This window comes from Rattus rattus, chromosome 2 (assembly GCF_011064425.1).
Source record: "Rattus rattus isolate New Zealand chromosome 2, Rrattus_CSIRO_v1, whole genome shotgun sequence".
Lineage (NCBI taxonomy): Eukaryota > Metazoa > Chordata > Mammalia > Rodentia > Muridae > Rattus > Rattus rattus.
In genome coordinates this window covers 93,971,289-94,115,467 of record NC_046155.1, presented here as the reverse complement: position 1 = coordinate 94,115,467, position 144,179 = coordinate 93,971,289, and positions in this window count along the sequence as shown.

Sequence of the window (144,179 nt, the reverse complement as noted above, 5' to 3'; positions counted from 1 at the left end):
GGGTGTCAGAGGCTAAAGCCAAGGTATCCTCCATCTTCTCCTCCATCAAGAGGTTCCACTATGGAAATAATCTCTTCCAAACCTGCTCAGGTTGATAGCCTTCCTGATTTCCTTACAGTCATAGGACTTAGGTCTCACCCTACCCATCAATCAGAGACTACTCTCCACTTCTAGAAGCCACTCTCAGCATCTTCGCAAATTGACTCTTTTAACTCAGCATTGGGAAACTTTACTCCTACCAAGTGTTTTTCATTACTTCAGTTTCTTTGGTAAACCTTTAGTGGCACACGAGAAATCTCTGTTTCTAAAGATTCATGTAATGACCTACAGAGTCTGTACCTTAAGGATAATTGAGCCATATATAAACCACACATAAGAAATATAAAAATAGAAGCTAATACATGACAGTAGCATATGAGAGTCAGGAAGAAGATGGGTATAGGTGACCATTCTGACAGCTCCATACTTTGACCTAGAGATTGTGGGTCCTATGTCTGTCCTCCAATTAAAACCTTTCAGAGAATGATGCCCAAATTCATTAAGACCAAATTTTATGATCCTTGCTACCCAGCAATGGAACCTGACACTTGGGCAGGTGGCTCCCAATAGAAAGTCAGCCTACATAGCAACTCAATTCTTTTAACCCAGTGCAGACCATTCCCATTTCCCATTTTCATCCTCTTCCCTGTAGTTGCCATGTGTCTCACAGTGGATTCAGCATAAGCAATGACCAGTATACAAGTAGCTAATACAGTATAGTATGACAATGGCTTCAAGCTATAGATAGGATCTTGATATGTTGAGTGTGGAGATTGTGTATTTGTTTTTCTTGATAAAGTGATGTTTCAGAGTGACAGTTGTCATGGACTGGATAGAGGAGTAGGATTTTGTTAGAGAATAAGACAATCACCTACAGGAAAGTAAAGGGAACTCTAGACTTCAGGAAACACAAGTGCAAGGTGAGTCTAAAGAGAACTAGAGCACTTAGATTTAACCTAAGTGACCAATTAGATCTAGGTCATACATAAGTTTACCTAGAATTTAACTCAGGAAAATGTGGTCATAGAAGGCTCACATACATAGAAGGCATTGTTTTGAGATTAATCATACTGAAGTCGAGGTGCACTGATCCAAGCAGGTGCAGGTACAACTAAAAAAGGTCCACGAGTAGACTAATAGGATAGTAGTGGGTGAGGATTGGAGAATAGTGAAAATTCTCCTTTAGAGACAAAGTTGGAATGGATGTTGAGAATGTATGTGGATTGGCTTAGAAAATTCTGCTACTTCAGTGCCCAATTTCATGTGCCACTTTATATAAATCATCTTATATTCTTCTCTAAACTTTGCATATGTCTGTCTGCTTTATTTAGTACTGCACAAAAATCTCCATGCTTTCTCTCTGTAGGACTCAGATCTAATACCTTAACAGCCAGTGGTGGCCTTGTCTCTATGTGGAGTTATAGCAAGGCGAGACTTTTATTTTTCCATCATGGATCCAGTATTAATAATTTCTTCCCATTGATAAAAATGTCCCATGTACTGTTTAAGAAGCATTTGTTTATGACTTAATGACATTTCCTTTATCTGATGTCATGAACATGACATTGGCATCAAAACCTGATCTCTGCTGACAGAAGTCAAAGAATGTTTCTGGATTCTGGAGAACAGAAGAGAGCCATTGAAGTCCCTCCCCCCATGTTCTATGTCTTCCCATACATTCTATGTGGCTCCATATCTATGCAATGTGTGAAAATTTGTCAAGTTGGTCCATACTATGAGTTCTGACACAATACAAAAGAAAGAAAGAAAAAGTAACCCCATGCCACCTCTCAAATTAACTTATGGATAATTCTCAGAGTTTGAATTGTATGGGATTCAGGTTTGTACAACTGTGTCAGGGTCCTGTGCATAGCTAGTGTCAATAGAACACAAGTTGGATTGGTGTGTGTTATATTAAAGTGTTTTTACTCTTTGCACTAGAAAATCAGGCATTTTCAAGACTGTCTACCTTGGCTATTTCTTTCCACTGTAGAATGAAATGACAATGTAAACAAGCATTCTTCTAATATGTATTTCAGGTTTTTTGTATTCCAGCCTCTCAGGTTAATAAAACTACAGTGAAGTCATACTCTTTTTACGTGTGACAAAATATCACCTTTATATTAGCTATATCAGAGGAAAGTTTTTTGCCTGAAGACTGAAAAATAAATCGTTAGAAGAAAAACAGAAAACCGGTAAAGCTGAAATTATGAGCTACTAACATTACAGGACAACTTTAAAAGATTTAATAACATTTAGGAAACCAACAAGAGCAGGACTGATGTAAGGCAGATTGAATGAACTCATGACCTTCACTCAGTATCTTATTAGAAGCTTGGCCTTGAACCAGATACTAAGTCTCTCTATTCTATTTCAGGTCTACAGAAACTATCTATCTCATAATATAATCTTGAGGATTAAACGAACTGATATCTATAAAACAGCTGGTTTATGCCACATATTATTTAAGGTTCTTAAATAGACTCATACATGTATTTGGTCAAGGGGTCCAAGTGTATCATCTGGAGGAAGAAGAGTAGCCTCATTTACAGCTACCTTCTGCTTGTCTTCTTCACAGTGATACGCTGTAAAGAAAGAAGTCACAGGCTTTAATGGAAGAGAAATTGATGGTAGAATTAAAACCCAGGAGATCATTGTAAGGAAGCTAAGGTTTACCCTGAAGGAAATGCGAAGCAATACAGGGGAGCTTCTGAGTCAGTCAGGGCCCAGTCTTTCTTTGTGAGACTGTAATATATAAAGTATTGGTCTGCTTACTTCAGAAATGTGAGAAGGTGTCAAAGTGAGAGAAGAACAGATCTCCATGGACTTTCTATCTTAAGAGGCTTCTGCAAAGTTGGATGGAGCCCAAATTAAGGAAGGTTCAAGGAGGAGAATAAGTCACCATCCTGACAGGGTTATGGAGCTGTCGCCATCATAGTCACAGCCCTCCTAAAGGGACTACCCCATAATGTTCTGTTTGATGAGGCACCATAGTTCAGGGCGCCGGTTTTAAGCTAAACCAACTGACTTTCTGTCCTATATTGATTAGATCAGCTTGTGATGCATGGTTTAGGGAGGTAGGGCCTGGAATTGAAGGGTCACAAATGCCCTTCATCCCCACCACCAATTCAGTTTAACTTGGGATGAAAGAAATAGTGTGAGCAGGGACAGTTAATTTTAGAAAGTAGCATGCGTGTCCCTCCATACCCTCTCCTAGTTAGGACACTGTGGTCAGGTGTGCTGAGCATGCTGAGCTGCTCTGGACTTGATACTAAGTGGGCAAGGAGTTAGGTCTGTGGCAACTGAGGAGCACTACAGCTGCATTTCCATGACTGCGTCTGTTAGCAGAACGTTCCTCTGTGTATAAATGTCTTTGCAGCTACGAGGTGGAGGGTGGAGGTGAGGTTCTTCCCACTATATCAGTTTTTCCCTACATACAGACCAGTGACGATCATGGTGGTAACATTCCCCCCTTTGTGGGCTTTTCTGGAAAATCACGGGAAGGAATGCTCTAAGGAGGAGGTCATGACTTTCAGCAATTCCTAAGGAAAACAGGTGATCTTATCCCATGAATATGCCTCCTGCCTCATATAAAAATGTCTCCAGAATCCACAATGCAGAACCCACTGGACTGCTCCCGCCTTGGGGGGAGCCTGATCTCTCTTTAGAGATCTTTCTTTAAAGTATTTTCTCTACTCTGTTCAACAGACTTCTACTTGAACCGTCTTTATCTCTTAACTAAGTTCTTTTCTTTAAGAGAATAAGACATAAAAGACTCACATAACAGATTTTGGAGCATGGTATTATTTTTTTTTTCAGACAAGAAAGGTGTCCCTGTCTTATTTTGTGCTCCTGCAACTCTTTCAGTCACTCTCATCTCCTGTTCACTTCCTTCAGAAGGGGAAACTGGAGACTCACCTGTGACTGGATTACAAACCCAACAGAGATGAATATTCCTCTGAGAGGCTCCAAGGCAGGATCTCAGGATAAGTTGCATATTTTCCTTCTATACGGCCTCACCAATCCTTTGATAAATATACTTCAATCAGCTGCCTATGGTAAGTTTTATTAAAATATCAGGAAGCTTACCGGTCAGAATGAAAGCGCAGGATAAAACTGCATGTTTGTGGGTTTTACTAAACCCCACACTGTTGGACTATAATTCCCACTGTTCAACAAATCCAGGCTCACTCATCTCTACTCTATTGTGTAAAGAACACAAAGCGATAGAGGAAAGAATGTTTTCCTTTCTCTCTGTTTAGGCTTTGTGCTTAAAACCAGACGCAGCGTGCAGCTTTTGGTTTCAAAGCCAGGGAATTTGATAGCTAGCACATAATCACACTTCACTTCATCTAAAATCTTATCCCTCCGGTTCGGAACAAATGGCTACCCTCTGCACTCAAAGTCTCTATGCTTGTTTTTCCTTTATTTCAAAACCCACACATCATAATAAATACTTTTTAAAAAACGCGGAACCATGATAACGCCTAAGCTCCACTACAGAGAAATGGGCGCCTGCTTTATTCCGCATGGAAGCTGTTGGGGGTGGAGGTGGTAAAAGTTGGCGACGTCGGAGAGACCTCAAAGGCGCACTAGTTGTGGAGTACACATGAAAGAACAAAATGAAACCTTCCTGGAGCAAGCGATTATCAGATTTCAGACCCATCACAAGGCATCCACGGAAGGGTCAGCACCTTCCCTTGTTCTGGACAGACAAAGAATGTGTGACAGGCAGATCGATACTGCAGCTAACTAAACAGCTGGCTAATCACAGCCCTGATAGCACACAAAGCTCGGCCCGAAGACAATGGAATAAAAGTGCCTTTTGAGAGATTCTTTTTCTTTCTTTCTTTCTTTTTTTTTTTTTTTTTCTTTCTTCTTTTGCCCATTCAGCATCTCGGTGAGTCCCTCTTCCTCTTTTCTTTTCTGTTTTCTGTTTTCACCCCCAACTGGATGAAATTGATGCTGAGTTCAAATGTAAAAGAAGAGAGGACATTCCTCCCAGCTAATGATGAGCCCAAGGTTTCCATTCATTCATTTGGTGTTGGGGGGCAGGGTGGGGGAGGGGATGGCTAGCTGTGAATGCAAGGTGGTGGAGCAGGTTGAGGAGCATTCTGAAGTGTCAGCCCCCTGGGGATGATGGAAGAGGCCCAAATCAATTGTCATTAACTAATTACTCTTCTCCTTTTGTTGGGGTAAATTGGCTCATCCGATGTGTTTTCTAAGTGTGTCAGGTGAATTGCATTAAAAAGGGTAAACAGCACTCTTTTCCAGGACACGGTGGAAAAATCGTAACAGCTTAATTGTTCTGCTGATGAGAGAGGCAGTACTGTGTAGTAATTAAGAGTCAGGGCGGGGAGGCAGGGTTTGAGTGGAAGTTTCTTCTATCACTTCCTCCTGCTGGGACCTCCAGGGAGGTCCTCACCCTTCACACTTGAGTTGCCTTAACTGAAAAATGAGGATAGTAGTAGGGTTGGCAGGGCAAATTAGAGAGGGTAATAACAGTGTTTCCATCTAATCTGTGAGGGTTACTCCCCAAGACCCCAAGTCCCTCTGGGACTTCAGGGTACTAAGTTTTACACACGGTTTTATTCATATGTGTACATACTCACCTCGAATGTGATTTTCATCTTATTTCTCCCAGCTCATATGGTACCATGGCTTTGAGTTTGGCAGGCCAGGAGGCAGGGTAGCAAAAATAACCCAAATTGCTTTCTCTGATTCCCAGTTTCAGAGAGAGGAGATTCATTCTGACCACCAACTTGAGCAAGCTCAGCATTTTTTCTTTTTCTTTTTCTCAAGTCAAGAATTTTCACATTCTCACTGGAAGCATGATACCACTTTTTTCTTTCTCATATCCAATGTACTAACGTGACCAGCCTTGCACACTGGGACTACTGTTAGGTAAAATCTAGATTATGTAAGCACCAGCACTGTAGTACCATGTCACCCCGTCTAATAACTAAGCAGGTTGCTATATTATTGACAGATCAGCAGCTAGATAGTATAAACCATGTATACTAGTACATGGACAGGCGCAACTCAAGTCCTGAACAATACAGAGTGGGGTGTTGTGTAATTTAAACCTTACAAATTAGTTGTTTCTGAAATTATTTAATACTTTGAAACCAACCTTGATCATGGGTAGCTAATCACAAAGAGCAAATCAAGAAGCGATCACTGCACAGATTTTATAATATAAAATAAAGAATCAACCTTGTAGTGTTCAAGGTTTGGTGACAGGCATATATTGAGATAATGCCTTATTGTTTTGATACCCTCCCTCCATTATCCCTTTTAGTGGGGAAACTTTCCCTGCTGGTCTTGGATAAGAAATGCCCAAAGGGAAAATCTGATCATCCATGATTGGGAAGAGAAAGGAATAACTCCATTTCATGAATATGCCACTCCTCTCATAACTATTCATAGGAACGGACAAAAGAGAGGCACACACAACTAGGAGTATTCTTCACTCTACAATGTACAGAGTCTCCAAAATCTCTCATTCATTCAGTGACATCAAGAATTCTGGCATCTTTCCTGATGAGCTTTATGGCTAGGAAACACTCCACTGTCCATAACTTTTATTCATTGTCACAAAATTCAGTGAGAGCAAACCTTTGTAATTCTATTACAGAAAGAGGAGAGACACGAAGCTGAGAGGGATCTTACTGAACCATGAAGTCAGTAATATATTGCAGTTCCATTCCAGTCAGAGTCTTTAATCATATCTGTTTAATTTGCTTCACTGTTTCTTTGCTGTGTCATGTTGGACAATTTGCTTCACTTTTCTGAACTTCAATCTCTTCCTCCATCAAACCAGTATATAACTATGACTACCTGGGAGAGCTGTGGTAAGGATTATTAAACAAATGAAATAAAAGGCTTAGCAGAAACTTTAGTTGTAGCATGCATTCAGGGACTGAGATTCTCTACTTGTATTGTTATTATATTTGCAGTTATAATTCTTCCTATTTTAATCATTATTTAAAATGTAAAGTTTTTAATGGGGGTATTATATTATCATTATTATTGTAGTCATTCTATTAAGGATGAAAATGTTGACATGTTGCTCTGTTTTTCAGCTCCCTCTAAATCAGTAACCTGAACCAGGACTCCAGGCATAGTACGCCAACCAATGAAGTTTCTCTGTCTGCAGAGCCAAACTTAAAACAACCCCTCTCACCATCACTGTCTCCCAAGATGCTGTTTTCATTTTTGTTCTCCTGGAAAATCTGTCTCAATGAGCATAATTTGGGCAACACTCAAATACAGAAAGTCTACTTTGTGTGTGCTAAGAACTTTATCAGAAAAGGGGACTGACTTGATGAACAGACACAGAGGCTCTTTTCCCAAAGGATCTAATGCTGCTGTGGAGACAGACATAGCAAACACAACCAGGTGCCATGGAAACGCTGAGAAGAGTCACATAGAACCTCGGAGTGCCTTCCCTCCCTTGATCATGTCCCACTGGGATGGACAGTGACAGAAGAGTGAGGGATAAGCAGACGGAATGCAGGCCTGCCCCCTGTGGTGTGATGGTCTTGCAGGTTTTAGGAACAGAGGATTACACAGGCACATCGAGCTGGGGTGTGTGGGGGCAGTGGGAGTGGTTATCTGCTGAGTTCAGTTCCCTCTGTCTGTCTGGCCTTTGTCAAAGGATGCTAGTTGGAAGCCTATAGAGAAAAGTGGAGGAAACAAGATTTACATTTTGAACAGACCAAGGATGAAACTAGGTAAGTAGTGATTTAGCAAGCTACCCTATTTTCTACTTAGTAATCCAAACTAAAACTTTTGAAAAGAAGCTGTGTCAGCAGGGGGTAATTGGTCAGAAAGAATTTCAGTATATGGAGAGGTTGGAACATTACACATCTTGGGCTAGCTTAAGCTCCAGAATCACTATTCCTCCCCCTCCCCCATGTCAGAACTAATCTCCTATGCCTGATAAGTTGAAACATTTTGGAATTTGTTAACTTAGTGAACAGCATTTCCTACCAACTCCAAAGCTAAGAAGGTCATAAATAGCATCTTAGGCCTACAGAAAAATTTTTCCCACCTTGATGTAACTGCTTCTTTAACATACCTACCAATGTATTTGAAATGTGCATTGATTTATGGCTTTCTTTGTTCTGTAAACCCATAAAGCTTTCGCTGTAAACCACTTCTCTCTTAACATGGAATGCGGAGTAAACTAAATCTATGCTCCTGGACTATTGTCACTCAAGATGGCCCCAGAACAAACTATTTCATTTTTCCCTTTAAGGTGAGAGCTGTATTTTTTGTAACACGTGTTCTAGAGTTGAAACTAAAATGCCCATACTTTGGAGGCATTAATTCAACTGCTCTGAGTCCCACAAAACTGACTACTGTCAGTGGGTTTGTTACAAATAAAGTCTGGCTTCAAATGCTGGCTCTCTTTCCTGTGCACCTCTTTGCGTGCATGCACATAGGCATGTAAGTGAATACAGCTCTATACATCCATTCAAGCATACACATAGGCATTCACCCACACACATAAAGCTCTATACATCTGTGCATGTATATATTACACATATATTATACATTTAAACATTATACATATATATAGGAATTCACAATAATAATGCGATATACTTACAAAGATTTACATACTATAGATAGATAGATAGATAGATAGATAGATAGATAGATAGATAGACAGATAGGTAGATAGATAGACAGATAGGTAGATAGATAGACAGAGAGAGCGAGAGATACAAAATGAAGGTAGCTTGGAGACAAAGATGTTCCCACCCGAGAAGAGCAGGATGGGAAGGTCCTCTTCCCAGCCTGTGTATGAAGACATGTGCCAGCTTGTCTTCCCTCTGACTGCCTATCTCTCCTATTGGTGAGCTCCACACTATTGCGCATGCCGACCCCATGGCTAAAAAGCCTTCACACCCACATGATTATCCCAATGGTCAGCGCCTCCCTGGTTATTGCTAAGCATCTTTTCAGATCTGCTCTCCCCCAGCCTTCACCACAAACCTATGCTCTGCACCTGCTCTACTGTCACCAGGCACCTTTGTTCCAACTTTCCCAGGCAGGACTCTGGGGCCTAGGAGGCAGGGACTTTCACATCTGCATCTGTGGCCTGGAAAAGACTTGAGAACAAATGAGGTGGAGAGAGAAAGGGATAGAGAAAGCAAGGAGGTGATAAGAGAAAGGGAGACACCAGGGAGAGAAGAAGAAACTGCGCCTTATGGGATCCTGCTCAATTTATGCAGCACAACTGAGGCATCTATAGTCAAACCCAGAATTATTCAAACTCAGAATGGCTGCAATGTGGGAGCCAGCCTCCTTTATCTAGGAAGAAAGGAAGAAGTACCAGACGGAGGTAATGTTTGCTTTACTTTTCAACCTTAGGCAGTGTAGGATCCTAGGTGTGCTTCTTGCCCAAACCAGTAGGTCCCTGTCGAAATGGCCCTGTTTTGCAAAGAGCATTTGAAGAAGGGCAAAGAGTCAGAGCTGTCTTGTGCTGGTCCTCACTATGTACATGTGAAGAACTGGTTCTCATGAAAACTAGGAAGAGCATCACCCCACTTTGTGAGGGGCTGGCAGCAAGGGAACCCAGCCAGCTCCTCCTGAGAATGAGAGAATATGACTTTCAGAGACTGTTACTATATTAGCTTTGTTTCTTTCTATTATATACTTCTAAGGTAATAAAACATCATAAGTGATCTCGGGACCAAAATAAAAATTAAAAATAAAAACACCTTTGAAGGATTTAACTTTCATTTGTGGCAAAATACACATGCCACAATACATATAGCATAATACACATACTGTACGCATTCCATGTAGTCTGACTCTTGCAATCATCATGGAGCGTGGGGGTTCAGTGGTGCTAAGCATTAATACAATGTGGTGTAGTCAGTCACCACACCCCCATGCCATTGCCTCTCTGTAGCTTCTGAGTCACAGATCCAGGAAAGTCCCTACACAAAGTGGGTGGTCCTTATTCTCGCCATGCCCATCTCTTCCCTTCTAACTTGTTGTGATCTCAGTGCTGACGGCTGGGGAGCAGACAGTTCATATAGCTGCTTACAGCCCATCAAGTATTCTGAAGATGATTTGACTTTAGATCCTATCTTCTGTGCAGTCCAAACATTTAAAATACCATCACATCTCTGCTTTCCTGGCACTGTTGGTTTCTGCACCCTACAGTTCCCCAAATCTCTGTGTCTGCAGGGGTTCCTCACACACCCCAGGCTCGATGCCATGGTGTGCATGTTTCCGTGACGCAGTGATGGGAAGAATGCAGTGTGGTTTGCCTTTTATTTGGAGAGGGCAATTTTACATGGCATTCATCTTTCTCCTGATTATGTATCTTGTTTCCTGTGATCATTTTTCATGGAGATGAAGAAAGTCTGCTACAGTTCTGTAATCTAGTTTACTTAGGTTTTTTTCCCCTTTCTTTCTTTTATGTTTTGATTTTAGACCAGAGTCATACAGTGTAGCAGAAAAAAAAAATTGCAAGCTTCACTGGTACAAGGGACAAAGTGGAAATAAGGGACAGTAGACAGCATCACCAGTGGACTGCATTAGTGGAACTTTCTCCATGTTCTACAGCCTGGGCTTGGAGCCTTGTCTGCAAATAGTGCTTAATAACTGAGTGTTAGCATTAGCTATTTTTGAATAGGTCCTAAGTCTGTACTCAAAACACCACACGCTTCAGACAGCTACCAAACCCCAGGTGCATTCTAGGCCCCAGGATGCCACATGGTGTGACTGGGTTCCCTGGGAGTATATTCCAGTCTGGGCTATACTCCTTTCTGCCATCCCACTCCATTGTCAGACAGAAAGGCTGTTATTCTAAAAATTTAAGGTGGGGCACAATCGCATAATTTAGAATAGTTGAATTTTCTCCCTACATGCCATGCAGGATTTGTACAGTCATTTTACCCAACATTCCTTGGTAAAACACAGAAATGAGAAGGCCTGCAGTGTTATAGGTAGAGGCTGCAGATGGCTGGAGAGCATTCTTATCTGTGATTTACTATCTCTCAACGATGTTGGCGGTATCTGAGCTTCATGCGGAAGCTACAGCCCTGAGGAATGAGGCTAGGAACCTTGCCTTTGCAGCCTGCCCCATGGTCTGCCAGGGAACAGGACTTGCAGACAAGACCAAAAAAAAAAAAAAAAAAAAAAAAAAAGGTAGGCAAAGGAGGTAGCTGCTAACAGCTGATCCTAGGAACTCAGCTCCCTTGTTTGGGTATTTGGAAGTTTCCACACTGAATCATCTCCTTTGCCCACAAAGGATGAAACCAGGGTCCCAAGGATATCAGCTTCAGACCTGGCAGATGCATCTTTCATCTACTCCTGACATCAGTGCTCTGTGCTTGAACCAGGGAATCCCTCATGCGTTTCCCCCAAGTGGAATGAAAAGCACTTCCCATCTGCTTCCCTCCTCTGTGCTATGTAGGGTTAGGTTTAACTTTGTGAAGTCTTAGGAAATAGGAGTGAGATAATATGTATACATATGTGATCTCCTATCAGTATGCTACCCGGAGCTCAGGAGGAGTTGATGGAACAAATGGATGGATGGATAGATGGATGGATGGATGGATGGATGGATGGATGGATGGATGAACAGATTAGGGAGCAATGTATGTGACTGGTGCCTCCAGCCCATAAAGGTGAGGTCTCCGCCATTAGGTAAAGAAGCAAAGTAAAGAAGGAACAACCTGATGCTTCCACAAGCACATATTTATACACACAATTCCAAACAGGTGCCACAGGAGAAGCATGGAAAGGTACGGTGGCTATGTGAAGGGGTGTGTAATTAGACATGGCCTGGGCTGCAGACAGAGAGTGATTGGCTCTTCCCGCAGGCTTTGTAGTTATATAATAAGGAGATTAAACATCCACATGGCACATAATCCCAATTCAGTGTCCTATTTGTGTAAGCAATAGATAAGCATGGATGTGTGGGAAATGGAAAATAAAATCTTGACACTAATATAAAACTAGCAGCATTTCAGCAATTTATACCAATCAGGGTCCTATTGGGAGAGCAGGAGCCCCTTCCAGTCTTAAAGACAGTGGGGATTTAATTTAAGAGAGAATTTGTACATGGGGGTAAGCTGAAGAGCTAGTGAGACACTGAGGTCTCACCCAGAGTTGGGAACAGTACAAAAACAGTAAGGCAATGGAAGTATTATCTGAGCTAGGAGCTGAAGGCAGGGACATTCATTTTTGGCTTTCTTCTTCTCCTAATCTCACAGAAAACCCTCCTATTAGAGGTCAACTAGACACTCAGCCTTCAAAACTCTTACTTCTGCAAAGCCCCTCTACTACACAACTTACCTTAAAAATGGAAGAAGGGAAGCTCGGGTGCTCCTGAATGTAGCAAACCCTAATATGTGATATCTAAAAGCCACAGCACGAGGGGACTGCACCTTATTTTGGTTCTTAGTTGTGATGTACACAAAAGTTCTGAGATACTGTACAGGAAAAGTGAAGGGTAGAATTCAGAAATATCAAATTGTCCTATGAAGAAAGTATATGCATGATTGTTAATATTTGAAAAAGAGTTATTAACACAATTGAGACTCAAGTTGAGAATGAGATAATTTAGATTAAATGATAATTCAGTAATAATAACTAATTCTGAATTCTCACAAAAGGTTTTTCTTTTAAAAGAACCATACTAAACCAGACAAACAGCAAACCTAAGTCACTTAATTCCAAATACAGAGCCAGAAAGGACCATATCATCACCTCTGTTTAAATGTAATAAAGTTCAGTGGTTTGTGGCAGGTCATGGGACTAATGAGGAAGAGACAGATTTAAATCTTGTATCCATTGGAACATGGGTACAAAGGAACATATGTGTTCTGTATATCTCATCTGGCACATAGCCTCTCCTTTCCTAACCACAAGGGCAGGACAGTGGGGATCAGGGGCCACACAGTAGATAGGAGTCTACTTTTCACCAATGTGAAATCAATTTTCCAGACTCTAGTATTAGGGCACCAATCAAAATCTCTCTGTTCCCTGTGTCGATAAGCAACAGCAATGGCCTCTGTGAGCCAGTCAGCTGGCATTCTTCCCATTCTTTCCAACGCAAGAGACAGAAGTTTGATCCCAGGGAACATGGCAAAGGGAAATGGGCTGAAACCAAATGGAAGAGAATTGGATATAATTATCCTTCAAATGATGCCTGGGCTCTGAGCTGCTACATGACTAGAATGCCCTGGGGGATGGTAAAGAAGAAAAGCCCCATTGCCTTTGGCTCCTCTGAGTAAGTGCTGTGTAAACATAAAGTACCCAGATGATGGTTATGACAGTGTCCCATCGGCTAAAGATTAGTGAACACTCTCTGGAGTTGGTTGTCAGTGTCCATCGCAGAGACAGATGCAGATGGTACCAGCAACCCCCAGTACACATCATGTTCAATATCTCCTTGGAGTTTCAAATTGTTATACAGAAGAGGCAGAATTACTATTGTTAGCCATGTGTTCTGAGTAAGGAAACTGAAGCCCTGAAAGTTACCTGAGTGATTAGGAGAGTTGTGGCTTGCACTCTAATTTGAGGAGAAAGATTTGGACCCTTATATCCATACACTTAAAAAGAAAGGGAGTTCAAATGACAGATTTTCAGGCATTCTTTTTTTTTTTTTTTCAAGTATCCTACAGACGAATCAATGTTGCTGTAGCAGTAATGTCTGTGCTAACTTCAGAAGGTAAGATTATCCCCAGAGAAGAACCATTCATTCACAATGGCCACAGGAATGGAAAAGTAGAACACAACAAAGTCACCAACATTCTTTATAATATCAAGGAATTCAGTTGCCTGATCTCTCAGTGTCATTTGCAATGTAAGTGGGGACTCTTGAAAAAAATAGGAGCCATCTTTGTAAGCCCTTTTTGCAACCCTGGTTCTTTCACTGTCCTGAAGCCTTTGGAGAGGTCTCCAACAGAGGGCCCTGAGCTTCAGAAGAGGGGTTCTCTAGCATAGGCCAGTCAGTAAACACTTGATGCAGTGATGCTCAAAGGTGCGGTAAAAGGTTGAGTTCACCATGGGTACTGGGGATGTCTTAGTTCCCCATGGCCATTTCTCAGATCTAATCCCCTTCAACTCAGCAAGCATTCTACATATATTTCTCAGGAAACTTCAAACCAAAGAAATCAAGGGATTTTCAGTCAACCAAGGAGTTCTTGGAAGAGCCAGGTTTAAAGATAAGTTTCCTCATTCTCAGGCTGACTGGCTGCTTAGCGTGTGCTCACTAGCACTAGTTCTCCATGGTGGTTAAGTAGCAGGCAGAGCCTTTACTTACCTTACTTTTATTGCTGTCAATGCTAATTGTAAGTGTGTCTAGCAGAGATCTGTCATAGTTCATGTACAAGGTGGAATAACCAAGAATGCCCTATATTGCAACCATTGAAACTTTGTGTAAAAAATTGGTAGACTAAATTTATCACAGTTGACTGGAGTTTCATGATCCACAGTGAAATCATACCTTCATTTGACATGGCTGAATACAGATAAAAGGTATTTAAGTCTGGTCAAGGTTAGTCTACTTGATCCTAATGTTGTAAAAGTCAGATTCTTTTTTTGGGACCCCAGTCGAGGGATCTCAGAGGCATTGGTAGGGTCTCTGATTGTGAACACATATTACACAGTCTGTGTTGCCTGTTCCCTTGTATTTTTTTTGTCAGGACATGTAAGTCTTTCAATAAAAATTATGGAATTATTACATTTATTTTTCATGGTAGAGAGCTGGGATATAGAAGTGATATAGGACATAGAAATGTTGTTCAGCTCATTAAGCACCTACAATTCAGTTACAATTCACTTCAAATTTGTGCAATTGCAAATGCCATGTTCTTTTCTCTACACTCACTGTCAAGGAAGGGAAGTTGGAAAAGAAAAATACTAAAGAGGTGGAGTCTTGGAATGAGTGGACAAAGGTCCTTCAATTCTAGGAGTTGTCAGGGAAACAGGGAGATACTGAGCAGGAGGAAGGTTGCTGATCAGGATCTAGCAGTCCCAAGTCCAAGCCCTGCTGTTCTTATGTCATGAAATCAATTCAATAGAAGCCATAATGAGATACAACACCAGATCATCTAATTGTAGAAGTTAAGGTTTCCATTGTTAGACTGAGTTCTAAAGTGGTCCTGAACAATGGGACCTTTTCTGCTTTGTTGGGACAGTGGCCTAGCAGATTCAATAAAAATCTAGCATTATTTCATAACACCGAATGCTCACAATTTAATGTCTAATTAATGTAGAAGACAAATACTTGCATATATATAGTTTGAATTAGGCTTAAGATGTTTGCGGTAGTACTCATTATATCATCAATTTGTTGAACACAATCCATTGACCTTCAGATGAAGGACAGATAAAATGTAGTAGAGACATGTATGTTATAATGAGGTTTTAGTTGATTACAGCCTACATGCAGAGCACTGGCCCTGTATGACTATATTACCTAGTAACATCACAGTCATCTTAGTTTGTGAAAATACATGTTTTCACAAGAACAGAATTACCAAGCAACACATTGCACAGAATGTATAAATATTGATAAGTAATGCTTGAATAGTAGAATATGACAGACAAATGAATAATTTATGATTATACACTACAATATAGTATTTTTGAAATATAATGTTCTTAAACATAGTCTCCAAAAAGTATACAATACATGACCTCTTTTGCTATAAAATTAAAACCAAATAAATCAAGTGTGTATTTATATTTATATATACATCTCATGAAAGCTGAATTCATTGGGAATGATGTCATGGATGTCAAGATATTATCTAGGGTCAGTGAGGCAAGCAGACAGGGGAAGTGAGGACCATGTTGTAGACTTCGTAGACTGCTGAAGTATTGGCCTGAAGATAGCTATGCCTCAATATATTTATAGACTTAGGAAGCCTACTGACTGTAGCCAAATTACCTATGGACTTAGAAAATGAATTGGTCTACCCAATGAAATGAGAGTAAATGTGCTGAGTATTGGCTTAAAATCTTCTTGCACTTTAAACTTATCCTCTCATATTTTTCTGCATAATATTGCTACCACTGGTATGTAAATACAGTTGAGTCATGGTAGATAAGACCAAGTTGCCCAGTCACTCAGATATGGACCATAATAACCAACAGTCAACCATCATCTCCAGAGGACTCTGAATGACACTTTCATAGGCCATCTGGGCAACTAACCAAGTTAGCCAAGGCGATTTACTTACCCATGGCATTTTGGATAGAAATTACTAAAAACTATTAATTTAAGCCATTGAGTCTGGGAATAATTATATAAAAAGTCAACTAATTATGTTTATATAGTTCAATAATTAATTTTAGAATGCACAAAGACACAAATGAGGATCTCATATGAAGCATGAAGAGAATATAAATTTGAACCAAATATTACTCAATTCTATACACCTGAGCTTCCCTTAAACATAAACAGTAGCTAAGTCTCAGGAATGTCTTGTACGGTCAAGTGCTGCACAAACATGAAGACCTCAGTTTGATCCCCATCATTCACAGAAAAAGCCAGTCATGGTAACATTCATGTATATAGTTCATGTAATGGGGAAGGAAAGAGAGGCATGCCCTGCTAGCCTGCTGACTAGCCAACCTAGCTTAATCAGGGAGCTCAAGGCTCTAGTGAGAGATCCTGTCTCAAAAGAATAAATAAATGAGAAAGGATCATGGCTGTTGAAGAACAATGGAACAATGCTCCAAGTTGACCTCTGGCATCCATGAACTTGAACACATAAATACACTTGCATCTGGACATGCACCATATATACATGTGTGACTCTACATGTACTCATACATACAACGTAAACAGATAGGATTAACAGTAGCAACAAAATTTAAATCCCAACTCTTAGACGGATAGTTATAGCATTCTATAACAATCTTCCAATGCACAATTCTTTGCTCCTCTGGCAACCTCAGTTAATTTCACAACACGTCCTCACGGATGATTTATGAGAGTAAGGGATATATACAGCTTCTGAGTGATTGTAATAAAGACTATTGTTATGGACTTTTATCTCCCTACCCATTCTACTCTTTAAAAATGTCAAATAGCTAGAAATATTTCAGACACTAATTTGGGGGATGGGATACCTTCCCTACTGGTGTAGCCCCTTGGAGGGCTTGTGTATGCAGAGCTTAGGCTCTTGATTTGCTACATGAGAAGGAAATCAATTCAAATTTGGCTGAGACACTACAATTTGAGCATCTTCATTATAGTCCACTACAGCTCCACTAAGCTCTTCTATAGCAGTCTCCATGGTACACTGATATTTATACGAAATTCTTTTTTCAAGATTCCAGTGCCTTCAATGTTTTGGAATATTGTAACAACTTTAAAACAATCTAAAATAGACAAAATATATACATTTCAAGTCAATCAAATAATTTGTAATTTATTCTTCCATTCATTATAGGGATAAAATTATATGCAGTTGGTGCAATTGAACTCAATATAACTCTATACTAAACTTAACTAGAGATCTATTGTAAAAAAATCTCTTCAGGTTAATACAGAATCTATGTAATAGTCTGCCCATCTCTGCATTGCACGTTATTTTTAAATACTTTGAAGAGGTTGTGAGGTTTTTTTGTTTGTTTGTTTGCTTGTTTGTTTGTGTGGTTTTTGAGACAGGGTTTCTCTATGTAGCTCTGTCTGTTCTGGATTTCACTGTGTAAATCAGGCTGGCCCAAAACTTGGAGATCCAGCCACCTTTGACTTCGAACACTGTGATTAAAGGCATAGGCCATAACACTGAGCTTCATGAGAATATTTTTAAACTTTCACTGTTTCACAAAAATAAAAAGACAGAGAGAGAGAGAGAAAGAAAGAAAAAAGGAAAAGGAAAAGAAAAAAGAAGAAAGAAAGAGAAAAGAAGGAAGGAAAAAAGGAAGGAAGAAAAGAAGGAAGAAATGTTTTTACATTAATTTCTTTACACTCCTATCTACACTACTTTCCTAAGATATTTTTCAGGAGAAAGATTTCTGAGAGAGAGAGTACTGAACACAGGCAAAATATGTTATCTGGTAAGATGTTTTCTATTTCCATGAAGATGAAATCTAGATCTGATGACATGGTGTATTTTAACAGAGCTACCCTTTATTCAGACCTGGGAAACATTTTTGTTCCCATCTCCCATTCTCTAGCTTAGTTTATATTTTAGCTTTACTGATTATAAATTTTTAATGAAGGCACCAATTTATTTGAAAATTTTATCTATTACTTATTACTCTTTTTGTCTTTATTTATACTTGCCTATTTCTTTTTATAGAACACACACACACACACAGACACACACACACACACACACACACACACACACACACACACACCTATCTTCTAGAGCAACCTGGAGTTTTTCCTGTCCTTGTGAAGCTAGCACACATCATCTTCCAGGGTGAGAATAGCTGTGTTTGCCTGAAGCCGATTTTCATGTGACTTATCTCTACTTCTATAGTGAGTTTTACCTACTTTTATCTTGTTGCTTATCACACCACACTATACTAGTTATTATGTTTACTTATTAGTTTTCTTGTGATAAATTATGTCTTCTTATTATAGACAATCTGATAGTGAGGCAAGAATGTTTTTCTCTCAGAGTGCTCCATTTTATAATGGGTGGTGCTCGGCAGGTATTTATGAGTTTTCACACATCCATGTTTTCCCTAAGTACCCCACCCTTGTTTTCCTTGTGCATTCTAGGTGCTGTTTTAGCCTGTTATTCTGGACATCTGGCACTGGAGCAAATCTAGAGTTGCAGAAGCAACTACTTGAAGATTTCTTGTGAGAATTGAAATCTTAAAGTTTGAAGGTCATCAGGAACTTGGCACTAAAACTCCAAGAACTAGGCACCCTTGAGGTAATTATTGAAAAAGATGAAGTCTCACGAATGTGCAAAAGCTCTAAATGAATAAAAGCCAGGACAGAATACTGGATATTATTGTTAGGAGGGGTTTGTGCACATCAGTGGCAGCAAGAACATGGGACATTCATGGATTTTGGAGGACCAGTATCTGCACTGTGCTGCACTCCTCCTCCTCTCTCTCATCTAACAGAGCAACCTGGCTGAAGGAACAGGCCGCAACCTAATGTAAGAAAGATGGTTCAGGTTACAAACTAGCAAGGCTAAGAAGAACTTTTGACACACAACACTGCCTTGTAGATGAAGAAATGGAATCCCAGAGGAGCTTAGAGATTTTTCCCAAGGGCGCACAGTAAGAAACAGAAGCAGGGGATGAAGACATGGCTCAGGGGTTGAGAGTACTAGGTCCTGTAGAGGATCTGGGTTTTCTCAGCACCCACATAGTGACTTACAACTAACTGAGTTTCAAAGACTCTGATGTCTTTTTCTGACCTCCGCAAGTATTGAAGTTCCACAGGTATTTGTATGCATTCAGACAATGAGCTCATATGTACAAAGAAAAATAAAGGAAATCTTTAAAAATCAAAAATCAGAACAAAGCGCAACTAAATACTAGATATTGTTTTAGCCTCTTGTTGCAACACACTTCACTTTCTGACACACAATCTATAACTTTTCCCTTTTCCTTCTTTAAAAAGACCAACTTAAAACATATTTGAAAGCACACAATACTATTTCTTCCACAATTATTTTATTAGAATGAAAGAATAGTTGTAGAAAAACATTAATTTTTCAGGTTAATAATACAAATATCAGTATCAAAAATATGTCAGAGATTCCAGCAAGTATTTAAAAAAGAATTGAACTTACTGAAATCTGTTTTCCTTGTAAAGTTGTTAAGACAATCTTTTGGAGTTCTGTTTGATAATCCACAGTAGTCAAGAATGGCTGTTCAATATATTTCCCAACTACTTACCACATGTTGGCTATTGTCTGAGGTTATGTCGATACTAAGAAAAACAGCTTAGAGCATGCCTTGCCTCCAGTCCCAGCAGATTGAGTATTTCAGTTATTATATTAGGAGTGTTTATGAAGACTGTGTTAGAATGCCTTGGATTGTAATGAGACTTGTAATAACTATAACCTTGAAGGGAAAGCAAATACACAGTATATATAAATGAGTAAACTCAGAATTCAGTCATTGACCTTGGGTAAATTTTATTTCCTACCTATTACTTGTATGGAATTGCTGACTTTAGAACATTAGAATTGGTAGGGAATCTTGGGACGATCTCACTGAGCATTCATATAACAGACGAAGGTAACAACTTTCCATAATACTAACTTGTTTAAGATACCAAATACTTTTGGTTGTAAAAGTCAAGATTGGGTCCCAGGCCAATTCTCCTTAATTCTATTCCCATCACAGTAAACTAGTCCCAGGGTATGAAGTGTCAAAAAGAGTGTCCCTTTGTCATTTATATTTCTGCAAATCTTTTCCTCTAAGTGAGCAGAACCTGTGAACTGATTCTAGCTAATAAATTATGACAAAAGTTGTGGAATAGTGCCCCTCTGCTTCAATTAGAAGACATTAGAATGCTATTGTAGACAATGTGTGTTTCTGCTGATAGTTGTATGAGATCGAAGCAGATTCCTTCCTACTCAAGTATCTACAAAACAACTTCTTAGCTTGAATCTTTGTAACTCTACACAGAAAATATAGATGAATTTGTATAGAGTGGCGAGCTCCATGGAAACTGTGAGAAAATAAATGTCTCATGTTCTAAGATATGAGATGTATGGAAATTTGTTATTCAGCCTAGAGATAAATAAATCTCCAATATAATTTATGAGATTTTAATAAATCAAGACATGAAACTGTGATCTTTTTTTCTAAATGATACTAATTTTAGTCCTACATTAAAGACAATATGCACAAATTATGTTGCACTGGTATACTGAGAACTTCAGCTTAATATGGAAAAATGAAAGACATCAAGCACAAATAAGTTTAGAGTCCTACTCTTTCTGAGCCTGTTTGCTGGTCTTCAGTTCCAAATTAATAGAGACTTATACTTGAGTTAGGAATTGAAGTTTCACTTTTTGCACACATAGGGAGCTTTCATAAGGAGACAGAAAGGTCAAATAGTAAAACAGTCTCTCTATCTGCAAGCAAGAAGGTAGGGTTAAGTTGGTAAGAACTGAAATAATTTAACATAATTTAGGCTTTATTGTCAATGTATCAGAGGCTATAAAAAGGCCATGAAGATATGTAGCATTTTCTGAATGAGGCTATTACACTGATAATACTAAAACCTATGACTTGCTGTCCGCCAAAATATGGCAAAACATTGAGCGTTTCTATTCTAAGGAGACACACGGCACTCTTTGTTGGCACATATTTCATATGGGTTTCATCTTGTATGTCAACTGGAATTCACTAATACTGGCAACTGGCAGTAAGGGAGGCTTCACAATGAACTATACTGTAGCCAGCAGCAAAATCTTCCCGCAGCAAAAGGCGTTAGTGTATGGAGTTATTGGCTCTGTGTTAAATGATAGGCAGCTTGATTTTTGACAACTGCTTTTACTTGGCGATTTGGGACATGCCATCTACCATCTCTGATGACTTTTTCAAGCAGTTGTCATAGTAAGTAATTCTAAGAACCACTGATAATCTATTTTGTAAAACTCAGAAAGCTGTCAGTCCTTTATTAGATATTCTAAAAAGGTTTTTACCCACAATTACTGATTTTGGAAGATATTCTAAAAAGGTTTTTACCCACAATTACTGATTTTGGAAGCAATCAACATATAATTTTGCAATATATATATATATATATATATATAAAGTAAAAGTACAACCTGAGCAAGTTTCAAACTACATGGTTCTACCTATAAGATGATCTTAAGGACATTAGTCATGCCTGTGGCTATCAGGATAGAGAGTAGGATGGATAGAAAAGGTAACTATTCAACATAAATAATACAGTTGTGGAATATGTCATTATGCAGTTGCCAAAATCCATAGAACAGATGAAAACAAGAACAAATTTTTCTATAAACTAGTAAGCATGCAATTTTGATATATCAGTGTATTTTTATTAGTGATATAAAAAAGTCCCTCCATTGTGATGTAGGTAGGATGTACGCAGCGAGGGAGGTTGCAGAGAGAGCAGGGCATGGGTGTTATATGAGAAATGCTATATTGTCTCTCTAGTTTGGCTGTTTCCTTACTAGTCCTCTAAAATAGTTAGGTTTTTTTTTTCTTTTTTCTTTTTTTCAGAGCTGGGGACCGAACCCAGGGCCTGGCGCTTGCTAGGCAAGTGCTCTACCACTGAGCTAAATCCCCAACCCCGATAGTTAGGTTTTTAAAAGAGAATTTATTTTTAAATTTCAAATAAGCCACGGAAGTGTCTGAAGACATTGGTATGCTTTAGTGATGAAATGTAAAAATGAATCTCAACAGACATAATCTGCAGGTAGCAGTGAAATATAGGTAAATAAATTTAGTGACTAAATTCATGTGTAGGATCACTAGCAAAACCAAAACAAACAAATACACAAACAAACAGAAAACAAAAAAGTGTGGGAGGAGGAATGAGATCAAAAACAAAGAACTTTGTTTATTAAAAGACAGCCAAATTCCTGTATTAGGAAAAGACAGACAAAGTCAGGTATCAGAAATTGGCTGTAGTCTGAATGGTTATAAGTCATGTTAGAGGTGACACCTCTGAGAGCTCCTCGGTGGAATGAGATTTGGACTGCTTAGGGTGGCATGTGGATAGATGACTCTTTTCTTACCACATGTCTTCCACAGGCACGCCCACTGTATAAGCCTCTTATTTAATTCCGAAGGTGGCATGCACGATGCCAAGTGGCTGATGCTCAAAATGAATGAAAGAACGGGGGCATCTAGTCATAAGAACATTCAATGAGGAAGCCGAGGCTCCTCTGCTCCTGCTAAAAGGAAGAACAGCTCAGGAAGAGAACTCCTGAAGTGCAGAAAGAGGTACCCAGCTCGGAATGAAAAGCATGAGCAGAGCTAAGACCAGAAACAAGGTGCATGATGGTCAGGGCTCTAATTATGAATGGACCACTGCAGAGAGTGTAACCACGTGCTGGCTACCATCTTCAGCCTGGGAAGAGACTCAGACAGTACTGTATAAGACTCTTTGATGGAAGCATAATAACAATCTACTTGTTCCTGCTTTCTAGAAACCAAAGAAGTACACTTTGTTTCACTATATCCTGGGTACACCATGGCAGAAAACTAGGGACATAGTTTCATAGCATACAGATGCATTTGATTTTGTAAAGTGTGACAGTCTACCTATGCTGAGTCAACTCACTATTTTCCTTACTTCTAGGCTTCCCCTGAATACCTGACCAGTGAGCTTTAACAATCTCATTGTCTAATGGTTTTAACCAGTGGACTCAAGTTTAAGTTGTGCTACTTATTAATATGTTTTAGATTTTAAAATGGCACTTGTTTATTAAGTTACTTCCTAGCATAATAATGTCGGCTTCAATTCTACTCAGCAATGTTGATGAGTATCCTTGAACAATGGCTAGAAATACCTTGAAAAAGAAAAAGTCTTATAAAATGCGAGTTGTGGATTTTGTTATTATATGTAGTATTTAATTTTAAACATAGCCAATTAGAATTAGTTCTGACCCTTAAGAGATAGAAGTGGAAAATTTTACTTTGGTCATAGTTCATTTTTCTAACAACAGAGCATATGATGCCTGAATATGGAGTATGTTTCAGTAAAGGTTTCAGTAAACTTAGGTGAAGAGTGGTTTCCCTTCTTTCATCCTCTCTATAGGATCGATGGAACTGGATAGGTTGAAGACTGTTTGCAGATAGGAGCAACTATTTGGTCACATTGTCGTACATAATCACAATCTAGTACTGTTAGTTAGATAGAGACTAATGTCATGTTATGTTATTTATAGTACATGATTTATCACATATGTGTTTGTATATGAAGTCCTATTCATTCTCAGCCATGCTATAGAGTTCCTGTAACTGATCCAAGTCACAATAAACTGAATGTAGCCCAAGAAAGAGCCAATTTATTCAACTCTGCAGCTAGTGAAAGCTATATCCTTTGGGTACAAACATCCTTTTATTATATTTACTTTTTGAACCTTCATATTATCTGCAGGGAATGTATTTCTTAATTTGCCAGTCAGTTAAAATGTGCTTTGATACAGAATGAAACGAATTCAGCATTATCTCTGAGGACAAATGTGCCTTCCTTAATGGAACAGTCTACTTAAAATGTGGTTTGATTAACGCCAGATTCTCAGATGGTACATTTAAGGGAAAAACAGGCAGGGGTATCAGACAAGAAACTCTTGTCAAAAAAGATCAGTTCCTGTTTTACTTCAACTGTCTGCTCTGTAGTTGCTAGTGTTTTCATACCTTTACAAGATTTTATAAATGAATTTCTTTTGATATCCTTTCAAAAGAAGCTTAATAAAGTATGAGACTACTTTTATTTTTATCTTGGACTGCTCATGGTATCTGGAAATGATTTGCAGAGAATACGAAAATTGCTTTCCTTCAAATATGCTCAGTGGGAATGAATACATAAACTCTGTCCCTTCATAACTGTGTTTCATGTGAATATCATTCTCTCCCTTCCCCTACGCTTGCTTTTCATAGACCTGAGCCAAGGCTGATACTACAAAGACCAGCAAGCCAACAAGAGAATGGTGGGATGTTATTTTTAGTTGTAGGGATTCTATTACAGTAGGGGGAAAGACTAAAATCTGAATCTGAAAACTAGGGATTAAATGTCTACCTGAATGTCATAATTAAGTCCTTAGGGAAGTGACATATGCATTAGAAGCTTTATGATCCCAGTCTAAATGTTTCTATCTATAGGTGGAGATTAAATAAATTTCTCCTTTTGTTTCACAGTCTTCTATATAAAGTACCACAAATACCATTGTCACTATTAATATTTTTGTGTACTTTCTCTGACAGGTAGTGACGATATACACATTGAGGGTCAGATATATTCCACTGGTGATACCAGCCTACACAGTACACAGAATCTGCACCTTGTGGTCAAGGAGACAAAATGAGAGGCTAAAAGATGCACCCAAGGTTACAAGCCAATAAATGGCACAGCAAAGATTAGAATCTAAGAAAATACTGAAGCCAGTGAAGTTAACCTCTATCTAACAGTACATGCAATAATCACAAGTGCACATAGATTTAGGAAATCCTCAAACATTAAACAAGTGCACATGCATGCTTTTTTAAATCTAATTAGAAGTTTGGAAAGATTAACTGTCAAGCAGCATGACTACTATTTATCAAGAGCATGATAGATGGTGTTTAGAACAGCAGAGTCAGTTCTGATCTTTATGTTACATTAAAACCTGACAGTGGAACCTGAGCCCAGAGCAGACCTGGGATGCTGATTCTGCACCCATATCTACAACACCCAGAGGTAGCTCAATCCCCAGGTGCTCTAACATGCCAGGATCACAGGTGAGGTTACAACATCTACCACATCACCTGGCTAACTAGGACACCCAGAGAAACCAGGGAAAAATGAATTTCCACCATGCAGCCAGAGGCACCAGTTCCTTTAAGCTTGTACCTGTCTCTATGTAGACCCAGGGGTCTGGTTCCCCACCCACTACTGCAACACCCAGAGAAAGCTTGATTCTCAGGAGCTCTGAAATAACAGAATCTCAGGAGCTTGATCACACCAGGATTTTAGGATCCCACGATCCTGTTTGATGCCCAAGAGCTTTGACACACCCAGGATCTCAGGATCACAGGATCCCGGAATCATAGGATCACAGAGACAGCTGGAATCCTAGGAGTTCTGACACAACCAAGATCACAGGAGAGACAGACACCAGCCAGAGACAGCAAGGGCGGTTAGCACTAGAGATAACCAGATGATGAGAGGTAAGCTCAAGAACGTAAGCAACAGAAACCAATGCTACTTGACAACATCAGAACCAAGTTCTCCCATGAAACTAAGCTCTGGATACCCTAACACACCTGAAAAGCAAGATTCAGACCCAAAATCCCACCTCATGAATATGATAGAGGAATTTAAGAAGGACATAAATAACTGTCTTAAAGAAATAGAAGAGAACACAGATAAACAAGTAGAAGCCTTTATAGAAGAAGCAAATAAATCTCTTAAAGAAATACAGGAAAACCCAAGCACGTAAAGAAATTGAATGAAACTGTCCAGGAGCTAAAAATGGAAATAGAAACATTAAAGATGATCATTCTGGTTTCCTCCTGTGCCTGGATCTGACCCAGTCCCAAAGCTCTCTGTTCCCAGATCCCCTGGGGAGAGAGCAGGACCTTTAGAAGTATGGACAACCCTGAGAGCACAGGGGAGACTACCACTGCTGCTCACATTCCTAGCCCAAGAGGAACTGATCTGGAGCCCTCTGGACACAGGAACCAAGGAGCAGTCTGGGACAGGATCCTTCTGGTTCCTACCTGCACTTGCAGCTGACACTATGGCATAGCTCTCTGTACCCAGATCCCACCAGGAGAAAGCTGATCTCCAGAAGTGCTGACACATAGGCTTATAGGAGAGTCAAGCCACTGTCAGAGACAGCAAAACCAGCTAACACCAGAGATAACCAGATGGCGAGAGGCAAGCACAGGAACCTGAGCAACAAAAACAAAGACTACTTGGCATCATCAGAGCCACTTTCCTTCTCCCACCACAACAAATACTGGATATAACAACACACTAGGAAAGCAAGAGTTGGATTTGAAATCATATCTCATGATAATGATAGAGGACTTTAAAAAAGCCATAAATAACTCCCTTAAAGAAATACAGGAGAACACAGGTAAATAAGTAGAAGCCCTTAAAGAGGAAACATAAAAATCCCTTAAAGAATTACAGGAAAATACAACAAAACTGGTGAAGGAATTGAACAAAACCATCCAGGATCTAAAAATGGAAATAGAAACAATAAAGAAAACGCAAAGGGAGACAACCCTAGATATAGAAAACCTAGGAAAGAGATGAGGAGTCACAAATGCAAGCATCACCAATAGAATACAAAAGATAGAAGAAAGAATTTCAGGCAGAGAAGATACCATAGAATACAATGACACAACAGTCAAAGAAAATACAAAAAGCAAAAAATTTTCTAACTCAAAGCATTCAAGAAATGCAAGACATAATGAAAACCTAAGAATAATAGGTATTGAGGAGAGTGAAGGTTCCCAACTCAAAGGACCAGCTAGGATCTTCAACAAAATTATAGTAGAAAATTTCCTAACAAAAGAAAGTGATGCTATACCCATACAAGAAGCCTACAGGACACCAAACAGATGGGACAAGAAAAGAAATTCCACCTGTCACCTAATAATTAAAACACCAAATGCACAGGACAAAGAAAGAATATTGAAAGCATGTTAATAGCAGTGTTATTTATAAGAACCAGAAGATGGAAAGAACCCAGATGTCCCTCAGTAGAGGAATAGATACAGAAAATGGGGTGCATTTACACAATGGAGTACTACTCAGATATTAAAAACAATGACTACACAAAATTAATAGGCAAAATGGATGGAACTAGAAAATATCATCCTGAGTGAGGTAATTCAGTCACAAAAGAACACACAGCCCTACAAAGGATAATAAACTGAAAACTCCAATACCAGGAGGGAAACTACACCCAAGAAAAAGCAAGAAACTAATCTCACAACAAACTCAAAAGAAGAGAACCACACAAACATAATTCTACCCCTAACAACAAAAGTAACAGGAAGCAACAATCATTGGCCATTAAAATCTCTCAACATCAATAGACTCAATTCCCCAATATAAAGACATAGACTACCCTGCTGAATATGAAAACAGAACCCAGTATTTTGCTTCATACAGGAAACACATCTCCGTGACAAAGACAGACTACCTCAAAGTAAAAGGCTGGAAAAAATTCCAGGCAAATGGTCCCAAGAAACAAATTGGAATAGCAATTATAGTACCCAATAAAACTGACTTGCAACCAAAACAGATGGGGAAGGACCCTACATAGTTATTAAAGGACAAATCCACCAAGAGAAAGTCTCAATTCTGAACATCTGTGCCCCAAATGCAAGGGCACCCACATATGTAAAAGAAGCAGTACTGAAGCTCAAAGCACACATTGAATCTCACACAATAATAGTAGGAGACTTTAACACCCCACTTTCACCAGTGGACAGATCACGGAAACAGAAACCAAACAGAGACACAGAGAAACTAACAGAAGTTATGAACCAAATGGACGTGACAGATATCTATAGAGCACTTCATCATAAAACAAAAGAATATACCCTCTTCTCAGCACCTCATGGTACCTTTTCCAAAATTAACCGTATAATTGGACACAAAACAAGCCTCAACAGATACAAGAAGATTGACATAATCCCATGCATCCTATCAGATCACCACTGAGTAAGGCTGACCTTCAACAACAACAACAACAACAACAAACAAACAACAGAAATCCCGCATACACATGGAAGCTGAACAATGTTCAACTCAATGGTAACTTGGTCAAGGAAGAAATAAAGAAATTAAAGTCTTTTTAGAATTTAATAAAAAAGAAGGCACAACATACCCAAACTAACGGGACACAATGAAAGCAGTTCTAAGAGGAAAACTCATAGCTCTCAGTGCTTCCATAAAGAAATTGGAGAAAGCATACACTAGCACTTTAACAGCACACCTGAGAGCTCTAGAACAAAAAGAAGCAAATACAATTAAGAGTAGTAGACAGCAGGAAATAACCAAACTCAGGGCTGAAATCAATCAAGTAGAAACAAAGAAAACCATATGAAGAATCACCAAGACCAAAAGCTGGTTCTTTGAGAAAATCAAGAAGACAGATAAACCCTTAGCCAGACTAACGAGAGGGCAAATAGCCAGTATCCAAATTTGCAAAATCAGAAATGAAAAGGGAGATATAACATCAGAAGCTGAGGAAATTAAAAAATTATCAGATCCTACTACAAAAGTGTATACTCAACAAAACTGGAAAATCTGGATGAAATGTGCACTATTCTAGAAAGATACCAAGTACCAAAGTTAAACCACGATCAGATAAACCATTTAAACAGTCACATAACATTAAGGAAAGTCTCCCAACCAAAAAATCCTCAGGACCAGATGGTTTAAATGCAGAATTCTATCAGACCTTCAAAGAAGACTTAATACCAATATTTCTCAAAGTATGTCATAAAATAGAAACAGAAGGAACACTACTTAATAGTCTGTGAAGTCAGAGTTACACTAATACCTAAGCCACACAAAGACCCAACAAAGAAAGAGAACTTCAGACAAATTTCCCTCATGAATATTGATGCAAAATACTCAATAAAATTCTTGCAAACTGAATCCAAGAACATATTAGAAAGATCATTTACCATGATCAAGTAGGCTTTATTCCAGGGATGCAGGGATAGTTCAATATATGGAAATACATCAATGTAATTCACCATATAAACAAACTCAAAGGAAAAAAATGCACATGATCATCTTATTAGATGACAAAAAATGCTTTGACAAAATCTACCATACATTCAGGCTAAAAATATTGGAGAGAATAGGAATTCAATGTCCATACCTAAATAGAATAAAAACAGTATACAGGAAGCCAATAGCCAACATCAACCTAAATGGAGAGAAACTTGAAGCAATCCCACTAATCATGGACAAGACAAGGCTGCCCACTCTTCCTCTTTCTATTTGACACAATATTGAAGTTCTAGTCAGAGTAATTTGAAACAAAAGGAGAGTAAAGGGTTACAAGTTGGAAAGGAGGAAATCAAGATATCACTATTTGCAGATGATATGATAGTATATATAAGTGACCCCAAAAATCCACGAGAGAACTCCTGCAGCTGATAAACAACTTCAGGAAGGTGGATAGATACAAAATTAACTCAAACAAATCAGTAGCTTTCCTCTACTCAAAGGATAAATGTGAGGAGAAAGAAATTAGGGAAACGACACCCTTTACAAGAGTCACAGATGATATTAAACATCTTGGTGTGATGCTAACCAAGCAAGTGAAAGATCTGTATGACAAGAACTTCAAGTCTGTCAAGAAAGTAATTGAAGACCTCAGAAGATGGAAAGATCTCCCATGCTCATGGATTGGCAGGATTAACATAGTAAAAATGGCCATCTTACCTAAAACAGTCTACAGATTGAATAAAATCCCCATCAGAATTTGTTAAAAAGAGCAATTTTCAAATTTATCTGGAAAAAAAAAACCCCAGGATACCAAAAACCATTCTCAACAATTAAAGAACTTCTGGGGGAATCACCATCCCTGATCATAAGCTATACTACAGAGCAATAGTGATAAAAATTACATGGTACTGGTACAGAGACAAATAGGCAGACCCATGGAAAGAAATTGAAGACCCAGAAATGAACCCCCACACCTACGGTCACTTGATCTTTGATAAAGGAGCCAAAACTATCCAGTGAAAAAAGGACAACATTTTCAAAGAATGGAGCTGGCTCAACTGGTGGTCAGCATGTAGAATAATGCAAACTGACCCATTCTTATTTCCTAGTACAAAACTCAAGTCCAAGCAGATCGAGTATCTCCACATAAAATCAAATATGATCAATCTAATAGAAGAGAAAGTGGGGAAGAGCCTCAAACACATTGGCACAGGGAAAAATTTCCTGAAGAGTACATCAATGGCTTATGCTCTAAGATCAAGAATTGATAAATGGGACCTCATAAAATTAAAAATTTCTGTAAGGCAAAGGACATTGTCAATAGGACAAAATGGCAATCCACAGATTGGGCAAAGATCTTTACCAACCCTACATCCGATAGAGAGCTAGTATCCCAAATATACAAAGAACTCAAAAAGTTAGACTCCAGAGAATCAAATAACGTTGTTACAAAATGGGGTACAAAGCTAAACAGAGAATTCTTAACTGAGGATTCTCAAATGTTTAAGAAGCACTTAAAGAAATGTTCAACATCTTTAGTCATCAGGGAAATGAAAATCAAAACAGTCCTGAGATTCCACCTCACATCAGGCAGAATGGCTAAAATCAAAAACTCAGGTGACAACAGATGTTGGCAAGGATGTGGAGAAAGGGGAACACTCCTCCATTGCTGGTGGCATTGCAAGCTGGTACAACCACTCGGGAAATCAGTCTGGAGATTCTTCAGAAAATTGAAAATAGTTCTACATGAGGACCCAGCTATATCTCTTCTGGGCATATACCCAAAAGATGCTCCAACATATAACAAAGACACATGCTCCACATGCTGCTATTTTCATAGCAGCCTTATCTATAACAGCCAGAAGCTGGAAACAACTCAGATGTCCCTCAACAGAGGAGTGGTTACAGAAAATGTGGTACACTTACACAATTGAGTACTTAGCTTTTAAAAACAACAATTTCATGAAATTTGCAGGCAAATGAACAAAACTTGAAAATATCATCCCGAGAGATGTAACTCAGTCACAAATAACACACATGGTATGCCCTCACTAATAATTGGATATTAGCTAAAGAGAAGCTCAGAATGCCCATAATACATCTCACAGACCACATAAAACTCAAGAAGAAAGAACATCCAACCAAAACATGGATACATACAGTCCTACTCAGTAGGGAGAAGATAAAATCTCTGGGAAGTAGAGGGAGAGAAAGGAGGGAGATAGGAGGGGGAGGGGGAAAAGGAGGACATCTCAGATATCAGTGGAAATGGGAGAGAAGTATAAAGGGTCAGCAATGGGAGAAGGGGAACTGGGAGTAGCCACTAGAAATTTCCAGATGCTAGAGACCCAAGAGGTTCTCAGTACCCAACAGGGAGGACTTTAACCATACTATCTAACCAAGGGGTTATATAGAACCTGTAGAAATTATATCCAGTGGATAGGCACAGCCTCCAGTTGAGAGATGGGACCACCTACCCACCTCAAAAATATTAATCCAGAATTCCTTCTGTCAAAAGGAAATGCAGGGTCAAAGAGTGGAGCAAAACATGAAGGAAAGGCCATCCAGAGACTGCCCTCCCCCCATAGGGATCTATCCCATCTGCTGCCACCAAACCCAGACACTATTGCTGATGCCAAGAAGTGCTTACTGACAGGATCCCGGCTTAGCTGTCTGCTGAGAGGCTCTGCCAGAGCTGGTACAATACAGATATGGATATACACAGCCAAACATTGGACTGAGCATGGCAACTGTAATGAGGAAGTTAGGGCAAGGACTGTAGGAGCTGAAAGGGTTTGTAACCTCATAGGATGAACAACAATATCAACCAACCAGAACCCCCAAAGCTCCCAGGGACTAAACCACCAGCCAAAGAGTACATAGGTGTTACTCTTGGCTCCAGCTGGGTATGTAGCAGAGGATTGCTTTATCTGGCATTTCTGTAAGGGGAGCCCCTTGATCCTGTGGAGCCTTAATGACCCAGGATAGGAGAACTCTCAGCCCCTTAGGCAGGAGTGAGTGGGGGGTTTGGGAGGCACCATCAGAGAGGGAGGAGGTGATAGGGAGCTTGTGGAAGTAAAACTGGGAAGGAAGTTAACATTTGAAATAAATAAATAAAATAACCAACAAAAAATAAAATAAATGCTGATTTTCCTAGATAAAAATTTCATTCAGTTTGTGAAAATGAATAATATTTCTAAGGAATTATAACATTGTATAATATTAAATATGTATTTAATATTACATACAAAGAAAAAAACAAATATGGATATATATATATATATATTATTGTGTATGCCAAAATATTCATGCATATTGGGTAGTGGTCATGTTAAGAACAGAAAGTAATATGTAGTTGATTTGCAACTGTGCTGTGACTTTATTAGGCAAGCTAAAGAGTTTAGAATCAATGCACCTTGGATAGTTAAATGGAGGAAAGTTGGAGGCAAAGTAATAGTATATTATAGAAGAAAAATTGTAATGATATACTTTGATAATTCTAGAACAGGAACCTGAGAGAATAGTATTATGTGTTTGAGGCCCATTTGGATGTGTGTACAATCCCGGTCACAAAAATAAATATACAGATTATAGAATACAAATAAATAACCAAGTAACATAATATAAGAAACAGTTTTACCTCATGGCCACAATTTGAGTACACTGTGATCCAAAATCAAAGTATCAAGTTTACGTTCTTATATATTTTCTGTGGTATTTTCTGGGTCTATGATATTAAGACATGTTTTGGAACTCAGATTCTGCTCTAACAAGAATCTTTTGTCCTTCAGTAACACTTATATATTTAATATTGTAAATAGTAGTATACAAGTGATCGGAAATCAGAATGACAATTTATACATGGAAAATGTAGAACAGTTCCATTTTGACATCCAGCTGCAAAGAATTCTTAACATTAAATCAAACTGCATTTAAAATGATCTCCTATAGACAATGTATAGTAGGGAAATCCAAGTCAAACTGCACTGCAATCTAAGTTGAAATAAAAAAAATTCTTACACCTAAACTCCAAAGGACTGAGAAACATAAGTGAATGGAGACAGTCAAGTGTGTTGACAATTCATTGCCACTGAAGGGAAATTTAAGCACTGTTTTACAAAGTAACTTATTTATATAGGATAGTTAGAACACATAAAGTGCATTTTAAAAATGAACTTTATAAATATACAGCATTTTATTCTGATTTATTTTTGATTTTTAAAATCTACTGATTTATATGCATAGCAGTTGTCTAAAAGAACCATTAAAATTAAAGAAGACTGCCACCAATCACAGAAGTTGGCAGAAAGGTCTAAATTGGTTTTGGAAGTCAGTACTCAATGGAGGTGACCTTAGCCAAAATGCCCAACATTGGGGAGAGGACACTTGAAGAGTCTACCTCCAGTAGATAGACTGGGCTTCAAGTAGAGGGACAGGATTACTAACCCACAGTCAAAATTTCTGACCTAGGATTGTTCCTATCTAAAAGAATTGCAAGGACAAAAAGGGAAAAAAGACTGAAAAAAGGCAGTCTAGTGACAGGGCCAACTTGGGATCCATGGATGGCACCAACGCCTGACACTATTACTGATGCTGTGGTGTGCTTACAGACAGGAGCCTGGCGTGGCTGCCCTCTGAGAGGCCCTAACAGCAGCTGACTGAGACATAGACACTTACACTCAACCATCAGACTGAAGTCAGAGAACCCTATGGTTGAATTAAGGGAAGGATTGAAGAGGCTGAAGGGGAGAGAAACCCCATAGGAAGACCAGCAGACTTGACTAACCCAGACCCCAGAGAACTCCAGTAGACTGAGCTACCAACCAGGAACATACACGGGCTTCCCTCAGCGGGAGAAGATGTGCTTAATCCTGAAGCAACTTGAAACCCTAGGGAAGGGTGAAGCCTTTTGGTGGGGAGCACCATCTTAGTCAAGGGACAGGGAGGAATGAGATGAGGAACTGGGAGAGGGGACTGAGTGAAGGCAACAACTAGAATGAATAAATAAAATAATTTTTTAAAATGAAAAAAAAAAAAAAAAAAACCTCTAACAGTGAAGCAGACTAGTTTGTCAGTCTCAAGCCTATAAATGCAGAAATAGGCAGGCAACGCTATCTCTCATTACCCTTCCATATGCAAGCTTTGGAGCTTCACAGCTTGGATTGGCAGACAACAAAAAATAGTGCTCAATTTATCTCTCAAGTATTTCTGAGTCTTTATTGTGATTCAGCTAAGCATGCAGTACAATATACATTTTGTAATACCAACATTGCCTCTCTCTCTCTCCCTGCTTCCAAGCCTCCCTTCCTCCCTCCAATTCTCTGTTCCTCCCTTCTCCTTCACCCCCCCTTAGTGTATGTGTGTCACTATTTAATTCTACAGAGGAAGGCAGAATATGCCAATGGTATTATGAAGTTGTAAGCTGGGTATGCTGTGAGAGTTTGAGGGAAAAACCCAAGAACCTTAGAAAATCTGTCACAGAACTCTGAAAGGCTACAGGAAGAATAATCCAGACTGGGAACTAATATATGTAAAAGCAAAGGCACTGAGGGGAATAGGATGTGTTTGTTGTGCTCATATGCTTAGATTTAAGATCAACAGGTACGTATTAGTGTGACCTGAAGTTCTGTGTTCAGATATGTGTCTATCTTCTCTGAGGAAACTGTAATAAAGAAACTAAGGAAGATCAGACCATGAAACTCTAAAAGCTAGTGGCCTCTTCTGGTCACTTTAAGCATCCCAAGTGTACTACAAGTGGAAAGCTCAAGGTAACCTTAGAATAAGTATCACCACAAAGGGCCAATTGACCTTCAAGTGTTTTGAAATGGTAGCTTTGCCTCCAAACTACATTCTTCTACTCTCCCCTCAGGACTAGGGTAGATTGATATTACCTTCAGTTTCTAAGTGTCTAAGGGATATTTTCCACAACGGGCAAGGTTAAGGTAATTTTGTTGATTGTAAAAGAGACAGTCTGTACTATCTTTCCATGATAGTATCAGTAGGTAAGCACATAATAGCATTTCAATATAACCTTTCCGTGATGACAGAGTGGTGACATATGTATGTTCTAAAGCTTTGTGTGAGGGCTTCAGATCAAGGTTATACTTGCTAGCTTCTGTTTTCAGAAACGGCAGCAGAGGACAGAGCCGAGGATGAGCTGAGCTGACAGATCACATTCAGGGAGATTTTGTTTTGTTCTAGAATGATGGAAACAGCTCAGTAGGAGGCATTGCTTCCAACAATGATTTCTAAGCAAACACAACCCAAAGCACCACACTCAGAGGATGTGTCCTGGGAAAGAAGCCTAACTTCAGCTTTTCTGATTTTCACAACCCCACAAGTATTTCTATATTTGGAGGGAGATACGGCTTCACATGAAAACATGAGAAGAGGCAGATCTTCCAAGCATTCTGTACTGAGTAGCATTACAAAGGAAGCTCCCTCATAAAACATGTTGCTTAATCCCTGTCTTCTAGTTTACTGTTGAGATCACAGAAGTTTGTAAGAGGTTAAGAGGCTTCCCCCTGCTTACCTGGTAAATAGGTTACAGAATCAACCTCTAATTCTAACATCGAGAAAGTCATGCTAGATTTTTGACACTTCCCACTGCCCATCATCAGTAAATAGAAGGATTTCCCATTGTAAATCATCGTTACTCCTCCAACAAATCTCTAAGTGGGGCTTCAAATGTTCTCATGCCTTCCCAGTGCTCTGTCACGGAAGTGAGGATAGTTCTACTTAGTTAGGAGCCCAGAGGTATTGGTGTAACAAGTAGCAGGCTACTTGGCAGAGTTGTGTGCTTGCATAGGATGATGATCTAAAAGTTGCATTTCCCATTTCAAACCAATGTGTTAAGCTCAGCCTCCATTGTGATGATGGGTGACCACTGAAATCTGCCAATGGCGATTAGCTCCTGAGGTTGGCATCCAAGGGAAGTAGATTAGAGTTCTCATGAAAGGGGAGCCTGGAAACGTCTCTAGTCTTTTCCACCATGTGCCACTACAGTGAACCTGGAACACGGCCCACATTAATCTTGATCAGGTATGTTCATTCTGTACTGCCTCCTGAACTATGACAGAAAACTTTGTTCAGCCCTTCAGTGCTCCTGTTTGAGCAATCTAAAAAGAGTAAGACAACTGGGAACCAGTTTCCTGTCTTTGATTATTTGTTTCTTCAACATAAATTGAGTGTTTTCTCTAAACAAAGTTCTAAAAGTATGATACTGAAGAAAACAGCTGTAATTGGTGGAATGGCTTATAGTCCCAAGAGACTTCTTCACTATGGAATGCTTCAAAGCTTCTGGTTGGTGACATATCTTCTTTCTATTCTGACTCCAGCTTAAGATTTTTACTGACCTTACAAACTTTTTCTTGTTCTTGATGTTATTTATCAGATATACATAAAACATGTGCAATAAAATAAAAGGTGCAAAGTGGAAATTAGATATTCAGATTCTAGACTGCTTATATGATGAAATATTTTTCAGACTCTAGACATCCACTGAATGATCGCTACTCAAAAGCCATGCTTAAGAAAAGGTTTCCAATAAAAATGTACAGGGGGAATTTTCATGTTTCACAAGATTCTCCTTTTTATATGAGGAAAATCTATTTTTAAAATGCCATAATGATATTTAATATCTGGCATGCTATTTTAAAAAAGAAACCCATGTCCAAGTGGTAATCAGCCTTTTGTCTTAAAATAGATTCATCAACTATTTGTTTTGAAACATTTCTGAAATTGTCAACAACAGAGAGTTAACTTGAATCAACTTAATAATTTAAAAATAAAACAATGTTATCAATGGTACAGAAATACATAGAATATTGTTTCATATATCAGTTAGTGAGACTCAGTGGGTAAGACAGCTTATCACAGAGGGACACAGGTATGTTTATATGCATGCATGCGGGGTGTCTCTTCTGTGATATCAGGCAACATGCTTTCATCCTGACATTATACTTAGCTAGACTGAGAAATACAATGAGAAAGATTCAAACATCTTTAAAGTCAATGTATTCCATGAAATGTGTCTATGAAGAAAGGACTGAGGTTCTGTTTATGGGCTATGTTTAGAGAATGATAAAAAAAAATTCTGGAGTTTTTTATCTGCTATAAGGAATCATGGACTTTGTTTTCCTTGTCTTTTAAGGTTACAGAGTAGTTAAAAGGAAAGATCCTGGAGACTAGTAGGATATACGCGACACTTCCTTGTGTGGTGGACATGCACTATCTCCACAGGGCTGGAGGTTACACAGACATATGCATTTTTCACAGATGATTGTCTTATGCATTTAATACTGTTCATTCTACTCTATCACCATTCAATAAAATGCCAGTAAAGTTTTGAAAATGGAACCTACAGAAAGTTGAAGGAATTCTTGCAACTTCTTGAGACTCTTGTTTATATTTTATAACAACCTCGTTTGATATATTGTAGAGATGTTGCAAGATAATTGAATATCAATTGGTTGCTCCCTCTGAGCAGCAGCCAGTGTGTTATACCACAGTCATATTTTATTGTTCAGATGGTAGAATGAAAGACCTACTGTGGGTGTGTGCACACATGATTGCTTCTGGCAGTACAGCATTTTCAATTGCATATTTTCCTTACCTTCCTTGAGCATCTGTTTCTCACATTATGGAAAATGAATAGTAATATTCTATTTTACTAGTGAAGACCTATGATTTCCTTGAGCGAGACTATAGATGGAAAGAACATCATAAATGCTTAACTCTATCTGTTTTTAAGTTACCTTACTATGACTCAAAGGGATATCCTGGAGAAGAATGGAAGTGTGCAGAACAGAGCTGTGCCCTCAGATTGTCTATCTGCATTGTTCCCCTCAAAATTTCTGTGGTTCCAATCCAATTTCTCAGCTAATCCTAGTTGATTTTTAGGATGCTTCTTTCTTTCGTGACCCAGACGTGTAATTTTGAATCTTTTGTATGCTGTTGTCTCCATAACAAGAGACAACAATGTAGCTTCTTGTCTAGATACTAGAGACTAGAATGCCATTTTTCTTTGTCAGTGGTGTGATGTAGTTCTGAGGGAAGTAGTCTGAAGAACAACCCTGCCAGGAGAAACTATGGGTCACAGAGGTGTGTGTATGTGTGGGATCGCCAAGCATGCACCTCCAACTGTAATAAGCTAGAGAACCTTGAGAAACTTCGCCCAGTGATTTGGAACTAATTCCTATTGCTTTTGCCTGTCACCTAAGTCTACTGTAAGGGTTTGAATAGATAATTTTCAAGGGCATAAAGCACCTTGAGCATTGTTTGAGTAAGTTGCAATGATGTCCAGTTTCAGGTGGGGAGGTCTGTTGTTTCTAATGATAATCTCCCTCTATAAAGCTCTTCTGCAGAGGATTTGTTTTTCATATACCTCTGTAATGACCAAGAGAATTTGTCTATGTGAAACTTAGTGACCTACTACTGAGGGTAATGAAAAGAGATGAAAATAAAGGTTGAAAATAGTGGAAGCATAGACACCCCTGAACAATAGTTGAAATGATTCCATTTGCTTCTTCTTAGTGTTTTGGGAGAGATAAGGAATGCAAGCTTCTGAATGCAGGGAGAGAACTTTAATAACAGAGCTTAGACCTGGTCTCTCTGGCCTTGAGCTCAGAACACAAACTTTGTTTCCTGAAGCATGAGTAGGAATTGGAAAGATGGCTTGACAGTTAAGGCTCCTTGCTGCCCTTCCATAAGATCTGAGTTTGACTCCTGCACTTGTATTGGGAGGCTTATAACTACCTGTAACATGAACAGAAGGGGATCTGATGTTGTCTTCTGGTCTGTGGGCATCTGCATCCACATTTCTCACAAACACACACTTACAAACACACACACACACACACACACACACACACACACCACACACACACACCACACACACACACACACATACACACACACACAAACACATAAATAGATAAATAAATCTTAAAAATGTAGCTACTTATTAATCAGCACACTTTTCTATTTTATTTCTTTTGCACTTCATGGATTTGTAGGTCTTGGATATTTTGAGGAGAACATGGGAAGTAATCTATTTTAGGGATAGGATAGAAATATATTGTAATTTGCAGTGAAAGACAAAGAAACAAATGCTTCTTGTTCTGTATAATGTTCAGCAAACAAATCTGCAAGGCTATCTTAGAAAACAGCCCAGCAGCTCTCTGGACATTTGGAAAATGTAGTAAGTGAAAATTAATTGCACAGAAGTCATTATTCCCAATTTAGGATGCATAAAATATCATTAGTATTGTGTATATTGAGTGTTCTGTCGTTACTATTTAATTTTGCTAAACATACACAAAAAATAAAGCCTTTCAGTGATTTTGCTTCTGAACTCTTCCCCATTAAGGATGAGTTTTTCTTTTCTTTTCTTTTTGTAGGGTCATTTTTCAACTTTTTTTTGTGTGTGAATAATAAGCCATCCCTCCAAGGTATTTATTTAAACATGTAATCCTAGTGGTTGGAAAGTATTCCACTATAAAGGCGTGTTATTGTTTCCATTGTATAGGAAGAAAAGCAATAATTAATGCAGTCTGAGAAACAAAGGGTGGCAACTTTCAGATCTCCTGACCATCAGTGCCCTTATCAGTGAGCCTGTGCAGGTGAGCAAAGATGATAGACTCCCAAGATGGTAAAGCTTTTTCCTGCCCCAACTCTTCCCTCTATCCACATCGTCCAGAGTGCCAAGCACAAGGACACAGCATGCAGATGCCTAGTTCTTTCTTAGTAGGAGCAGGCATATATGTGATGGTTAAGAAGTTATGTGGACAAAAAAAATAGTTGAGAGGCATGAAAAGCAATCACACTTTCGTGTCACTGCATGCGGTTTCTCTTTAGAACATTCAGTAATTTGAATTCTTCTTCATCAATATCTCCAACCCTGTGAAGTAGCTCTGAAACACGATGCTAACTTCAGCACCAGTTCATCTTGCTGGCAAGCGCTAGATAGCACCATTCATCTGTTTGTTTATTCTTTGCACCCATCCTTGACCCTCTCCTGACTCTGCATAGAGGACTGGCTTTCTTTCAGGGTCTAAATTCAAATGATAACTTCCTTAGATCATTCTGATGCAGAAACCAGTTGTCTTCTGATGATGTCCAAGTCACAAAGTCTGCACCCTGGTCCAAGAAAAGCAGAATCTTTTGTGAGACAGGAATTTTCTGTCAGGGTCAGATGGCCGTACAATTGTATTGTTAGAAATGGAATTTACCAGAAAGAACAATTTTCTTGGAACTTCACTGTATCTCACAAGGTTTTTAGAAATACCAGAGTAGCCTATTTGTCTTCTGACATGTTCACTTAAATGATCCATAAAATTTACCAACACCCAAGCCTGTGTTTATTTACAGCCTGGTTAGTTCCCTCAAAAAATACAGAGCTTCATGTATGGGTTTCATGCCCCACCTTTCCTCATCTCTTTCAACCAAACTGATTGGCATTCCTCAATTTTCAAATCATTTTTGGATATAAAGAAAATTCTCCTTGGTTTTTTATTTTAACCTTGTTTATTATGTCTTGGCCTATGTAGGAGGAATGAGTCAGGGTATCCTGAATGGCTTCCCGTAGTGGCCCAAGCATGAACAACAGCTACTTCTGCATTTGGCAACCTTGAAATCTACCTGATGCCTGGACACAAAATGACAACAGAGCTTGTGACCAGAACAACTAATCAGATGGTGACAGCTACAGGGAACAGTCGTCATTGATTGAGGGGGTACAGGTGGAGGGTATAGGTATATATAGCCCAATCCTAAGATTAATGAGACTGCTTCTACTGCTCACCACGTCTCAGAATCTGTGTCATTGATTCCCCGCCTTCTTACTCCCTACTCTCAAGGACCATCCTGAGGGACCAAGGGCTAGGGCAACAGGTCTATGTTTCTCTTTTGTTTCTAAGTATCTTAGGAGTACCATCTATTGATATAGAAAGATAGACTATGCCCATATTTGAAATAATAAAAAACTAAAATAGAATAAGTTCCCCTTTAAAAGGGGAGTCCAATGAAGACCCATACTAAGTCTTACTCCTACTGACATTTCACTCAAGCAAAAGTACTTTGGTTACAATCTAAAATAATATCAGAGCAAGGATTTGTGGGTCCCAATTTTTGGCTCATTATTGACTCACTACATGGCCATAAATGTATTACTTAAACTCTATTAACCTCAATTATCTTATATAATATGAGAGTAAAAAACATTCACTTCACATAAAGGATTAAACGTTAAAGAGCTTTTAAAATTCTAAAACACCATATTACTTTTAAAAATGAACATTATTAATGTTGTTCTTAACATTTTATTATTATAGCAGTCACTCAATGGCTATTAAATGTGTCTTAGAGAATGAAAAAGTGAAAATAAGTAGATAATAAATGTCATATTTGAGTTCCAGCTATAAAAGAATAAAATGACTATACACATTTATTCTTACTCTCTTGGTCTCACGCTCTCTCAAAACTCTATTAAAATGAAATTAAAAGGATGTTTCAGTAGTTCAAAAAGCAACATTAAGGAAGGGAAAAAAGAACAGACCAGAATAGGCAAGAGATTTTCGCAGATTTCTAGAAATGTGGCTGGTGATGATGGAGTTAATTTCAACATAATAGGATAGGAGACTGTTGTAGCCTCTAACGCCCGCCCGGAGAGACAGAAGACATGAATTCATCTTCCCTAGATCCAAGGAAGATCTCCAGTGAGAACCACACAAGAAGATGTGAGTTGAGAGAGGAATGGAGATGGCGACTTGGTTCAAATCTATTTGCAAAGAAACTATAATTTACAACTTTTACCCTATGTACGCCTGTAATTAGAGAATAGCTTTGCATCCCACATTGGCTCAGTAGTCACCTCTAGAAGACCTGCATTTCAAGAGCCACATGGCTCAAGACTGCCTGCTATTTCAACTCTGGGGGATCTGAGGCTATCTTTGGGCCTTGAAGGGCACCCACACATATGTGGCATATTCTTACATACAAACATGTAAATAAAAATAAAACAATACAATAAATGTGTACTAAAAGTTTTGTAAAGTCAGTAGCTTGCAAAACAAAGCAGTGTGATAGTTTGATAGGGAAAATGTGGAGAGTATAATGGGACAGGAGGGACATAAAAATGGGTGAGGTTGACAATAATATATATGTGTGTGTAATTATCAAAGACCAAATTTAATAGAAGAGAATATCCTTTGTTTCCCAGATCCCTAGTCGAGAGGGATAATCACATCCAGTTCAATGACTGAGATATCTTCTGAGTATAAAACAACTCTGGGTGTAGACCGACTCAACCAGACTCCTGTACTTCTCTCTGTATAGTCTATAGCAGAAGCTGCCTGCTGTGATCCTCTGACACCTCCCACCTCTGGAGTGCTCTTCCTACACTGTTGTGACATTAATACAATAATTTTCTTCACTTCTTCAATTTATTTATTTGTTTTTATTGGATATGTTTATTTACATTTCAAATGTTATTCCCTTTCACAGTTTCCTGTTCATAAACCCCTATCCTATCCCCTGTTCCCCTGCTTCTATGAAGGTGTTCCCCGACGCACCCACCCCTTCCCACCTCCCCACCCTGACATTCGCCTACACTGGGGCACCCAACTTTGGCAGGACTTATTTTCCCATTGATGTCAACAGGGCCATCTTCTGCTACATATATAGCTGGAGCCATGGGGCTGACCATGTGAACTGTTTGGATGCTGGTTTATTCCCTGGGAGCTCTTATTGATTGGTATTGTTGTTCTTATGGGTTGCAAAACCCCTTCAGCTCCTTCAGTCTTTTCTAAAATCCTCCATTGGGGGGTCTCAATGGAGTTCAATGGTCAGCTACAAGAGTCCACCTTTGTATTTGTCATGCTCTGGCAGAGCCTCTTAGGAACAGTTATATCAGGCTCTTGACAGCATGCACTTCTTGGTTTCAGCAATAGTTTCTGGGTTTGTTGGCTATACATGGACTGGATCACCAGGTGGGATAGTCTCTGGTTGGCCTTTCTTTCAGTCTCTGCTCCAAACTTTGTCTCTGTCTTTCCTCCTGTGAGTACTTTTGTTTCCCCTTCTAAGAAGGACTGAAGCATGCATACTTTGGTCTTCCCTCTTCTTGAGCTTCATGTGGTCTGTGGATTTTATTTTGGGTAATTCGAGCTTTTGGGCTAACATCCACTTATCAGTGAATGCATACCATATGCGTCCTTTTATGACTGGGTTACCTTACTCAGGTAACCCAGTATTTTCTAGTTCCATTCATTTGTCTAAGAATGTCATGAAGTCATTGTTTTTAACAGCTGAGTAGTACTCCAATGTGTAAATGTACCACATTTTCTGAATCCAAACCTCTGTGGAGGGACATTGGGTTCTTTCCAGCTTCTGGCTATTGTAAATAAGGCTGCTATAAAAATAGTAGAGCATGTGTCCTTGTTATTTGCTGGAGTATATTTTGGGTATATGCCCAGGAGTGGTATAGCTAGTCTTCAGGTAGTACTATGTCTAATTTTCTGAGGAACTTCCAGACTTATTTCCAGAGTGGTCATACCAACTTGCAATCCCACCAATAATGGAGGAGTGTTCCTCTTTCTCTACATTCTTGCTAGCATCTGTTGTCATCTGAGTTTTTGATGTTAGACATTCTGACTGGTGTGAGGTAGAATCACAGGGTTGTTTTGATTTGCATTTCCCTGATGACAAAGAATGTTGAACATTTATTTAGGAGCTTCTCAGACATTTGATATTCCTCACCTGAGAATTCTTTGTTTAGCTCTGTACCCCATTTTTAATAGGGTTATTTGATTCTCTGGAGTCTAACTTCTTAAGTTCTTTGTATATATTGGATATTAGTCCTCTATCGGATGTAGGGTTGGTAAAGATCTTTTCCCAATCTTTTGGTTGCAATTTTGTCCCATTGACAGTGTGCTTTGCCTTACAGAAGCTTTGCAATTTTATGAGGTTCCATTTGTAGATTCTTGATCTTAAAGCATAAGCCCTTGGTGTTCTGTTCAGGAAGTTTTCCCCAGTGCCCATGTATTAGAGGCTCTTCCCTACTTTTTCTTTTATTAGTTTGAGTGTATCTAGTTTTATGTGGAGTTTCTTGATCCACGTGGACTAGAGCTTTGTACAGGGAGATAAGAATGAATTGATTTGCATTCTTCTACATGCTGACTGCCAGTTGAACCAGCACCATTTGTTGAAAATGCTTTCTTTTTTTCACTGAATGACTTTTGCTCCTTTGTCAAAGATCAAGTGACCATAGGTGTGTGGGTTCATTTCTGGGCCTTCAATTCTATTCCATTGATCTACCAGTCTGTCTCTGTACCAATACCATTTAGTTTTTGTCACTATTGCTCTGTGCCAGTAGAGATAAATTTAAAGTCTTAAAGGGCCTAATAAAATAATAATATGTCCAGCCTATGAGAAACAGAGTGATAAGCATATAGTAGGAAAAACAACAGGATGTGTTAAATGTTGGCACATGTAAAAGTCAAAGTTGAACCTGAAAGTTGAGGTAGGGTTTAAACTTTCCCGTCATTTTTCATTTTTCAGCACTATTCAGCTGCTTAAGTCATGCTCATGTGGCAATTTTATAACAGTAAAATATGAATTCAGAAAATTAAAACAAAAATGTTCCATATTTGAGAAATGAAAAAATATATTGCTGTAAAATTTGGTTATTAAGCTTGGGTTTCTTTCAGTTCTTCACACTCTATGAGACATAGATTCTGTTCACAGAAGCAAGTTGTTCATCCATTGAACAACTTCAGGCCTCAGTAAATCTTCAACAATGGGAATCTGTTCAGAGGGAAGATGGCAAAAGTTACTGTACTGAAAAACCAGCGATTTTTAAATATCGTTCACCGTGAGTACATGCCAGACTAGTCTCCTTCTTTTTGCTTACTTATTTTGCTTTTTAGAATCTCTGAAGAAAAGTAAAGGTTCAAAATATTAATACTGCCAAAGTGAAATGGCCTGAGGAAAAGCTTTGGCACATTCACATCTGCTAGAAAAGACTGGGGAGGGAAGCAAATGCGGACTTGTCTTCACAGTGTACTAGGCACAACTCCGTTTGTTCTGGGATGAAGAAATGCAGGACCAGGGAGGCCAAATTCTACAGTAAGTGAGGCTTTGATGTAACATGGGTTCAGAGCTCTCTAGTCATCTGGTTTTGCTGTTTTCCAGAACCATCTTCTGTTTTTCTACCTCCTTCCATTCGGTATGCCCTTGCTAGGATCCAGCGGCCATAGTGCCGCGTCTCACGTGGGTTCGGAATGTGTTAAGACACATTTGGTATCTTCAGTGTTCAGAAATGCTAGATGAAAGAGACCGTGGAGCTGCCAATCAAATCATGTTTATCTGTGTATATTATGGCATGAAGTAGCAAGAAGTCAACCCCCTCTGCTCAAATTTTCATTTCAAGACCATTATTGAAGAACTTGGTGTTGGCCCTGTATCTTGTTAGAAAAGAATGCTTTAATTTAAGGTCCATTTACCAAACATTGTAGCCTTTCAATGTTCATGTGATAATACGGGTTCAGATGTTTAAGAAGGCCTGACCTAGAGAGGAGACAGTCCCTCTGTCTGTTAGACCTCACCTACCTTGTCAGTAGGAAAATGAGGATGTTATGGCTGTGCTGTGGGCTGCCCTACTGTACCTGTCACCAGATGGCATCCCTGTGGATGGCTACTGGACAGAAAAGCTTCACTAATCTTAGCACTCTCCTCATCTCTGTGTATGCAGCACCAGAACAGTACCTACTGTAGAGCAGATGCTCAGTGTTGATTAAATGAATGAGGGACCAGAAAAAAATTCTGTGCTCCCAGGATCCTAACCCGCATTTTACTTCCTCCAGTAGTTAGCTATCTGATTGCACATGCTTCATATAACTGGCAAATGAAGTGCATGACTTAAGTAACCAAGAGGATTCCATAGGAATATAATTACAATAGCCAGAAATGCTAGCTAGAATTTGTGCCTATGTCATCACAGGGATTAACAATCATTTTGCAAGTATTAGTACATTTAAGATTCATTTTAATCTACGTGAATGCACTTGCATATAATCTGTGGATGTGGCCAGTGACAGAGTTCCTTGCCCTCTGCATTCCTTACTTCTGTCTAGGGCATATCTGGTTTTAATTACTGAGCCTACTTTGGAAGCAGACGGAAAGATGTGAGTGACAGGGTAAGTAAGAACTGGAGGTCTTATCCTGCCCTTCCATGAAAATGGCACAGGGTGGTAGAAGAAGGGATGGGGATCACAGTTCTTGTAATAGGTGCTTTATCTGCCTTAAGAAAGAGAAAATTAGTATTCTCCTAATAGACAGAATGTCACAGGAAAGTTCAACCTTGTTCATAATACTGTAATTAGTATTTCATATACTATAATTTTAGTCTTGATGAGATAAGCATTTCCTGAAGAAATTTCAATATCTATATTGCTAGTGCTAGCAAAAAAGGCAATTTAAAATGACACATTTTAATACATAATAGCTGCCCCAACCTTTTGATGTAGCAGTGTGAATATCAAGTTCTCTGGGAGAGAATGAGGTGCAAGGTGCCTTCAAGGGGTTGGTGCCTGTATGAGAAACGCCACATGTTGCTGAATCGGGCTAACCTCATCCCTTCTGGGTCTGGATCAGCCCCTTCTGATCAGTTTGATAACAGCTTTGTGTGTGTGTGTGTGTGTGTGTGTGTGTGTGTGTGTGTGTGTGTGCGCACGCGCGCGCGGGCAATCATCTCATTGTTCAAGCATGCTAAAGCACTGGGTGAGCCAAATGCCCAGTTACATTGCTTGTAGTGAGACAGAAAGAAAGAGCACTAATCATTTGGAATTAACTCTGTGCATCCGGCTTTACATGTCTTTAATGCTCATCTATAGAGGTAAGAAACCCAATGCTCCAAAGAGTGAGTTCAGTCCTGTATATGCAAGACCAGCAAATATTTAAGCTAAGATCTACCTAATTAGAAAATCCATCCTGTGAACATTGCAGAAGACTACCTTCCTGGAACATGTGTTTTATCAAGAAAAAAAATCCCCACTGGTTGATCTTATGCCCTAGTTACTTTGCTTAATGTAAATCATCGTAAGAAAAAATAGTGGGTACCAAAATTCCAATTATTTAAATAACACTGCTAGGGAGATACATACTCCCTGCAAACACTCTTCTGATGTCGTGCATAGAGATTGGAAGATTGGAATATGAGAGAGAGAGAGAGAGAGAGAGAGAGAGAGAGAGAGGAGAGAGAGGAGGGAGGAGGAGGAGGAGGAGGAGGAGGAGGAGGAGGAGGAGGAGAGGAGGAGAGGGAGAAAGGAAATGAAAAAAAAGAAAAAAAGAAAAGAAAATTTTTACTGGCTAGTTAAGATATTTTGGGACCACTGGGTTAAGACTGCCTGCAGTGGCCATGATAAAAATGACTGGTGATAATAAATGTTCATAACCACCCCCAGAGAATACTGCAATTTTGAAAAGAAAAACGCCACTGCATTATCTTCCCATGAGTTGTAATTTCAACAGCCAGCTTTGATCATTTTCCTAACAGCTATCTCAGATGTTCAGACTAAGGCCTTGACCAGGAATTACAGGTTGGGGGTAATTAAACTAGGTTTCCTCCGTTTGGATCACACTCCTGGTCAGTGCTAATGATCACCTTCACTGCAGGGACTGCACAATTCCACTGTTATCACAGACAGTGTGAGAAGGAAGAAAACTGGTAAGTAGGGGTGCGTGTGTGTTTGTGTGTGTGTGTGTGTGTGTGTTTGTATGTGTGATTGTGTGTGTGTGTGTGTGTGTGTGTGTGTTGGTTATGTTCTAGATGGCAAAATGACTGAGCTTCAGCAATAAATTATTGAATGAAAGAATTTATAGATAGATGCATGGTTAAAACTGTGAACTCCTCACATACATTAGTCACTTGTAACACAGTGTCGGAAACCAAGTGGTATACTTAACAATATTTTTATTTATTGGTAACGACTTATTTCACTTTCTGGAGGATCGAGGGGTTGCATCTTTGGAGGCTTCATTAAAAGTCATTAAATGTCAACAGCCATCTGCCCAATCCAGTCCATAAAAATAAATTTCAATTTGATTGATGTCTTTATCTTGAATTACCATCATTTTCACAGCTATAGTTTTAATTTTATTTTCTACTTCTATCTCTCTCTCTCTCTCTCTGTATACAAGCATGCCACAGAACACATCTAGACTAGAGAACCAAGTTTAAGTGTCTACTCTTAAGAACAACAATACCAACCAACCAGATCTCCCAGGGACTAAACCACCATCTAAAGTGGACAGTCCCATGGCTCCAGCTGCATATGTAGCAGAGGATGGCCTTGTTGGGCACCAATGGGAGCAGAAGCCCTTGGTCCTGCCAAGGCTGAACCACCCAGTGTAGGGGAATGTCAGGGTGGGGAGGCAGGAAGGTGTGGGTTGTTGGGTGGGGAAAAGGAGATAATATTTGATATGTAAATAAAAAATGTCCAATAGAAAGTAAGAAAAGAAAAAAAGTGTTTGCTCTTTGTGTGCACTACTATGTGCGATGGGGTCCAGGAATAGAAGGCTGGTTGTGAGACTTGTGGGCCGATTATTTTTGCCTTCTGAACCATATTGCAGTCCTCCTAGTTAGAATTATTTTCTTTTTCCGTTAGAATCTGTCTTAGTTAGGGTTTTACTGCTCTGAACAGATACCATGACCCAGTCAACTCTTATAAGGACAATATTTAATTGGGGCTGACTTACAGGTTCAGAAGTTCAGTGCATTATCATCAAGGTGGGAACATGGCAACATCCAGGCAGGCATGGTGCAAGAGGAGCTGAGAGTTCTGTCTTCATTTGAAGGCTGCTAGCAGAATACTAACTTCCAAGCAGCTAGGACTGGGTATTAAAGCCCACACCCACAGTGGCAAACCTACTCCAACAAAGATATACCTCCTCACAGTACCACTTACCGGGGCCAAGCATATACAGAACATCACAGAATCCCATAGCACACTGTGTTAGAATGAATGAATCAGTTTGCATAGGTTTCCCCTCTTCTATTCTCTCTCTGTTACTCCCTAAGTTCTTCCTTCATTTTCTTTACTGTTTTGGACATTGTTGGAACCTTCTAGCTAGGCTATTTTTCTTTAGTCTTACCCTCATTCTGTTTCATACTTAAGATGAACTTGCCAAAATACTCCTGAGATCATGTTACTGTTCAGTTTTAAACTCATTGATGGGTCTGAGCATTTCTGCACAAGTCCTCAGGCAGAGCACACTCTGTGCACAGTTTAGAGTCATGCCAATGCTCATTGTAGCTTTTACACCCCCAACATTCATCCTTTACTGAAGATTCTGCCTTCTCCTTGGTGTTCAAAGTGTTATTTTTTTCATAATTTATTGTCTCTCTCTCTCTCTCTCTCTCTCTCTCTCTCTGTGTGTGTGTGTGAGATTGCATAGCAACTATAAGCTATGTAAAATTTTTCTAAAGGCACATGAGAAAAATCAAAAATAATGTAGGATAGGAAGGAAATGAGATGTGTTATTCACAGGTGTACTTGATAGTCTTTGTCTACGGTAATAGAGATAACAGTGATTGATAAAGCACAGTATTTAATTCAATAAAGAAAGAAGTACATAAGCTAGAGTGCTAAATGCTACCTCAATGCTCTGCTCAAATACCTGGCTAACCTTTGAATGGTTTAGACAGGATACACACAATCATGACAAATATTAAAAACTAGCAAAAAGATTTCAGTCATTCTGTACCAGGAAAAGCCAGAATCTGGATTCTGAGGTCAGAGAAGTTAGTCATTGAAGAAATGAACATACTTCAAATAACTATATCCAAGAAAACATAATAGAATCTATAGTGTATATGATATATGAACTATATATGTTTGTATAATACCATATAACACCAGGGAGACGACCAAGAAACATTGTTCAAAAACAACAGAATGTTGTTCTTTCAAACCCAGCTACAATGTCCTGCCACATAAATGGTCAGTGTTGTGTTTCAGTGGTACAGTGTTCATTTAGCTTCTGCAACGTCATGCTTTGTAGTAAATCCCCAGCATTGCAATTATATGTATGCATGTGCATATATGTGTGTTTATGTGTAATGTTTTGAGGTGTATGTGTGTGTGTGATATATGTGGGGTAAATGTATTATGTGGTGTATGTTTGTGTGTGTGAGTTCTATGTGGGTGGATATGGCACGTGTGGGTGGATATGGCATGTGTGTGTGTGCGTGTGTGTGTGTGTGTGTGTGTGTGTGTGTGTGTGTGTGTGTGGCTATATGTATGTGAGTACAGAAGTCTGTAAGATCCAAAAAAGGTATTGGGTCCTCTGACTTTACTAGGTTAATGAAAACTGGTAGGGATTGTAACACAATAGGCACTAAAGACAGAAAAATAACATCTTAGTCTTGAAATAAGATTAAGTCCCTCATTTCCTGGTTTTTGAGGGTATGGACTTTGATCTCATAAAGCACTGAATTCATAGAAAAACTAAAGGATATGCAACATTATGTCCCAGGACCTAGCAAGATTTAGTCATGCAGGCCTCCTAGACTTTCTGTGACCCTAGCTGTTGAGTCCTCCCCTGTAACTTTGTCCCATGTGTGAGTATCTGTATTTTTTCCAGAATAGAACAATTGTGGTTTGACTAAGAATAACTCTCGTAGGCTCATATATTGAAATGCTTGGTCATTAAGGAATAGTACTACTTGATAGAAATTAGGAAGTATGGCCTCCCAGGAGGAAGTGTGTCACTGGGGGCGGGTCTTGGGATTTCACATATTCAAACCAGCCCCAGTGTCTCTCTCTTCCTGATGCCTGAAGATCGGATGTAGTTTGCTGCTATCTCTCCCGTACAATATCTCTAGCACAATGACTACATGCGTGCCTCCATGCTCCCTGCCATGCCAGTGAACTAAACCTCTGAAGTCAGAAGCCAGCCCCAATTCAATCTTTTCCCTTATAAGAGTTGCTATGGTCATGGTGTCTCTTCACAGCAAGCATACACTAGGAAAAGAACCACATGTACATTAGTCAGAGGTAAGGGCCCGTTCTTGGTGACTGACGTCTTTGTTACGGTTCTTTGGCTAACTCATAGCCCTTTTTTAGTAACAGGGTTTAGGCTATACTATCGGCACTTCATTCATCACTTTCTATCTATTCCTGAAAGAACTTACTGTAATATTAGTCACCTATTTTCTCCACAAGTTTGACCATTTTGTTCTTATAACATTTTTTCAAAGCTCTTTAACAATATCAGGGCATCATGGATTAAAAGAGATTAAAAAATATATACAGTAAACTACAACCAAGTTAAACAGATGTAGGAGCTAAAATTGGGTGTTAGTTCTCACTGGATTAGGGTTTATATTATACGATACACCTTAAGATAGTCCATCAGACCATATGAAGCTCAAGAAGAAGGAAGACCAAAATGTGGATGCTTCAGTCCTTCTTAGAAGGGGGAACAAAATACTCACCGGAAGAAATACAGGGACAAAGAGTGGAGCAGGGACTGAAGGAAAGGCCATCCTGAGACTGCCCCACTTGGGATCCATCCCATATGCAGCCACCAAACCCAGTCACTATTGCTGATGCCAAGAAGTGCGTGCTGACAGGAGCCTGCTATGGATGTCTCCTGAGAGGTTCTACCAGAACCTTACTGTTACAGATGAGGATGCTTGCAGCTAACCACTAGACTGAGCATGGGGACCCCGATGGAGAAGTTAGAAAAAAGACTGAGGGAGGTGAAAAGGTTTGCAACCCCATAGGAAGAACAATAACATCAACCAACCAGACCCCCCCACAGCTCTCTGGGACTAAACCACCAAGCAAAGAATACACATGGAGAGACCCATGGCTCCAGCACTTATGTAGCAGAGGATGGTATTGTCTGGCCTTGATAGGAGGAGAAGCCCTTGATACTGTGAGGACTCATTTCCCCAGTGTAGGGGAATGCTAGAGTGTTGAGCTGGGAGTAGGTGGGTGGGAGTTGGGAACATCTTCATAGAAGCAGGGAGAGGGGGAGGAAGAATGGGAGAGAGGGTAAAGGGGATAACATTTGAAATGTAAATACATAAAATATCCAGTAAAAATAGATAGCTCATTTACCCTAATTCAATAACCATGCTATCTTATCAAATTAAGATAAACGTTATTTGCCTTGCCTTAGTTTGTCTTGAAGAACGGTATGCAATCATACAATATAATGTTCTAAAAATACAACATTAATGTATGTTCAAATGAATAATGCCACTTCATTTTAGCAATAACAGAAATTTGTATCTTAACACTTGAGTTGCCTAATCAATGGAAAGATACAATATATATTGTATTTTAAAACATAATAATGTAGAAGTACTAAGATCTTATGTTTTAGATTTTCAGAACTGTATCTGCTAACAGTTATCTTTCATGTTTGTGTGTGTGTGTGTGTGTGTGTGTGTGTGTGAGAGAGAGAGAGAGAGAGAGAGAGAGAGAGAGAGAGAGAGAGAGAGAGAGAGGCTCATTGCCTAGAACAAGTCTAGGTATATATGTTGAGAGGATACTGTACTCCGTGATGACCCATAAGAAGGCTCCATTACATCTCTGTCTCTTCTACCTTGCCCAGGACTGAAGGTCCAACTATTAGATATGTTTCCTAATCTTCAGATTGTTTAGTTTAAAATTTTCAGTATAAAATTGTCCCAATTTGAAGTAAGAATTTCAGTAATTCTTATTTCAGTGAAAGTGCATTACTTCCTTTTTTATTTTAATCATGCTTTTTTACAACGGGCTACTCTGTTTCTTATGTACAAATGAATGCCCAGCGGTAATTCCCAAGATCCTCTTCCATCAATGCTACAGATACAAGCATGGGAAAGAGAGTGGAAATTGGGTTAGTCTCCTCTAGTAAGTGATAGGCAGAGCTACATCCTGGCTTTGAAGACAAAGCTGATTAATGTTTTCACTCTGTGATATATACATATGTTATATATATATTATGATATATATATATATATATATATATAACAAATCTTAGCACTTTATACATACATTGCCTAGTCTCAGACATTTTCTGTATGTTTCTCCAAAGTCTAGCAAGGAAAGTTGCTGATGACTGATAGCAACTAGAAATGAGGTTTGTGTGGACTTATGAATGCTGGGGTCAGGAGTTATCTCCTGTAAGTATACAATCCTGGATATCTCACCTAAAAGGATAGAAGGCAGAGAGATTTAAGAATTAAACAGGGCACCGGGGTTCCAATGTCTTGGATCAGTGCGCCCTTGTTGTCTGACTTTTCTGCTTTGATTTTGACCTTTTTGGGCATTTTTGGTCTGAGAAGTGAGGGGGATGGGATGGGAGTGAGTAAGAAGGTAGAAAAGAGGAGGGGGAGGGAACTAAGAAGATATAGATGTGGATGTGGACTGGGCTGAAATATTTCTTGGTAACCAGACAGAAGGAACACATACATGTTCTTTTGCACAGAATATAGGGAGGGTGGGCAGCACGCGCGCGCGCACACACACACACACACACACACACACACACACACACACAAAGGTTGGACACTCAGAATTTAATCCTCACCATTGCACTAGAGTAGTTATTAACCCATTTAATTGATGAGACCATTTTAGTGCAGTGATCAAAAGGAGCTTTAAAAAGACGTGGGTCCACTCTCAGCCAGTTTAATGTGGACAAAACACAATCCTTTATTTTTTTTCTCCTTCCTTTTTTGCTTTCTCTTCATTTCCCCACTATTTCATTTTCTGCACTGAGAGAAACAGGACAGATAAACTAGAGGGTTTATCCATTTAAAAAAAGAAGTTTTGAGACAGTGTCTGGTATAGCCCGCCCCACCCCCAATCCTATCCTGAGTTGCCCTGAACTTATTTGTAGCCAAGGTGACATTGCTCTTCTGATCCTGTCGACTCACGGATAGGATCGCAAACATGCGCCGCCACGCCCAGCTTAGCTGGTTGTTGGTTTCAATGCTGAGGATCGGGATAAACAGTCACACCCACATTTACTCCGCTCTCCTCCTTTTAGCTAACTTCATCAACAGAGAAAGAAAATTTTGCTAAGGTTTCTTATCAGTCCCAGCATCGGGCACATTTCTTCCTTTCCTCTTTGTTCTTTCTTTTTCTCTCTGGCTGTAAAGAAGGGGACACTAGCCTGATAAGTGGCTGAGACATCCTAGAGATAACAGGTAGCACATTTCCACTCTGAGGCGCTTTCATGTTCTTATGCTTTGTACAAGACGCGTGGCCCATGTGCCTTTGTGCCAGCAGTTTGCAAAAGCACCACTTAAAGAAAGACGACTCGCTGGTTTCCTACCTACTTAAAAAACAATCATGTTGTCTTTACCTTGATAGAGAAAATATAAAAACAAATGGGAGGCAATCAACGTGTTTACATTTTATTGTTTGCTCCAAGCCAGTGTGATGCTGGTAGAGCATGAGCTGTTTAAGCAAACAGCTTCGCTAACATGGAAAAGTTTGTCATAAGCAAGAGGCTCTAGGGCTCAATAGAACTGGGATCCTAGCCAAACACATGTAAACATTTTTTTGGAAAAGTTTTCGGTTTCTAGTTATCATTTAGTTAATTTGAGATAGGATATCCTCATGTAGCCCTAGCTAGGTTGGAAGTTACTGGTTGTAGACCAGGCTGACACGGAAATCCTACTGACTCCCAAGTGCTGAGATTAAAGGTATGCACTGCCACTCCTGTCATGGGATTATTTTCTCAGTGGGATGACATATAGATCGATAGTTAAACTTTCTTGGAGAGCAATCCTTTTCTCTCCCATCTTTTTGTGTATATATATGTGTGGTCTATGTACATCTGAGGACACACTCTTGCAGGTATGGGGGTACGCACTGACTGGGAACACAGGGTGAGTGGATGCACATGGGCATACATATGTTTTATAGGAGGTCGAGGTAGATGTTGGGAATCTCAGAATCTTTCTTTATTTCTCCCCATCTTTTTGAGGCAGAACTTCTCAATCGAACTGAGAGCTAGCTGATATGACTAGTTTTGATGAGCAGCTTGATCCAGGCAATCCACTATGGCTTCTGCAGCTGAAATGAGAGCAGTGGCACCCAACTTGAATTTATGATGGTGCTGGAGATCTGAACTTCCCTCCTCTTCACTTGTTCTGCGGGGTTTAACTGGTGAACCTTCGCTTCAGCCTGGCAAGCAGGACTTCATGGTTTAAATTTATTTTCTTTAAATTTGATGTTACTTATTCTTCTCTCATACAACACATCCCAACCATAGCCTCCCTTCCTCTTTGTTTTTCTGTCTTGCTTTTGTTTGTTTGTTTGTTTGTTTTGAATTTATGGCAAACCTTCTAGACCTCACTTTGAGGAAAGCTGACTTAGATAGACCTAGCCATCTAACTGTGCTCCATGGAATTCTACTAATCATGGTTGGATGGGCATCCTATTGAGGAAATGAAGGACCTTACGTAACTATCTGAGGGAGATAAGACAGGTTCAGTAGATGTTTAACATTTTGGGGACACATCTGTCACAGTCCTGATCCATCTTCCCAATTACTCAATGAAGAATCCAGGAAGGTAGCTCTACTGCTTCTACTATGTGTCCTATCTGAGAGTGAGAATTTCTTGTCTGGTACTGATTTAAATTACCTTGCAAATCAACACCATTGCAAACTAAATCCTTTTAATAGCTCTTATATTCCTACTTTACTAGTAAAATAAGTAAGTAAGTAAGTAAATAAATAAATAAATAAATGCTCAGAAAGCAGAGTCTGAGCCCAGCTAGTCTCCTTACCCACTGTGTGGATTTTTGCTGACATCCGTACTCCAATAGGTAGGCTGAAAATTTTGAAGTATAAGAAAGTCCCAGGGCGGGTTGGGGATTTAGCTCAGTGGTAGAGCGCTTGCCTAGGAAGCGCAAGGCCCTGGGTTCAGTCCCAGCTCCGAAAAAAAAGAACCAAAAAAAAAAAAAAAAAAAAAAAGAAAGTCCCAGGGCTTCTTCAAAGTCAAGGATTCACCCAATTAACACAGGATGCTTTCAGACAGAAGACTGCACCTCCATTAACACAAGTACATCTTATGAGGCAACCTTCCTTCTTTGCCACCCTCTTCCATTAAGGATCTAATAAAAGTATAACTAATCAATTTTTCGGACCAAACAGTAGATACAATTTAGGTCTATGAAGAATAAAATAATTTCTTGTTGAAAGCTAATTCTATTTATACTATAGCCTTTAAGTGGGAGTGCTTCTAGACTACAGGACAAGAACATGCTACTTTTGTAGTGTAGTATGTGCCCTACATAGCATTGCTATCATGTACAATGGGAAGAACAGCGCTCTTTCCTTCTCCCAGCCTTCTCTAGAAGTGTGTGTGTGTGTGTGCGTGCGTGCGTGTGTGTGTGTGTGTGTGTGTGTGTGTGTGTGTGTGTGTGTGTGTGTGTGTGTGTGTGACTGAGTGGGGTTTCAGAGGTTGGCTTCAAGAATTATGTGATGTACACACCAGGGATGTCTGTGCCTGAGCAATAAGTAGTCTTCACCCTTTTAAGCTCAGGCTAGTTAGTCACATGCCTGTCGATTCTTAATTTTTAGTTTTTCTTTTATAAGAAAACTCAAAATATTTACCAGTCTTTTAAAAAGAGAAATAAATTAATTTATATAAAGTCATCTACTATGCATTTCTTGATTTTCCCTAATACTTATCATACTCTATTTTTCTCTTTTCTTAAACTTACTAAAAAAAATAACAAGACACAAATATACTTCTTAAGTCTGTAAAACCCAGACTTTAAAACTTGGATTGTCTGGCACAGTGAAATTGAGAATGACACCGGAGCTCATGTTTGGTTGATGCCAAAGTCCACTTGTCCCATGCTGGTAGATGCATGATGAGCAAGGGACACATTTTAGGTATTTCTCTTCTCCTTGTCCTCCATGGAATTCCTCCTAGTTACAGTCTGTCTGAGTAGGTGAACATGCTCACTGTTCTGTCTATAACCAGGAAAACATATTAGCAGAGAGAGTCATATTAGCCTCTCCAATAGGTAGGAAGAGCCCACAAAACTAAATTGTGTCAAGGTGTCTTATCAGCTATACACCTGTTCTCACAGCTTTGCCCAGCCCATTGAGACACCCATAACTTTCTTATAATTCAAGCCTAAATGCTTTCAGGAGTCTGGGACATCACATAGAATATGAAGATTCATGCTGTCGTGAATACTCCCACTGCCCTCCATTGCAATGGTTTAATTATTGATGATGACCTTGGTGGTTTTATGCCCATGAATTCCAGACAGGCCTTCCAGGAGTTTGTAGGAACGTGTGGCTGCTAGTATCTGAGGCTAGAGTTCAGATAGACACAGTAAATGCTATTTCTTAATTTGTCTCATCGACTCCTATATGAACTTGAAAGGTTGTATACTTGAGAGTTGTAAATAGACATTTAATTGTGTCCCTTTGTTTAACCCCTCCATCACATGTCTGTTTGATACATGAAATTAACAAGGAGCGGCACACCATGCCCATGGCAGACCATTTACTGAGTGGTCAGAGGATTTCCCCATGCCAAGATTACATGTGCTAAGGGCTGTGAGGCACTTGTTTTGATTTTCCTAGCATGCCTCTTGCTCTTGGTCCCACAGAGCCCTTAGACATCCATAGGAGGATGAACAGACAGCTCTGTACACTGAGAGGATTAGGTTTTTTGCTGGCCCCTTTTGTTGGGGTGAAGTATTTTTGAAGGGAAAGAGCAAAGCTTATCTTCCCATACTTCACTGCTTTCCTGTGTCGAGCAATATCAGATCACCACTTTCTGTAGCTTCTTCAGTCCAACGGTTAGAAGGTCAGGCTACATCTCGATTGAGTGTTATGTGCTTGTACCTGTCTGACACCTTCACCTTTGGAGATTTTATTAAGAAGTTAGGCTAAGATCAATTTAATTGGATGCTATGATCCCAGTACAGGCCCTGCAATCTCACAGACCTCCACCTGTGCTACCCAATGGCTATGTGGAGTGAGGTTCATGTCTGGAGTTCTCTGTTCCTTGTAGCTTCTAAATGTATTTGTCAAATGGGCAGCATGGCTAATGTCCCCTTCAATTAATTCTCCATGGTGAATAGAGAGATACAGGTAAAGTGCTTCCATGTGACGCCCTTTAATTTCCAGTGTGCAGCAATCCCCATTCATTACATAGGAATTTTGACAAATTTTATCCCTTTTAATTTTTATTCCAGTTTAGAAGAAACTACAGTCTCATAAGTAGGATTCAACCTCTGTGAACTGGTGCTTAGGGCTTCCCACAAGTATGCTACATCAGTTCGAAAACTGCTGCATATGCGCAGGACTGTACTAGCCCACGAGCCACACTTTGAGAAAACTCAGAGCAAAGTGTGATAAAGACAAGCAGTAATGCCATCTTCCAGAGGAAGGCAGTCCTTATACAGGGAGATCCTGATAAAACGTGATATGAAATTGCGAACACAGTAAAGTTATATAACATTTCTGTCACAGTGTGAATTCTGTCTGGGAGCCAACCTGCTAAGGACAAGGATTGTAGTGGCTATTCCTGATTGTCCATTTGACTATATCTGGAATGAACTACAATCCAGAATTGGAAGGCTCACCTTTGATCCTGATCTTGAGGCTGGGAGATTCATGTTTCTAACCTGAATCTTGGTCTGGAGATCTTGAGGCAAAGTAGCTATGAATCCCAGGAGCTTAAAGCAAGGAGATCTTTGAGTTCAAGGTCACCTAGGACATAGCAAGTCCCAGACCCAGGCATGGTGGTACACTCCTTTAATCTGAGATTTACATAATGACATTGGAAGAAGGAAGAGTTTTCTCTTTTTTACCTGTCTGTCTGCCTCATGGGACTCAGCCACCGCTAGATCCTTAGACTTCCATTCACAGCTGCTGCTGATCATTGAAGAGTTGGACTACAGACTGTGAATCATCAACCAATTCTCTTACTATATAAAGATTACCCATGGGCTGGAGAGATGGCTCAGCGCTTAAGAGCACCTGACTACTCTTCCAGAGGTCCTGAGTTCAATTCCCAGCAACCACATGGTAACTCACAACCATCTGTAAAGAGATCCGATGCCCTCTTCTGGTGTATCTGAAGACAGCTACAGTGTACTTATATATAATAAATGAATAAATCTTAAAAAAAAAAAAGATTACCCATAAGTTCTGTGTTTCTAGAGAACCCTGACTATGACAAGGACTCAGGCTAGTGAATGGCTGACTTTCCCCCACCCCCTTAGAAAGTTGTTTACAACATTGAGTTCAGAGGATGACGACCTTCTCATCTAAGACCACCTTCACACTCTGTTCCTCACCATGTTCAATCTACAGAGAGGCCTGGCTAGGAATAGTGACAAGGTTATGACCTACAAGCTTGGGACATTGCTTAAAGTATTCATGACAAGCAGTGCACACACTACATCTTCTGGAGCAATGCTGTCAGGGTTCAAATTAGAGACCAGCATTTTGTGCAAGTCACTCAAACCCGTTCAGCTTCAGTTTTCTCATGCCAACATTTCTAAACGACTGGTACCTAATCTCCATGGTGACACAAATTGTGGCACCTCAGTATGGTTCAAAGGAAGCTGCGTATATTGGGGTTGGTCAAAGAACATAAACAATTAGGCCTCCTACATTAAGCCCCACTGTTGATACATGCGCTAATAAACTTGAACTCCTGAAATTATGCATGACTATTTAATTAGCTTGGTCGTTGCCATTCTCATGCACATACATGAAGCATCTTATTTCTCCCTCCCACAATTCTCTCATGTCCTTCTTATCCCATTTGCCCCTCCCATATTATTCCTTTTTCAAATATATTAGATTTCTTGTTTTGCTTTGAGACCTATTCAGTTTAACTGTTTGTGCACTGGATTGGAATTATCTATTGGATCCTGGTGGGGTTATGGTGGATACACAACTGAAAGTCTTGACTCCATCTCACTCTTTAAATCTCAGGATCAAGTAGTTCCACAGTGACCCATGTACGAGTATCTGATCAGTGTGCTGAGAACTGAAGGCGATTCTATTTGTAGTTAGTAGGTTTGATTTTTTGTTTTTTGCTTTTGTGTTTGTTGTTGTTGTTGTTGTTTTGACACATGCTTCTCTATGGCAAGACTGAATCCTTAAAAACTGCTTCATTTTCTTCTGCATTCAGAGTGCCCAAGTCACATTTAGCATGCAGCAAGTCCTTCATAAAACTTGGTTGAAAGGTTGAATAAGGAATTTACCAGGGATTTAATGAACTTGAGAGTGCCTGGAAAATCCACACCACGTGTAACATGTAGATCCTTTTTTCCCTATGAGTCCATGTTTATGTGTGTTTCAGAGTAAATTCCTTCTGTGCTCGGATTAACTATAAAAACCTACTGTAGAAAGGGCCACCTCCTCAGCCCAGACACTCCCTCTCATTGCATCTCCTCCTGTTTATGTAAAAAAAAAAAAAGAAGCATGCATTATATTTTTATGAGCCCTGCGATTTATTCTGTTTTGTTGTCAGACCTTTGGGAATGCATTCTATAAACTTTATTGAGACAAGATATCTAGAGACGTTTGCATATGTCTGAGCTCAGCACAATATTACTTTTTAATGCACTTCTGACTTTGCAGGCAGAGGATACAGGGAAAAAATGTAAAACAGGAGCAGTTGGGCCTTTTTATTACGTGCATTTTGCCTTCTCGGTTTCAAAGCAAACAAGTGCCTTGTTCAAATGAAATAAACTAATAAACATTAGTTTGGCACTGCTTCAAATGGGTTATTTCAGCTATTGAGTCAGAAATGGAGCTTCACTCCATGAGAACTGGAAGAGAGCAAGGGGTGGGTAGCATGCTCTGGTTGGATGAGATCTGTGCCAGCATTCTGTTCTCAGCGTATCAGGATGGTGGTCATTTGCTGTCTGTCTACATAGATCATGACTGAAAAGCAGCAATCACAGTCTTTATATTTTTTTATTTGTGTGTGTGTGTGTGTGTGTGTGTGCGCGCGCACATGCATTCAAAGAACCTGATGGTTTTCTTGGAGCAGGAGTTACATGCAGTTGTGTACTATACAGCATGGGTACTAGGAACCAAACCTATGTCCTCTGGAAGAACAGCTATGCTCTTAACTACTAAGTTGTCTCTGCAGTTCCTACACTCACAGTTTGAAGACATGGAGGGCATGTGAGGCAGACAGTCTCAAGGGGGATTAGGCCTGGTTCTGTGTCCTGTCCATATCTTATGGTATGAAGGAGCTAGAGATGGTCAGTGCTGAAGGTAAAGATGAACCTTAGCTCATGAAGCCGTGGTGAGAAGGTAAAGCAGAATAATAGGGTTCTAAAAGTATATTAAGTGGTGACAACTCTGAGCACCATTGCTATTACAGCTAAAGCCTGCTGTTGGTATCCAGTCAGGCCAACAAGTGTCAACAGTTGGATGAGGCCTGCTGATGTCTATCTGGAAGAAAGTTAGTCGAGGGGGTCTGAGGCTGATGGCCAGTAGAATAGCTGTCTCAGTAAAAGAAAGATAGCTAGGAACCTCAGACAGAGCCCAGACTCCAGGCCACCTACCCTATCCAGCTCTACAATGCTGTTACAAATCACGTGCATGTATGTGCATGTGTGTGTGTGTGTGTGTGTGTGTGCCTGTGTGTCTGTGTAAGTGTGTGTGTGTGTGTGTTTGTGTGTGTGTGTGTGTGTGTGTGAATGTTGGAGTGTAAGTGTAGAGTTGAGGGTGGAGTGGGTGAGGCAATTATTGGGTATACTTGGTTGATGTGTTTTATATTCTGAAATTTATCCATATGTGAACTACTGTTTGGTGATTAGCTGGACAAACACCCTAAAGAGAACTGACCCTTAAAAGCAGCCTTTACAGGACTGTTACACCAGAGTCCTAATCACAGGAAACCCCTGGGTCTCAAACAATGAAGTAATCAGGGTTTTCAGCTCAGGTCGTTTCATATGATAGAAATAGAGACATTAAATTTAGAAAATTTTAGAAATTTCAAGCAAAAGCAAAACGAAATCCTTTAAAACTCATTTTATCTCCACCTCCAAGAAAAGGGAGAGCTTCTAGCCTGCTAAGCTGCTTCAGCATCCTGTGTCATGGTCTTGCCTAGTCCTACAGAGTCTTACAAACGACAATGAGGTCAGATGCGTACATCACTTGCAAAGGTCAGGAGGGAGGCAGTGACATGAAGCACAAGGTGGAGACAGTCTCCTTTGAGCATTAGCCATCAGGTGTTTGAACTCCTCATGTAGCAACTGTCATCAGCAAATTCACAGCAGCAGTACCTCCACATTCTTTCCTCTTCCTCGATGTCCTGTCATAGCTGGGTTAGAAGGTTCCATTGCTCATAAATCATCCTTTAACATGTTATTTGTCACAGGACAAATCTTGGCTTGGGGCCTGGGAAGGCTGTTGTACTCTGAAGGACTAGCAGTGTTGGACAGGTGGTATAATCCCACGAAGTTTCTGCACACATCTAGATAGCTTCTGCTCACCTCTCTAGGTAATTGCGCTCTACCTTGGTCTACATAGCTTTCTGCTTTAGGAGGAAGCGCTGTACAAATGACATCATTATGGCATCCTCTGGTCTTTGCTGGGTCCAGCTGCTGGGGAGCCCCAGAGAGAGGATCAAAGGGACAAAAGGAAGCCTGATCAAAGGGTTTCCTGAATGGTCCATGATGGACAGCTGAGCCTCTGCAACAAGGGCCACTATTCTGTATAGTTATACATGTCCCTCCTCCATTCTGTGCTCCAGGAATGACTCCTTCTGCCCACCATTCAAATCTAGGGTGGTAACTGCTCTCATTTTGCTACTCCCAGGTTCGCACACCACTCTATGCTGCCTCCTAGCAGTGCTTTCGTACTTCTATAATTCCCTCTTATATTAATTGAAGTATGCGTTCATTTACTGATTGATATTTGACTGAATAAATTTCTGTTAACAAGTCTCAGCTGTGTTTTCCTCATCTTTAAAGTGGGGAGCAATCCCCCACTTCAATGTCTCCATTATGATATTTTAGCTGATTAAATCCAACAGCATATGTACCGTGGTTGGCACAGTACCTCATATCAAATAAGCGTCTAACAAGTGCTCAAATGCAATGGCAATAATAGCAATAATAGTAATAACCACAACATCTGGTTTGATTTGATTGCTTAACCTAATTACATGAGAGATGCAAAATGACAGGCCCACTGAAACCTGAAATCACATCTTAATTTATGTAGTCTCAGATCAACTACTGAGCATGTGCAAATGGCTGCTGCTGACAATACAGGAGCAAATAAGGCATAATCTGACCACCCTTCCTACATCACATGAGCAGAGACACCCCTCACCTTACCTTGAATGACGACCTCTTGCCTGATTCTTTGCTCCTACTTAGCCAGTCCCCAGTCCCCATCCCTGAGTTCCCATGCCCTAACCCCAACACCCAGCCCTCAGGTGTTTGATGGTTGTTCTAAAGACATGAGTCAGATCATACACCTCCCATGGTTTAAACATATTAAGGTTTCTGAAGGGGCTCAGGCTTACCACTGCCATGATTGTACCTTGCAGTAGATACCTCTCTGTATCTCTCATCCAATCTCGAAAAACTTTTTAAGTTTCTTATTTAGTCAAGGTCACTCTAGCCTTCTTAGGTTAGCTTGTTGTTTGTGATATTTCTTAAGTGGAAAATATCTTATTCGATTTTTGGTATTTTGGGGTTTCTTTCTTTCTTTAGTCATTATTTAATTTATTTTTAAGAATTTCATATGTGCATATAATTGGTTTTGATCAAACCCACTCCATTTTCTCCCCTCTAATTCTTCCCCTATGCCACCCATCACTTTCTCCTCCCAACTGTGTATATTATTATTATTTTGTTTGACCTATTGTTCTATTATATATATATACATATATATATATATTTACAAATAAAGCCTGTTGACTTCACTCACTGTTTGCTCATATATCTATTTATTTATGTCTGACGCCTTGATTTTGTATAACCACAGCTACCAAGTGCCCATTTCAAGAATGGTTCCCTGTCTAGATTCTTGTTTTCTCCCACTGCATCTACTTCATGGATATTCCAGCAAAGTGAGGACCCCAGCCTTTGGAACCTACTTCCTTTGCAATCATCTTCCTTGAAAAATTAATGAGTTTTCCCTAAAGTACAGAAGTGGCACGGTGGCAAGGACAGTGGCTTTCTGCTCATCACTGTTCTCTATATCATCAGGACATAGCAAATACACAATGACCGAAGCACAGTTCTGACATCAGCAAGAATGATCACTCTATTCTGATGTCCTCCTTCCTGTGAGCACTGGGCAGCAACAAGACTTCTGCTGTATTTTTCGTCTTGATGGGAGATCAAGACTAGTATAAACATAACAAAAAAGATAGGTGTGGGAATGCTGAAGAATTTGACACACAGCATTAGACTACATGCATTTGACCACCTTATCCTTCAAGAACTATTAGTATGTGTAATGTCACTTGCTCACTCTGCGTAACACAGCTTCGTCATTCAAGTTTGAATAAAAGTTACTATTTTGCAAGATTGCTCCATGACTGAGAAGCATAAATCATCTGAAGGATCGAGTGCACTGCCGGGCACAGAGCACAAGTTGAACAACTTGCTTAATTTTTACTTGTTATAATCCCCAGTGCTACCATGTTCAATGCAACACTTGCCTTATGCCATGAAATCAAAGTCTCCTGGAACCGTATTTCAAATTAAGTGGCTGAGATTGTTATAGATGAGGCAGCCACCTCCCATCTATCTCAATGTAGGGTCAAAAATAGAACTTAGCAAGTTATATCGTGTGGTTAGAAGCAGCTTTCTCAGAAAGGATTTCAGGCGTTCATCTAAGTAGTAGGTTTAGAATTAGATGTAACACTGTTAGTTATTAGAATACAGGCAAGCAGTAGAATTGCAGAGGTGGAAGGAGACAAGAGAGTTGAGTTCTGGCGGCTTTAGGCCCGTGGAGTTTGGGAGCTGGGTGGGACAGGGAAAGAGCTGGGGCAAATGGTTATATAACAGCCTAGAGCTATGAGAAGCATCACACACATTATACACTGCATATTAGCTAGCTTCCTAATATCCAAAATCATAGAGATACATATATTCATTAGAACAGACTTATTGTTGGCTGGAATGTTGGTAGTTTTAATCCATAGCTGCCTGGCTCCATGGCTATTGGAGCTCTAGTGAGGCAGTGCATCTTGTTATGAGTGCATGGCTGACCTTTCTTAAGTGTGGGCAAGTCAAGAGAGAAAAAAGAGATAGGTATTCCCCAGCATTGGTAACAGAACACCCACCAATGACATTTCACTTAGCTATATTTCTTAAAATTTCCTCTACTTCCTAATAGCACCAAGCAGTGAGCACTAAGCCTTCAACACAGAAGTCATTGTGTAATAAAGATTTATACTATCTGCCTATCTACATGCCCTATAGTATGTTTGTATATGTGTGTAACACACACCCACACACATTTCTAATAGACACATACAGAACAGACTACTATTACTCTGAGTTTTTATTCCCTTACTTCTCAGAGCCTCAGTTTGCTCAAAGTAGAGATAATGGTCCACTCTCCAATGGGCTGCGTTTTAATGTTCTGCTTTCTCACAGGAAGTACTATGCAGCAGAGGGAATTTGGAGGTGCTGAAATAAGGTGAAAATGTAAAGCCTATTGAAACACCTGAGGTGAGGGAGACAATAATGTGCTATTCCTCCTGGTCCGCACTACACACACACACACACACACACACACACACACACACACACACACACACACACACACACACACACACGCCTTTTAAAAGCAGGAAATAAGATCGGCCCGATACCCTCCCACATCCTACAGCTTGCCTGCCTCTTCAGAGGTCCACAGGAATCAGGGACACAGGTGAGACTCCCACATGCCCGAATTCCCATGTCAGTGGGGGACACCCACAGAGTCCAGCTGTCAAGAGACCTACCCGCCCTGCTGAGCTCCACCTTCCTTTAGGTCTGCTTCCCTACCCAAGCCAGATCAGCAGTCCAATAACCTCCTACACCCTACAGCCTCCCAGGAGGCCTGCAGTAACCAGAGACACAGCCTGCCTGTCTCCCAGGAGGTCTGCAATAAGGATACAGGAGGTATACCTTAACCAGGGCACGATCCTTTTGGTTTGCACCTCCATCTTCAACTAAGGCAGATCCTGCCCCTGAGCCTAGAGCCTGCCTGTCTTCCCGGAGGTTCACCTTGGCCAGGAACACAGAAGGTCTGCCCCAACCAGGAAAATAGGAGCACCCCTTCCCCTGCCAGAAATGGCACTAACTGCCTCTAAGGAGGCCTTCTCCAGTCAAAAGCATCCAGACCAGTTAACACCAGAGATAACCAGATGGTGAGCAGTTAGAGCAAGAACATAAGAAACAGAACCCGATGCGTTTAGGCAGCATCAGAACCCACTTCTCCCACAACAGCCAGCCCTGGATACCTTAATGTACCTGAAAAGCAAGATTCTGACCTAAAATCCCATCTCATGAAGATGATAGAGGCTTTTAAGGAGGACATAAATATCTCCCTTAAAGAAATACAGGAAAGCACAGGCAAATAGGTTGAAGTGAACAAAATGGTCCAAGACCTAAGGATGGAATAGAAAATAAAGAAAACACAAATGGAGGCAACCCTGGAGATGGACAACTTAAGAAAGAGATCAGGAGGTACAGAAGAGAGCATCACTAACAAAACAAGAGATATAAAAGAGAATGTCATGCACAGAAAATACAATACAAAATATTGACATATCAGTCAAAGAAAATACAAAGTGTAAAAAGCTCTTAAACCCAAATATCTGGGAAATTTAGGACACAATGAGAAGAATAATAGGGATAAAAGAGAGTGAGGATTCCAGCTAAAAGCAACAAAAAATATCTTCAAAAAATTCATAGAAAAAAGTTCCATAACCTAAAGAAAGAGATGTACATAAATGAACAAAAAGCTTACAGAAAATGTGGTACATTTACACAATGGAGTACTACACAGCTATTAAAAACAATGACTTCATGAAATTCTTAGGCAAATGTATAGAACTAGAAAATATCATCTTGATTGAGGTAAGCCAGTCCTAAAACTCACACATGGTAATCATTCACTGATAAGTGGATATTAGCCCAAAAGTTTGAATTACCCAAGATACAATCCACACACCATGTGAAGCTCAAGAAGAAGGAAGAGCAAAATGTGGATGCTTCAGTCCTTCTTAGAAGAGAGAACAAAATCCTCATGTGAGGAAACACAGGGACAGAGAGTTGAACAGGGACTGAAGAAAAGGTCATCCAGAGACTGCCCCACCTGTGGATCCTTTCCATATGCAACCACCAAACCCAGACACTATTGCTGATGCCAAGAAGTGCTTGCTGACAGGAGGCTGATATGGGTGTCTCCTGAGAGGCTCTGCTAGAGCCTTACTGATACAAATGAGGATGCTTACAGCTAACCAATAGACTGAGCAGGGGACCCCAATGGAGGATTTAGAGAAAGGACTGAAGGAGTTGAAGGGGTTTGCAACCCCATAAGAAGAACAATATCAACCAACCAGAAACCCCCCACCCCGAGCTCCGAGGACTAAATCACCAACCAATGAGTACACATGGGAGGACCCATGACTCCAGCCACATATATAGCAGAGGATGGCATTGTCTCGCATCAATAGGAGGAGAAGCTCATATCAGGATGTTGAGGTGGGAATGGGTGTGTGGGAGTGAGAACATCTTCGTGGACGCGTGGGGAGGGCATATGGGATACGGAGAAAAGGGGATAATGTTTGAAATACATAAAATATCCAATAAAATAAAGACAAAAAGCCTATAGAACACCAAATGTATTAGACTAGAAAAGAAAATCCTCTTGTTAGATAATAATCAAAACAGTAAATCTACAGAACAGAGAACAAATATTAAAAGCGGTAAGGGAAAAAAGCCAAGTAACCTATAAAGGCAGATCTATTAGAATTATATCAGACTTCTAAACAGAAACTTTAAAAATCAGAAGATGCTCGACAGCTGTCATCTAGACTGTAAGGGAACACAAATCCCAGCCCAGCTTACTATACCCAGCAAAATTCTCAATCACTGTAGTCGGAGAAACCAAGACATTCCATGACAAAACCAAAATTAAACAATATTGTTCTGCTAGTCCAACCCCACAGAGGATATTGGAAGGAAAACTCCAACACAAGGAGGGTAACTACACCTGAGAAAACACAAGAAATTAAACATCTTACAACAAACCTAAATGAAGAGAATAATACACACACATAATACCACCTCCAGTAACAAAAAGTAACAGGAAGGAACAACCGTCTGTCTTTAATTTCTCTCAGTATCAATGGATTCAATTCTGCAATAAAAAGACACAGGCTAACAGACTGGATATGCAAATAGTATCCAGCATTTTGCTGCATAGAAGAAACAAACCTCAGTGACAAAGGCAGACATTACATCAGAGTTTATAAAGGGCTGGAAAAAAATTTCCAAGTAAATGGTCCCAAGAAGCAAGAGGAAGTTGCCATTCTAATATCTAATAAAATAGACTTTCAACCAAAACTTATCAAATGAGATTGGGAAGGACTCTTCATATTCATCAAAGGAAAAAAAATCTACCAAAAGGAAGTCTCAAGTCTCAATTCTGAATATCTATACCCCAAAAGAAAGGGCACCCACATTTGTAAAAGAAAGGGAAACTTCATTTGTAAAAGAAACTTTACTAAAGCTCAAATCACACATTAACAGTGGGAGACTTTAGCATACCACTCTCACCAATGAACAGGTCATATAAAAAAAGTAAATATAGACACAGTGAATCCCACTCTGCGTCCCCCCCCACCAAGAATTTTGGAAAGTCATACATAAAAAGGCTTTGCTTTTGGCCCCTGTGATTCTATCTCCTGGCCACCTTTGGCAATCCAGGTCCTGTGGAGGACCAGGGAAGGCTGCACATAGCTCTCTCTTTCCCCTATTCTTTGGGTTGTGGTTAGAGCTTTCTTTTCTATGGAATGGAAGTGAGCTCCGAAGCAGTAAGCGGCATGTGAGGAAGGTCAGACAGCTGTCATGCCTTGGAAACTGCTCTTCCCTCCCAGGAAAGCCAGTCTAACATGATCAGGATAAGGAGCATTCTTTGGCTTGGATCTTTACATCTGTTCAAGAGAATTCTTGCCAGGCTGTAAGCAACCTTTTGAAAAGAAGGCCTGTATTATATTCTAACATTTTTATAGACATTGGTCTTCGGTGACTTAGAAATGTACAGTCAGTAAGTCTGTCGTTTTGGCTACGCTCTTTTTGGGTCTTTACAAGCATAAGTCTTGGTCAAGGGCACAGCTGGGTACCATTTACTCAAGAATTACCTACCCTGCAATCCATGCCCATACGTGCTTCAGTTCTACACCCATCCTCTGTTAACAGCACCCTCATTCCTGAGAAAACATGCTTTCCAACTGGTAAAACCCTGTGCTCCTAGTGAAAATACCAAAATCTTTAAACTTTCACCTACTTCACACAAGTGTTAGTGATTCACCTTTCCCAGGGAGAAGGCAGAAAAGCGAGGTTTTTTTTCCTATGGTGGTGACCTGATTTGGCCAAATGGGAGGGACCTCCAGGTGGTGCCCAAAGCTCGCTTGAGTGAGAGGTGAAGGTGAGCTACAGAGAGCTGGGTAAGAGCAGCCAGTAGAGAAAGGAGTTCAGGTGAGTTTGGTATTTCACTCCATGAGAGCCATGACTCCATCCCTGCCCTTCATGTTTCTTATAGAAGCTAATAGACACCCCCGATCAATATCTTTTAAGTTGAAGCCTCCTTTTTCATAAGGCAGCTACCTGGCAAGAATTCTGTTTCTTGAACATACTTCCTTGCAAGAGCTGGGCTGCATGAGCTAATGTTATTCCCTCTGGTTACATTGGTCAATAGTTCACAATGAGCATTAAGAAACTGAATATTTGATTAATCTCGTCAGAGTGCCCAGCACTGGTGTATGTTACATGCTTATTAAAGTATGGGGATGAGGTCCCCTCACTCACTCTCTCAACTACGGAAAAATCAACAGATATTTAAAAAACAACTTGTGTAGCTTGTGTGAGTCGCAGTTGTTCACACTCCGGATTCTGTTGCATTGTCTTTAAAGTGCCAGGATTATTAGTGTGCCTCACTGCTCCTGGTTTAAGAAGTATGGTAAGATTGAGTAACCTGTGGTCTGTTTTGTCTGGTTTCCCCACAACTCTGCTAAAGAGAGTCCAACTGTCCAAGAAATTGAGAGGGAATTTAGACTATCTATGGATGAGTGACCTTGGAATTTCACACTTGGACTTGATCTCCCACTTGGTTGTGTGCATGACAACAGTCAGCTCCCTTTAGACCAGTCGTCAATTCTTACGAGGCCTCAGTTCACAGCCTCGGGAGATGAGACTTTGTTCTTTCAATCCCTTCTTTTAAATGTGGCGTCTAATTCTGTTCTCCTCTCTTTTAATCCTTTCTGGCTTTAATAACTTGCTTGACCAATGTAATGTGACATAATAATGTAGTGGGACTTCTGTGCACGACTTTAGTTTCCCTTACGTTCATCACTACTGACACTTTATGTATGTGTTTATTTAATGTCTTTTCCCTGGACTGTATTATAGGCTTCATGAAGATAGACACTTTGCCTGACTGCTCCTGGCTGTATCTCCGGTGCTCAGGACAGTGTCTGTGACATAGTGGGGACTTAATAAATATCTGTTGGATGAATGAATCAAATTGGACTTACACAATTGGGTTGTTAATGTCAGTGACAAGGTAGCACTCTAAAAAGGTTTCCTTCCTCCTGTGGGAAATAGTTCGATCAGCTTAATTGTGATTTCCTCTAGTTGAATTTCTATGACTTAACTCAATCTTCCATTCTTGCCCTTCAAACCTATACACTCTTGATTTAATCACTGGGATCAAAACTATTGCACTTCCTTTGCCCTTCAGCCTCTAACAGGAAAATGACTGACAGTTAATCATGTCTGGAGGAAATTTGTCCCTGTCTTTTGCCTTCCTCTGTAGTGGAAAAGGACCAAAGTATCCACTTGAATAAAATAATTCATGATTAACTTATTTCTAATAGCGTGCGCGCGCACGCACGCGCGCGTGTCTGTGTGTGTGTGTATTGTGATTTTATTATTTTCTTCTCAGATTTAAAAAAGATATCTCTTTTCTCCAATTTAAAAGAAAAAAATCAATAGAATGAACAAAGCAAGGGCAACTCAATTGGCATTAATTGAATGCCCAAAACATGCCAGCCTTCTTCTTAAACTTTTGATTTTCAAAATATCTAGTCCTTTTACTGTTCTCTGACAACATAGTTCCTTCTAAATTTTAGTGTACAACACTTCTATGTTGCCCAGAATTGTAGACTCAAATGCTATTGTTGTAAACACTGAAGAGAAGACATCTGATTTTCAATATTTTATTAGAATAAGTGTAAGACAATAGGTGGACTCTTCTTTGTGTGTAAGTTGAGCAATGTAAAAGCTATGTGCATTGACAAATCAGATAGAATGGATATCAGGGAAGATGGGGGACATTAACTGTATATTACATTCTGAGCTACACTAAAGCCGGTTCATGCTGGGTAGTCAGTAAATGGTATTATTAGGTGAACACAAATTAATTTGTTGATGTTTGTATCAATTCTGGTCATAATTCTTATGATCATAACAAAAGATTTCCCCTCACTAACTTGAGATGTCTAATCTACTGATTGGCCATCACACGTCCTCATTCATCTAGGTTTTGTGCAAGCACTTCTTTCTCAAATTCAAAGAATTTTCTGAATGTTCTTAAATGTAATAAACAATATGACTCTTCTTTCTATGTCCTTTTAAATACAAGATTCATTTCCTAGAAGCCACCAATAAAAATGGTGAGAAAACAACTTAGTATACATTATTCAAACCAGGTTTCTTCCCTCCAAACTTTTAAGTCTCTGCTTTTGTACTATTTCTCCATTGAACTTTTCCTCCAAATTTGTTAAGACATATTTCACAAGTAAAAATGTGTATATGCTTTTGCAAATTATGTAATAATGTATTTTTCTCTTTTTCTGTGTACACACACACACACACACACACACACACACAAATGAGGCAAACTGTCATATTCACCATCTCCTATCACTTTAAAGTGATGAAAACATTTAACATATATTCTTTTAGCAATTTCAACCATAAAACATTATCTAAAGTTTCTATGTTGTATAACAGATTCCCAGAACTCATTCATCCTAATTAATAGAATCTTCCCTTCCTTTGCACAACCACAACACCATCCTTTTCCCAACTATGGGCTCAAATATTTTAATTCAAAGTATATGTCAGACCATAAAAGATTAATGTTTGTCTTTCTGTATTTGGCTTATTTTAGTCATCATAATACATTAATATTTCAGGTATAATTTTATAATGACAGGATGGACTTGTTTTTAAAAGATAAATAATATTCAAAATATAAAATACTAAATTTTTCATTGAATATTTTATATTTGAAATATAACACATTATATATTAGATGTAACATATTATATATCCTAATATAAATATTACATTTTGAATATTTATAAAGCTTTTCTTCCTCACCCTTTCCCTTTGTCTCACCTCTACAAGACTCAAGGCAGTCTCTTCCTAGAGAACTGCCAGCAGTGCTAGACAGGGAATCAGGTAGGCAATTTTCACTTTTTTTTCATCCCCCAAACTCCAATTCCCCAATGCTATCTTCAGCTTGGTAGCAAACTCCTTTTTCAGTCTATTTTTTTCCTGTTTGCCTAACTCTCAGGGAACTAAGTAGTTTCTCCGACAGACTGTCTTCATCACCTTAACCTTCAATCTCATCCAAGGCAGTCTGTCTCTCTCTGGAAAAGTGCTGGTCATGCCACCCAGAAAATAAATAGGTAATCTTCATGCTCCTTCCAAATTTCCCATTCCAATTCTCTGGCTTCGTCCTCAGTCCTATATCAGACTACTTGCAGGGACCTGTTTTCTCTCTCTCCTTCTATTCCCTGTGTACTCCATGGAACCTCATGGCAGATTCAAGTTTCTTCCCTTCCATGGATGCCTTCAGTTCCCAAAGCTCTGCTTATCCTTCTAGCCCATCTCCATTCCTGCCTTTCAGCTTTTAGTACTTATAAACAAATTCTACCTGAGATCCTCAAAGATTACATCTGGAGATGATTAAGAAAAAACCCTAGCAATAGCCCATAGCCACATGGGCTCCTAAGATCTAGAGAGAGCAATAGCAGCCAAGAACTGAAAAAGCCATCCATCAAAGACAAGACTAGATATCAACACAGAATTACCATTATTCTAAACCCAGATGCTTAGATAGCAGAATAAAAACACAATCAATAACAAGGAGGACAATATATCTCCCTTAGAACCTAGCAAACTACTTCACACATTAGGCCTTGAGACATACAATATCACTGAAGTACAAAACAAGAACTTCAAATAGCCATTATGAACCACAAAGAGGATATGAAGAAATCTATTAATGATATCTAGTAAAACACAAACAGTGGAATTAAATGAAGAAAACTGTTAAAGACATGAAAATGGAAATAGAATCAATAAAATCAATAAAGAAATCCCAAATTGTGAGAAAACTGAAAATAAAAAATGTAGAAACTTGAATAGAAACATCAGAAGTAAGCCTCATACATAGGAAAACTATGTAAAATGGAAGAGATGATTCTAGAAGTTGAAGACAAGATTTAAAAAAATGACACCTCAGTCAAAGAAAATGTTAAAACTAAAAGAATCCTTTCACAAATCGTCCAGGAAGCTAAGGTCACTATGAAAGAACAAATATACAAATAATAGAAAGAGAGGAAGGAGAAGAAACACAGCTCAAAGGCACAAAAATATTTTCAATAAAATAATAGAAGAAATTATCTCTAGCCTAAAGAATGAATTGTCTATCAAGGTACAAGAAGAAAGCAGAACACCAAACAGATTGGGCCAGAAGAGAAATTCCCCATCATACAGAATAATCAAAAAATTAAATGTACAGTACAAAGAAAGAATATTAAAGCCTAAAGGGAAAAGGACAAAGTAACATGCAAAGGAAGACTGATTAGAATAACCTATGGCTTCTCAGAAAAGACTCTAAAAATCTAAAGGGCCTGTGCAAATGTGATGAAGATTTTAAGAGACTACAGATGCCAGCCCAAACTATTATACCCAGCAAAATTTTCAATCACAATAGATGGAGAAATGAAGACATTCCATAATAAAAACAATTTAAACAGTATCCATTCCCAATTCCAGTTCTACTGAAAGGGAAAGAGAGAAAACATCAACTTAAAAAAGGTTAATCACACTCAAGAAAAAGGAATAACTAATCTCTGACCAGTAAATCAAGAGAGGACGATAAAACCACACCACCACAACAAGAACATGACAAACACTGTTCATTGACAAATCTCAATATCAGTGATCTTCATTTTTTCAATGAAAAGGTACAGAATGGGTACAGAAGCAGTAACCACCCCTCGTCTGCCTCCAGTAAAACCACGCCCAGGATAGACATCACTTCAAGTTAGAAGGATAAAAAGGAGCATCTAAACAAATGGACCCAAGAAAGGAGCTGGTAGAGTCACTTTAATTTCTGACAAAATAGACGTCAAATTAATAAAAAACCTAATCCAATGAGATAGAAAAGAATGCTATATGCCTGTCAAAGGCAAATTCCACCAAGAGTATATACCAAATCTAAACATCTACGCACCAAATATTCAGGTACCCACGTTTATAAAATAATACCACTGCAGCTAAAATGAATCCCAAATCGACCCTCACACAGTGATAAGATTGATTTGCCATTTTTGCCAAAAATGAGATCATGCAAAGAAACACTGGAGGTAAAGGAAGGCATACACCAAACAAATCTAGTATATATTCGCAGAATATTTCACCCAAACACAAAAGAATATAACTACTACTCAGCACCTCATAGAATTTTCTCCAAAATTGACCACATACTTGGACATATAGCAAGTCTCAACAGATTAAAGGAAACTGAAATAACAGCTGCATCCCCATCTAACCATTATGATTTAAAGCTGGGTATCAATAACAACCAAAGCAACAGAAAGCTTACAAACTCATGGAAGCTACTCACTACTGGATGAAAAATGGATCAACAGAGAAATTAAGAAATACATTTTAAAACATTTGGCATTGAACAAAAATAAAAGCACAACATACTTAATTTAAAGATATAAAGAAAATAGTTCTAAGAGACAAGTTCATAGCACTGCGTCATATTATTAACTTAGCAGCGCACATGAACGATCTAGAATAAAAAGAAGAAATAATGTCCAAAAAGAGTAGATGGCAAAAAATAATAAAACTCAGGGATAAAAATCAATAAAACACAAACAACCCAGGAAAACAATACAAAGAATCAGAAAAAGCAAAGAGTTGATTGTTTGAGAAAATAAACTTGACAAATCCTTAATCAAATTACTAAAAGGAAAAGGGGGGAGATCCAAAATAACTAAGTTAGATATGAAAAGTGGAACATAAAAATAGACAGCTAGAACATCCACAGAATGATAAAATTTATACTTCACCAAACTGGAAAATCTAAAAGAAATGGATAGTTTTCTCAAAATTTTTACTGACTAATAGTTAAATCAAAATCAGATAAGCAATTTAAACAGAGCTATAAAATCAAAGCCCAGGAGCAGATTTTAGTACAAAATTCTATCAAATTTTCAAAGAATAGTTAAGGCCAATACTTCTCAAATTATTCCACAAAATAGAAACAGAAGGAACATTTCCAACTCTTTTTTTTTGTGTGAACACAATTACCCTGATATCTAAGACTGATAAAGACCCAAACAAAGGAGCATTACAGACCAATCAATGTTCCTTATACATATAGATGCAAAATTCCCAATAAAATACTTAAAATCCAAGAGCACATTGAAGAGTTCATCCACCATTATCAATTAAGCATAATCCCAAAGATATAGGTCTAGTTCAATTTACATAAATCAATAATATATAAATATAATAACCATGTAAACAAACAGAAAAACAAAAGCCACGTGATCATCCCAATAGATGCACAAAAGACCTTTGACAAAATTTGACAGCCCTTCATGATAAAATGATGTGAAGAGATTAGACAAACAGGAAAACAACTTAAGAAAAATAAAGGTAGTTTACAAAAAGATCATAACCAAATGGAGAGAAACTCAAAGCAATTCTAGAAAAATCAAGAACAAGTCAAGGTTGCCTACTCTTTCCCTACCTATTCAATATAATACGTCTCCTTATATCTTCCTCTAGTATCCTTCCTGGGTATTAAATATGAATGAGTTTTCATGAGAAGAGGCTAAGCTTTCATCTACATTAGCTTCTGCTCTTGAATTATCTTATGTGGTGTATTATTTCCTATGGACTGTAAGACTTCTCTGTAGGCATATACATCACAAATATGTAACTTCATCTTACATCTTTTTTCTTCTTCTAGATTTGTATGTCTAACATCTCTGGACCATCTTTTTTGGAATTAATCAGTCAACTAAAAACCAAGGTCTTAAAAAATTGCCTTAGGTTTGACTACCTCATATGAAATATTTGTTCTCCTAATTTGCTTGAGAAGCAACATTGTAATATTCTAGGTTGTTCATGCTAAGTGCTAAAATATAATTATTTTCTTCCTCTCTCCTTCCCAGAGCTCAGTTCAGTATCATATCCTATTGTCTCTGTCAAAGATCCTGAGCCTATTCAAATCTCATTATCCTTCATGGTCATTTCTGTAGCACACTCTTTCCTTATCTCAGGCCAAATTCCTTTAAAGACTGTCCTAACCTTTTATCTACTTTCAACCTCATCCCCCTCCATCTACCATGTACAAGGTAGCTGATTTATTTTATTTTATTACAAAGTAGCTAATATTTCCCAAAAGTAATTTATATCTTAGTGCTATGATACATAAAACTCTTCCAGGGCTTTCCCACTGACCTTTAGAATACAACTCGAATTTCACAACATGATTTACACACACATCAGCATAATGTGCCTCTGCCTGTTGCCTGCTTTAGTCTCCTCTTCCCTGAGCTAGCCGAGTGCTCAGCTCCAGTGTCCTCCAGTGTCTATTGATTTATTTAGGACATAATGGAGCAGCTCTTATATATACTTCACTGTCCAGCAGTGGCTAAATAAGTCCCTGTTACAGAAGGTCACATGCTAGTGGGAGAAACAGATACTAAATATACAGCACTGGATTGGATAACTGTTACGGATGAATAAACCAGAGAAAAGAATGAAATGACTGGGATACAGTTCAGATGGCAAGGTGTGGAAAATGCCTACTGGGTAAGGTGACCTTGGAACACAATCTCGAGTGACAAGGTGTGAGCAAAGAAAATACTTACGAATGCCCACCCAGGGAAAATGGAGACAAAGCTTCTACATGAGAACTGTGTGTTTTGAATAACAAGATGGTCTGTGTGGCTAGAAGAGACCTCTGCAAAGATGTTACATTTTGAGGGAAAAGAATAGATAAACCTTGAGGTCAGAGTAGCCATGGATTTAGTCTAGTTCCTGGGTATGATGTGTTAAAAGAGGAGTGGTATCCAGCAACACTCAGCCAGGCAGACAAAAATTCTTTGAGGATGTGTGCCTGGTACCACATGGCTAGGGCAGGACATAGCACTTCTGAGATGACCCTAGACACCCAGAGGCCCTGAGCTCCATTAGTGAGCAAGTAAGTGGCAATAGATGGAAGAGAAAGAAAAGCAGAAGGGCCTGTGCACAATGAAGGGAAGTGGAACTGAGAAGTCCAGGGTAGTGAAGTATAGCCTGATATGAGTAGCTAGTGATGCTATGAGCTACTAGGTCGATGCCACAAACTACTAGGTCCATGGGCTTGCAGCAGTGGGGCTCTGTTACCACCAAAGGCCAGGAATCTTTCCCCATTCTGGGCTGCTGCCTTGGGCCGTGACATCTGAGAGCTGTGCATAGCTGGCCCCACATTTCACCTGATGATTTTGGGAGAACTGGCCTATAAGGCCTGAGCCAGGAGAGCTGGCCTCACCCCTCCCCAGCTGCAGTACTCAGGAACGCAGCCCCTCGCTTTAACCAGCATCACAGTAGAACTGACTGGTTGTGGGAGTTGTGGGTGAGCCAGCCCCCAATGGAGAGCTGGCCCTGCCACTTCACTGCTATGTGGTAGTATGAGGAGAAGTTGATGCCCCATGTCCCAGACCCCTTGACACCTGTAGCAAGCTGGAGAACTTGCACTGGAGTCTTGAGAGTGGGAGAGGTGGCCCTACCCTTCACTGCCTACAGCACTTGGGAGAGTAGGCCCTGCACCTCAGCTATGCAGCACAGAAGAGCTGATCTTGGGGGTGGGGGGTGACAGGGGCATGGTGAGCTGGCCCTGAGGGTTGGAGTGTGGGAAAGCTGGCCCTGTAACTTGTCTGCTGTGCAGTGGCATGGGCAAGTGAGGGATGCCCTTCTTGCACCCATTCCCTTCACTACCTATGGCTGGTGGGAGAGCTGGCCTCCAAATCATGAGAGCAAGAGAGTTAGCCTTGTCCCTCACTAACTTCAACACTGGGGAGAGTGGACCCTGCACTTTGTCTAGGCAGCAAAAATAGAGTAGGTCCTGCTGGTGTGAGTGCAAGTGAGCTGGTCCCCAGAACATGAGAGGAGAGCTGACTCTGCCCCTTGCCAGATGTGGCATGTGGTAAGTTAGCCAAGGAGGCAGAGGCACTGAAGAGCTGTCTGAAGCTGCAGGATCTCCATGACTCAGGGCAACAGCAGGATACCTGAGAGGAGTCCCAGTGAGGATCCAGTATTGATAGTGTAGCAGAAGCCAGGGGCCTCTAACTCGACCAATGACTCACTGCAGTGAACATTTACAAGTAACAAAGAGGTATAGAGCGAATCACCCTGTGATACATCACAGCTTCTACAGTGAGTTTTTTTTGTTTTTTATTTTTGTTTTTTGTTTATTTGTTTGTTTTTGTTTTTTCATTTGTGGGAGAAATGGCAGGGGCAGAGGAAAGGTACAAAGGGACAGGCAGATGAGTGGAATTAGGTGTATAATGTGAAATTCATAAGGATAAATAAAAAGTTAAAACAATAACCACAAAGACAGAGTGGAGTGATGAGTGTATTAGAAGATATTCAGCCTAGTCCTTGCAAGAAACAGTGGGTATACAGAGAGAACAGTAGAAATGGAAAAAAATAAAGAAAGAATATATTTTGAAGGTAGTACAATGTAAGCTAGTTTGGATGTCTGAAAGGGAACAATGAGACTTCTACACAGGATATGTGGGAGTAGATTTTCAGATAAGGAGTAGCAGTGCACAGGGAATAGTTTTAGAGGGAATACATGAGTTACCAGTTTTAGAAATGTGAATTTCCATGTGCCTACTAGACAGACATCTAAAGACAGCATTTATTTTTAAGTAGATAGTTTATTGTGGGAGTGAGTCTCAAAGATGACTGTGGGTCTCGACTCCATTTAAATATTGCACAAAGTAGTGAAGTGAGCGATCACTAAGGAGGTGAGCCTAGAGGGGAGGAAGAAAGGAAGCTCTGCAGACGTCAGGTCTATCTCTTCCTCTTCTCAGTGTGTACATTTCCTGGAGGCCATGCCTGCAACCTTTTCTCCAGACTCCCAGGAAGCCCTCTCTCCCTCACTCCTCTGGACTTTTCTCAAATGTCCTCTCACAAGAGAGGCCATCATTGACCATCCTCACAGAAGAGTAAGTTGTCATTCTGTCCTTCTCTCACACAGTACCTTACTCCCTTCTTTTTCTTGTCTTTCAGAATATGCATCATACTCCTGAATCTTCATTACTGATTTTGGGTGATAGCACACCACTAGACTTTAAGCCCCAGTGAGGTAGAGTGCCTTATGTATCTTATTGCTTATTTCATGCCTGTTGCTTAGATTTTAACTCATAAGTTGGACATGTTCACAGTTTGGTACAGTCACTTGGTAGATGATGGAACAAATCTCTTTGTTAATACTCTGTGGGAAACCATCTCTGAGGTTACTAAAATAGGCATTTTCTCCTGGTAAACAGTTTCTGGGATTCTGTTTAGTCATGTATACTTGTAAGGAGCTTTGCACAATTCTGTTAGAAAGAGTTTATTTGTCTGGACTAATATTACACATTACCCTAAGGATATGAAACATATTGAATGACTTACGGGTTTCTGTTATTGTTCTCCTGGAGCACAAAAGGAGACATCTTTCAAATCATTTGACATCAATAGTCCAAGGGTTTGGTGTTTTATGCTTAGAATGTTATAATCTATGTCCCAGATGTAACCCTTTCAAACTCTGTGACCTTTGACAATGTCGATAATGTTTCTCTGCACAGATTTCTCCATTGTGAAGTGAAGGCGGTAGTGTCGAACACCATAGGGGATTGCTAGAAGTCAACAAGACAGGGAGTGGAGAGTGACACGCACTCCTGTGTAATCAATGCATGCTCATTTACAATGTCCTGTTGTCTGTGAAGCTCCCAGAACGGCAACTCTGAGAAATCAACTGGCAGGGGGCATTTGAAGGAATACCCTTGGGATCAATAAGAGAGAACAAATAAAGGGAGAACAGGGGGTTGCACTGTGTCACAGAAAAGGCCTCACCAAGGCCTCACCCACGCCATTCACTTATCTGAGACTGTGCTGACCCTTTACAGAATACTCCATGGTAAGGCATGGGGGTTGGTTACTGAATATGGTATTACAGGGAGAGGTGGAGACCCTGGGGTAAGTAACCTTCTCCCCCAGGCAATTACTGTAGGAGGCTGGAATATTAACAAGCCCAGCAACTGGAGAATATGTGTGAGAGTCCATATCGACAATGGATTTGATAGAAGCCCATAGACTAATCCTCTAACCAATAATGGCTTTTGAAAGCCATAAGGCCATGAGTATCTATGGTGATCCAAAGTCGGGTCTTGGCTCCAGAGTGTTCACAGTAAAGGATGAGAAACAGAAACACGCAGAGAGCACTGGTGCTTTTGACACTCATCAGTTAAGCACAAGTCAGGGAAGCACAGCAATGTTGGGTCCGACCTCACCGTCACTTCTGAAAGTTTTCTCATCAAATACTGTTACATCCTGTGACAGTTTGAAGTTTTAATTTTCAGTAATAATCATGTGTCATAAAGATCATTAGTCAATGACCTCATGGATGATGCACACCTTTGCAGATGAAGATGATCCACTCTCCAGAGTAGGCTTGAGGATCTTTGTAAGCAATAGAAAACTAAAAACCCATTGATCTTAATGCCAACTCATTGGTTAAAAGGAACACAAAAAGAGGCTAAATATTAAGATGACTTGACCATGTACTGTGGACAGGGAGTGCTTCATCTGGAGACTTTCCAGCCATTGTTGCAATTTAGAACCACTTTTCTAGACCTTAAGTGTGTCCAAGCCACCTACACACACACACACACACACACACACACACACACACACACACACACACACACACACACACACACCATGAAACTGGATTAGTGGACATTGGCTGGATTCTACCATTGAAGCCTTTCCAAATCCTGCATTTCAACAACCACAGTCACAGCTAACAAAAAAAAAAGGAACAGTTTGTGCTTTTGAAAGAGGAGTGGAAATACAGCATAGCAGGTGGCTTAAATTGGATGGCATGTTCAGATTTTAATTAAACCATCAATGCAGCTGCTAATGATATGAATATCAACAGTTTGTGGAAGGAATTAATGGCTGAGGTCAGTGAGAAGTAGACGGTTTTTAGAGGCTGTGTTAATGAAGTCCAAGTTATAAAAATTTAAAACTTGAATCAGTCCTTGCGCTTGTCTTTCCATGCTCCTAGGTGAGGATCTGGGACTCGCTGGGGTGGTCCCTGTGGTACGCTCTTCTCTCATAAAGAAACATTTTCATGATGTCTGTCTGTGACTCTCCTTGGGAACTTGAGGCATGGAATGAATATGACAATTATAATAAGGCTCTCTGGTGACTTTTCCAGCTTATATAATAATGACAAAGCTACAGTAGTTGTACTTTTCAGGACTCTGTGATGATCAAATACTTTTAGGACTATAAATATGCTACCTCACTCAATGTGCTCAGAAAACATCCAAAGTAAGTATTACTATTCATTTTTAAATATTTGAAATAATTTCTTAGGTATGAAAACAGAATCAGAAGACTAAAGGACCTATCAAGGTCACATTTATAAAATATGATACTACTAGCTGTGGTAGTTTGAATATACTTGGCCCAGGCAACTTCTGTCTTAGTGTTTTCCTGCTGTGTGCAGACACTGTGACCAAGGCAAGTCCTATAAGGACAATATTTAATTGGGGCTGGCTTACAGGTTCAAAGGTTCAGTCCATTATCATCAAGACAAGAATATGTCAGCATCCAGGCAGGCATGGTGCAGGAGGAGCTGAGAGTTCTACATCTTTATCTACAGACTGGTAGGAGATGACTGACTCCCAAGTGGTCAGGAAGAAGGCCTTAAAGCCCATGCCCACAGTGACACACTTCCTCCAACAAGGCCACACCTCCAAACAGAGCCACTCTCTGAGCCAAGCATTTTCAAACTACCATGCTAGCATTCAAATGTATTCTTATATGCACTCCAAACCACTCATTGGTCTTGAGTTCCTAGAAGCCAGAAGATAAATTTGTGGAGATCTAGAGATCAGTTTTTCAGAGAAGTCCTCATATATTCTTGGAAGCAGCATTACTGATGAACCTCTTTCTCTTCACACCAAAACATTTCAATTTCTCCATAATTAGGATATAAAGTGGGAGAGTATTTTGCTACAGACAGTATCTGTGTGCAAGTTAGGCATTTGGTGCCATTGCTGGAGTTTATTTATACGATCATGACAGTGGAATCCCTTCAGCTGTTAACAGTCTAAAAGGACCCTAAATACCCCAGCATCACTAACTGTCTGTCCCTAGGGTCAAACAACCATGCTTGAAATCCACTGTATGGGTTAATAAAGAATCCAAGTTCTTTCTCGTGAGAATGGAAAGTAGAGGGAGAGGGAGAGAGACAGACAGACAGAGAGTCAGAGACAGAGAGAGATGGACAGAGACACACAGAAAGATAGATATAGAGAGACAGACAGACAGAGGACAGACCCATAGAAGGAGAGAGAGAGAGACCGAGAGAGAGAGAGAGAGAGAGAGAGAGAGAGAGAGAGAGAGAGAGAGAGAGAGAGAGAGAGAGAGAGAGAGAGAGAGAGAGAGAGAGAGGAGAGAGGGGGGGACAGGCAGTTAGAGGGAGGCAGACAGAGATAGACACACAGAGACAGGTGTATTAATTTCAGGACTCCCTTCAGTTTGATCATAGTGAACTCTTTCTTTTGGTGAATTGAGAAAAGGAGAGTTAATGAGTTGCTAAAATGTTCTAAAGTTAATATTTAAGTCAAAGAAGATCAGCACTTTGTGAAAACGGAAGACAGAAACAAAAGCCTCTGTAAAGGTGTTTCTAGGCTATGTGAATCATGCCCATGAGCCCCACTCCACTAAACTTTATAGCATGTGTTTTCTTAATAGCAACCTGGGAAACGACACTAATCCTATCGTCCATCCACAAAATTCCAGATCTTAACAATGCAGAAAGGAGCCATTGTGTGTCTCACATCAGTATAAATTATACCATAAATATTCATTAAAATAAAGTCTGGAGGCACATGGTAACTTCCAGAGATGACGAGGCATAAAGCAATGAACTGCTTAGGTTACATAAAGGGAGTGGGCTGTGTGAGAAGAATGGGAATGATTCTGAAGTGTCTTCTGGTGTTACCTTCTTCCTATGTATACTGATAAATGCTCTCTCCCATTTTGTAGATTGCCTCTTCATCGTGTTGAGTATTTGCTTCCTTATACAGAAGCCTTTTAATGTGATGCAATACATTTGTTTATTTTGGCTTTTGTTTCTTCTACTTTGGTTATCCTGTCCATACCCTAGACTACAGCTTCTCTATTGTGCATTCTTCACAGTCTTTTTGAAAACTGAGCACTCTATGTATCTGGTTTGTTAGCATCTCTACACCTGTATTTCTGCCAGTATACATGGTTCTGATTAAATACCTTTGTAATCTCATGAAATCAAGTAGTATGCCTCAAAGGTGCCTCCTCTTTGGTCTTTCTGTGAAAATGTATTTTGGCTCATCTCACCATTTGTGTCAATATGAAGTTTAAGATTTTGTTTTTCTTCTGAGAAAAAGCATCATTGTGATTTTGTTAGTGAGGGCATTAACTCTATCTATCTGACTTTGAGTAGGTGCTGTTAGTTTGACAATCTTAATTCTTTCAGTGTACAAACATGGGCCTCGTTTCATTTATTGTCTACCTTCCCTTTATTGACACTTTAAAATCCCAAGTCTACAAAGAACTCATTCAACTTGATAGCAAAATAATATTATAGGAATAAATTAATTTTAACGGTTAAGACGTTGAAATAGAGAATTCTTACTGAAAAAGCAAAGGACAAAGAAGTATTTGAAGACATGCTCAGCATCACTAATCATCTGGGGAAAAGAAAGCAAAACCAAAAAGAGGTAAAGGAGCTAGCATGAAAACAGGTTACCCAGTGTTGATGAGGATGTAGAAAAAAGAAATTCTGACATTGTTGTTTGGAAAGTAACTTCATTCATTTATTACAGAAAACGTGTGATGGTTTCTCTAAATGGTAAGCATGGAACAACAGATGGTCAGTAGTCTCACCTCTGGTTACACGTAAAAGGGCATTGAAACGGGGACCTTAGAGTGCTAGCTGCACGTCCATGGTTATTGCAGCATCGTTTACAGTAACAGATACAGAAACATCCTACATGTCCACTGGTGCTTGTGGGCAACACATAAAGAAGCCATGGTGTGTGCAGACAAGGTGATGTTGCATAGATTCACAAGAAGGAATTCTAGAAGTCACAGTCTGGCTGAATCTGGAGGCAGACAGATTGGTGACTCTTGTATCCTCACACATCTTTGTTGAAGATAGCAAATTTCTGCAAACAGAGATCAGGATGGTGGTTGCCAGGGTTACAAAGAGGGAAAAGTTGGGAGTTACATGGTTGAAATATCTGACATTCTATATTTACTGAGGATCTCTGTTACGCCATAGTGCCTCGTGAGATAGGACTATGGCTTGCGAGTATTCCCACAGTTCCATACAGAAGTGATGTGCTTCCTTGGGGGGAAATGGTAGATCTCTTAAGAGATGGATTCTAGAGAGCTGGACATATGGCTCAGAGGCCGTGAGCACTTGCTTCTTTTGCAGAGGATATGGGTTCAGTTCCCAGGACTCAGATGATGGCTCACAACCATCTGTAACTCAATTTGAGAAAATTAAATATTTTCTTCTAGCTGTTACAGATACAAGACACATACAGTAATGATACACACATGCAGGCAAAACATTCATACACATACCATCATAATACATTTTAAAACAAAAGGAGCTAGAACCTAGTGATAGATTTTTAAGTGTCTCTCATGCTCCACTATGTTCATAGCAGCCTTATTTATAATAGCTGGAAGCTAGAAAGAACTCAAATGCCCTTCAAAAGAGGAATGGATACAGAAAATGTGGTACATCCACACAATGGAGTACTACTCAGCTATCAAAACAAATGACTTCAGGAAATTCATAGACAAATGGATAGAACTAGAAAATATCATCCTGAGTGAGGTAATCCAATCACAGAAAAACACACATGGTATGCACTCACTGATGAGTGGATATTAGTCCAAATGCTTGAATTACTCAAGATGCAATGCACAGACCACATGAAACTTAAGAAGGATGACCAAAATGCGAATGCTTCACTCCTTTAAAAGGGAACAAAAGTATTCATAGGAGGGGATTGGGAGGCAAAGTTTAGAGCAGTGACTGAAGGAATGGCCATTCAGAGCCTGCCCCACATGTGGCCCATATATATATACAGCCACTAAAACTAAATAAGATGGATGAAGCTAAGAAGTACATGTTGACAGGAACCGGATGTAGATCTCTCCTGAGAGACACAGCCAGAACATGTCAAATACAGAGGCAAATGCTAGCAGCAAACCACTGAACTGAGAATGGGACCCCCATTGGAGGAATTAGAGAAAGGAGCTGAAAGGATTGCAATCCCATAAGAACAACAATGCAGACCAACCAGAGCTTCCAGGGACTAAACCACTACCCAAAGACTATACATGGACTGACCCAGGGCTCCAACTGCATATGTAGCAGAGAATAGCCTTGTTGGGGCACCAGTGGGAGGGGAAGCCCTTGGTCCTGCCAAGGTTGGATCCCCAGTGTAGGGAATTGTTGTGGAGGGGCAGTAAGGGGAGGGTGCGGGGGGGAGAGGAACACATTTATGAAAGGGGAAGGGGAGGGGTTAGGGGGCTGATGGACAGGAAACTGGGAAAGGGAATAATATTTGAAATGTAAATAAGAATTACCCAATTTAATAAAAATGGAAAAATAGAATAAAATGCAAACTTTGGTGCTAAAAAAAAAATACAGAACTCTCACCTCTTCTCCAGCACCATTTCTGCCTGGACACTGCCATGCCTCCTGCCATGATAATAATGAACTGAATCTCTGAAGCTGTAAGCCAACCCCAATTAAACATTTTCCTTTAAAAAAAGTGTCTCTCTCTTTGTCTATTTTGTTCTGAAATAAGGTCTCATTATACAAAGATGTCCTCAAAACCACAATCCTCTTGCCTTTGCTCCCACAAGTTGAAACTCTAGGTGCATGCTAAGAGGATACATTGATCTCTTATCACACATACAAAAAACTAAATGATAATAAAAAGAAATTTGATGGGAGAAAACTTTTGGAAACAATGGTTGTGTATACAGCCCTGATAGTAGTGACAATTACAGGTGCACAGCTTTAAACTCATTGAAGTTGGAAGTTAATGGTTGAAATGTCTGACATTATATATGTGCTGAAGATATGCATTATACCATAGTGCTTAATGAGCTATGACTATGGCTCGTGAGTGCTTCCACAGTTCCATAGATAAGAGGTGTGCTTTCCTGGGTGGACATGATAGGGTTTCTTTTCGTTTTTTCCTTTCCTCCTCCTCCTCCTCCTCCTCCTCCTCCTCCTCCTCCTTCCTTCTCCTTCTCCTTTACATATCAGGCACTTATCAACCAAGTTTTATTTAAATGACCATGGGGTAAAGAAGTTATACTTTTGTTTTATATCTCTATGAGTCACCCATTTAACAGGCACTCAAGAAATTGTAATCACAGCTGTGCCAAACCTTTAGAAACCAATTCAGCCACATATTTGTTATTTGAATTTATATAAACAGCGTGCTACATAAGAGACAACTTTTAGTCTTTGCCTAACCACATGTGCTCAGGCATTGTTATTTTGGCTGAAACATCCTTCAGTTATGATGATCATAACCCCAAAATTCACAAAACATTTCTTGTTTTATAGATGAGGAATGTAAGGCGGAGTGACTCAGCTAAGGCTATAAAACTAGTAGGAAGGGACAGCATTTGATTGTAAGTCTGTGATCTCTCAAGTCAAATGGTCTTTTAGTTACAATAGAGTGTAGAGAATGTAAAACATGATATGCTACATGGCTTCTCATGTAAGTATAATTGATGTGCAAAACAATTCATTGTGATAAAGAGCATAAGTATCATAGTCTCTAATTATAGGTGAGCAAGCGTTGCCTCATTCCTAATGTAAATATATGAATCCCCTCCTAGTGGATATCAAGCTTTAGACTAGTAATAAAGGAACAGAAAGCATGTTAAAACCCTCTTTCATGGGTAGGGTGACTGTGCTCACTAGAGTCGCCAGGTTTAATTTGTGTGAAAGTAGGAGTGTGCCTCAGTTCTCTTACCTTCAATATGGAAAATAAAACTGGTAATTTAATAGCAAGAAAGTGAAAACAAAAGATTACGTACATAGTTTAGAAGAAAGAATATTTCATATGAAAGGCTTGGTAAATGTTAATAATATTAAACTTAGCATACTTTTATTGAAGCCATACTGTGTGCATGCCAGTAGTTATAGGGACACTCATCATGTGTTTACTGAGCATTTATAATTTGCTAGATATTTTTTCGATGTTGTCATTATATCATTGAACTAGACCAGTGTGGGTGAACTAACCATTCTCTTCTTGAGCACTTTTACAGGGTCAGTCATACTCTAATACTGGGCTGTTGCCAGGCTAATCACTGACAAAAAGAGGATTGGCTGCTACTGCCAAATCCCTCTCTAGGCTCCTGCTTTTTAGCCCTCTTTCATCCCTTCCAAGTCTTCTAGATTTGTGTGGAAGGGCTAACTCACATGCATATATACATTTTAAACTCTCGTTCTACATAGCCATTAGGTTTATATACCCAGTCGTTGTCTCCTGTGTGTCCTCAAGCTTCCCTGGGAAACTTATTTCTTGATAATGCTCACTTAACAGATAAGAAAAAAGCAAGTCTCAGAGAAACTAATAATTTATCTGAAGTCACACTGCAAATAATAAGCCACTCTGGAGCTCTCTCCAAGACATTCAGGGGTTTGCTCCCCCTGGCTAAGCACTACTCCATGCTGCCTCTAAACTCTCCTCTTGAGAAACAGCTGTCCTCAAGGAAGGAGCATGGAACTCCATCTTTTCAAAACCAAGAGCCACTTTGGGAAGTGAACGCTGGATACCTGTCTCAGTCTCAAATCACAAATTAAGAAATAGAATAGAAAAGGCCAAAGCCAGACTTGACACAACTATTTCTGCATGCATTTTTCTGTGTGGATTTTGTTTGTAGTAGTGACAGAATTGTGTAAGCATGAGGTTTCCTCTTCAAGTGATCCATGAAGAATGGTTTTAATGTTCTCTTGAAACAAGGTCAGACATTTCCACCTGGGCTTCATGATGTACCCAGGCAAATGACATTCATCATGCAGAACACTCCTTCTGTGCACTGCCAATAGAGGATGGTAAATAAGGACTGTTGAAGATCCTTCAATAATCCCCAGACAATTTTTTTTGTCTCATTTAGGTTCAGTTAAAAAGGAAAACACTCAACATACCACATTTTTTATTCTTTTCTGACATTTAATTTTTTAACTTAAAAATTCCTCAAAGATGCACTCCCAGATAACTTAGTAAGGGAATGGGCCAGGGGACAATTGTTCCTTTGCTCAAAGTTCCACATGAAGCCGTGAAGGCTTCTGGTTGAGAAGACAATAGAAAAGCCACAGAAGACAGAGAAGTGCCCGCTGTGTGTGTGTGTGTGTGTGTGTGTGTGTGTGTGTGTGTGTGTGTGTGTGTGTGTGTGAGAGAGAGAGAGAGAGAGAGAGAGAGAGAGAGAATGAGGGAGGGAATGAGGAGAGAGGGGGGGAGGAGGGAAGGGGAGGGGAGGGAGAGGGAGAAGCAGAGGGGAGAGAGAGGAAGAGGTAAAGAAAAGACCCATGTGGACAGCATCCTTGGGAAATGCAAGTGTAGGGTAAAGAAAGTTTGGATGGGCTGTCAGTATCAGACTGCGAGAAAGGAAATTGTTTGAGTTGAATGTGACTTTCTGTCTCCTGTAGATGTTGGTAAAATCAGGATGACTTGTTTATGCTTTTGTTTTCTATCACTTTCTGCAATGCATTGTCAAAGTTGGCTGAAGCACATCAAGGTGCTAAACATGTACATGTTCTATCAACAATTCTTTCGTAGATATAGGTTATGAGTGGGAAAGACAAGGAAGGGACAGATGACAGAAATGGACACAGGATGCTCAATCTATCTCTATCATAGCACATTTACTGAGCTGGAACTGGGGCCAGCACTAGGGCTTGTGGTAGCATTCTTTCTTGTCTGTAAGGTTATTCATAGAGTGCTTTGGTGGGAGAAAATGTACAAACTAATGTGACAGCAGCTATCATAAAGGGATACAAAATATAGAAGGTGTTGAGATTATATGTTGCAGAAGATGCTTAGCAGAAGTTGTGAGGCTTCAGATAAAATCTTGGGCATGGTCCTGGCAAGGGTGAAATAGAAATACATTAAAGAAGAGCCTATGAAAATGTATAGAGAGTGGGCCACTAGGGTGACTTGGCAGGTAAAAGTTAGAATTACTTCTGACTTCTACAAGTACACATCCAACACAGCCTGCAAACCCTCTCTCCAATCTCTCCCACATACAATGATAGCAAGAAATATGTGAAAGTATGTAATTATATGGGTTATTAAGAACATTCTGTTATATTAGTTTTTAAATATTTATTTTTTTATTTGTGTGGTATGTGTGGGGAAGCTTGTGTGTACTATGGTAGGCGTTCGGAGGTCAGAGGACAGCTTTCAGGAGTCAAGTCATTCCTTCAACCATGTGAATGCTGGAGATAGAAATTCAGGTTGCAAGCATTCGCAAAAAAGTGCCTTAACTCTGAGGCATCTCATCGGTTACCACACTACTTACCTATGCGTGCTCATTAAAGCTTCTGATGCCTGTATTTCAAAATGTATCTCATTGTCAACAACTGTATCAAGATATGAATGTACTCTAAAAAAGTAATGGCAGATGAATCTGACACAGGTTCAAAGTTCAACAGAGACTAGGCACACTGGGCAGACAGCACAAGAGGTAAGACATCAAAATAAGTAGTCAATTAATACAAACATCTTTAAACTTATTCTGCTTTGAAATGGTACAGCAATACATTGATGTGATCTATAGCTTTCATGGTTCTAATAGGATAAGGTACCACTAGTAAATGATGTTTTACTTTTATCAAGAGTTAAATATTCTAAAATATATTCATAATGTTTAGGTGTCATTTAAATCCTCATTTGTGTGCATTGCCTTGTGTTGAGTTGTGTGTGTTGTGCTGTGTGTGGCACGTGAACTTGCTAATTTGAGTGTATGAAGAACTGCGTGCAGGCAGGTTGAGCAGGCATGTGGAGGAGATGATTGCCAGTGTCTTCACTTGATTTCTTTCCTTTGTTATTTTGAGGCAGGGTCTCTCAGTGAGTTGGGGCCTCATGAGTTGGGTTAGCCTAGCTGTCTCTGCTCTTTGTCCATCTTCTAGCCTGCAGCACCCAACTTCAAACGTGAGCTCTGGGGGTCCAAACTCATGTCCTCATACTTGCTCAGTAGGCACTGTACCAATGGAGCCATTTCCCCAGTTCCTATATGTCCATTTTCACAAGAAAATGCTGTAGTTGTTTTGAAGCAAGAGCCCGAGTCAGCTCACTAAACTAATTATTCTCCTTACCTATGGTGACTTTCCGTCCCCGTTTTCCTTTTCTTACTGCTTGGCCAATTAACCTTTACCCTTGTATATTCTACTTTCAAGTATGGTTCTTTAGGAAAGTGAGAGTAGGGAGCAAATTAACATAAAACCCATCTTTTAATAATGTGTGCTGGACATGGCAAATGATGGGGTTACATTTTTCATACTGCTTGTTTCTGGAGTTGATTTTTGGGAGAAGCTGAAAATGATGCCTTGGGCTGATGGAGGTGACATCGTTTTAATAGATATTAAATGTCCTATGCAAGGAGCTGACAAGCCTAATTGAGTTTTCTCTGATATTAATCAAATTAACTGATATGAAGAGTTTCTAGGCATAATGAACATAGGCTGCTGTCCAAGCCAGTTATGGTCCAAATGCGCTGGAGGATGGACAGGCCTAACTGTGGTTAGAGAGCTGGGTTTTCTAGAGCTTGGGGAGGAGGTCCAACTGAAAGGAAGACCTTGGGGCTTTGTGAACCACAGCTGGCTGCTCACAGGACATTTGCTCTAAGCTGAAAATGACTTCCTAGGCAGACCCCTCCCTCCCCAGGTCCTCTGAATGCAGGATGGCTAGTGGAAGAGTTTGCCCTTTGGAATGTTCTGATGAAGGAGCTGTTGAGTGGAAATGAGTCTCTTACAGTAGTCTTTGGATTGGAAACTCCCCTGCAGCTTACAGGGGTAGACCAGTCTTACTTTGGTTTCTCCCATTAAAGTCTGTGCTGGATATTTTGTGTCCTATGGATTCATAGGAAGATAGTCAGAAGGGGAGAGCAGGGTGATAGGCTACTGTGCCCTGACTCCCTATGCTGAAGGTCTTCTGACACTGGTCCCTTCAACGAGAAACCCAGGTCTATCCTGCTGTCTGTCTCCTTCTTCATTGTAGAGTATTTCCTCTTCATTTTCCCTGAAGGCACAAGGATGACAATGTCAGCTCTTATCAGCTCAGCTTGCTACTATCCTGTCCATGCCAGTTAAAGGAGTTTCTTCATTAAGCCTGTATTGACTTACATAATTTTAACACACCACTTTTATCTTACTGGGAGTACTGTGATTATTCAGTTTCTAGATAGTAAAACACCCAAGGTGATAGTCAGGAAATAATATGCATTGGAATACCTGTTTCCACAAGTAAACAGGTGGGAGGAAGGGCTGCGATAGCAATTTCAGGGTGTCAGAGAGACGACAGGACTTAGCTTTTAGAAGTTACTAGCCTTATTTTTGGTGGGTGAGTTGTTCCCACTCCTATCTTTGAACATTTTATCATCTATTTTCTCCTGTCTTCTTTTTTCTTGTCTGTTTTATTCATGTTATCACATCTTCTGCTCAGGTCCTTGATCCACTAGACATAGAGTTTAATACAGGGTGATAGAGAAGGATCACATTTCATTCTTCTTTATGTCACTTTCCAGTTTGACCAGCACCATTTGATGAAGATACTGTCTTATCTTTGGTATATATTGTTGGCCTCTTTCTCAAACCTCTGGTGGCTATAGGAGTATGGGCGTATATGAAGGTCTTTGATTGTATTTCATCGATCAATATGCCTTCTTTTGTGCCTGTAACATGTTGTCTGCATTACTGTAGCTGTGTAGTATACCTAAACTGGGGTAGGGATACCCCAGGATTGGTTTTATTGCTCAGAGTTGTTTTGATTATCTTGGGTTTGGAGGGGGTTATATGAATTTTGAGATTATTTTTCAATTTCTTTGAAATACCTGGATGTTGATGCAGATTACATGGAATCTGTACATGGGTTTTGGCAGTATGGTCATTTTTGCACTTTTAAACCTACCAAGCCCTGACCGTGCGAGATCTTTCTATCTCCTGGTATCTTGTGCAATTTCTTTCTTTGGTGTCCTATCTTTTGTCTCCTTGCTTAGATTTCATCTACGTATTTCTGAGGCTATTTTCAATGGAACTGTTACTCTGATTTCTTTGTCAGTGAGTTTATGGTTGGTTCACAGGGAGTCTCCTGATAGTCGTGTGTTAATTTTATATCCTGTTACTCAGTTGCAGGTGCTTAACAGCTATAAGAAATTTTCTATGGAGTATAACACGGCATGACCTGCAAATAAAGATATTGACTTCTTTTCCTATCTGTGTCCCATCTATCTCCTTTTCATAAACTTTTTTCCCCCAAAGTTGGTTTTGGGTAGTGTTTTATCACAGTAACAGAAGGAAAATCTACAGCAGATACTTTTTTTCCCTAATTTATGTAGCACATTTATTCTTTATTTTTTTCTTGTTTGGTTCCAATGTTAATAGTAGAGTTGATCAAGATAGAGCCTAGGATTCTGATCCAGGCCTTGTTATTGCCTGTTTTTTTTTTCTGGAATAAACTTTTGATTTTAATCATTTCATTCTGCAACTCTAAAGTGACAGGCTTTAAAAATGGTGGCCCTTCAGTTGATTGATAGATTCAGTCCTCAACAGGAAGGCAACTTAAATTAGTACCATCATCAAGCCATTATGAGAAACAACATATTAACATAACATCAATACCTCATTTTAAAAAGCTCGTGTCTAATAGGCATGCATTTAAGGCGCTTCATTCACTCCGATTCATTTTTTTTCTTCTTTTTCTAGTTATGGAAAGTGAGACACTATCTTTGGCATACTGAAAAAGCTTCCTTGCAGGGAAGGGTGATGAAAGACAGAAAAAGAGAGAGGAGAGACAGAGACAGAGGCAAACACCACGGTGAAGTTCAGGACAGCTTCAATACACATCTAGAAAGTTTTGAGTGATCTTTGGAAACTTCTACTTCTAAACCTAGGACTCATGAATTTCATAAAATATAGGGGTGAATTTTCTTTTGTCTTTGAGTGTAAATTGTGAGCTCTGGGATTTAAACTCTGTACAGTGGAAACAATAATGTACTTCTCATGGCAATGTTGTCAGTATTAAACAGAATAACACTTGAAAGTTCAGTGGTCTTACAGTATCCCCACAGTATGCCACGTACTACACATTGCTGGACAGGCAATGTTCTATGAACAGGGTAGCTGAGGTAGTTTTGGCAGGATCGCCTGTGAGCAGCCAGGTCTCGCACCGCTTCCACCGTAATATCTCCTAGGTTCTTAACAATGGCCTTATCTTTTCTCAATAAGGATCCAGCTGCATTTGTGAATACTCATAACACCTTGCCTCCCTGGATGACACAGAGCTATAACTGAGGTCTTGACTCTTTCTGCCTCTATCTTCTCTATGTATGCAAACAGAACCCCATTGTCTATGGTTTGAGACCCCGTCCTCTCTGATAATGTGTTCAGATTTCGGATTGGTCTGTTATCAGTTTTAGCTTATTACTCCATAGAGTTAAAGTATGTTGTAGCAGACATTTTGTGATGGTAAAATTAAAAAGGATTTATGTTTTAAGTTTTCTCAAACTTCTGAGTTCACTTGATTCCTTTATTGATAATGCCCCATGTTGTGTTACCTGTGTCTGGTCTATGACTTTATCCTGATTTGAATATTAGATTCTAATATTTATGGTAAAATTTAATCCCAATGAAGATTGTGTGTCAGCAAAAATAGTCTTCTATACATATACTGTTAATTACTACCTCCTTTCTTAACCAAAAGTAGATTTAAGGCTGTCTGGAGGGGTCTTAGCATTACTAAACGTGACCACTAACTGTAACTCAGTTCTTTTTCAAAGTTCACCTGGGGTCTTTTCCTTGACCCATAAAATGAGTATGTGAGAGATACTTTCTGGGGTTGTTATAAAAGTCTAATAAACCATTCATTTTTCTCAATAATCTTTATCTCTATCATTCTCATTGGCCTGTTTTTGAGGCTGAGCAGAGTATAGGAGATGCAAAGAATGAAAATGGAGTCTGAGCCAGCATGATTAAAAAAAATCTGGCGAGAAAGAGAAAGTCAGTGGGACATCAGGATTCCTGGACAGATGCTCTGTACTGGAGAATTGTGTCAGGTACCCTGATGAGTGATTACACAGATCATTCATCCGACTGGATTTCATTATGATGGTGGTATTGCACCCTTTTGCTTAGACTTCTAGTCATGGGACAAAATAGTGAAACATGTTAGGGTATGATGAGTTTGGATTCAAAGATTTCTTTTCTCCACAACTATGTTAAGCTACAATAAAGAAAAACAAGAAAAGAGATGTGTCAGTAAAACTTCTTAACTCATCTCATCTATGAGAACACAGAAGCAGCCTTGTTTTAGCCCTCTGAATATAGCAGGGAACGTAAAGACAAAAGAGAAAGATTGAGTGTCTCCACTCTGTCAGGCATCCCTACACAGTTTTGAATAACAGTGGCACTTCTCCATTAAAAAAAAATAGCAACAGCATTTAAATCATAATTACTAAGCTTGTTTAGTCATGGCTATTAAATAACATGCTTTTGTTAACTGTAACAAACTGCCCAAGCTAATTAACTTACAAAGACAAAAGGTTTACTTTGCCTTACAGTGTTGGTGTTTTCAGTCTTTGCAGTGCATGATTGTCTGGATTCACTGCTTTGGGGCTTGTGAAGAGGCAGTGTATCAATGTAGTCCTGTGCAGAGAAGAAAGCAATGCCCTTCATAGCCAGGAAGGGATGAAGACACATTTGGAGCCTAAGCCTTTAACACATAAACTTTTAGGAGGCCTGTAAGATTCAAAGTGCAACAAGAATATTGCTTAGAATTGTTAAGGAATACTTCACAGACTGTGCAGATGAGAAGCTCTGTCAGTCACTTAATTACCACTGGTCCTATAAGCTCCTCTGTACCCAGAAGCTGAGAGGCTGGGCTTGCTCCTGGGTTTCTGGTGCTGTGTGCACTCTCTGAGCTTACTAGGGATACCCTGAAGGGGCAAGCATTCTGAGAGATGGATGCCGTCTGGTCCTGGTCCTTACTGCCTTACTATATTTAGCCTTAAACATAGGGCTACTCACAAAATACATTTTAATTAAGTTATCTTGAAAACCCATTATGTTCATTCCCATGTAGTGTCCATAATAGTTGGGAGACTAAATTCCATGAGACTGTTTATCTGATCCTTTAAAAGGTTGTCATAGAACATTCTTTAGAACTTACTTGCAAAGTAATTGTATGAGGTTCACAATTGGCATGAGTCAACTTGAAATCTATGAGCAGTTTAAAATTAGTCTTTATCTTTCAGCTTTTTACTAAGTTGGGTCAAAAATCCACTTAATGTAAAAGAAATGCTCCTCCTCCTCCTCCTCCTCCTCCTCCTCCTCCTCCTCCTTCTCCCTCCTCCACCTCCTCCTTTTACTTCCTTTACTTCTTCTTTTTTAAGAGAAGCATACATTTAATAAAACATAATCTTGAATTTCAGACAGTGTGTCTATTATGAAAATATTCAAAATTAAACAATCCCCACAATTAACCATATAGTAATTGGTTTTTTCTACATGTGTCTGAACAAAACAATTGGCAAATCAATAAGGAAACAATTCCCACAGCAAGGCAGAGAGCTCATTTTCTTAATAGGCAAGCAACTCCCACATTGTTTAATGTTTTCTTATCTCTAAGGATGTTATGTATAATATTTAAATTGACCTCTGTTATGTTTGTTTTGTCCAAGTTCCTTTTTCTATAACTTATTTGTCCAATAAATAGGTTCTGTTTTGTGGCAGGCTTTCATTAGCTTCTTCCTTCCCCACTTGGATCTGACTGTTTCTTTTGCCAGTTTTTTTTTTTTTTTAAGTCTGAGGGTGTTTTTCTTCTTGATATTAAAAAGTTTCTTTCCTATTAAAGAACAGCTTCTTAAAATAATGCCTTCTGCTTGTTTGGAGCTGAAAGTTGTGGTGAAGTGCCAAGATTAGGCAAAAGGGAATTGTTGAGCTTTCTGCGTAGCAGACCAGAAGAAGCAGGGCTTCTTTTGCTTGCTCTTGGTGAGCTCTTGCTGACTTATGGCTGTGTTTCATCTTGCAAAGCAGGTTGATACTGGAAGAACTGTCCCCAGCTGATGGAATTTGGGATATACTTTCCTATCATTCATCTCTTCCCAGAGGGCTAGCCTTACTCACATCAGCCAGCAAGAGTTCTCCATATTCTCTGTATATGCAAGTACCACATTCTAAGTTCCGCTAATACATCAGTGGCCAAGCTGACCTGGTCCTGTCCCTGCACACATAGAGCTCAAAGCACAGTGACTTCTCTAAGGCTTCCATTTACATGAGGAAGAGTACAACTGTACTATCAGAGATTATACAAAGAACTTAGAATGATGTGCATGAGTTATGCATGGCCTGCTCTGATCTTCCTTTCCAACTTTTATTCTTCCACTGTTTGGCTCTATGTCAGAAAACCTTCTCCTCTAATCCCCTAGTCCCGGTTCACCCCGTTTTTGGTAAGTCAGTCACTAGACTCTGATTTTAAATCCATCCCTAGACCTATGTTTCCATGACTTCAGTTTTCCCTAAATGATGCTTTCATTAACTTAGCGGCCTAGCCTGAACACATGTTTTATTCTTTTGGGGCTCTTGTATCCACTTCTAAGCCCTAGTAACTCTCAGTACATTTTACCTCTCACGTGTGCTTTTCCTGAGTCCCCAAAATGTGAGTAGTCCTTTGTCAGTCTGTCTCAAAAACTGCGACCATTTCCTGTCTGCCTCCTTCTATTTGACTACGGGATACCTTGAATCTCAGTGTCTCACTGTCCACATTTTACATTGCATTAGAGGGAACTTGACTCTCCAAGGACATTGCTACTGAAGTTCTTAGTCCATAGCATCCAGAAGCACCTGTAGAAATAGTTTTAGTCCTGGGCCATTATTAATGGGATCTCTAGGAAACAGCTAAGTGGTTAGGAAGGCCTTGTAGCATCATTGAGGCTCAATGAAACCATTTAGGTAGGTCAAATTGCTCAGAAAATTTCAGAGGATAAAGGACTCTCAACAGACTACATGGTGCTTAATGGCTTGTAGTCAAGGCAGGATCAGCAGATGCAAGCACTCATAATAGGACGTGGGAAGTGGTTCCTGTGTTCTGTTACAAGGTCATGAGCTTTCATTCTCCTTATTGTACATTCATTCATTTGTTGTCACCAATGATATCCTCAGCTTCTATTCTCACTGAACTCCTACTGACATCCTCCAGAAAGACTGCACCTCTCCAAAATCTCTCCAACAGCTCCATCCATTCCAATGCTTGAGACCTTAGGGGACAGTCTTCATTCACACCACTACACTCATGTTGGCCCTCATACTGCACGCAGATCGACCAAGATGTTAACATTAAGTACACTAATTGCATAGGGACCTCACGACACTATCTGAACTAAACAGTTCATGTCATTTGGTTCCTTCTGGGTACCTGGGCCAGCACTGGGGTAGGGGACAGGCTCTTACCCCCAACACAGGATCTGCATTTTTTGCTGTAGATGACTTTCTTATGTGCAACAGGATGCCTGACAGTAGCCATGAGCCACCAGCACTGCATCTCCTTCATAGCTGTGTGCACCAAAGTCTCAATGTCCCTGAGCACTGTGGATTCCAGTGGATTTGGGCTATCATTTCAATCAGGAAGCATTCAATTTGAAGGCTGGTGACCATTTCATCCCCTTAGTATGAATTTGGAGTTTTATCCTATCTGCTCCCTAGAGTTAAGCTAAATTGCAGTAGCAAAGGTACCCAGAACGGATTAGGATTCCGCACCCTCTTTTATTAGAACATGGAAATTAAACAGCAGTATGCTTCCCCCAGGTCAGAGAGAAGGGATTAGAACTTTACTTATGGAGGGGGTAAGTGTCAAGTCAGTACATTCTGTTAGCTTCATTCATTTGTAAGTGAGTCTTCTGCTCATCTCTGCTATAAGATTTAGCTCATATCAGAATAAAGCGCTTGGAGCATAGTAGGTTCCCAGGAAATGACAGAGGTTGTTTTACTTTGAGAAAGGATCTCAGACATGCCTGGCTTAGCATTAACTCCATGGAGCCAAACATTTTGAACCTTTGATCCCCCTGCCTCTATCTTCTAAGTATTGGAACTATAGGCGTGCACCACCATGCCAAGGTTATGCACTGCTGGGATCTGACCCCAAGACCTCACAAATACTCGACCAGTACCCTGAACCAAATCTCTGGTTGCAGAAATGATAGTCTTTTATGGTGCCGCAGTGTAAGCTTCACTTTGTTCTATAGCTTCACGTACATATTTAAGTGTACTATAGTTTAAGATCATTCTGACAATTATTATAATTTCCAAGATTATCAAAATGAAGGATTATTTTTTAATTTTATTTTTCTTGGATATTTTATGTATTTATATTTCAAATGTTATCTCCCATTCCCCCTCTCCCATACCCATTCCCTTCTCCTTCTGTCTCTATAAGGATGCTCCCACTCCCACCCACCCACTCCCAACTCAATGCCCTGGCATTTCCCTAGACTGGGAAACGAGCCTTCACAGGACCAAGGGCTTTGTCTCCTATTGATGCTGGACAATGCCATCCTCTGCTATATATGCGGCTGGAGCCATGGGTCCCTCCGTGTGTACTCATTGGTTGGTGGTTTAGTCCTTGGGAGCCGTGGTGGGGTCTTGTTGATTGATATTGTTGTTCTTTCTATGGGACTGCAAACCCCTTCAGCTCCTTCAGCTATTTCTCTAACTCCTTCATTGGGATCCCCATGCTCAGTCCAATGGTTAGCTGTAAGAATCCTCATCTGGATCAGTAAGGCTCTGGCACAGCATCTTAAGCAACACCCATATTAGGTTCGTGACAGTACACACTTCTTGACATCAGCAACAGTGACTGGGTTTTGTGGCTGAATATGGCATGGATCCCCAGGTGGGGCAGTCTCTGGTTGACCTTTTCTTCAGTCCCTGCTCTACTCCTTGTTCCTGTATTTCCTCCTGTATTTTGTTCTCCCTTCTAAGAAGGACTGAAGTATCCACATTTTGGTCTTCCTGCTTCTTGAGTTTCATATAATCTGTGAATTTTTTTCTTAGGTATTCCAAGATTTGGGGCTAATATCCACTTATCAGTGAATACATACCATGTATGTTCATTTGTGGCTGGGTTTCCTCACTCAGTATGATTCTTTCTAGTTTCATCCATTTGCCTAAGGATTTCATGTAGTCATTGTTTTTAATAGTTGAGTAGTACTCCAATGCTTAAATGTACCACATTTTCTGTATCTATTCCTCTGTTGAAAGATATCTGGTTTCTTTCCAGCTTCTGGCTATTATAAATAAGGTTGCTATGAACATAGTGGAGCAATCAAAGACCTCCACATAAAACCAGATACACTGAAACTAATAGAAGAGAAAGTGGGGAAGAGCCTCAAACACATGGGCACTGAGGAAAACTTCCTGAACAGGACACCAAAGACCTATGCTCTAAGGTCAAGAATCCACAAATGGGACCTCATAAAGTTGCAAAGCTTCTGTAAGGGAAAGGACACTCATTAAGACAAAATTGCAACCAACAGATTGGGAAAAGAACTTTACCAATTTCACATCTGACAGAGGGCTAATATCTAATATATACAAAGAACACAAGAAGTTAGACTGCAACTGCAAAGAATCAAATAATCCTATTAAAAATGGGATACAGAGCTAACAAAGAATTCTCAACTGAGGAATGCCAAATAGTTGAGAAGCACCTAAAAAAATGTTCAACATCCTTAGTTATTAAAGAAATGCAAATCAAAACAACCTTGAGATTCCACCTCACACCAGTCAGAGTGGCTAAGATTGAAAAATCAGGTGACAGTAGATGCTGGTGAGGATGTGGAGAAATAGGAACATTCCTCCATTTTTGGTGGGATTGCAAGTTGGTACAACCACTCTGGAAATCAATCTGGAGGTTCCTTAGAAAATTGGACATAGTACTACCTGAGGACCCAGCTATACCATCCTTGGGCATATACCCAAAAGATGCTCCAACATATAAGGTTTATTTTTAATTGTATGAATTTATACATTGGGAAATTAGCTTCCCCAGGTATCTTAAACACTTTGGTAATGCACAGGACACAAAGCACATGTAGGAAGGGCCTTTCCTCTACCTCTGATCCTTTTGTGCCACTAGCTTTTTGGGTTTTCTACTAAGAAACATCCTGGGCTGGGGCACTAGGCTTTGCTAGATCACTTCTGCTGCAGCAAGTAGACCACAGGAAACTCTCAGGCAAGGAAGAATAGAATGAAAAAATGTAATGTCACTCTGTAGCTCAGGATAGCCCTGGAACTCATATTTTTCAAGTTAGCTTGGATCTGGAAGTTCTGTTGCTGAACCTTCCGAAGTGTTGCTGTTACAGGTATGAGTAGCAGGCTGTGTTGGATTTAGACCAGAAAGTGCTCGTCTCAGATTCAAACAGTGCGTCTTGTTCTACAGCACTCTAACTGATTACCCAGGATGGGAGCCTGCTCCTAATACTGCACTTTACTTTCTGGGCACCTCTGAAAAGTCCTAGGACTCTGTGCTCTTGTCAGTGACTTGGGTGGATTGTATTCAACCCCATCCTGTGCACTCAGTCAAATGTAATAACAAACACATCAGAAGTCTAGCTGTGTGTGTGTGTGTGTGTGTGTGTGTGTGTGTGTGTGTGTGTGTGTTAACCTCTGTTAGTTGTTTTAGGTCTAGTAATACTGTAGAATAAAAGTATCTTATATAAGCAAAACAGTAACCAGAGGAAATGGCCCAGACTGCAGGACATCATCTGTCCAATTCTTCTGATTTTCGTTCCATTCTCAGAATTCAGTTGATTCTCCAGAAGGAAGGTTTTTTGAGAGAGGATAGCCAATATGGCTGGGAGAATTATGTGTTTTATTTTTTTTAATTCTTTATAGAGCTCTGAGGACTGACTGGCTATTCTAAACCTGCCTCTTACCAAGTTAAATGCCTCAAGAACCCTTCAACATCATCCATTCAATTGGCCTGTAAATACTTGTCTTGAGGTGTCTCCCTTATGCTGAATCTTTGATTAGAAGCTCCATAAGTCAAAGGAGACTGAGATTAAGGAGTAGGGCATGTCAGTCAGGTAAAGTTCTAGCATGTTTGTATGTAAAGTAAGTCTATGACAGGCTAAGTCTGTCTGTGTGCTTAGAGATGATTGGTAGACACCAGACTGCTACCTACATGGCTCTCCTAACAGTCATCTTACTGTGTGGAAGTTGGAATCAGCCTCTGAAAATGTCCTCCCTGCCCAGGTACCTGGGCCTTGCAACACAGAAAGGAATAATCGACTGAATCCTTTTCCACATTGATTTTCTTCAGCCATCTTTCCTCTCTTAGATATTTGTCTGGGAACTGTTGGGAACTGCAGAGGTGTTCTCAGTTGGGCCTGTTCTCCAGCCTGTCGTCCCAGGAGTGTTTCCTCCTCCTTGTCTCTGAGAGCTGTTAGAAAATCCTCACTGAATAGGTGTGAATGAGATAATTACCTATTCCATCTGTGAATTGCTTGATGGCAGGTGGAGGCAGAAGACAGAGCACTCCTGTTCAATAACTTGGTAAATATTGTTCTCTCCTATTTAAATGGAACAACAAATGCTTTCCCATTTTCAGATAAATACTATCAAGAGGATGTTGACTGGCATGGGACTGTCTTATCATTTCTTAATCCAATAGCGAATGTTTAAAGCAGCCTGTTCAAGCAAGCATCTTTTCCAGATAACAAATGTCTTCCTTAGGATTAAGGGAGCCATTCCATACTTGGAGTCTCCAGGAATGGAGATGTGTACCAGGTACTTCCTGGACAAGGTGAAAGACTGCTTTTGTGAAGAAGCAAGGCAATTCCCATTGAGAGCTGCTTCTCAGTCAGGATGTTACCTCAGACACCTTTCTAATCCTGACACAGCGGATTGTCATCTGATCTGAAACCTCAAAGTTGTTCCATCAGCAAGGTTGGGCTGCTCAGCTACTCGTGTATGTGATTTCTGAACTACGGCCTTGGGGATCCTTTGTTAAAGGACGTCATATAGAATACTTTTATGCATCCTTCTTTGAACCTTTCTCCTTCTACTTCATGGACTAATCTATGCTTCAGAACTTTAAGTCTATCTTCTGTTGTTACAGACGGGGAAACTGAGGTCAATCATTGGTCAGTATCTGGTATCAGGTCACTCAGTTACTGGTGGAAGCTAGAATGAAAGCTGTGTTCAGGTTTCTTTCCAGTGCTCTTTGTCAGGATTCATCTCAGCTGAGCACTACTGGGCAAGACTTCTTGTGTCTTCTATTTTCTGGATACCAACCAATAACCATGTACAGTCATTTGCTTAATTCAGAGCATAAGTCCTATGGTAAAAATGAAGGCAGAAGGTACAACAGATAGGTCACAGTAGTAAGTCTAGGAAAATATTGTACTTTCTCTGAAGGTATGTATGGCTTCCCATGTGGAAACATGCATATACATGTGTGGATGTTTGTACACATGAAAAGATCAGAAAAAATCTCTAGCACTGTTCTTTAGTTACTGTATCCCCCTTTTTTAAAGTTTCACTGGCTTGGAAATCACTGTACAGGCTAGGCTGACTAGCCAAGCAACCCTTTCGTGTGCACCATCATATCTATCTATCTATCTATCTATCTATCTATCTATCTATCTATCTATCTATCTATCTACCTATTTGTTATGGGTTCCAAAGTTCAAACTTATAGTCTCATACATTCAATGTAAACACTTTGCCAACAGAGATAACTTCCTAGCCCTCCATTTTTCTAGAAATATAGTGTACATAATTTATTTATCATGTTAATACTTTAAAATTATGTATTAGATAGCATATATTCCTCACTGACTACCAATTATATAATTCACATAGCATTCCTGCTTTGCCAATTTGAAATGCAGTCTTGTGTACGTGTGCACACGTGTATGTGTATATGTTTGGGTATATGTATACATATGAGTGCATGCATGTGTATGTGTATGTATATATGAATATGCATAGCTATAGAGTGTACAGTTGGAAGTCAGAGAGAGTCTTTTAGTAACAATTGTCTCCTTCCACCATGTGATTCTTGGAGAATAACCTTATATCAACAGGTTCTGAAGTTTCCTCTTTTTTATCTTAGGAAGCACCTTATAGGCCCAGCTATTATGCCTACTACACTGCACAGAAGTGTCTCAACAGGGAGTGGCTGGGGACCCTGTTGTAGTTATAAAAATTAAATACTGTCACTCGTCTGTGTCCTGTTGCAGGCACATGAGTCCAGAGGTGATCAAGTGAAAATAGTTACTCACAGAACCAATTTATGTGAGAACATAGCCCAAAGTCGATACTCTTGTGATTTCCTGAGCCATATACTCACATTAGCAGGTGGGTTGGCTCCACCTCTGGTCTCTAGGGTGAGCTTTGGCCCAAGTTGACTTTGACTGTCGTTGGAAGTAGGGTCCCAGGGGTTAGCATTCATTGGCACACTGTGCAGACTCGCTAGAGTCAGGTTCTATTCATGGACTCCAGCTCCCTCAGAAGAAGCCCAGAGACATCCCCTGTTTCTGAGAAAAAATGAAATCTAAATGTTTCTGTGAATGGACTTCAATGTGCATTTCAAATCTTAAACAAATAAACCCCGACACAGCACATATACGAGCTCCTGCTGCCAACTTCTCATTTCTGTTTGAGTCTGTGAATATTTCTTAACTGTCACTATCCCTCTGAAAAAAGTCAGCCAGTTAGAAAATTTATAGAGATAAAACCCAGAACTTCTCAGACCAGTTCACTCAATTCAAATTAACCAGCCAACCAAACAATAAGTCCATAAATAAAAATCAACCTATATAAAATAAAATTGTGGAATTCTGTACCAGGATGAAAGATGCTGGACTTTTTGTGAAGGCAAGACTGGCTATGTCTCTATAGACTCTGTGACTTCTCCTCCGGAGCTGAACACTGGCTTACAGAGAGCATATAGAATGCAGATACTGGGGCAGCCATGCAAGTGTACATGGGAGAATGAAGAGTGGGAAGGCTGGAAGATGGGATCCCAACACCTCCTATGCAGTGATACTCCTTAGGAGAATCAAGAAGATGCTTTATGTCCAGAAGGAAAAGGGCCATCCTTGTTACAGAGATGCCTACATTGTCGAGATGGTCAGTTAGAGATGCTCTCCGAAGTTAAGGTCTGTGGAGAGCGAGTGAATGTGGTCTTAGTAGTGAGCTTCTTGGTGAGAATTGCCATAAAAATATCACTGAACACCGAGGCCAGGCATCAGCTTTCCATTCCATCAAACAGATGAGCACTCATTCCAAAGGGGAAGTCACACAGAGTAGCCTCTGAGGGAGCCTTAACAGCAAGAAGTGTAGAAGTTGCTAATAAAATACAGCTTCCTGAGGGAAATACAGTTGGGCCAAGAACATGCCTTCACACATAGGATCAGGGATGGTGTACGTGTGTGTGAATGGCCACAAATCTGAGATCAGCAGAAGAGGGAGGCACAATAGCTTTTTGAGATTTCAGATGCACTCTATTTCTTAGACCTAGGTTCTCCCTGTTAAGTGAAAGTCAGTGCTTCTCTGTGAAAGGGTCTTAGAAAACCATGGCAAATCCACTCAATGGTGACTCCTACCAATTCCACAAATGGATCGAAAGGTATTTGCCAGGGTACCTTTACCTGAAAAAATGAGTACTTAGGGTTTTTTGTTTGTTTGTTTGTTTGTTTTTTGCATGATGGATATGAGATCATCTGAAGAGTAGGAACATCGTGCATTCAAACAATAAGTGGAATTCTTCAGGCCTGTTTCCTAAGGGTCTGCTCTTGTGTGGAGTGATAGCTGGAGGGCTATGTAAAAGATAATTTGGTCAAGGATGTTAATTCATTTTCATGTAATTATTCTGTAAATTTGAGGAGTATTTAAAATCTCTAAAGAGGAGGGAGGGGAAGCTATGATCAGCATATAAAGTAAATAAATTGATTAATGGAAAAAATCTCTAAAGAGCCTAGATAGATGGACTAGCAGGTAAGAGTACTTGCTGAGCAGGCAAAAGGACTTTAGTTCAAATCCCCAGAAGGAAAAAAAAAGGATGTAGTTGTGTGTGTGTGTGTATGTGTGTGTGTGCGTGTGTGTGTGTGTGTTAACCTACGTGCATGGCAGGTAAAAGAAAAATGCTGGGACCCTGGTGACTGACAGCCTAACTACAGGTTCAATGGAATGTTGATTCAAGGCATTATAGTGGAAAGTCACAGAGTCACAGAGCCAGACACCTATGTCCTCCTTAGGCCCCCATGTATACACATGGGTGTGTGCACATATGCACACATGCATGTATACCACACATACACATACAAACCCAACAGACACACATGTAGAACTGTTAGTGTTACAAACTATGCAAGTATTGTGTGACATATTTTGTCAGGCGGTCACATTTGCCTGTTTACATTTTCCTGGCACATCGATCCCTTTATCACTCTATGGTGTCTGTCTTACTTCTCATGAGCATCTGTGACCTGCAGTCTGTCACCCTGGCTTCCTCACACCCCCTGATTGCATGGTGCATTCTCTTTGATCTTTTTATTTCCAATGTGTTGGCACCATTGTGTTTAGACTATTATTTGTTATAAACACCAGTAGTTGGCTCTTGCTGGGTTTGTTCTTTTTTGAATGGAATATAAATCCATCTTCATACAATGGCATTTTATAACATGTTGCATCCAGTCTGTCATTTGCTCCTCTTTTCCTAACATGTTCAATCTCTTAAAAAAAAGTTTTTGTTCCTCCTTTCCAGTATCTTTTTGTATTCAGTGAATATTTCTGGTATTCTGTTTAATTGTCTCTTGAGCTTTCTCTTTGTATCTCTTTCATATTTTTACTGCTTCAGGGATCACATACAAATCTTATACCAATCTAATCAGTTATTGTTTTAATATTAGTATTTCTTTCCAAATCAGGTGTGTTTGCCATTATGTCTGCCTGAGTATGTCTGAGAGAGAAGACACACACACACACACACACACACACACACACACACACACACACACACACACACACACACACGAGATGGGGAGAGATGGAGAACTTACCTATGGGAAGGTATCTGGGAGCTCTCAGTCCTGGCCACCAGCTGGACCTCTCTGCCCATTGACAGAATTCATCATCACTCCAGCCTGAAGCTTCCTGCCCTGTGCTCCCAGCCCTGTCTGCTGCCTGTTCCTCCTCACAGAAATACTTCTATGTGCTCAACCCTAAACACTAGAAACTGCAGACTATGTCACTTCAGATGCTTGTGGAAAATACGAAAGAGGTGAAGTGATTTTCTGAGTGTCCTAGACAGAATGACTATGACAATACAGGAAGAACTACAATATCAACCAACAAGACCATCCCAGAGCTTCTGAGACTAAACCACCAACCAAAGAGTATACATGGAGTGACCCATGGCTCCAGGCACATATGTAGCAGAGGATGGCCCTTGGCTCTATGAAGGCTCAATGTCCCAGTGTGGGGGAATGCCGGGGCGGGGAGATGGGAAGGACTAAGTGAATGGGTGGGTGGGGGAACACTCTCATAGAGGCAGGGGAGGGAGGAAGGAATAGGGGGATTCCAGAGGGAAGATCGGGAAAGGGGATAACACTTGAAATACAAGAAAATATTCAATAAAAAATAAAATAAAATAAAGAATTCAAACCTAGGTTAAATAAGTATATAATACAACCCTGTCCATGCAATCTTAATAAATGCAAGGCTTTAAGATCTTCATGAACAGGATGTTTAGGTAAGGATGCTACTCCCCACGCACGAAACAATGTTATTCATGTTATGGTTCAGTGATTCAGTAAATATTCAGTAACTTTGACTTGGAATTGGCTTGGGCATATTGTGTTAGAGCTAACCTTTTATTTTTACTGTTGCTTTTCTTGGGCATGCCATGGGCCCATGATTAATTAAAACTACCTATGAACTCAGTATGCTATCTGACTTACCTCGTGTGAACTCAAGGAACCCAGAGTCTGATGTTGTTAATAGTCTATCATATAGACATAATAAACCTCACTATTTAAAAGACATTGGAGTACAGCAGCGTTACAGGCCACTCTCTTGGGAAAGGACTTTCCTTCCCTCCCCTTGCCTAGCAGCATTTAGTGAGGACAACCATGTACAGGTAAGCAGGCTGCTCACAGCTCCCTTCAGGGGATGCCTTTTATATTGCGTCTGTGTGCCTACCAACCCCTGAAGTTAGTTTTCATCAATGGCTTTGGATAGCTGCTCTGAGTTTCAACACAGTCACTTGAGCACAATACGAATACAGAAAATATTTTCAAGTGAACAATTCATCATTCAGTAAATTCATGAGTTATGGATCACAGTGGAGGTAATTGTCTCTGCAATTTGACCTATTCTAGAGACAGTTTTAAATGTGAAATTATCAATTAAGAACTAATCTCATAAATCCACAGTCAAATACATGCTGGGTTGTATGGTAAGCTTTGTAGGAGAGAGGAAACTAAGTTTAAAACATGGTTCTGATTCTCTATTCCATTTGGACTTTCACTAGGCTTCTAAGCAGGGACTTACGTACCTTCATGCTTCTTAGCTATTTGTAGGCTATGGCACTGGGATTACTGAATGAATATCATTTCTTCACTAAAGACCATTGTTCTCGGGGTTGGGGATTTAGCTCAGCGGTAGAGCGCAAGGCCCTGGGTTCGGTCCCCAGCTCCGAAAAAAAAAGAAAAAAAAAAAGACCATTGTTCTCTCTCAACTTTCATTCACTGCCGGTTAATCTTTGTGTGGTGGATTCTGGTTACTAGGAGCCTTTGACTCACTCTTGAAATCATTCTGTCTATAACTTCTTCTTAAGTCACTGGTTCACAACACTGGCAGGATGCTGAAAACACTTGGACTTCAATAATTCAGACCTAACTGTTCAGACTGAATGTGGGACCCATCCTGTAAGAGAAGAACCAGAGAACAGGGCTGAAAATTGCTTAAAAAAAAAACAACCTCCCAGGTGGCTCCCACACGTAGCAAAGGCCTAGGACCAATGCCTGAACAATCCTGGGTCTTCTGCAGTTTTGCACACAAGCCTAGGATTGCAGCCCTAGATCTCCTCACTCCTCGCAGCAAGGACACTGTCCTCGGCTCACCCAACACAGTTTTTGCTTGTTAGCTTTAAAGCTTGCATGCAATGTTCAGTCGTGGGAAAGAGCCTGTGGGGCCCTCAGACAGGCATGTTGGAGCTACCTAAGCTTCTCATTGCTACCATTTGCCACCACACATCCCTTGTTCTGTCTAGGGGACATGCAGACACATGGTTTATCTTTTTAAAAATATCCTTCTTCAGGACTGGAGAGATGACTCAGTGAACAGTTAAGAACACTGGCTGCTTTTCCACAGGTCCGGAGTTCAATTCCCAGAAACCACGTGGTGGCTCACAACTATCTGTAATGGGATCCAGTGCCCTTTTCTGGTGTGTCTGAAGAGAATAATGGTGTACTCATATACATTAAATAAATAAATAAATAAATAAATAAATAAATAAATAAATAAATAAATATAAAAACAGCAATACCCCCCAAAATCCATCTTCTACATGGATTTAGAGGTTTATATATTTTATCACATTGAACATGTATGAATACGATCTCCAAAGACAGCATTCTATACTCACTTAAAGACGAGAAAACCTCCTGACCAAAAAGTGGCAGGCGACAGCCTCATGACTGAGTCAGCTTTAAGTTAAGAAGAGATCATTTGCATACTGGTGCTTGTGTTCCTCTTGCCTCTCAGTCTAAATGACCACAGCCTAGGCTGGATGGACAGCTCATGTAATAAAGTGCTTAAATGTGTGATATAAGTTCTCCCAAGCCTTCCTGGAAGGCTGTGATGGTGGTGTGAACTTGTAACCTCAGCACGGGGGTTGAGGGGGGTGTAGGCAGACACTGGAAGCAAACCTCATTGGAGAGCTCCAAGCTCACATTGTCTCAAAAGCCAAGGTGGACAGTGACTGAGGAACAACACCTGAGATGAAACTGTTGATTCCACAAGCTTTTGCACACATAGTCATCTACACTTGTACATACAGGTACATAGGCACATACACATTTACCCCATGTGAGAACACACACACACACACACACACACACACACACACACACACACACACAGAGAGAGAGAGAGAGAGAGAGAGAGAGAGAGAGAGAGAGAGAGAGAGAGAGAATCATATTCCTTTGAGAACATAGTCTTTTTTTCAGTCACTGTGTGACATAAAATCACAAAATGTTTGGGATTCTACATTAGGTTCAGGTAGGGCCTCAGAGTTCTCAGAATTCAATTCATTCATTTTACCAAGCAGGATGCCAGGGTCTCGAGAACGAAAGCTACTATCCCAAGGTCGGACAGCTAATTATTACGAAGGCAAAGACCTAAACTAGGTCTCCTATGAATCAGACATTCTTCTCAGAGCACAATGTCTCTTTCTATTAACATGGGGGATTCCTAATAATTCATTTTCCCCTTCAACTTAGTTAAGAGCCCTCCAGAAAATAGACCGTGTGTTCTTCGGCAGCATAAAATAATTATTTGTTACACTTGCTGGGCCATTTTTACCTTTAATTTGAATCAATTCGAATAGCCATTGCTTGCCAAGCTGCTTTAACCACAGAGCCCCTCTGAGGTTTATTTGCCACTGAAGTCTTATTTTCTGAGGTAAATTAATGATGTGTTATTCCCAGGGACTTTATGGTGCTTATCACTATATTAACTCACATCAAAAAATTCATTGGGAGCTATTTTTCACATCCTGACAAAAACAGCCTAGAGAAATCCTCATGAATTGGGGGCTTTGAAATATAAATGCACATGTGGATTACGTATTTCTCATAAGAAATGTTTTCATTTTGCATTAGATAAAATCTTTCTTTAATAGTTGTCGCTGAGGCACAAAAGCTCATTCATTCATTCATTCATTCATTCTCAGTCAGAGCTCCCAGAGCAGGCAGAAGGTGAGTGCCTCTGCTAATAGGAAGCACACAGCATAGGCTGTGGTATGGTATGATGGGAGGTTCAGGATAGCATGACATGGATTTAAGTCTCCAGATGATGAGCTCTGAATCCCGGAATAAGTGTGTCTTGAATGTTTAATCTCTCAACTCCCCGTGCATAAAATAGGGATGGAAATGTTTTATCAAACCTGAAGAAACTGAGTGGTGTGAACAAAACCTCTTCAGTGACCCTGCCCAATAATAAATGGATATCAATTTTCCCCTCTGGGAAAACTTCATTTGTTTCCATTATGACTTCAAGGTCCTCAGTCACTACCCAAACAACTCCTCCCAAGTTCCACCCTATTCCTTGGATTCCATTCAATGAGTCATGAAGCATTCCTAACTGTGTGTTGGCTGTGACAAATACTGAACAGGAATATCAGTTTTCAACCCACTTCTAGGAGCTTGGACTCCAGTACAGCAGACAGTCTAGCAATCAGAAGACTGCAATAGAATTCACTGGTGGGTGAATGTCAGCCCTGGCACAATCCAAAGGGGTTTCTAACTAGCTCTTCTTTTTCACGAAGCTTTCCTGGAGGCAGAAACAGGCTAAATAGCCTGTAACTCAGCTCCAGCCCTGAGGCACACTGGCCAGCTGAACTTGGTTACTAGGGGCTGAGGCAGGCCTATACGTGTCTTAGTTAGGGTTTTACTGCTGCCAACAGACACCATGACCAAGGGAACTCTTATAAGGACAACATTTAATTGTGGCTGGCTTACAGGCTCAGAGGTTCAGTCCATTATCATTAAGGCAGGAACATAGCAGCATCCAGGCAGGCATGGTGGTGCAGGAGTAGCTAAGAGTTCTACATCTTCATCTGAAGGCTACTAGCAGCCTGACTTCCAGGCAGCTAGAATGAGGGTCTTAATGCCCACACCCACAGTGACACACCTACTCCAACAGGGCCACATCTTAATAGTGCCACTCCCTGGGCCAAGCGTATTCAAACAACCACAATAGAGATTTTTCTTATTGAAGCTTCAGATAAGACAACATGACACTACACATGTTTGAGAAGTTCTGGTAAAGTTCACACCCCCAACAGAAGAGCAGGCAATGAAGGAGCAGAAGAGAAGTTTAACTTTCTTTTGTGGAGATGTGGGAGGGAGAATTGGTGAATATGAATTTGATTTCATAGACACGAAGTATCCGGAACTCAGTCTACAAGTTTTCTCCCTCCCTCATTATCTTTCCCTCTCCTCTACCCCCTCTTCTTTCCACATTGCTCCATTCCTCCCTCCTTGCCCCTCTTCTAGCTCTCTGACATCTGCATGCATTTGCATGTGTGTTCCATAATATGTGTTCATGTGGATGGAGGTCAAGTTAAGTGTCTTCTCTACTGCCACTCTACCTTTTTTCTTTCAGACAGGGTGGTCACTTCTATGACCTACATCTTAATTGCATAGTCTAGATAAGCCTTCTTCTGTCTCTGCCTCCCAGCGCTGGGATGATAGTTCCTATAGCTACAGGCCTCCACACCTGGCTTTTTATAAGAGTTCTGCATACCCAAACTCAGGTCTTTCCATTGTGTGGCAAGCACTTTACTGAATGAGCTAGCTCTCCAGTACCTCCACGTCTTTCTAACTTCAAACCCCATGATGAACTATGAAAGCTACCTTTATCTTTACTCTTTTCAGAAAGACTTGAGTCCTAGAATGCTCAATTTCTTTGCCCAGGGCCACAAACTAGACAGTAGATTAGTTAGATAGGAATTTCAGTGCACTCAGACTCGTTCTGAGTTCTGTATACTCTGATACTTCTAATTGGGTCCAGGCCACAGTTAGACTTGATGGGTGGAGAGCAGTTAATCCCAGAGCCCATGTCTGTGGTGGTCAGAGCAGCCAGTATGACACAGAGCAATGGTTTCCTTACGGTACCCAGTTTGAACAGCTAGGCTACTCTGCTTCTGGAGGCTGGTAAGAACTTTAGATAGGGTGGGTAGGTTGTTACTGGCTCAAGGAAGTGTGAGCCCCTGGAGAGGCCGCCACATCCCTGCCTTGTGCTGACAGAACTGCAGATCCACTGCAGGGCTAATTCTGACATCCCAGAGCCCATTAGGACAACTGACCTTACTCAAATTGGCAGCAAGTCATCAGTGGTAAAAGGGATTAAAAGGGTTCTTCTTTATGTAAAAGGGAGGATAAAGTTGCTGACTGAGATGTGTTGTGGATAATGAGAACAGTGCCTAGAATAAAGGAAAAATGGAGTTGGGATGGAGAAGGTGGCGAGTTGCTGAATCAGCGGAGAGGCAGAAAAGAGAATTAAAGGGTTTTCTTTCTATTTCTGACAGAATAGATGTCGAGCCCTCTTTTTAAACTTTTTTCCCTTATTCATCTAAAAGGTTCCCTTTAGAAGCACAGTGAAACAGAAATGCAAACTAGGAGATCCGGACACAAATTCGTTTGACAAGAGAAATGTTGGGAAGAGGCGGTCATTGAACTTGATCTATAGAGGTGAAGTGTCTTCACCTACCGTGAAATAGGAGCACTTTTCATTGCTGTGTCAAGGATGAGCCCAAGATATCCCAGTTTCTCTTGCAGAAGGGAAAATAAGGGGGAAGGAAAGATGGACACCGGGGTGACTAGTGACAAATCATTGTTACCTAATCCCGCAAATGCTTTCTGTATTGAGTTCATTTCACAGAGAAGGAATATCAGCTAAGGGGAGATGGCCAAAGGACAGTAAGCAAACAAGCCACAGACTTGTGTTGGAGAGCCAGAGTAGCGCAGCTCCTGAGACTATAATCCTCTCCCGGAGTCTCAGGAGCAGGTGGTACCCTCCTGCCTTACCATCAAGAGTATCTAGAGAAATGTGGCCCAGGGGGCTTGATCTGATTCAGAGGCAAAGAGTTTAGTTGTTCTCCTCAATAGTAAATTAGAAATCTATTTCATATCCTCGAGCTTTCTGAATTAATTGTCGTTAACAATTTCTGTGCTTCCCCTAAACACAAATTCAAATATATTTGATCCTTACCAATCTATCCATTTACCCATTTACCTTCAGACATATTTGACAATGTCAGAATCTCAATATGTGATATATGTGACACCATTCTGAGCAATAGGCAGAAGGCTCCCTTCTTTTGAGGTACACTCTTAGAAAGTGGGAAGATCAGAGAGCATAGATCATGCAGCATCACAGAACAGTAAGTGATGGGGTGTATTATGGGAAGAATCTAATGAATTCTTCAATCCAAAGGAAGAAAAAACTCACACAGCCTGAGGAAATAGTGAGATGTTGGGGGACAGGTGTAGTTGAATGTGCTTATGATTTCCAGTATGGAGGAGGCAGAGACAGACAGATTCCTGGTGTTTTGCCCCTTACTGCCATGTTTCCAGCCAATGAGAAACTCTACCTCTGACAAAATAGGGAGAGCTAGCTGTATAATTACAATATACATAACTTATAGTACAAGCTAGCTGTATACATAGTGGCTTTCTCTTACCAATGAGGAGTCACTGGGAAAACTAGAATAGCACATGTCCTGATTACATTTGCATTTTGGGAAGGTTTTATCAATACAGGATAAGATGAGAGACTTTGGAATAAGGTAGAAATACTCTAATCTTTTTTTAATAAAACATCGGTTTCACATATTCATTTCTGTCTTTAAATCTCAAAATATTTATAAGTAGATAGGAGGTAGAGTAAGAAGATGAAAAGATGAATTATCAGGTATTCCTGTCTATATATCTGAAGATGGGTCTCCTGAACTACATCATGTCAATTATCCCAGCCAAATCCACCCCACATTAGCTCATAGTCAAATAAATGCTAAGTATGTGCGTGCAGCCAGGGCCGGAAGAGACATCAAGCTGAGCCTGGTATAGAAGCACTGATTGTTGGGCACCAAATGTTGGAGTCAGGTAAGAGAGAAAGGGTTGGCATGAAAAAGCACAGAGGTCTGGATTACTTTGCCACCAATTGGCAGCATGGATGGGGAACAGAGAGGTGACAGGAATGAAGTCTTGGGCTCTTGGTTTATACATCTGAAAGATATTGGAGTCATCTCTTGAGATAAGATCAAGCATTTAATTACTGAATGAGATGCTCCTACCAAGGAGTCCAGGGAAGGACAGTTTCCTATGTAAGGACATTGTGTTATGAGACAGACGTCACATTCTGTAGCACGAGTTCAGCCAGTTCAAACCATTTGCAGCTCGCGGACTACTCGTTTTATCTCAACTCAAGTGGAACAGGCTTAAATTTTAGTTCCTTTTCTGTATGGCTTTGGCAAGTCAAATAACTTTCCTTTACTAGAGCTGGAAAATAAAAATGAGACTATTGATCTGCAAAGTTTGCATAAGGATTTCTTAAATGGCTTTTGAAGCATAGACCACACTGTTTAGTTTCCCCCATGCCCCTAAATAGTTGCAGTTATAATATAAATATATCAATATATGTTCGGTCTGTTCTGTGTTTACTGGAATCCCTCCTCTGCCACTTTTTCCATTTCTGACACTTTCTTACCTAAACTTGGGTCTAGCTTCATTAAATTTTTTAAAGTCTTTTAAAGTTGTTTTAGTGCCCCACTTGGTTTCACTGTTCTGGGCATCTGGATCTCTGAATACTTTCACCTATCATACATTTATTGAACACCTACTACGTGCTAGTCACAAAGGGAACAAACAATGTTCTGTTCTGCTCATAGGAGAAATTTGACTCATGTTCTCATGCTTTCTTATTTAACATTTTTTATATTACTTCTGGATTTCAAATTGCTTTGGTAACAATAGTTTACTTCTGTTTAATAAAGGCCGATGAAAAATCAACAGGAAAAGCCAGCCTTGCCATCTCAGGTGTGTCACAGGTTTCTGGGGCCTGCTGCTTACTCTGTCATGTCCCAGACAACTGTACTGCAGTTTCTGGATGGTTTGATTTGCTTCTTACTGTGTTTGAGGGACCTTACCAGTCCACACAGTGAGTTACAAGCAGACCTGCCCTTAGAACCTATTTGTCTTTCCTGTCATCTTGGTGTTTTTTATAATAAATTATTATCTACTCATTCATATTTTTGTGGTTGATATTCAGAAGGAGAATTTAAATGTCTTAAAAAGAGGAGTATATTTTAAATAAATTTTATTGACATTTTGAGAATTTCATGCATTCATGTAGTGTATTTTGAACATATTAATTTCTCTCCTCCCCAAACTCTTCCCAAATGTACTCTCTACCCTGACCTATTTCCAATTTCATGTCTGTCTTTTTATTTATTGATTCTACTTTTTGCCACCCATCGACTGATGAGTGTGTGAGGGGAGGAGACTACCTCATGAGAATACTGCCTTAGAATACTTTACAGCAGTGCTTCTCAACCTTTCTATTGCTCTGACCCTTTAATACAGTTCCTCATGCTGTGGTGACCGCCAACAATAAAAATATTTTGTTGTCATTTCATTACTATAATTTTCTACTGTTATGAATTGTAAAGTAAACATCTATGATGCACGTCCCATGGCAGTTGCGACCCACAGGTTGAGAACTGCTTTAGAGATCCTTAACCAAAAACGTATGTACAAAACCTTTAAGAGGGAGCATTACAGTCTATACATTAAGATTTGGAATTGCAATTTAACCGTCAGAATGTTCACTAATGAAATCTATTCATGAATGAAAGCAAAGGGGGCAAGAAAAGAATATTTACTGAACACCTGCCATTTATATAAAGTATATAATTTCAAAGTCCACCATAACTTTAGGAGGTTAACACTAACTTCCTTTAAAGATGAAAAAGCTTAAAGTTCACAGAGGTGAAGATAGTTGTCCAGGTAAGTGATCAGGCTGTAACTGTAGCTTAGGCTTGTCTTAACTCATTGTGTGCTTATTTTTCCTGATAAACTCCTTATGGGGAATGGAATGAGTGAACGAAGAAGCCAATGAGCTACCTATGAGGCTCCAACCTCATAGGTAGCAATGAATAGCCTAGTAAGAGCACCAGTGGAAGGGGAAGCCCTTGGTCGTGCCAAGACTGAACCCCCAGTGATCGTGATTGTTGGGGGGAAGGTGGTAATGGGGGGAGGATAGGGAGGGGAACACCCATAGAGAAGGGGAGGTGAAGGGGTTAGGGGGATGTTGGCCTGGAAACAGGGAAGGGAATAACAATCGAAATGTAAATAAGAAATACCCAAGTTAATAAAGATGAAAAAAAAGAGAGAAAGATAAAATTTACAATATAAATGTGTAAAGGGTTTGCGTTATAACATAAGAAGCTAATAATGTGATTCTAATCACTGAAGTAAAAAACTAGTATCAAGTTTTGCAGAGATCTGGAAGAAAGATGACAAAAATAAGAATGCTTTCCTTTGAGGATTAGCGATGCTCTGGATGTGGAGTGGGTGGGTGAGAAAGACTGGTTTCTTTGTTTGTTTGTTTGTTTTAAGTCCTTTGGTACCACTCTTATTTCAAACACATACATGTATTACTTTATGGAAAATGCTTATGAGAAAAAAATAAACTCAACATTTAAATTAAAAAAAAAAAAAGAAGCCAATGAGCGTCATCTCTCGCTTGAGAGAACGGACCTAAAGTCTTAAATTCGGAGCTGGAGTCTCTCATTCCACCAAGTGTAATTCTCCTTTTCAGAGGAGGTGTCATTTCTGAGAACCTCTGATTCAGAATGGCGTGATCATTTCCTATGATTGTTTTGGAAGAAATGCCCAAAGCCAACTGACATCCCCTATTGGTGCGTATTTCTCTGTTTTTGATAATATAATTGTTTTAAGTCTCTTGCGATTGATTGGATGAAGTGTTCAAAAGGAAGCTGTCTGATTTACTGACCCTGCATCCTTTAGTTAATAAGTTTCTCTTTTCTAATTTCACTTCAAAGATGAAAGTTTCATAATTAACCATCAGAGGTTCTCTGAAGCAAACTATATTAAAATCATATTACGACTTCCTCAGGCGCTCCTTGAATTTTTTTTATTAAGCAATGCTATTAGAAGTAAAGATAGGAAGGTAATCATATCTACATATAATAAAGAAAGATATACTTATTCATTTTCCATTCTAATCACCATCACTGCCATACTGAAAAAAACCTGTAATTGCTTTATAATATTTAAGAATGCTAATAAAAATGAATGTTATTGAGCCAAATCTTGTTAGCTTTAGAAATGAGATTGAAGAATATCAGGGCTAGGAACAAAACATCACAGCTTAATTTCAGATACAACTTAGTTAATGTTTGGCAGAGCAACAGGGTTGAGTTCAACAATTGTTTACAGATCTCCTGCTGGAAGCTGTTCTTCCTAGGTTCTGAGAGGAACACCAAGACCCAACCCTCAGTAAAGCCACAGCTTCCTGGGAAGATCAATTCCCTTTCTGTATGAAGCAGGGAAACCAGGGCACGAGCTGTGACTGAGGGATGTGTACAGTGGGGGCGAGGTAGGAATCTGTAGTTTACATTTGCACAGCAGAAGGCTTGACTTGCTAGCCCTACTAGCAATAGTTTCACTCCAGGAAGTTTTAAGCCCTTTATTGAAAGGGTTTCAACAATAATTTTATATGTATTTAATGAGTGTATATGTGTGTCTATGATGTATGTGTGTGTGTGTGTGTGTGTGTGTGTGTGTGTGTGATGTATGTTCTAGTCCATGTATGTATCTAGGAACACATGAGCACGTGCATAGAAGTCAGAAGATAACTGCAGATGTCATTCTGCAGGTACCATCGGTTTTGTTGTTGAGACAGGGTCATTAACCAGACTAGCTGGATAGACTAGCTGGCCAGTAGGCACAAAGGATCCATCTTCCCTGGAACTATAATTACAAGTGTATACCACCCACCAACCAAGTCTCGAATTTTTTCTTTTCTTTTCTTTTCTTTTCTTTTCTTTTCTTTTCTTTTCTTTTCTCTTCTCTTCCTTTCCTTTCCTCTTCTCTTCTTTCCTTTCCTCTTCTCTTCTCTTCTCTTCTCTTCTCTTCTCTTCTCTTCTCTTCTCTTCTCTTCTCTTCTCTTCTCTTCTCTTCTCTCTCACCTTCTCTCTCTCTTTCTTTCTTTTCTTTTCTTTCTACTTCCTTTCTTTCTCCTCCTCTTCCTTCTCCTTTTTTGTATTCTTTTTTTATTGGACTTTTATTTGCATTTCAAATATTATCCCCTTTCTTGGCTTCCCATGCATGAATCCCCTATTCTGTCCCCTCTCCCCCTTCTTCTATGTTCCCCTACTCATCTACCAACCCCTTTCTGCCTCCCCTCCCTGACATTCCCTTACACTCAGGGGTCAAGCCTTGACAGGACCAAGGGCTTTTCCTTCCATTGGTGTCCAACAAGGCCATCCTCTGCTACATATGCAGCTGGAGCCATGGGTCTGTCCATGTGTACTCTTTGGATGGTGGTTTAGTCCCTGGGAGCTCTGGTAGGTTGGTATTATTGTACTTTTGCGGTTGCGAACCCTGCTTTCTTTTTATATTTGAAAAGTCTCTGGGGATTGAACTCTAGTCTTTGTGCTTACAAGGTAAGCACATCCCTAACTGAACACTCCTCTCAGTCTTTCTTCCAATAACTTACAAATCAGCTTGTAGAGTCTGGAGAAATGGCCCAGTGGTTAAGGGCACTTATTTTTCTAGCAGAGGAACTGAATTCAGCTCCTAGCATTCATAACCAGTGGCTGGCAATCAACTACAACTCTAGCTCCAATGGGTCTATGTTCTCTTCTGGAATCCATTAGTACTTGCCCTCAGGTATATATACCCCACCTGACTCTCTGCAAATGACACACATAAACATAAACTCAAATACGAATTTACAAAATGTTTTACCATGCCAGTTTGCAAACTTCTTGATACTTAATAATGGACACTCACTATACTGTCAGTGAGCTTCAACAAATTATTGGAAGTATGGAAGAAGTGAAAACTACAAATTCTGCCTGAAATGGAACTGGGAAGACTCAGAGCTCAAGGGATTTAAGTTAAGCCTCTAGGGTACCAGATGGTGGTAGAGAACATGACAGAGGATGCTCTGTGAAGCAGAAACATTGCGTGACACTAAGAAAGTTGGTACCTGGATTATGTGGGTGACCTGTCTGAAGTTCTAGAAGGTGAACAGATAATTAAGTATTTTGTACATTGGACTAAGAGTTATGATTTATTCTTTCAGAAAATGGGGGTCTCTACAGGGACTCTTCCAATCTATTTGATAACTGTCGTATAGTATGTTTGTGTGCCACACACATTTTAGAATGAGAAAAATCAGTTGCTATTATAGATGTTGTATTAAAATTACTGAAGGACACAATTCTGAAAGTAAGTATACACTTCCATTGCCATGTCTTCGGAATATTCCATTACATGGGAATGGCCCAATATGCAGCCATTTTGAATGCTGTTTGCAGTGCTTTATCCGAGTGGTACTCTAATAAAAGCTTTGTTTTTCTAGACTCCTTTAGTCAGGACATGTAAACATACACATTTTTAGACATTTTATAAAAAGCAAATCTTGCAGAAGTAAATGAACATCATCACCTTGCAGAATGGTTGCAGGAATTCCTCCATTGCCCTAGGTGCTCCCTTCCTTTCTCTTTGTCAAATTCTGTTGAGCAGCCTCATGCACTGTCCATTGGAGACACAGTTCCAGTCTGTGACAGTGTCCCCCATCTTCTTATACCTTATACCAGCAGCACATGGGTTGGCATGAAATCAGGCAGTCCACTATTCTTCACAGAACAGTAAGAGTAACATTTCTTTGGTCTTACATGTACAAAGGTATGTCTTGTACAGAGATTGATGGTGACTGCCACACGACGTTGGATCCTTCACTTACTAGTCAGTTCTTTCTTTGGGGTACTGCATTTAGTGTGGTGTGCATGTGGCAGTCAGAGGACAATTTATAGGAGTTGGGTGTATCTACCATGTAGGTCCCCAGATCTTCAGACTTGGTAGCAAGAATCTTTATCCAATGAGCCATCTCTGCAAACCATAATAAATTCTTATTAAAAATGTCCTATGTGCCTAGACTGTGGGTTGGAATGTTAAAATGTCAATGAGAGGTAAGCCCGAGAGCTGCTTTTAACCTCAGCTTAGATATCATTAGCCTCATCCCATTGGGTTACAGGCTCCTGAGGAAGAAAAGCAGTATGCGAACACGGGCGTAAGAAGGAAGAGGTCTTTCTCCCAATGGCTGTTTCTTGTGAGTATGTGAGAATTGGGAATGTTTTTCTTCTCTGTAACTGATACCGTTGCATTATTGAAATTGCACCTGCAGCATATTTAGGAGATCTTCCTACCTATGGACCAGACATCCGATGAAAAGTAGAGGGGAAAGTGAAATATCCACCTTTTCTGAAGGATGTCTCAGTGGACTGGACGTGAGGCTTGAAGCAATGGGGAAGAGCTACTGTTGATCACTCAAAATGAGAAGCAATGGGACGGGACAAAGGTGGGCTCACTGGCTGATGATGAAATGACCAGAAGGATCAGGAGTGGCTTTAGACAATAGAGGCAAGGCTGGGTTTAAGGTTTGAGGAGAATCTGTGGGGTAAAGTGGAGGAAGGATATTTCAGAGAATAATGTATGAAAAGGCAAAGAGCCTTCAACACGAATGACACCATATGTCAGCTCAACTGAAGAGTCTCAACTCTGTGTGGAATAACACACATGGCTACATCTATGCTGTACGAAGCAAGTTGTACTGTGGGGCCAATGCAAGAAACCCAGGACTCTAGGTAGAATGGTAGGAGGGCTCTCAGGTAAGAGCACTATTAAAAAAAGCTTGAGATGGTCTGGGGTGGCCTGGTGACTGGTAAGATATGGAGGTGAAAGGTAATGGTATACAACTTTCTGACTTCTGCTGCAGTGGTAGGATGGCTGATGAACATAGAAAACGCCAGAAAATAAAAAGTGATGATTGTCATGAGTTGAGCTTCAGATACGATGCTTTGAGATACAGTGAGATACCCCAGTGAGCAGCGAGTGCAGACAGCAAAAGCTAATGTCACCCGATAGTGCTGAAGATTCTGAGGATGCTGTGCATCACAAGACAGTAAAAGGTTAACAATTTTTAATGTTCCACTTTTTTTTTTAAATCAAGATCACAGCTTGTATCTTCTCCCATGTAGGAGCCAGAGGCGAAAGAACTTTGGAACTTCACAGTTGGGAGCCATGGCTTTTCTTATCTCAAGCAGAGACCCGTAGAGCATCTGGAGTCACTGCTGCAAACTCAGTATCTGACATCTCCTAATTAAAGATCACCACCCAGCGAGGGATCACCAGAAGCAGGCACGAGGTAAAGTGCATTTATTATCAAACAAAGCCCCATGCCCGTACTCCTAGTCTTTCTGACTGAAGTGGAAACGTTTGTCGTGATTGGCTTTCATTTTCCTGCGGAGAACTATATTTTGCAGGAAAACATCAGTGGTTATCCTTTCAGCTTAGATGTTCAGATGAAAAAGATCCATGTGGTAAAGTCATTCTCTCGTTCAACTGGCTTTACTGAATTCCCATTATTTAAGGTTCAGCTTGCTTTTCATTTGGGAGAAATCAGAGATGAAAGAGGTTAAGAGTAACATAAGATACAATAAGGGATGACTTCAGATCTCCGGATACAAATACAGGATGTTCTTTAGCTGATGCTGTTGTCATGATTTCCATTAACTCATAAAAATAACAATTTGTAATTGGGTTTGGGTTTTCAGGGTAAAATCATATCCCTTTGATTGTGTGATAAGGGGCATGTAGTGTTGGGATAGATAATCCAGCTTTGAGTTTCTCCAACCAGTGGGAGATGCTCTACAGAGAAAAGAGCCCGTTTCACCTACAGCCACACACAGGGACTTGTTTTATGCAAGTCTCCAGATTTAGCCTTTGAAATTTTGGATTTATCAAGTCTTAAGTATAAAACTGGTCATTTTATTTCACTTTTACAAGCACCTTGGGAAATTCTAGAGTGTATGGTTTGTGAAGAAAACTTCAAGAAACTCCGAGTAGAGTGAACACAACCAGGGCTCTGAGGACTGGCTGAGCATAACTGCCACTCCAAAATGTATCCACGACAAGTTTTTATCAAAATTAATTGAGTGGAGGAATATTTAGCTCAGAAAAGTGACAGATGATATACAACTAAGTAAGATGTTCCATGTAAGTAGTTAATGTTGCCTTTGTGCCTATTTTCATCTTTCTTTCCACCTGTCTCTTCTAATACTCTAATTAGCGCTGCTCTTTGTACTTCTAATCCACCATTTAGCCTTCCAGCCTTTTATCTGGATTCCTGTGTACCCTTTTTCTTCTTATTGGCTTTGTGTTCCTGGAGGACATTATTTCTTTAGCTTTAAATAAATTGACTCCTTGGGAGACAATTTGGTGAGTGAGGGTGATTACTGTACAAGCACAGAGGTGTGAGTTTGAATCTCCAGCAAGCATGTAAAAAGCTGGGAGTAGCTCGCAGCATTACGGATGGGTGGAGAGCTTGGTATAACACAGAGAGAGGAGGCTGACAGACTTGTTGGCCACTAACCTAGCTGAAGTTTTACCAAGAGATTTTATTTCAAAGGAACAAGTGTAATGTGATATAGCAGGACAGCCAGCATCCTTCTCTAGCTACTTCAAGCACATCGGTGTATACACTTGCAGACACAGGTGTGCCTCTCTCTCTCTCTCTCTCTCTCTCTCTCTCTCTCTCTCTCTCTCTCTCTCTCTCTCTCTCTCTCTCAGGAGGTCAGGTAGGTATCTACTACAGTGACTTCCTAGAAGTTATCCAGACTCTTCAGATTTCTACCTTTAGTTTCTGCTCCTATTTCAGAATGTTAATTTGTTTGTTAGCAATATTTATATCCCAAAACTCACTAATTTTCCTTTGCATTTCATAGCCTGAAACATTGGAAAAAATATAAGATTACAGATTTGGAAGTTCCTTAATCAGAAGGAAATGCCTGGTATAAATCAAGAGATGACAAAATCCAGTGCTTGCCTGGGTAACTCGCTCTTGCACGCTTTGACTCCACACTGACGTAGTGACGTAGGTGATGGCCTTGAGGCCAGAGTGCTTATTTAGTGCTTGTTTCTGTTTATTACTTCAGAGAACTCTTAGTTCTTTTATATGCTGCATCAGATTTCTGTGTTAGGTAGCATGGAGATGAAATGAAAACAAAATAAAACAACAAAAATTAATTCTGTGTTCAAAAAGGCCCAATATTTAGCTACTGTGTGGGAACCAGTGAACAGGTCAGATTAGCACACGGTAGCCCACACTTGTGCAGCATCAAAGGATGTGGCAGGGCTTGATCTGTTGTACAGGGGACACGGGATCTTTCTGGGAAATTATTTTATCTATGTTGAAAGCTGCAAGAGTACAGTGTAGTATCTCAGTATAGTTTATATTATCTCAAACTTACATAGTAAAATACAACTCTTGTGGAAATGCTTATAAAGATGTGGATTTAGTGATTATGAGTATACCTCCTGCCTGAATGGAATTAGAGCCCTCATAAAAACATAAAAGAGAGAGCTGAGCATTGTGATACACATGTAGGATCTTAGAACTTGGGAACAAGCAGGAGAATTATGAGTCCAAGGTTATCTTCAGCTATATTTGAGTTTAAGCCCAGAATGCATTATATGAGGCCTGGTCTAACAACAAGGTTAACTGGCAACCAAACTTAAGCAGACACTGAATGTGTTGGTGCCTTGTCTTAAACTACCTGTGTTTTAGCATAGTGACTAGGAGGACTTTGTAATTTATGAGCTAGCTCCCTAATTTGTACAAAACTCCAGGTATTCTGAGTTCAGTGACAAGGCAAAGCAGTGGTAATGTTGTCCAGGGGAAGCAACAGTAAGCCTTGTGGAGATGTCAAGTAGGGTGAAGACTTATGTTCACTACTAGCAAGCGGTTCTGTCAGGTTGGGAAAGGAGATGGTGCGCTGGCAAGTGCTATACAGAAATTCTGATCAAGCTTAGAGACATCTAATCATGATATCTAATAACTGAATATAATAAAAAATCCTCTTAGAGTCAAGGGCTTTTATTTCTTTTCATTTGCACATTTTTTAAAGATCACATCAGGAAGTTTTACTGTGAAATGGCTTCTAAGCTGGGTGTGTCAGTAATCACAGAACTTGGGAGGTTGAGGGATTTGAGTTCAAGACTAGTCTAGGCTAAGTAGGGAACCATGTTTAAGGTATTGGGGTTAACATTTCTAGTTTGATCTCTTCTCACTCAGTCTCTTCTCAGTTTCCAGATTTAGGAGAATGATTGAGTCTGAGCTGTAATGCAGTAGTATGCAGCTCCTGGTCCTCAGGCCATTCTGCATGTTGATTGGAGGAGACTCGTGGCACAGAGGGTTAATCTTGCCCAAGTACTGAGGTTAATGGAGAAGAAAGTTGTTGGGCCAAGAACCAGAGGGGAGAGAGGGCTCTAGAAATGTCTTTCTACGGGCAAGTTCTCAGTGTCTTATCCAGTGTCTTATGGGGAATTGTTCTCAGGCAAGTATAAGAATACCATAAACACCATGATTATTGAGTTGCTTGAGAAAAATCAAAGATGCTTCTGCAAACACCATCAATTACTGGCGGGCCAACGTAATACCTATGAAAACCAGAAGTAAGGGATCTATCACCTATACAAAGACTGTTTGATGTCTTTTTGCTATGAGTTTCAATATTTTCCAGTCTATAAGGCCAACTGTAGTTCCACATATTCTAGAGAGAATAAGGAGAAATAATTAGTGACTTTACACCTGATGGTCATGGGACAGAGACCTCCCACCTGCTCTTGGGTTCTCAGAGGCCTTGCTATCATCCCACGTTTATTTCTCTTTGATGCACAGCCACAGGAAGCAAAGGAAATTAAAACTCAATAACTGCCTAGTTCAAGGGCACTTCTTGTTGAAGTGTCTAGAGTACTTTTCACTCCCACACTCCCAATTTTTCAATATAATTAGAGAAAGCAATCGCTACAAACCAACAGCGCAAAGGTTACAGTGAGTGGAACAGAAATCCTCCATTCTTTCAGCTCTGGCCTTAACTCATTGGACTGACAATGCCTTTGTCGTGACCCACAGACTGGGGCTCTGGAGTGCATACTATACAAAACATGTGGCCTTGCCGTGTGTGACCATCTACAGGAACAATGCCTCCCAGCCTGCACAGCTCAAGTGGACCTTGAAGCAAAGCAGTTCAGGAGCTTCATTTACAATGCAATTTCTATTCTACGGACCAGCTCTGTAGGTTGGGAAAAAATAAACTCCTTGTGTTCCAGTTTCCTCATCTTGTCAAATCAAAATAGCAATGGAACTACCCTTTAAGACAACTGATTATCATATATTCATACACACACACACACACACACACACACACACACACACATATGGTCTTTGAATAGTTGAAGGTAGTTTACAGGCATCCAGGAAGTAGGCTTTTAGAGATTAGTTCTATCCATCTATGGCCTTTGGGAAAGCCTAGAGTTCTTTGTGTAAAATCATACTTTTCCTCCATAGAACCTGCATGGTCTGTCTATCACTTGTAATTTTGCACAGGGATTCTGTTGTCTCAGTTTATGAGGAACTATTTACAGTCTTAGGAGTCAGGTATGGTTGTGTAGACCTGTAAGCCAGCATTCAGGAAGATTCCAAGTTTGAAGCCAGTTTGGACTACAAGTGAAACTAGTTCTCAAAACAACAAAAAATTATCTCCAGTTCCCAATATAAAGACAGCTCAAATAACATGAGAGCAGCAACAAAAATAATAAAACTCTCAGGAGTAAAGAATAACTATTTAGCTCTTTTAAAGGCCAAAGGTTTGGGGGAAACAACTGCGGTAAGCATGCACTTTGTACTTTTAGGCTTTTTGTCTGCCATGCTGTAAATCCCAGAATTCAGGTATAGGTATATCTTGAATTTACAGCAACAAAGGCATATAGTCGGTACATGATGGCTATTTCAAGTAACCTCTTAATCAGACTCCTCATCTGTCAAGCCACAGAGGGAGACTTGAGCTTTGCAAGAGGAAATGCTTTGAGGGTTCTTCTTATGTTAGAATAAGGATAGATGCTGGGCTGAGAGAAATATCAGTGGATAATGCACCTATCATACAAACTAGGACCTGAACACACATACGAAGCTGAATCTGGCAGTTGTGCCTGGGAAGCTACTGTTTAACAGAGATGAGTAGACCTTGGACAGTTAATGGCTATCTCACCTAGACAAATAGAATAGTTTCAGTTTCCATGAGGGACCTTGTCTCGATATAATGGTGGAGAATAATTAAAGACAGACACCTAGTCCTGACCTCTGGCTTCCAGGTACACAAGCATGTGATGTATACATACAAATAGATGTACACATACATGCTAAAAGGTATATATACCACATGAGACAACACACAATATGTACACTAAAAACATGAAAACAGCTGATATACAAAAGAAAGTAACGGGGTCTGTGGTTAATTTCAGAATATCCCCAAGGAATTTCTACACAGCTATTTGTTTTTGTCATACGTGAAGCATGCCAAAGATGATTTATCCCTCTGAGATGCAGAACTGCCCTGTCCCAGAGGTTGATTGTTTGCCAGCCCCACTGTTATCAGTTCAGACATTTTCTGTCCTGCATTCTGTGGCTGTCTGATCCAAAATGCATCAGCTTTAGTTCAGAGGCTGCCAAGGTGAGTACACGCCAAGGTGCTTTTGGAACACCTCTGCCTGTCCAGTTTGGCTCCTACCAGGCTTGCTAACTCTGATTCCTTTGGTGGATGGTTTAAAATGTTTTGCATGTTGTCTGGATGACTCTGATGCATTACTTATCAAGGATGCCTGTCTTCCCAGGAACTTAGTTTGAATTCCTGATAATACCATTTATGTCCAATCCTGGACATCACATCAAATGGTTCAACTGTTGCCTATTCACTTATGTTCCAGACATGAGGTATCACTCGGTCCAGAAATGAATTAGCCCTGGTGGGGTCTTCCTGACACATGGCTCCAGGAACTCATCAGTGAGATGTCAGTCATTCCTTCCCCTGGCTCTTGATGTCTCACGGGTTTCCTGACAACAATTAGAGGGACGAAAATCACTCATAATCACAATCACACCTGCCTTCCTCATTGGCTCTCAGGCTATTTCCTTCTCTCAGTTCTGTCACATAGCAGATCTGGGTGTTACTTTTCTAAACTTCAATTATAGACATTCAATCTGACAGCTTCCCTGCACATTATCCTGCCCCCTATTTTCTGATATTGATCCCACATGTTTGGGTAAAAATTCTAAAAGATCCAACATGCGGTCAGCCGTCCATATGTTTGGCAGAATCCAGATGCGTATGGTGCATGCGGATAGCCTTGGGCTATGACTGTGATGCTGGGAGCTTTGAGGTGACATTGAATCAAATAGAGTTTTTCTACTGCTTGCTTCCCATTATGCCTGTGACTCATTAATGTCTCCGTTCAGAGAAAGGTCTACCTCCACACTCGACTCCTTCAGCTACATGGCCAAGATTTGAAATTCCACATCATTCCCTTTTCCTAAGTCATTTTCTAAAAATGCTTTTGATACTTATTTTCTATGTCAGGGTGACTTTTTAGAAGCAACTTTGTCAACTTTACATGAAGCGACAATTCTTTTCCTGGTCTAAACGCATCAACTACTGCTATTGATTCTAAGCACCTTTGATGTTTTAGGCAGCCAGCCAGGAGTTACAGGTATCTGTGATATTTGATTGAGTCATTTGTTGCACACTGTCTCATCTGACCCTTGCTAAAGAACAACTTATGATTTAGATATAGTTATGTGGAATGAGAACTTAGTATATATGTGTATGTATGTGTGGAGGTAAAATATTAACATTAGATATCTTCTTCAATTATTGTACATTTTTGTCCATCTTCATATATTTCTATTAAATGTGATAATATTACATTTATATATTTTCATATATTCTATTAAATGTGATAATATCGCTTTCCACCTTCCCTTTCCTCCTTCTATCCACTCCCAAATTCCATCCCTCCAAATCCTTCCCTGGTCCCCACTTCCAACTTGACAGCCTCTTTAACTTTTATTATTTGGTATGATACATACATATGTATATCTATGTACATGTAGGTGTAAATATGTAAATATAACCTGCTGAGTATGGTTTTGTTGTTTCCGTTTATATCTTTTCAGGGCTGGCCACATTGCACTGGATAACAAATTAGGAGGTTCATCCCTGGAAGAAGCTGATTCAGTCATTAGTTGACTGTAATTCTTTGTCTATGGATGGAACTCCACGAGATTTTTTTCCCCCTTCCGTATTCGCTTGTCTATTGATATTACTATTGTTCGCATCTTGTTTATTCAGCCATTTCTGAGTTGACTATGTCACAGCAGACATCCTGCTATTCCAACTCTTACAATCTTCCCATGCCTTTTCTTTGATGTTCCCTGAACCATACATACAGTGGCCAATTTGGTGCCGATTTCCCCACAAACTGTTGATCTCTGCAGTGTCTAGTTGTGGTGTTCTATGACTTTCTCAATTTGATGTAATGGGAAGATTCTTTGCTGAGGGACGGTAGCTACACTTACCTGTAGATATAAGACTAACATTTAGAATTTAGTTAGGAATTATGGTGGTCTAGCAAAGCGGCAGTAGTAGATTCTTTTCTAAGATGCGTAACGGTACTAACCTGGAGAGTTTGGCTAGGTTTCTATTAATTTCCTAGCCTAATTAGCCTAGCCTAGGCATAATTAATTTCCTTCCTTCTGAGTGGGCCTTACATCCAATTGGACAGCTGTTACTTACCATCAACGTGTGAATACAACTTTCCTGATACCTTATCATGTTGGTATCATTGCCGTGGTCCATAGATATCACAATTGAGTAGGGTACAATCCCTTGGCATCTTGCATACTGTTTTCTAGTACCAAGAAAGCTACACTGTAGTGAGAAGGCTTTGGTTATAGAGCCAGTTTGAGCAATCTGAGCCTTGTGTCCTAGGTGTGGGTTGTCTTCAGTGACAGAGGTAACCTTCAACCTTCAACAGCGGTAACTCAGCACCACAGCAATAGGATACATAGTTCACAGAGTCGTTTGGACTACCCTGACTGACAATTCAAAATGAAAGGGGGTTTCTCATACACAGGACAGAGGGTTCTGGTAATCAATGGTTCTTGTGAGAAGCATTGTCAGTCCAAGTGACTTAATTTTGTTAATATGCACTTATATGTGCTTAGCATATCTTAGGTAAATATAGAATAATAGATTCTTTGAGGATTTATCAAGCAACCATGGGAAGCATTAATGGGGATAATGAAGGTCAATTACAGAAGAAGAAAGGACAAGGGACACCTTTACTTTTTGAGTCCACTTCCCTTATTCAACCTTCATTTAATGTGTCACTTCAGCTGGTCAGCAACCCACCCAGATATACCCTAATTCTTCCCCGCCAACTCTGAGATTAGAGGTTCATTAGTGCTCCTAGTTTTCCCTTTTCTTTCTTTTTCATCTTTAAATGTATCCTGTGGATCTGACCCCTTATGTGTTCACAGCAAGCATTTTCCCAACTCATCCGTTACCCCAGCCCCTTTGATTTTGCAATTTCTAAGTCTACGTCTCTGTGAGTTTCTTCTCATTCTTTATTATTTTTCTCCAATGAAAGCACTGCTTTTGTTGATGCCTCTCATAGTTTAAATTCAGTGCAGTGTAATACATAGACTATATTGCTTGGCTTTATATAGACAGATTAAAGGGATGCCAGAATTCCATACTGGCATTTATACTTTAAATCCTTTCTTATTCAATATTCTTATGAGATCCTCTTCTTTGTGGAAGCATTAGACAACTTTGAGAATTTATTGTTAACAAAGAAGCAGGGGTAGACAGGCTACTGAGAACCTACATCCTGCTCACCTCTTTTTAGCTATGTCTTTCCAGTCAATGTCTTAAATATTTGTGTACTCATTTATAAGATGGACAGTGGAATACCTTCTGCTTTCAACACACACACATACACACACACACACACACACACACACATAAAGAGAGAGGTGGATAGATGGATGGATGGATGGATAGGTAGGTAGATAGATAGATAGATAGATAGATAGATAGATAGATAGATAGATAGATAGATAGATAGATAGATAGATAGTATAGAGGCTGGTAGCATTTGATGATATGCTGAAAATACCTGTCACACAGCAAGTGTTCAGTTATTGCTACATTTTGCCCTAGATGACATCATTCACATCCAACTCTGGGCTCTGTACCAGTATTTGCTGTTTCTAGTTGCTTTTGCTCCAAACATGAATGCCAGTTAGCAAAGTCTAACATCTATTCTATGTTCCTGCTTTATTATCACCTATATTTTTCCTTAACATTATGCTATGAAACTAATGTTTGAGACGTTAATATTCAAGGAAATTTGCCTAAACTGTGTAAATCAATTTAAAACTCTTCTTTATAAGTATTTAATCCTTATAATGATTCATTATTTGGGGACAATTATGTTCCTTTCAGTGACAAGGAATCTAAAATCAAGGCTAACAATGAAACTCTCCTGGGTAAGAAAGCTAATGATTTCCAGATCCCGGCTTTAGTTCTGGACTTCCTGTCTCATTCAAAATCTCCTAGTATTTCTAACCCTTAAATACCTATGTCTGTATTAGAAATCTACCTCAAATGCTTTTTATCTTTGTTTAGAATTTGATATTTTTATTACACATTTTGATGTTCTAGAGAATGCTGCATTCAACTTTTAGAGACTATTGCACTAAATATGACATGTCTGGCTTACGAATCACTGAGGTTTTTTTGTTACTTTTGTTTATTTGTTTTGCATTTCCTTAAATTTGGGACTCGGTGAGTGCCAACCTCCCCTTAACCTGTTTCTGGCTCTTACCCATCTCCCTTGTCAAGTGTCTTGTCTTCGTGGATGTTTATCTTCATTGAGTCACAGTTTGGAAAACACACACAAATCCATGTTTCTGTAGACTATTGGTCTCCTTGTAACCTGGTTATAAATAAATCCTCACTGTGGTGGAGCCTGGGGCAGGTTAGAAACCCACACTTGAATATTAATGAGTGGGAAGTGGATGATTTTATGATTCCTGACCTTTCCGCCTTAATCCATTAGGGAGTATAGATTGGTTAGTAGTTAGCACAACTGAGCAAAAGCTGTCTAAGTGGAAAATTGATCCTGGTAAGTGCACGCACGGTGGTTCCACCCATTAATGCTTCTCGTTTTAGCATTTTGAACTTTTGATCACAGTTTTCTCAAGTCTATGCCCCAGTGTGCCAAGCTGAAGGGGCAAGAGATGTGGCATGAGCTGACAGAATTGTCATTTCTTTACATGTTGATTAAAAGGATACATTAGACAGGAACGGCATAAACTGCAGCAGGTCAGCACTGGGCAGTGGGAAGTAGCCCCTGGGGCTTCCCTGTCTTCAGGTCAGCAGGCCTTTATCATCTCAGAAGGGTTAGCTGCTGCTGTGCTGTCAAGCATTGCCACACAGACCACTCTCTCCCCATCAGAAGCCTAGGCCTAGCCTGGCTATCTCCACTTCTCTCAATCAGGGAGAGCACAAGATGTTATGATGGAATGTGAAAGGCACACCAGAAACCTTGACCAAATTTCACTTCTTTCATTATTTTTCTTTGGACATTGACTTCCCTTTTGGTAAAGTTAAAATTGTTGAGTAGGGCATTTGTTTAAATAGCAATCCTCAAACTCCATGGTATATTTACTCCCTATTCTAGCTCACAGTTCCTTTCTTGTCTTCTTTGACACAAGATAAAGGGGCAAACTGGTTTCATTTCAAGCCTTAAATCCAGGAAATGTTAGTACATGATTAGGAATCTTTGTCAAGGGTTATATGAAGTTATATCTGACTGTAGAAGATCAGGTCCCACATGATCTCCCATGGAGACAAAAGAAAAGATCGTGATGGTTTCCTGCATGTATTACAATCAAGTTCCTTGTACTGTCTTGGAAACTCATGTTCTTTTATCCATATTCTTCTGACTACTTGGTTAAGGCATCAAAGTAAGGGATGCTCAATAGATGTTGAAAGTTCCTGTCAAGAAATTAATTGGCTATATCCATCCAGCTCTATGATGTTCTGTGTCTCAAAGACATAGAGTGTTTGTTTGGGTCAGTATAGCTCACAGCAATAGTAGGATGAAAGTGTGGTGAATGGGTATATTCCATAGACTAACATGCATAAGGAATGGACAATGACATGGCAAATTACTTATTTAAATCCAAGTTCCTTCAGTCTTCTTCATCAGGTTCTTTCTCCTAAATGCACCACAATTTCCTGATTTATAGAATAAGGACAACAGCAATGCCAAAACCCTCAGCTGCAGTCACAGCTGAGTCATAGCAGTCTATGATAGAGAACCTAGTGCACAACTTGTTAGTTATAGCTGTAATTATAAGCGTCTGGCTGAACTGTACTGCGTTTTATACTGGAGCGTAATGTATTTCATATTAGTCTTTGACCCAGGCTGACCCATTGGCTCAGTGTTGTATAGACTTTTACTTATTATGATCCTTTTATTGAACCTGTTTAACACATCAAACCTTTAAAACATCGTACAGAAGAAGTTCACAAGAGACACAAGGTTATCTGGGATTTCTTTCCATTGTGTGATTGCTTGTATGTATGTTAGGTACACATATGACAGACAGAATAGAGCATAGAAAGGGTACTGTGCAAAAATGTATTCATACCTAAGTATAGCTCATTTCAGAAAGAAAGACCATATTATTGCCTAGATCAGAAAATTGGTCAGTTAACTGGGCTGGTGTATGTTGAAATGACAGCTGAACTTGTGAATTTTACCGAATGATCTATATGGTGGTCCTTTTCTCTTTCCTAGATTCTTAGGAATGTCATTGTTCCTCATACCTGGTACAAGGAATTATGTAATGAACTCAGAGTCTTTAGTATACTGTAGAAAGGAAGGAAGAGCTAGGAAAGAGTATCAGACACAGTAATATAACATAGACTTCTTCAGAGTCAGAGATGCACAATTACAAATTTCAGGAGAAAACTCCTTTATTCTGTCATTAATCCCTTGAGGCTCTGGATGTACCACCAGCGCATGGGTCTCGGTTCACAGTTAAATAGCTTGATGTAGGTTTCCAAGTCTCTTGCTGGATTTCTCTCTCCGAGGTCTGCATTCCCAAGAAGATAGAAAGATGCCCCAGTCTCCCAGTGGTCTGGCTAGCTTGACAAATTAAGCTCATGTTTCTGAGAGTGACAGGCAGTGACATTCTGTTTGTCTTGTGTAAGGCCCCATCACTTTCTCGGCTTAGAATTGTGTCAATTTATTGACGGCTGTTGTCAGGGAAATCCACTCTGAGGTAAACAGGGCCACAGCACAGAGAGAACAAACTTCTGCCTGAGAATAAACCTCTAGTCTCAGTGAGATTTGGAGGTCAGCAGTGAGCCAACACTAGCGTGTTGATTCTTCTGCCTCTAAGCAGACAGCGTGAGATGTAGAGCCAGGTCAAATGGGTTGGAATCAAATATCTAGTCTGTGTTCTTATTAGGTGACAGGTTGATAACTGCTTTAAGCTTTTGTTCTTCCACTTCTTTAACAGAAAAACTATGATCATTCTATTATTATGCTTCAAACAGGTAATTAACATATGCAGAGTTCCCAGAGTATTTATTGGCACAGAAAAGGTATTAAAGTGTGATGGATGAAATGAGTAGAAGGCTCATGTCACCATCATCTTCCTCATCAGAATGCTCACCATTAATAGTGCAGGGACAGATGACAGGATTCCTATGTGCCCCATAGGGATGCATGCGTGGGTTTCAGAAAAAGATCCTCTTTCTCAAGTTTAAATATTTACTCATCCTGGAGGCAAAGGGGAGCTTGCTTTAGAGATTAGCATGTGATCCAATTTTAAATTTCCCATGCTGGAAATAAGGATTCTAAATAATGACCTGGAGATTTGAATATCAACATTCCCTGGAGAAGAACTAGCCAAATGGCATTCTCTATTGCTTTCAGCAAATCCAATTAAGGGAACAGCTCAGTTTACAATGAATCATGGGAGGGGCTTGTGACAAGAGCACTGACGAGGAATGAATAGAACTATGATAGAGTCTAAAGAACACTCATAATTAATATTTGCACTTCTCAGTGCAGTTTAAAACACATTTCATAATAACAACCATTGCAACAACCCTACGGGCATGTGTTATTAGACTTTCCCAGAATCCAGGGCCTCATTGAGCCTTGCTGACTGTATCTTCATTATATCTATATCCAGCCCTTCTGCAGATTCACCAACTCACCCTTCAAGCAGTGCCATCACCTCTTAGTGAGAGTGTTCTTGTCATGGGAACACATGGGTCTTTCCTCTTCTTATCGTCTATGTGCTCTATATTTTCATGCTTGATCTTTCTACATCATAACCTGTGAAAATCTATGCCTCAAAGTTAATGTAACATATCTTCCCTCTTGTGTGTGTGTGTGTGTGTGTGTGTGTGTGTGTGTGTGTGTGTGTATGCACGTCTAGAGTCAGTTCTTTCCTTTCCTGGTGTGTCCTAAGGGTTGAACTCAGACCAGCAGCTTATGGGAACAGGGTCTTTACCCACTTGGTCATTTATGAGCCTTTCCCCCCTCCCTGTAGCATTCTTTGTTGGGAAGATCCCATCTCTGACTGCCAGATTAAAGCTTCACTAGGCAAAGCTGCTTTAGCAGAGGCTAAGAGGACCACAGTGGCCTTTACCTATCCCCTGCTCCCTGTCTCATCCCTCCTCTTTAATCTACAAAGTCTGTGGAGCACAGTTTGAAGTGTCTGTGGCCAGTAGAATAAAGTTGAGCATCCTCACATAGGTAAAGAATATACCATCAACTCACTAGCTTCCTTAGTGCAGAAGTAGCCTAAGTCACAAAGGCAACCTACAAACGTGGTGTCCTGTTGTACAGAACTGACATGACACTCTGTGGATAGTGCTGGAGAAGATGAATGGAGAAGGAACAACATGCCTGTCTTCTAACCTTCTTTTAAATCAAACGAAACCCTTGCTTTCTAAGTGAATGAAATATGCATGCTCACATCACTGTCTTTTGTACAAGTTGGATTCTTTTTTATTACAGTACCACAAGCCTCATATCTTTGTGTGTTCTGTCTGACTTCTTCTCCTTCCTTTATGCTATCTGTTTTATTCTATACAAGCTGTTTTTGTACAATTTTCTGTTTAAATCTGATAACCATCTTTCACAAGATACTGGCATTACATTTGTGGGGGTCTACTACTTCTCCTGTTAGACTTTAAATAATATCCAAATCACTTATTTTTGGGTTACTATTTTATATTTGGCACACAGTAGGTATTCAACAAATGTTTAATAAACTGAATGTGAGGTTTTATTTCACATAGACATCAAGCATTGCCTAAGTAGTATGCCAAGTCCAGGACCTGTGGGACATAAATATTTGCTTTGCAAAAATCTGAATGGACATATATGTTTTCCAAGGCATTTGTGCATTAGAAGTACACCATTTCTTCATCAATGAAATGAATTGTCTACATGCTGGTTTCCATGTTAATTTTGAAGACTTCATGAAAACAAGATGGTATTTATGAAGAGAGAATCAAAGAAGCATATGGAGTGGGATGCAGAACTTTCTGGATACTGTAAGCTATACCCATTGTAGTATGAACCTTAGGTCAAGAAAACCAATGTATAAGAATGGGAAACAAATAATAGCTAAGCCAACATAGTAGTTGGATGCATCTCAAGAGAAGTTAAGTTTTGACTGCAGACAAATCAGTATTATGTGACCTTAAGAGAGAACGTAGAGGGTCAAGACAGAAGGGTCCTCTTGCCAGAGGAAGTATAAAGAGAAAGAAAGCTGACAGTGATGTGCAATAAATCCCAGTAGAGATACTAAAGTCAGAAGTATGCATGTCGTAGGCATTAGAAGAGCATGCTCTTCGGGGGGACAGAAAATTTTCCTCCAACTTAACCTTATCTCTAATGTAAAAATATTCATAACCTTCTTTGTTTTTTCCTCTGGTTCCTTTCTCTTGTTTTCAATCATTTACTTAACTTGGATATGTAAACATTTTCATTGAACAACTTCTTGAGTCAAACTATACAGAAGCATATTCACCTTCCAGTCTAGCCATGACTGAAAAATGGAACCCAGAGTGTGTGAAGCCAGTGACTGCCTGAAGCCTTGCTCCTGAACTGTAGTAGACCTGCCGCGCACATGCTCAGTGCTTTCCAGAGAGCTGTGGCAGCTCTGTCTGCATACACACAGGGCCTACAGTTGAAGAATAACACAACTGAATATCACCTTCCACCGACCCCAAGTCCCCATATCTTTGAGGAGATAGTTCTCAGATTGGTGTTTAGCATAGAGGCCTAGAAACGATGGGATGAGATTTCCTAGCCCAGAGCAGCATCCACTGGGAAACACATGCTTTCCTGGCCCACTTCACTTTCCTCAAGGAGTACTTCCTGGGATTGTCTACACACCGTTCCCTTATACTTAAATCTTATTTCCAGGGCTTGTTTAGAAATGCACATCCAAACTTTGTGCTCTCACTTTTTTTCTCCTCTGAACACAATTGTAAGTTGCTAAGATTATATAAGATAATATATGCAAAGTCATTAGCATAGAACTGGCACGTTTAATTGCATAAAGCTTGTGAGCTAAGAATTATATTGGTGTTGTTAAGGGATCAGTAGGGCCTAGATAGTCCAGGTTCTTTCTTTCAGGCTACGGACAGAAGAGTGAATAGCAAGTTACCTATCCCTAGTAAGTAGAGTTTATAATCTCATTAGAATATGTTAGCTACAATCCTACAGGATGTTATAAGAAACAGCTTTTGTGACATTGTAGGAACATAGTAGAGAACTCAGTTTTATTGAAGGTCTTAGAGAATCCTTCATATAAAGCTACTATTTACAATATGTTAGGACTTGGCTAGGCAAAGGGTGGAGGAGGGGAGCATGCATGCATGTGGATGTGTACTTAGGCAAAATAACCCTAGAAGGGGATAAATCACATATTGAAATATTCCAAGGTTCATAGCCATCTGTAACTCCAGTCCCAACACCATAACATGAAGTAATTAAGAAACACGGAAGCAAGCAGAGAGACTGGAGGGAGAGAGAGTTGGGTGTTGGGGAGAGACACAGAGAGAAACAGACAATTATTTTAAGGAAAACAAATAAAGAAGTATCACTTATTTTGAATATCTGTTAACCAATCAACTAACTGATCAATTGTTCAATCTTCTTTTTTTTCTTAGTTTGTTTGGTATTTGGTTTTCATAGTGAAGATCAAAGCAGATGCCTAGCAAGTAAAAAGTCACTGGAAAGGGTAGTCTTGCTTCTAACGTGAATCCACTCATATGCATTCTTGCTTCGTCTCAATTTGCATCTTATGATTTGAAATAAGATCAGACAAGGTCCCTGTCATGCAATTTTGATTACCAAAAAAAGAGACAGAGTTCGTGTAGTTACAGGACTCAAAGTGCCACCTCGAGGCAGGGTCTGCTCACAGGGTACACCCCTCCATACACACACACACACACACACACACACACACACACACACACACACACACACACACACACACACACACACCTCCTTTAGGTGAACAATCTGGGTAAGTGTTCTCTTTACCTATATTCTGATATGACATCAGTGCTCAACATATGCCCTATCCTCAATTCCAGATTTTTCTAGCTGTCTCCCCTATGGCAGGAAATGTACACTCTCAGCAATTTACACAGCCGAGACCACCGTTGAAAGCCGGAGCAATCTTCCTCATTCCAGCATGTGCTCTGGAAAAGCTATAAATCAGATGGCTGTGGTAGAGGTGAATTAGCATTACAGAGAACAGCGCTTTGAACTCTTAGAAAGGAAAGTACTCAATAAGTGCACATTATTATTACTGCTTCTGGCCAGAGACTCCCAGCCATCTGAGAACCCTTACTTTCAAATGGTTTCTCTCTTTTTTTAGTGGTGGTAATGAAACTTCTCCGCTTACAGTTATACCACGGTACTCCACCTCAGTTTTAATGTTGAATAACTTCAAGAGCTAATGACCGTTGGATCCACCATTGCTCAGACATCATCAAGAAGACATATGTTTTATTCTTAATTGGGTGCTATAGATTATTTTTCTCTTCAGTGTTACTGGAAAGGGGTATAAGTGGATTTTCCAGAATGGTGTAATAAAAATAAAATTTGATTGATTGATTCAGTAGCTCTGGCTGAGGCGTGTCACGTGCAGTGGTGGGGAGGAAATACAGGCCGCTCTACAGGTGGAGGCTGCTGAGGGAGGCCCTTAGACTCATCAGAGCAGCTCACTCAGAAACTTCCTTGGAACCAAAGGAGGTATTTTCTTTCCAAGCTTCATTTAGTGAGTCAGAACAGTGTATTATTAGTATATTTCCAGAAAATTGAGTTTGTAGAAAATAATGGGTCATGGTTTATGTTTGTTGTTTATTTATTTATTTAGAGACAATAATTAATACCTGGATACAATGACTAGATCAGCAGTTCTATGTGATAGGCAGGTGATATTAATTGTAAGCTGTAGAACAGGCATTGGATGCATATTTCTGTATTTCCACAATGTTATACTATTTCCTCAATGTGCCCATGAGTCCTAAAGAGCTGAGAACCACTACAGTGGACAGAGTGTACTAGAAACTGTGTTATGCTTTTAATGCATTAGGTGAACCTAAAGTGACTGACCTGAGATGTCATTTTCTCCCTGGAAGCAAAATTGCCTAAGACTGGTGAGATTTTTCTAAAAGGCATTCGAATCTTTTTTTTTCCAGAAGAGTTCAGCATGGCCACATTGAGGTGGACTCCCATGGATCCGCCAGGCTTCTTTTCTAATGTCATGTCCTCTTCTTCTAGTTCCCCATGCCTCTTTGTACTTATGTCATATTCATGATCTCCTTTTAAGATTTATTTTTGTTTTACTTCACATGTATGAGTGTATGGCCTGCACACATGTCTGCATCACTTGCATGGCGAGGCCTTCCAAGGCTAGAAGAGAATACTGAATGCCCTGAGACTATGAAATTAGAGTTGGCTGTGATTCTCAGTTTGAATGCTGGGAATTGAACTCAGATCCTCTGGAATATCAACCAGTGCTTTTAACCACTGAGCCATCTTTCCAGCCTCTGCATGTTTCTATTAAACTTTTAGCTTTCTAGTTAAGGCTAGCCCTTTGTGCAAGCATGAACAGTTGTTTGACATCTGTGTGTGTGTGTGCGTGTGTGTGTGTGTGTGTGTGTGCGTGTGTGTGTGTGTGTGTGTGTGTGTGTGTGTGTGTGTGTGTGATTATATACATATGCCAAGTGATATATTTGTATATTTCTGGCACATAGTACATTGTTGATAAATATTGACAATATCAAGTGTATAGCTCACATCATCAGAAGTATGCAGAACAAGACTGGGAAAAAATTCTTGTAAGAACCTTCCTACTACCTTAATTTTATTTTGTAATATTTCGTTTCTCCCATCTTTTCACTGTGCTGCAACTTATTAGTTTGCACTCAGTATCTTATTTCTACAGACATACATCCTCAGGAAGCTCTATTCATTCATTCATTCATTCATTCATTCATAAATTGGTGTTTAGCACCTATACTGTGCTGAACACTTCTCTCTAAAGGATGCAATAGCAAATAGGCAAGATCAATTGCTGTGCAAAGGGCCTGTGGTAGAAGCTTTGCAATTTGTTGGGAGAATACAAGAAAAGGCAGGTGATGGGAAGTGGTGTGAAATATGGTTGGGAAGGTAGCCAGTGAACAGGGAATATTGAGGCCTTAGGCCATAGCAGCAGGTGTGAGTGTGTGTGTGTGTGTGTGTGTGTGTGTGTGTGTGTGTGTGTGTGTGTGTGTACCGCTACCTCACTCGAGAATCCTACTGAACCAACATCTTGATCTTATACCTTGAGTGATAGACATAGTTCATGAATTGCATGGGAAGAGACCCACCAACTCTAGAGAGATATACATGACCCAAACTCCTGGAAATTTCATGAATGTTCAGATTTGGAAAATGTCCTGAGCTGTGATGAAGGAAAAGAGAATCTGTGGGGTTTGATGCCTTTATGGACAGGGGCAGATATTTAAAATATGCTTTCAATAGAAGCCAACATTTATTGAACATTGCATTGTTTTCTCTGCGCAAACTGCTTTGTATTCATTATTCATTACATCATTGCACACCTCTGTTCTCTTCATATACTCTGGGTTCATTTGATTTTTTTTAGTTTCAATTATATAGTTTACATGTATAAATGCTATGTCACTACGCTGAGCAAACAATGACAAAAACGCACAGGTCCAGTCGAGATGCGTTTTCCTCTCCTTCCTGCCCTGTCCTGCCTCCCTCCTTCCCCTACTGTACCTCCATCTCTGTGATGTCACCCCTTCCCCTTTCTATCCTGTGTGCTCTGCTGTCTTTGAAGCTTCTCTTTCCTCTCTAGCCTCATCTATGTCTTCCCAGTTTCCTGGCTTTGATTTTGTTGGCCGCTGACTCTGTGCATGTAGATCTTGACTTCCTTTGTGTTGTCTCTCATTTCTTACCCTGGATTAAGCAGTTAAAACTAGTGAAAAACTCCCTTTAAAAACTGTCGGTGTCTTCAGTCTCTCCGAGGGGCTTCCCCACACTCCAGTTGTCTCTTGGCTTCTTCGATCCTGCAGATAATCACTCTGCCCTTGCAGCCTTGGCCTGCCTGCCAACCCAGACCCCTGGGGGCAGATCAGCACCTCTATTCTTGTCCTCCTTGTTCTTACCTCCATGCATTTAATTATGGTGTGTACATTCGTTATGCATGAAGGAACAGGCAAAGTGATTTGCACTGCACAGGAAAACTTAAAAACAAAAGTTCTTTAATCAGGTCTCAAGTGGATGCTATGAAAACAATAGAAGTTATATGAAGTCCAGCTCAGAGAGGAAAAAAAATCAAATGAGCTCATTGAATAGTTCTTGCAATATGGCCACATGTAGCGGAAGGTACATAGCCTAGGGAAGGAGAGAGACACAGATTTGCTTTAACCACAACACACTGGCATGGTTGGCCTTTGGAACAATAGCCACTAACCATCCAGTGCTGGATAAACAGCCCAATGCCGACATCTGTGAGGTATCTTTATCTAGCCATACAGCAGTGCTGATGCCTTAAGACCAAAACGCAACTAATTGATATTTTAGTGATTTTCCCAGGAATATTGAAATTGATGAGTAGTATCTTCAGAAGGGGCTCAAGCAATTTATCATAATGTGTGAGAGCAGGGTCAGGATGACGGAAGAATTGTCCCTGACTTGATGACAGGATTAGAGACGTTAGCAGTTGCATCCACGTAGCTCACAACTGGGCTGTGCCATATGCAAATAAAGATGAGGCCACGTGCTAGCAGGCACATAGAAGAGCACTGTATGTGGTATGTCCCATGGCTTTTCACATCTTAATACAGCAGTGTGGCCTGAGTTTAGTTTCGTTCTTGTGGACATGAGTTTTAACCATTATTTTACCAGTCTGCCATTGCCCCATTTGTATTCTGACCAGAGTAGAACCAAGAACTTCTCACGGTATTTCAAAACCTGATTTTCAAGGAATGTGGTTGCACTTAAAAACATAACTTCAAAGCTAGACAGTGAAAAATAAATTGATTAGTATTTGGGGCCAAATGAAGTTTCTTATACTGAGGTCCTAATTTAAAAAAAAACAATTAAAAGAGCAAATAAAAAGTCTCATAAATTCAGTAATGCAAAAGACATATGCAGTCACAGCTGGGAAGGGTAAAAACATCTTCGGTTTCTAATCTTCCCAATCTAATGAAGGATAATCGAGTTTCAAAAGTTGCAGAAGGAATGGGAAATCAGAACAGACCAATAACTGAGGATCACAGATAAGTCTTTAAGAATTGGCTGTCCAAAACACATTAGATCCTGAGAGATTTAACAGTGATTTAATTCATGCATTCAAGAAACACCACATAAACACATTCATTATAACATGTTCTGGAGACTGAAGAAGGCAGAACCATCCAATTTGTTCCACAAGGAAGATTTGATTCTGATCTCCCAAGGTGATGAAATATTATGCAAAAGAGAGGAAAACCAAACAAGAAAACAGTCCAGACCACGAGTTTGTGTTCAATACCTTAAATTAACTGCATTAAAAAACAGTGCAAACCCAGTTTTACTGATTAAATAATCCAAGAGGAATACACTCTGTTTCAATAGGAAGCAACTGAATAATGAAATACAAGCTTATCAGCTCACCAATAATAATAAAAAGGAGACTATTTTCATAGCTCCTGAAATATTTGATAATATTTAATAATATTTTCTGTTATGTGGAATAAAAAAAGCATACCATAATATGATAAATATTCTTATTTTAAGCTCCCAACAAAATGACAGTAGCTACAGATCTCTAAATCCAAGATAAAACGAGGCTTTCTACTGTGTTCACTATTGCTTCATATTAGCCAAGTAAGTGGGTCTAAGTGGGTCTAGCTGCTTGAAGTCAGGTTAAAAACACACTCTTCCTGTACCCTTCACACACACACACACACACACACACACACACACACACACACACACACACACAGAGAGAGAGAGAGAGAGACAGAGAGACAGAGAGACAGAGAGAGACAGAGAGAGACAGAGAG